Genomic DNA, 144,179 nt, shown 5'->3' with positions numbered 1-144,179 from the left:
TGACCTCCATGACAGACGCACAGCCTTACATATGACTGAAGCAGACAGTTTTAAAATGTTTGCATTTTATCCACCTACAGCACACATACGCAAGGTGGCACTATATCTATAAGGACAAAAAACAAAAAAAAATAGTGCACCAATTCCTGTAGTAGTCAGCATTTTTCTGAGCCAACATTCTCCTGGTAGCAAAATATGTGAGGAAACATTGTCTTTTTTCTGAGAAGTATGGTTGGTTAAAATATATATTCTTCCTTGAAAATACCATGGGCCTGATTCTCCCCTGCCTGGCCCCTTCTGTAGTCATTCACAGCTATGCCAAGTGGGGGTAAAATAATACCTCTGGAGCTAGTGCCAAATTCTTATTTGGCAAACTATTGGAGTGCACAGGTGTGAGGAACAATACAAGGTGTAAGGAAAGTGGAGAACCAGTCCCTGTGTCTCTCATTAAGTCCTATCACAGGGGTCGGCAACGTCTGGCACGCGACTCGCCAGGGTAAGCACCCTGGCGGGCCGGGCCAGTTTATTTACCTGCTGATGCGGCAGGTTCGGCCGATCGCGGCCCCCACTGGCCGCAGTTCGCCGTCCCGGGCCAATGGGGGCAGCGAGAAGCCACGGCCAGCACATCGCTAGCCCGCGCCGCTTCCCGCCGCCCCTATTGGACCGGGACGGTGAACTGCAGCCAGTTGTGGCCGCGATTGACCAAACCTGCCATGTCAGCAGGTAAATAAAACTGGCCCGGCCCACCAGGGTGCTTACCCGGGCAAGCCGTGTGCCAAACGTTGCCGACCCCTGTCCTACCAGATGTGCTTTAGAGTGCAGTGACTCTTAAAATGCATAAACCTCAACCAAATATTGTGTCTACCTTGCAATACAAGTAAACTGTTTACCCCTCTCTGCACATAGGGCAGAACTCTGCTTCCACAGATCTCAGTGGCTGAACCATCTCCACCCCAACTCTGTCAATGGCACATGATACAGGGCCCTTACAGATACAGGGTCTGCAATAACGAGCGACACCCACACAAAGTATGATGGCATGTGTAATTCATTTAGCAGTCACAGTGTTTCTTTCTCTGCATCTTGACCTTCAAACTCTCTCACTTAAAGTTGTTGCTTTTGGCAGCAACAAAAGCCCCCAACCACAGAGGAGGGGAGGGGAAGAGGGTAGTGATGAAATGGAAATCAGGCATCTGCCCAAAGTTTAGACGCCAGGAAGAATAACATTTCCAAGTTATTTTTTCCCATTAGAAATAAGGGGGAGAAAGGCCATGATAGACTCTGAAAATGTGAGATGTTAGAACAGCATGACCTTTGGTAATAAAATACAATAGTAATTAATAGCACTTATAATCTCCCTTCCAATGTTCTCAAGGCACTTTACAAAGGTGGGAAAGGAACAGCATCCCCTTTGTACAAATGAGGATACTTAGACACAGAGAGATGAAGTGATGGTTCCATAGCAAGGTGTCCCCATCTTTACTGTTGCTTTTTCCTCTTTCTCCCATTTGTCTTCTTATCCATCTGTTGTGCCTTGTCCCAATCTGAGATAGTGGGCATGTTGGGCCAGGCTCTGTCTTTCGTTTGCTCATATGGACAATGCCTAGCACCATGGGGCCAAGATCCCTGATTGGGGCTTATAGTAGCTACTGCAATAGGAATAATAATAAGGAATAATAATAAAGACAGTGGTGAAGTCAGGAATAAAACCAAGCCTCCTTGATCCCTAGCCTGTGTTCTAGCCACTACATTATGCTGCCTCCTTAACCTCCCAAACACAATGCTTTATACCATAGAACTATAATTTTATTAGTGGGATAATGTCACGATAAAAATAATGGAGTCCAGGCACTATTACATAGAGCAAAAAGGAGCAGGAAAATGGAAATGTCACCAAAACAGTATGGGCTATGCCTTAAGGGAAAAGTTCCTGTGCAATATCTCACCCTACCACCGCATAGCTGCCAACTGACCCTCTCCAGCAACTAAAGGCAGCCTGGCAGCAAAGAAGAAGTCAGGGCCCAGTCTGTGCAGCATGATTGCCTCTCAAATTGGTATAATTCAGACCACAGTGACATGCCTACATTAGCACTTCTGTGAGCAGCATTACTTCACCCTTCACACCAGGGGCATTCAATCAGAGGAGTTATATGGATTATTAAGACTGAAAAAACTTTACAATTCTAATTTAGTTTTCATTATTTTTTGCTGTAAATTTCAAATTTGTCATGTATTTTATTTATTTAGGGGCAGATTGTGACTAGCCATAATGCAGCCACACAAGGGAATAAAATTCTCCATGATGGCTGTCACGCTATCTGGAGTGGCTTGTGACCATGAGTGCCAATCTCAGGGCAGACTGTCAAAAACAGGGCACGCACCCCAAACTGATAGTTAGTTCTATAACTAGATTTCACCAAGTTAGTAACAAATGTGAACTCCTAGATCACTATAACAGTCTCACCATGAACAGGGCCAGCTCTACTATTTTTGCTGCCCAAAGCAGCGCGCCGAATTGCCGCCGTGGACGGCGGGGGCAGTCTGTGTGCTGTTAGGGCGGCACGCGCGTTTCCGCAGCGGCGGCAATTCGGCAGCAGCTTCTGTCTTCAGCCAGAAGACAGAAGCCACCGAATTGCCCCCGCTGGCAGGGCCAGCTTCAGGCACCAGCCCACCAAGCTTGTGCGTGGGGCGGCACCTGGAGGGGGGTGGCACGGTGCGGTGTGGCGCTCCGGCTCCGGGGAGAGCGGGGCCACGGCCAGGCTCGCCGCCCTCCCCCCAGCGCTCTGGCCGCAGGGGAGAGCGGAGCCCCGGCCGGGCACTCCGCCCTCCTCCCAGGGCTCCGGCTGCCCTCCCCCCCGGCGCCCTCCCCCCCGGCCGCCGGGGAGAGCGGAGCCCCAGCCGGGCACTCCACCCTCCCCCCGGTGCTCTGGCCACCGGGGAGAGCGGAGCCCCGGCTGGGCACTCTGCCCTCCTCCCAGGGCTCCGGCCGCCCTCCCCCCCGGAGCCCTCCCCCCGGCCACCGGGGAGAGCCTCACCGCCCTCGCCCCGGGTGTCCGGCCACCCTCCGCCCCCGCGCCCTCCCCTGCCACGCGGGGGGGGGGGAGGGGGCTGGAGGCTTTTTTGCCTGGGGCGGCAAAAAAGCCAGAGCTGGCCCTGCCCACGGGCAGCTGAACATAGAAGCTGCTGCCAAATTGCCGCCACCGCGGAAACGCACGTGCCGCCCTAACGGCACACGGACTGCGCCCGCCGTCCACGGCGGCAATTCAGCGCACCACTTGGAGCGGCAAAAACACATGGAATGCTGCCCCTTGCAGATTGCTGCCCCAAGCTCCTGCTTGGAATGCTGGTGCCTGGAGCCAGCCCTGACCATGAAGTCACTGACAGTGCCCTTAGACTCTCCTGTCTATCTTGCCACCAAGGCAAGCTGGACTCAGCGATAAATGCTCACTTACACCAAAAATCACACAATATTCAGGTTGCTTCCAGGCCCAAGAGACCAGTCACTTACCCCAGATCACTTGGCACCCTAGATCTTACACCAAAGACAACACCTGTAGCTAATGCTGTAATAAACTAAAGGTTTATTAACGAGGAAAAAGAAATGAGAGTGTTATTTGCAGGTCAATGCAAGAAAACATATACACAGATGAGTTGCAATCTAAATCCTAAGAGTAACAGTTTTGTAGTGATGTGTCAATTCAAAGTGTCTTTCAGGGCAGGCCCAGGAGGTAACGTCTGGGGATCTCTGGCTTCAGTCTCTGGCCCTGTGAGAGTTCAAACAGCAGAGATGGAAAATTTTCCTGTGTCTTTGTTTTACCTCATTCATTCAGCCTCCAAGTCTATAGAACAAACTTCCAAGCATGTAGCATTTCCAAGATGCGATAACCAATCCTTTGTATTGGGATGTTCCTTGATGGCCCATCTGCTTTTGATAGTTCTTCTGGACCGGTGGAGGCAGGGGGACACTCTTTCCATCTGGGTTTACAAGTTTAGGGCAAACATTTTCAAGGTTATAAAGCAAAAATTATTCCTTACAGCATAGAATACAGACATAACAAATAAGATTAATGCGTGCAGCAACTTACAAACATTCTATAGAGTCTAAACATTAAATACATTCTTATAAGACTAATACCTGTTTTGAGCAACACTAATATGTAAGTCAACTGCTCTGGTCTCCAGCTATGAATTTGTCAGTTCTTAGCTAATGCCTGCAACCTTGGCAAGAACTGGCCCCTGGCCTGCCAAAGTCACAAGGACGACTTTGATTTTAGCTCCAGAGGCTAAGGGGAGCAAGGGGCTGCACACTAGATGCTCTCCCAGGGAATCAGGTGGAGGCATCACTCCACCTATCTCTCTCCCACCTCCCTCACTGGCCACCTAGGGGGGAATAAGTAGCATTACTCTCCTTTTCTCCAATGCAACTGGAGCACTTTAGCTGCAGATTCTCCTGCTGTGGCAAACTACATCTGTACGCTTCCCCTTACTCAGGAAAGTGCACACAGGTACTAATTCAGTAAGGTTCTTACACACATATATAACTGTAAGCACAAGAGAAACTCCAATGGGACTATTCATGTGCTCAACATTATGCACATGCTTAAGTACCTTGCTGAATCAGAGACAAAATGCAACATTTAGCCCAGAGAAATTTGCCCACCTCTGTACACGATTAGAGGTAAAGTTCAGAATCTCTGACTGTATCCTTACATCCTCACTTTTTCATTGATTCAGCCTCCATCATGTAACTCTTACTCATGCCAGTAGACTCCTCTAGCTCAATGGACTTCCCAGGTGAATAAAGCTTGCAGGATCTGATAAACATAGATAGATGGGGGGCATTTTCAGCAGCACAATTGACCTTTCGTTGCTATAGGCAAAATGGTTTTGCATATATTAGAATAAAAATATACCGCATGTGGGTAAAAACACCTGGTTTTCAGCTACAGCAGGTAGCACGTTTTGCTAACAACCCCTGAATGGTACTGCTGCAGCAGCAGCACAGTTTGAGCTCTCCTATGTTCATCACACCCACTGTTAATGGATAAGTTGGTTTTGTTTATTTTGGCTTTGCTTCTTCACCAACACGCCAAGGCACCACAGCGGCGTGTCTTCTCTAATTTTACACCGGTGTGGGGCAGGGCAGTCACTTAGCAAAAAAAAGCTGCTAGCCAATGGAGCAACAACAACAACAACAACAACAACAAAAGAGCAACTTCAGAGGGGAGTGGGCCAGGAATTTCTTTGAGCCTGGAACTGCCTGAAGTTAATTGTTCACATAAGAAGAATAAACTGGTGGTGCTATAATTGAATTTTTATGGAAATAAACAGGTGGCAGATTTACTGTGGCTGTGGGGATAGCAGGGGGTGAAATGCTGTAGCCACATTAACCTGTTTAATTTAATAGCCTCTGTACTCCTACAGGAGAAAAATAATGCTGTGTAGCTAGTTCAGTCAGCTGGATGCCAAATATAAATAACTACAATTACCATAAGATTGCCCATGTGCTGGTTGGGAAAAGGGCTTTGTGCCAGCGTCTGCTTAGTTGTCATGTTTATTAATTAAGCTCCAGGAAGTTTAAAAACAAAAGTTTTGGTGTAGCAAGAAAAATAAAGACACCAAGGAGGAGCAAGTGTAAGGCTGCAAACACAAAGGGCTAACTGACAGTCCCCTCTGCGGTACTGCCTCCTCAAACAGACATTGCCAAAGCCTCAGGATGACTGTTTCCAAATTGAGAGACGTGAATGAAGTTTTGCACCATGCTGCCCCCTGGTGGTGTAGCATTAACAATACACTGGCTTTGAAAACTGGCCCGTGTTAAGACTGCAATCTTCAATACTTGAGGGCAACGAGCACAAAATAAGCACTGATGTTTCTAAAGCATGGTATATTTACCATTAAGCTAATTGCATGAGCAAGGATGAAACTATCTGATGTAGTTTCTTTACCTTTCACCACTGATGGAAAGCAAAAATAGACTGAATCAGAAGTAGCACTGTATTTACATCTTGGCCAGTTAGAGTGAATTGATGGAATTCTCTTGCACGATTCAAAGACGACTCTAAGACAATCATATGTGATAATGAAATTAGAGAATTTGAAGGCTGCACAGTTAAGCACTCATTAGTCAGGAAATACCAAAGTTAGGTTCCAGGCATAATCATAACTCTGTCCCCTAGGGTATATACATGGCAACATAGTCATGATCAGTCTTAAATACGGCAATATAATATCAAACCATTTTCCCCTACAATTTCAGATAAATATGTGTAACATACTATTCTGCACTATTCAATGTGTGCTGGAAAAATAGTGTCCATGAAAGTACTTTATACACAAGATGCCTTTGACTGAGGCAAAGCTTCCGAAGAAGCCATTGTTTCATTGACTGTGCACTTTACACGATATCACTCTGTTTGAGAAAAGGAGCCAGATCCTCAGCTGGTGTCAAGTGGCATAGCGCTATTGGCTTCAATGGAGCTACATCAATTTGCGCCAACTGAAGATCTGGCCCATAGCACCTGAGCATTAATTAAAAATTATATTGCAATTGCATATATTTACAATGGGGCACAGAAAAGAACTTTAATTTTGGCACTACCTGACTTTGGAGTGGTAGACTTTGCAACCTTAATATTCTCTTAATATGGGGATTTTTAATGTAATTCCCTAGCTGTCTTAAAAGAAAATGACAGAAACAAGAATTTCCATAATCTTGAAACATTTTAGTAAGACACCACTGGAATGTGCCTACTGACTCTTGTCTCGTTCACTATGCACTGTACTATGTATAACCTGAAACTGCAAGAACCCTGCCTTATTGCCAGCTCATCATTAGGAAAGTATTGCCTTTTACCACATATTATGGGCAACAAACTTTACCTTCCTTCTGAAACATTACACAATTGTTCAAATGATCAGTATGTTAGCTCTTCCTAGCCATCCACAAGAGCAACATTTTTCCATGGTTTTTTTTTAGAATTTCTTCTTCTGATCCCCACTATTGAACTGTACTTTGCAAGCTTCTAAAAAAAAACACAGTTCAGGTTTATGTTTTAGAAAAGCGAAGCTGGGTCTTCTATTATCCTAACCAGTTTGTCAATCCCAGACAGAAAACAGGGGCTTCTATTCCAGGCTCAAGGTTAAGATAAACTTTATGGGGGAATATTAAGGAATGACATTGAAAAGCTATGAGAAAAATGTATAAAGCGAAATTCAAAACACGAACCACATTTTCTGTTCCTACTGACACACCTGAAAAAGCAATAAGTGCAAACTTCGGGGATTTCCTGTCTAAGAATGGGAGGGACATGGTTTCTTTGGGTGTAGACCATTGTGGGTAACTATAAATAGTAAAATAAAACCAGCTCTTAGCCATGGACACCCTGAAGAATTTGAAAATACAAAAGAATTCCAGGTTGCCAACCTGGAAAATGTGGGTAAATTCTCTAAACCATGAGTTTCAGAGTAACAGCCGTGTTAGTCTGTATCCGCAAAAAGAAGAACAGGAGTACTTGTGGCACCTTAGAGACTAACAAATTTATTAGAGCATAAGCTTTCGTGGACTACAGCCCACTTCTTCGGATGCATAGAATGGCTTCTCTAAACCATGGGAGCCAATATAATCTCCACCAAACTCCTCCAACCTAGTAGCATATTTTCAGTCTTATTGAGATTAAGCTGCAACCAGTTCACCCTCACCCAAACCCTGATTCTGGTGGCCAGATACTAGGTAAGCCAATCAAACCACACCAAGTTGGCCCAATGAAATAGAAAGATATGAGTGTCATCCACATATTGAATTCTATGCAGCCCATAGCATTTCACTATCTCCTCCAATGGTCTCACATACATGTTGAACAGGAGCAGTGACAGAACAGAACCCTTTGGTACGTTTCATGAAAGGTATTCCAGGCAAATCACCACCAGTACCATCTGGGTCTTCTCAGCAAATGAAAAACCCAGACTCTGAAGAGGGAGTTTTAACTCACCTAGGGTTTGCAGCTGTGTCAATGATGCCACCTTGTGGTCCGTACGATCAAAGGCAGCTGAGACTTCCGAACGAATCAACATGGACCTTTACTAGCACAGGATCTTTGTCCAGCAAAGTCATTGCAGCCTCCATGCCAGGTCTCTAAACTAACCCAGGGCAAGGAAGTCTGGCCAGCAGTTACCAAGTGCTTCAGTGTCACTTTCTTAATAACCTTTCCCAAAAGAGGAAAGTGAAAAACCAGGCAATAATTAGTGAGAATATTAACATCAAAGGATTTTTTTTTTTTAGCCTAACAATCTCTTCTTTAAGAGACATTTGCACCCAGTCCTCTCATCCCAGTAAAGAATAATATGGCCTATGTCTTTTTGTTATTTGTTTTAAAATATATTTAATGAAAACAGCCCACAACTCACATCCAGCTAGAACATTTTTTTTAAATCCTGTATTTCATAGTGTTGTAGCTATTACTAGAGTCATAGTTCACTTAAGATGATGTAAAATTTTATTAGCTGCATCCGATCTAAACTTAAATATAAAAACTAACACAGGAAAGGATTTTTTTTTCTGAACTTTGATCAGGAGGATCATTGTCCCCTTAAATATTTGGCAGTTTCTCCAATTCCCCACAGCACTTAGGTCAGTTGTCTTGGATGTAATATTCAGGAAGAGGAAGATTCCTATGGCCATGTTAAACACCATGTTAAGTGGCTAAGCACTGGAATAGATTGTCTAGGGAGGTTGTGGAATCTCCATCGCTGGAGATTTTAAGAGCAGGTTATCTGTCTGGGATGGGCTAGATAATAGTCCTACCATGAGTGCAGGGGGCTGGACTAGATGACCTCTCGAGGTCCCTTCCAGTCTTACGATTCTATGATTCCATGTTTGAAGAGTGTTTATTTTGTTTCTTTGTATAGGCATTTTCTAGTTGAAACATGAAGAATATTGTTCAGGTGAGGTCTTTCCTATTTATGAATCTGTATGGCCAAGATGGCCACTGCTGGCTCAAAAAGCAGCAAACATTCTCTTCATCCATGAGCTGGCATGGGAAAATGAAACTGCCAGATAAAAGACGAAAAATGTGATAAGGATATGTAGGTATCTTGTGAGTCTGATGATATCACAAACCACTTAAACTTCACTGTTTTTATTATCAGAACTCCATAATGTCTATGGAGTATTTTATCCCTGGTTTTCCTCTGTTGTGTTCTTTATATTTAATGGATACAGGTAACACTGACAGGTAGCTATGTTGTATTCTATATCCAGGCTTTGGACAATCTGTTTACTCAGCTTTGATTTCTTCTGTGTTAGATCTATTTCCTTAATCCTGTTTACTTCCTGGCATACATCCATAAAAAAATGATATTCCTTTGAAAAAACTGAAAATTTAAGGCACACCCATATCACTTTTAAAATAAATTTCTAAAGAACTCACACTGGCCACATAATAAATATTCTCATGAAGATGGCCTTACATATTTTAGGTGATTTTATAGCACTTTCAATATGCATTTGAAAAAGTAAGTGTATAAATCATTGTAAACAGAAAAGATGTGAAGGTTTTTTGTTTGTTTTTTGTACAGCTTGGTTACCAAATTCTAAAATACCTGCTGGTGTTTGGTATCTCTTCTGCTCTCTTTCTGTTTCTCCTTTTTTATCTTCCTATTCTGTTTTAGTTTTCTTTCTAACTTTCTGTTTTGGCATGTGTGTTTGATTGTTGGCATTCAAGCATCTCATGCTTATTTTCCAAAGTAGTATCTTCAGTCCAGAGTAACATATGTGCATTTACATTTAAAATTCTCTGATTTCGATTCTTGTTTGGGGTTTTAAATTATTTCTTTAGTCACTTCATTGAAGTAACATGCTTCAAAACTTACTAAAATCTCACTCTTTAAGTCTCTATATAACACCACAGCACCCACATTTTTATAGATAGATTAGCTGGCTTTCTAATAAACCAGTCTTTCACCTTTCCATTTGAGCTGTGCAAAACCCAGCTGTTTTGTGCAAACGTTTTCTTCAGTTGTGATTTGAATGGGTTCACATCACCAAGTTTTTCTAGTACCTTCAGTGGGACTAGGGTCTGACCCAAACTGAAACTCAGGCTAAGTTCCTGCATTTCATCTAACTTTGAATCAGAACTTCCAGATGAGGATTTTTTCATGATTTACTATGGTGAACTATTAATCAACTTAGGTTTGAGCCCACACTCACTCACTACTGGACCATGATCACTTGAAATTCTTGTGGCCCTCACCAAACCATGCAATAAACATAGGTCTTTCTTTTGATCTCACTTACATCAGGGTAAGTGAAATCAGAATAAGGCCCATAGTCTGAGACTTTTATTGGTGTCAAAATCCAGAATTAGGTGTAATTTGCATGGTTCTTTTATCTGGTTGCAAATACTTATTGTTCTCTATCTAAACTCTCCCATAGCATGTACACACAAACAACTTAACTCAGATCCTCAGCTGATGAAATTCAATTGACATCAATGGAACTATGTTGATTTACACCATCTGAGGAACCAATTCTCTGATTTTTTGTTCTGAGTGCAAGAAAACCTCAACCTGATTGGTTGAGTGAAGGCTAAGAGGGGGTGAATGAATGCAAAACAGTCAAGAATTTTGTAACTGGAAAGTAAGTTTCCATGCAGGTTTATTTGCTGCAATGGTAGGGCTTCGAGGACAGGGTGAGAAAGCTGGAAATTTGCCAGACTTTAGGATTCTGAATTCAGATCCAGACCCAGCCTGAAATTTAGCCCTCCCTCATCCACCTATAAAATCCACTCCGTGTTCTTGCTGAAACTGCTTTTCATATAATCAAAAGTCAGACGAAAATTATGTGATCATTGCCAAAGAAAAAGCTCGTTGATTGGAACCAGTCATTCATCATACCCCACACCTATCCTTTGTCTAATCTTCTACGGTTAAAAACATAACCCACTGGAGGGAGACTGTGCTACATTTCATGAACAGTCACTGCTGGCGCTAAGGGACAGTCCCATCTGTTATTTGCTCTTAGCTTTGCTTACTGATAAAACAGGAAGGACAGCTGGCTGATAGGCTTTTTGAAGCAAAAGGCTTCTCTCTTTCCTGCAATTAATGTCTATAAATTATTTCTTCAGTAGACAATATGCATCCCACCTCAATTTCAAAATGATTTCTAGTAAATTAAAAATTACGTATCCTATATAAATTTTGCCTCACATAACTCTGACTGATGGAACTTTATAGCTGCTGTCCTTCTTTAACAAATATATTACATTGAACTCCTTCCAGCTACAGAGTGTCTTTTGATTACCAGGGTCTCAAATGTGTATATATTTCTCTGTGTTACTCAGATATACTGCCACATACAACATGTGTAAAGGAAATACTAAGGTTACATTTTGGTTGAAAGAATCAGAAGGGAACTAGGGAGATAGAATGGGCAGGATGTTAGTACCTACAGTGCTGGGGGACAGAGGCAGCAATAAGGTCTCGGGGAGAACTGGGCTCTGCTTACTCTGCAATGACACTTGCTATGCCTTTTTTTTTTTTTTTTTTTAAAGTGCTCCTATCTATCCAGGTACTTTTATGGCCCTCATAACCATCGCTCTGGAACATGTCCCCATTGCCAGAGTTTGATGGTGTGTCTACACTGCAAGTGCTACGACCTGCAGCACACTTGCAGCACTGCAGCTACGCCACTGTAGCACTGTAGTGTAAATGCTTGCTACAGCGACGTAAGGGGTTTTTCCATCACTGTAATAAATCCATCCTTTCAAGAGGTAGGAGCTAGGTAGACAGAAGAATTCTTCTGTCAACCTAGCAGTGTCTGCGCTGGAGCTTAGGTCAGCTTAACTAGTCAGTGGTGTAGCTAGATTGACCTATATTCTAGGTGTAGACCAGGCCTGTGAGGCAGGGGGACCCTAGCCACAGCCACCACACCTGCCCTCTCTGGTTCTCTGAATACTCCCAAAAGAACTTGTAGCCATCTTCCACCTTGTGCTCTGGATGCCATGGCCTTTCTCCTCAGAGCAGCTACACTGGAGAAGCTGGTAATGTGACTGAATAATTGTCTGGGTCTTTTTGTTTATTATCTTATTTTTAGATTTCATGCAGGAAGATTCTCCTGTCACTTACACTAGTGGAATGACTCCTGATTTACTCCTTTAAAGTCTGAGGGTTTTGGTGCAAAGGGATTATGCTCTCAGGCACTAATAGGATAAAATATTCCCACGGATAGAAATGTGTGTGTTAGGGACACAGCCAAAGTGGTCTGTAAGCAACTCTCTCTCTCTCTCACACACACACACACACACAATCATTTTTTGCCAAAGCCATTCTGTGGTACCACTTTTATTTTTGGGACCTCAAAAGGGAGACAGAATCAGAGATTACGGGAACTTCTGCCCTGTGTGAAAGGGTTTGTAGAGATGAATAGCACTTATTTAGAAAGGAACAGTAAGGAATTAGAATTATATACATGAGAGGCACCAAAGAAAACACCAGCAGGCAGTTTCAGTATGGTTACAGTAATACATAATATAGCTAATGATGCTATTTGGCTTCGATATAATGCGCTAGATTGTTTTAAATGGAGCTTAGCCAGTTTACACCAGCTGGAGGTTTGGCCCAATATATTTTTACAAGTTCTAGTTCTACTAATAATATAATTAGAGAATTCAGATGAATTGTTGTCTTTAGTGCCACAAAATGGTTGGCTGTAGTTTAACAAAATGGTTCTTATATCAACAAACATGCTGGCAAAGAAGATTTTTCACTTTTATGAAGGAGAAGAATTTTCTCCAGCTGGCAGCCAAAGATAATGTTTGCCTGTTCCATATACCGTGTCTAGTATATTTACTTCAGGTGGACTCATGAGTGAGTGTAGGTTCTAAAAGATGTCTGTGACAGCCACAAAAGGGTTAAGCAGCTGTCATCAACTACAGCTAAGAGTGTGCAGCCCTCAGGATCACCAATCAGTAAATGGCAATTTGTTGATATAATGCTTTTGTCTGTGTTTCATTCCTGAGTGTGCATTGTCTCTCATTGTCTTGCTGGGAGGAGGGTAGTGTGAGGGGATTCTGTAACTAGTGGGAACATTCCTCGTTCAATTTACTCATGTGGTTGAATTTAGCTCTTAATAAGCTTGTTATTTTTCAAATTATTTGCTCAAATTTTTCATACTATTTCTCCAAGTTTGGCACACATTATAGAAGACACTGATAGATATAACACAAGGGTAGGAGGTAAGCAAAGGAACTTGGCTTCTCCATTTAAAATCCAGCCAGCTAGCAAGAACATGGACCTACTTCACAGCAATGGCCAAGTGTTAAACAGAAAATCCATAGATAATATTTGTGCCCACCCTGTTGTGAATTTAAGGATTTTAGTGCCTTACTTTCAAGGACTGATGATTGTCTATTTGTCTAACACAAATAATAAACATGGGAATAGTGTTTCCTAGGCGGAAATTGATCTCTCTCTCTCTCTCTCCTTTCTGTTAGATAGTAACCATGGCATTGCTAAATATGTGTGTTACTAAGTAATCCCCCTTATTCAGTGCATTGACTCAGGCTTGATGTTCAAAATCATTAAGAGATCTTTAGACACTTTCCAGTTTGCCAAACAAACACAACATACAGTACTTCTACCTGACTTTAAACCCCATCAGTATGGTGCTTGCCAGGCACATGTTTTCTCTTTGTGCAGCTCAGAAACAGTTGGCAGAGTGTCAATTTTGAGAATGGGGAGCTATTTGATGGATATGGACCCTGGACACAGATAATATACAGTTTCCTTTGCTATATAGTTTAAAGCAATATTTAAAACTTTGTGATGAAAAGTTAATTTTTTGACATTATAATGCCTAACAGTATTATAGAATCTGGACACATTCTGTCACATGCACCGTGACAGACGGTGACACATAATGAACTAGTTTTTCGAACAGAGATGCACAGTATAGTGAAGTACTGTAGTTGTTTGATAACACCACATTGTTCTGACAATGTCATATCAGCTGCTTTGCCTAAATAAACATCTTACAGGAAAAGAAATAGATTGCCTCTTAACACTGCCAATTCAGCCACAGATACCTCAGCACAACTACTTCATAAGTAAGTAATTACACCACCTTGTTTTTGTATTACCAGGTCTTCTCATTTCCCTCTTCCCATTTCCAGCCCCATTGTTCATTGCTCTCACTCTTTAGATTGCAAGCTCTATGAGGCAGGACCGTGACCTTTTTGTTTGTTTTGTTAGCACACTTTGGGGTGCTGTATAAATAATAAACTAAACAATAACACATCGCTGTCTTCTTAAAATAATCCAAGGGAATCTCAGCTGGGAGACTGTATACAAATGCTCACTAATAGCATAGGTATTCTATACTTCTAGTACCCATTAGTCTGACTAACATACACATCCCTACCTCACTTAACTCACTACTGTTAGTAGAGGCCTCTGAGATTTTTCAGATGGAAAGTGTTATTAAAGTGCAAAATACTTTTCAATTTTGCCTTTTCCACTAAGACCTTGTCTACTGTGTGGATTTGCTTTGATTTCACCCAGACACTAATGTAGTTGAACCACTGCAAAGTGCAAACCCCTACTATAGACAAGGCCAATTACAATTTGAAGTGGAGCTCACCCTGGTTTCATGTAGAGATAAGCTTCACTGATGCAAATCACAGCTTATAGATATTTACCCTCTCTATCCTAAGGGTTTCCACTGGTGCAGTTATGCTGGTAGTTGAAATCAGGACAAATCTCCAAAATAGAAAACCTAGTCAGTGCTACTGCTGAATTTGTAATATTCCTTATTTCTGTCTATCCCTAGAGCACTGGATTCTGCTTAATAGCAGCCCAGATATTGACAACTGCTGGTTAATAGCATCATTTTGCTGGGAACCAATCTTGTCCTGGTAATGTTAATGGGATTTGGATATTGGCAAGGGCATTAATAACACTCTTCGGAAGAAAGGCCCCAGCCGCCGGCAAGTTTGTGGAGCTGCAGCAGGCTGGGATGTGCCTACCCTGGCTGCAGCCCCACAAACCTGCCTGTGGCTGGTGCTCAGCCCATCCCAGTGCTTCCTGCTGGGGCAGCAGCCTCACAAACTTGCCTGTGCACAGGCACTGCACAGGAAGTAAGGTGCTGTGGGGTAGGGAGGGAGGCTGTGGGAAGGACAGTAATGGCGAAGGGCGGGGGGCTGCTGCAGCAGCCTGGATGCTGCTGCTGCATGTCCTCTACCTCTCCTTGAGTTCTCCAGGCTGTGCCCTGCTGAGGGACTGCACCTAGGGAAGGAAAGGCTGGGATGTGCTTAGCCCCAACCCCAAAGAGCACAGGGAGCAGTATGGTGCAACCCCACATGCCTCCAGCACCCCCACTTCCCATAGAAAGCCCAAGAAGCCCTCCCTGGCTGCAGGTAGGTTTGCAGGTTGCAGCCAGGTCCCAGGGCTTTCTTCCCTGGCTGCAGCCCCACAAACCTGCATTCTGCTTATTAGTAACTGCCAGAACTTTTTGCTGGCAGCTGAGGGGTTGTTAATAAGTGGAATCTTCTGTATATAGGGAATCATCAACAAATGCTGCAGCAATTATACATTATTAAGGCAATTGAAAAGATCATAAGGGTGAAGCCGTTATTATGGGCCCAATCCAGCCTGCACTAGAACTTTGGCCATGGTTTTTAGTGGGAACAGGACCAGACTCATTCATGATTATTACCCTTGATTATTATGCCCTTAAGCTGCTGTATTGTAAGTTACTCATGAAAGAGACTGAACTTTTTTCTGTATCTTCCCTGAGACCACTGTCAGTGCTAATAACAATAATATAGATTAACAGGGAAATAATGGTCCCACAGGTAGGGTGTGACTGAGAGTTAAAAGTCCACATTCGGCTTAGTATTTAAGAGAGAGCTGCACTGAAACAAAAGTAAGCTGTTGGACAAGGTTGAGTTTTGAAATCAGCCCTGTGTTGCAGCTCTTGGCATTGCTCTGGCTTTCGGTAATCTGTCTAGCCTCCCTGCTTCCTGTTGAACATGCTAGTCATGCACATCACTACTAGTATCAGCAGGGACTACTTAACATGTGCCAAATTTTATTCCTGAAGTGTGAGCCAGCTCTGTGCTGCACATATGCCAGGCTCCTTCAGTCCTCCCTCTCTCACACTTTGCAGAGGGAAATACACACATTCATAGTCAATCTATTTTGGGGAGCCATAACTCAAGCTGTGAAATTCCAAGGGATGGGATCTGTGTATTGTTTCCCCCACTACAGTAATAATAATTCCCTACCTCTCAGGGATGATAAATACATTACTGACTGGGAAGTGCTTTGTGATCTACTGATGAAAAGTGCTAAATAAAATCTAGGTGTTATTATTAATATTACTATTACAGTATGTTATTCCACACTTTTTTCTTTTACAAAATCTAAGGCCAGATCGTGAGGTCCTCATTCTCGCTCCACTCAGGCAAATACCTTATTAAAGCCAATGTGAGGTTTACTTGAGTAAGGTGTTTAAGATTTGGTCCATATTGTTTCTGCTAAAGATCATTTAACAAGCTGATTTATTGGCACACCAGAAAGACTGTTAGTGTCGGTGGTGACAAGCTAACCTCTATCAGGTTAAAAGCAACAGAGGGTCCTGTGGCACCTTTGAGACTAACAGAAATACTGGGAGCATAAGCTTTCGTGGGTAAGAACCTCACTTCTTCAGATGCAAGTAATGGAAATCTCCAGAGGCAGGTATATATCAGTGTGGAGATAACGAGGTTAGTTCAATCAGGGAGGGTGAGGTGCTCTGCTAGCAGTTGAGGTGTGAACACCAAGGGAGGAGAAACTGTTTCTGTAGTTGGATAGCCATTCACAGTCTTTGTTTAATCCTGATCTGATGGTGTCAAATTTGCAAATGAACTGGAGCTCAGCAGTTTCTCTTTGGAGTCTGGTCCTGAAGTTTTTTTGCTGTAAGATGGCTACCTTTACATCTGCTATTGTGTGGCCAGGGAGGTTGAAGTGTTCTCCTACAGGTTTTTGTATATTGCCATTCCTGATATCTAATTTGTGTCCATTTATCCTCTTTCGTAGTGACTGTCCAGTTTGGCCAATGTACATAGCAGAGGGGCATTGCTGGCATATGATGGCATATATAACATTGGTGGACGTGCAGCTTAAACCTCTCCAACGCATCATCAGTGATCTACAACCCATCCTGGACAATGATCCCTCACTTTCACAGACCTTGGGAGGCAGCCCAGTCCTCGCCCACAGACAACCTGCCAACCTTAAGCATATTCTCACCAGCAACCACGCACCGCACCATAACAACTCTAACTCAGGAACCAACCCATGCAACAAACCTCGATGCCAATTCTGCCCACATATCTACACCAGCAACACCATCACTGGACCTAACCAGATCAGCTACAACATCACCGGCTCATTCACCTGCACGTCCACCAATGTTATATATGCCATCATATGCCAGCAATGCCCCTCTGCTATGTACATTGGCCAAACTGGACAGTCACTACGAAAGAGGATAAATGGACACAAGTTAGATATCAGGAATGGCAATATATAAAAACCTGTAGGAGAACACTTCAACCTCCCTGGCCACACAATAGCAGATGTAAAGGTAGCCATCTTACAGCAAAAAAACTTCAGGACCAGACTCCAAAGAGAAACTGCTGAGCTCCAGTTCATTTGCAAATTTGACACCATCAGATCAGGATTAAACAAAGACTGTGAATGGCTATCCAACTACAGAAACAGTTTCTCCTCCCTTGGTGTTCACACCTCAACTGCTAGCAGAGCACCTCACCCTCCCTGATTGAACTAACCTCGTTATCTCCACACTGATATATACCTGCCTCTGGAGATTTCCATTACTTGCATCTGAAGAAGTGAGGTTCTTACCCACGAAAGCTTATGCTCCCAGTATTTCTGTTAGTCTCAAAGGTGCCACAGGACCCTCTGTTGCTTTTTACAGATTCAGACTAACACGGCTACCCCTCTGATACTCTATCAGGTTGTCTATGAAAGATGTGCGTATAGCAGAAAGTGATTGGTGCTACGGAGACAACGCATTTCAACAGAAGTCAGATCCAAGCAGTTGTTTTTTAGACCATAGGGAATAAGATTATGACAGAGAGCTGTACAGCATGGATACAGTTCTATCAGTAGCTTAACCTATCTAATATCCCACTTCACACACTGTGGCTTTCCTAACTGAATATTTTCAGTAGAAATTCAGAACCATTTTATATATCTAAGTTGCAAAACAAAGGAGCTCTTAACATTTCCAGTAAGTAGTAGCTAATTCAATTAAACCATAACACTGGAGTGGCCATCGCTGCTCTAAATTTAGGATCCTCATGAGCATCTCACCTCCCACATGTTAAATTACCTGGGAAGTGGAAGGAGACACTTATCAAAAACCTTTCACAGCATGTGTGAAGTCATGGGTCTGCAATATCTTCCTCGCTACAGTGCAGGGCAGATGGAGAAGCAGATTGGTTAAGGGATGGTGCCCAGTCCAGGGATCTATGGCAAAACCTGAGCCAATGTGTCTGGATTTTTGGCCAAACAGGGGAGCCAATTTCCCTCTGCATGCATCATAAGTCTCGCCAAGTAGCCGGCAGAATGGTGGCTTTCCATTACTTGCTGTGTGCTCCTGCTCCCCTCCTCCCCCTTATCTAATCCCTGAATGCTACGGAGATGGAGAAGATGTTCATAGAGAAACAATCTGCATTAGTTTATATAGAGAGAAATTTGCTGCATGAGTTGGAGTCCATTTCCTTTGTAGCATGCCATGCCTGCTTGTCTGCTAGCCATGTGCTCCCTCCTTCCTAGTCATGAGGAGCAGAGTTCATACATTGGTCTCATGAAGGAGGGGTGCAGGTGTTAGCATGATAGCACATATCTACATTGTCCCTCTGCACAGTACTACAACCCTTCCTGTCTCTTGCACATTGCACAGAAGAGTAGAGTACTGTAGATGGGCCTTAAATGGTACCAGTCATAAAATCTCATGTCATCTGAAAGGGATGACCCTCTCTGCACAACTTCATGACTTAAAGGAAATTCATTCATTCATTCAATAGTTCTGATGTACACAAAGAGAACTACATACGCACAGATGGGACTTAGCAGAGGATAGCAAAGGATACTCTTTCTTGTCCTTAAATAAATCCTATCCTTAAACTCTATCATGTTTCTTACCCTAATTAATTCATCTGTTAGCCTGATTTCATGTAGCATTGATTCACTGAGAGAAATATCAAGGAGTTCATGGATGTATAGTCTGAATTTCTCCTTCCTTAGTTTCAAACTAGGTCTATGGATTATTTATCCAGTCCCGTGATGAGCATAGTCCTCCCTTGATCTTTATATAAACTTCTTCTGGGACTTGTATAATGTCATCAGATCTCCCTGTCATCTTCATTCTAGGTTTGGAGATATTATGGTGTGACGCTGAGTCAGCGAGAGTTAAGTAACCAGCAGGCTGAGTGACCCTTAAAAGCAACCCTTAAAGAGATATAGAAGAGACTGAAATGGTAAACAGGTTCATTCCTTGCAGATAGTTATCAAAGCCATGTTAAATAGACTAGAATCCTTGATATGTAAACCTGTATTGTTAAAGGATCAAAAGTAAATACTAATTGTATTTGTCTACCTACATCTTGGTAGAAGTTTAATGTTGTGATCTAATTAGATTGTAGATGCTAAACTTCTGTTCCTGTCTATAATGTTTCATTACTGTATTCTATTCTATTGATTCAGAGAACAAAAGGAGTATATTATCATTTAGATGGGACTTATGGTATAATAATGTTATTGACCTAATTTCTCTTTGAAAATTGTAGTAAACTCCCTCTGAACTGTTTGATAGTTAATTGCCTTCTGCTAATGAACTTGTTACCCATGTATGCCTAGGAAACAGAGCTTAGCTTCAAAGCAACAATATACATTACCTATTCTTCATCTAAGAAAGGCCCTGCTGAGGTGATGACTTTCTGTAACTATAACAAGGCTTCGGGCCTGATCCTTTTTTGTCTCAGATCTGCTTAAACCTTGACAGGGAAAGTCTAAGCCCATAAGATTGCGGTCTCCAGATTTACTCTGGATCCAGCATGGAATTCTCATGGAAGAATTTGTACAAACTCTGCACATGGACTGCCGTTGGACTATATCTCTTTAAATTGACTCCAGAACGACTTTTATAAATCAGCAGCCTCACCATCTTTGCTATGAAACTGACCTAAGAATTTTACTCATTTCTGTATGTATATTGATTTTTTAACCATAGCAACTCTCTTTCTTTTCTTTTTTATTAATAAATCTTTGATTTAGTTAATAAGAATTGGCTGTAAACGTGTATTTGGGTAAGATCTGAAATATTCATTGACCTGGTGAATAATGTGTCCAATCTCTTGGGATTGATAGAACTTTATATATGGTGAAGAAGGTTTTTAGTAACCTTCACTATATTAGACTTGGCTGGGTGGGCTGGATTGCTTAAAGGCACTGAATTTTGGTTTAATGGTAACCAGTAAGGTATTACAGAAGCTGTTTGGTTACTGACTTGGTGAAATCTAATTATACAATAAACCACCACTTTCGGGGATAATGGCCCTATTCCTTGTACTTTGCCCTGAGTAAGCATTCTCAGTGTGGCCCCTCCAGGCACAATGGTGACATATGGTCTCAAAGTCTTTCTGCTTAACACATTCATTTAATTCCCCACATTAGTCTTTTTACCCTCCTCTGAACTTTTTTTTAAAAATCCTTCTTCAAACTATTAGTATTAAACTAACCAACCAACACTACATTTGTTGGTTTTATATTGGGGTGTCATTTTCTCTCCTTGGATTCGTGACCTGTAATCCCCTGGTCTTCTAACAACTCAGCTCTTTAACAATAGCTGCCTCAAAGCCAGCAGTATTTTAAGACAGAACATACAGTACAGGTTGTGCAACAGCCAGGTCTACAAGCCTCTGATGCATTATGGCCAATTGCAGGATTCTTTTGGATATTCTGGAATGTCAGTCTCCTTTTATCACAGTTTGTCATCAACATTGTTTTTGCTTGTGTTGCAATAGCATTACATTCTGTGTAATTGAGTTTCAGGATGGATGCATCAGGAGACTGAGTGGATATTTCCTTGGGTTTGCAAGCCTTGTCACAATGTGCCTAAATGTTCTTTGCCTTGACTACCCTGCTGCTTCTGGCATGAGAATAAACATTTGTTTAGAAAAGATCAATGAAAGTAAGATGTGTAACAAGAAGGGCTTCTGCTCTGGAAAATGAAATAAAACATAGGGAAGAAAATACCAACCCCTTAGTGAAGCAATCCTCATGAGAAATTATCTTATAGCCTACAAGCAAATAGAGTAATGCCATTCACAAGTGAAGAATTCACAAGGTAGTTTCCTTTCTCAAATGAATCTCATATTTGATAAACCAAGAGGCAATTGGCAGAAACTTGTATTCAGTTTCCGAAATGTACAACTGCATTGTGTTTCTAGAGTTGCTCATGTCCGATAATTTTTAACCCACTGCAATTCCTAGCTGGTGCATGTGGACATTTTCTCAAGATTATTAAATATATTATTTCATTCCCTTGATACTATAATTAAAGATTTTGGTATGTGTCCCCAATACCTTGCAATTAACATGACAATAGAAAAAAGTCATACTTTTAAAAGAATGATGGAGAAAACTTCTTAATATAATCCACATCAATGAGAATTCTTCAACAGAGCTGCCAAATGTACTGTAATCTCTAATCATTTCAACATTTTTTAAACACTCTGCTGGAATTTACTGAACCAGAGCAATCCTGTCTAGAAAGTAGGAAATTCAAAGATTTACTTCAGTCTCCTTGCAATCTCTTCTGATTGAAATGACAATACATAGAAAGATTAGACAGATATATCAAACAACCTACATTAAATGCAATGTTAGAATTGAAAATCAAACATCTAAAGTGAGGAATTTCCAAAATTTAAAGTGTCTCCCATAATATTAACTTGCTCAGATTGCACTTCCTATGGGCCAGACTCACCAGCACGCTCTGACTGCTTTGCACTACTCTGGAAAAGCAAAGTGACCATAAATCTTGTTTATGAAGCCAGGTTTATGGCTACTTTTTTGCACTGATGCCAGACAGTCTGAATGTACTGATAAATCTGGCACAGTGGGTGAGATTTTCAAAAGTGACTATGTGATTTAAGAACATAAATCCCAGTCACCAGTTCTCCCTAATTATTCTCTGGTTCTCACAAAAATGAATGATAAATGCTGTCATATCCAAATGGGAGTATTGCATATTCATTTTGCATGGAAGAGAATGACCTGATTGTGCCACATGTTTGAGTTAATATTATCATCCCTGTGCTGAGAGGTATCAGATGTCAGTGCCTTCCAGGTTGGTTTCCTGAAAGAGGAGAAATCAGGGACATAGAAACTGAGTATTTTCTCTGCGCATTTTGTTTATTTACATTTTATATACCAGTCCTTGAACAGTGGTCAAACAGCATACAGGCAAATCCCCTTTCTCAGAAATCTTAACTCACACACCAGCCCCCAGTTCCCAGAATATACTCTAGCCCAATAACTGACTCTTCCTAGGGAGATTAAGGCAGAAAGCAAATGATCTTGCTGTTTGCAACATCTTCCTTACACTTCCAAAGAACCCAGAGCACAAAACTTACAACAATACAGTATTTCTTAAGTCTTTGCTGACTAGGGATGATTTTAAGAACACAGAAAAATGTTTTTTTCAGAATTGGAGCCTAACAGAAGAAAACATTCTTACATTCAAAATGATGGGCACAATATATCTGTCCCTCATAGACTCAGGTGCAACTTTTCACACTTCTACATCTGAGGGCAGAGTTCTGGTTTTCCTTGCACAAGACATCATGTTGACACCAGCCAAAAGGATAATGCATCATACTATTGTGTTACAGTTACATTTAAATCTTGCAAACCTGGCATCTTACTTATCAAAAAGGTACAGATTAGAACAACATATCAGAGGAAAAAGCCATTATAAAGCTACACAGAGATAAGCCACACACAGCAGCTGTGGGAGTGGGGAACTCTTGCTGGATTGTCAAAGAAAAAAGAAAAAAAAATCAATAGAAGGTCTAACAGCCACATATTCCCCGTATAGGAGAAATTATAGACTGAATGCAAGGATCTCCTTCAACCTTTACTCTGCAGGAAAGGTGTAATTTTCAGCCTCAGTATCATTCAAATATCACTGATCTCATTAGTCATCTTACTATTATAATTGATACTGCTATGCTATGTGCCTGCATTCCAGCTTTTAACTTAGCTGCTAGCGAACAGGGATTGGAATTAATGAGCTCGTCTAAAGTTGGCTTTTGCTTTGTGAAATTTCTTCAGAAATCTAAACACATTTTATAAATGGTGCAAAACATTTTTCCTCTGGAAGACTTCTTTCAATGTCAGTGCATTTTGCAAAAGGGCCTGAGGACAGAGGTCATTTCACAGGTTTCACAGTCATGTTCATAAAATAATTTGAAACTGCCCATTTTTAAGAAGTGAAAAAACTGAGTATTAGATTCCAAGTGCTTTAGTTTCCTCCTCTCATCTCTTTCCTCCATCTTCTCTCCGCATCTCACAATAAACTCAACGGCATACCTATTGATTAAATGAAGTCAACCCTAAGTCAAAGTATAAAAAAGAGAGAAAAATATCAAAGACATTTATTAAAAGGTACAAGAAAGATAAATGGAGTTGTTATAGCTGTTGTGGGAGCAAACATTGTAACTAGGGTTGCAAAACAGTTTCCATAATAATGGCCTATTTTCAATTGCTTATATTTGTCTGAAACTTTCACCTACAATTTGGAGGTGCTTTATGTCTTGATCCAAAACTCAATGAAGACAATAAGAGTCTTCCAGTTGAATCAGTAGGCTTTGAATCAGGCCCCAAGACCAGAGCTTCAGTCAAGCAGAAGTTAGCAGTTCTTCATGTCATCATAAATTATTCCCAGTTAAAAAAAAAAAAAAAAAAAAGACGGAGTTAAGAGCTAGCATATGCACAATAAATTAGGGTGTTTATGTGAACATGTCTATGTACATATTATCTTATAATTTGATGTGCTTTGATTTCCTACATGTTTCCATTTTCTCTCCCTCCCATTGCACTTTCTCCTGCATTACAAGACATCAGAGTTCTGTGTTTATCTTTAATTTTGGTATTGCCTGACTAAGTGCTTATCTTTGCAACTTTAACATTGTTTTAAACACAAGGGTTTTTATCATGTATTTCTGGGGGGAGGTGAGGGTATTTGCATTTAATATTTAAATTATTGCAATGTGAAAATCTCTCATTAAGAATAATGCCTTTCAAAACCATAGTGCTACTGTTAAAATGAAATTGAAGTGGAATATTTGGATTTCAAAGATTAACAACAGGAACATAAACTGAGTTGCAAATAAAATCAAGTCAACCCAATACTTCTTGGCTTTCCAAGAAGAGCCATTCCAGATATAAATATATTCAACAGAGTGTTTGTTTTTATTGAAAAATATGACTCAAGAACTATTAATACACTTAACCCCAACGATCATTAAAATGAGCAATCACAAAATCCGAACTAAAAATATATAAATCTCAGCCTTCTGTGTATTCATCAATAATGGAATGCATATACATTTTACTGCCAGCTGATTAAATTTATGGCAGTGAAATAAGGATCAGGTGGGGATACACTAAAATGAATAAGCCAGGCCCTCAGTCCGTGTCTCTGAATGCAGTGCCTCAGACTGCAACAGATGACATCTGTATAGTGTGGATTCCACAAGCTTTTGGTGGAGCCAGGATTATGGAAAAAGGGCTTTGGGCATCTTAAGCAACAGACACATCTGACCATGGCCTGGAGCAGAGCACTTCTGAAGGTGCCATTTGGCAGGAGCAGGGGAGCAGCAGCAAGAGGAGAAGCCAGTTGGACAGGGAGCACTAATATGTGACTAACTATCTAGCACAGTGGTTCTCAACTAGGGGGATGTGTATCCCTGGGGGTATGCAGAGGTCTTCCAGGAAGTACATCAACGCATCTAGATATTTGCCTAGTTTCACAACAAGCTATACAAAAAAGCACTAGGGAAAAGAATTCCCATTCCAACTGCCTACCCCCTAAAAGTAGGGCCAGCTCCCCCAAAACCTCTACAGTAGTGGTGGACCCTCTGAGTAACTGTTTCCCCTTTCGGGGACTACATGACAATGAAAGTAAGGGACACAAAGATATGCCAAGTGAATTTCTAAATGAGTCACGCTTTACTCACAGACAAAGCACAAGAGATATACAGATCTATGGAAACATAACAAAAACTTGCACGTAAAACCCTCCTTCCAGTGACCCACCACTCTTAGATCCCTTTAGGTTTTGGACCCTCCTGTCCTCATGCACAGCCTTGCCTTCTGCTCTCTTCTCTCTCTGTCTCCCAAAAAATCTGTGGGACAGCCTTCCTTTTAAAAGATTCCTGTCCCCCATCTGATGACTCTCCTCAGTGTCTGCAAGTCTCTCACCAGGTGATCCATTGCTTGGTTACATGTATACCCAGGAGAATACATACCTTTGGGCTGCAACTAGCACATTGTCCTAGGATGGTTCCCTTTGGTTAAAGATTCCTGATTGCTCATTTGTTAACTCTCTGCCAGCACTTCCAGGAATCCCAGTTCTATTTAGAGATTAAAAGGCAACAGTCAAAGTACAGTACAGTTTTACAATCAAAATAGCGTTCACAAAACAATTTGTAGTTTGATATAGATACATACTTATATACATTACTCCATTACATCTGTACCCCAATAGGAAAAAGAACAGAGCAGTGGGAACTTCCCGTGTACCTCAGGGATGTTCTTCCACCTCTTTTTGAGAAAGGTAAACACAGATGTAGTCAGTGATTTAAACTTCATCCATTCATACAGTAAACATTCCCAATAATTACCACAAAACAGTTTTCATGACAACATAACAGTCCAGTGTCAAATTCATTTTACACTTGGGAATATATCTCCCCCCTCCCAAATGCTCTTGTCACCCCAATATTCCTGATTAGTTGGGTGACCACAAGAGTCTTAGCACTATGCAGAGCAGGTTTAATCATGCAATGCCTTTGGAAGATGGGGGATGCACATATTTTTGTGGGGTTGAGTCCTGAAATCTTCCCCTGAGCCAAGTTTTGTTAGCCACCCCACCCTTACATAGGCCATTTACATTTTCACTGATATCATACAATTATAGACTTGGGGAAGAATTTCCCATCTCTCCTAGCTGCTGCTTTCTCTGCAGTCTTCCAAGAAGTTGCTTTATACTTATCTTGGGCTTTCCCCGCTCTCACTGGCAGGGATATTATGTTTGTTAATAGTCTTTACCAGCTTCAGGTTCCTTTCTATTGGTGGGGTTTCAATTCACAGCACCGTTCAGGTGTACCTCAGTTTCCCCTCTTCCAGACGGAGTTTTGGTCACAACCACACTCAGAACTGTCTCAGTTTCCCATTGACTCCATTGTTCTGTAAATGTCTTACAATTCAGCTGTTGTACACAGACTCATTTGCAATGAACTGAAAAAAATCAAGAGCGCAAAATCAAATCACCATCTGGGTTGCTCTGGCCTATATATAATACACTCTCTCTCTTTCTCTCTCACACACACATTGCTAAATCACATATTTCTCATAACTTCAGATTCCAGACAAATGAAATCCCCCAACAAAATAATCAAACCAAGCCAAATTGATCTCTTAAGTGGATCAATAGAAGCTTAACTGAAATGAATTGGGGAGCTTATCAGACTTGATGTAGTAAAACACTAATAAGATTACTTCCAATTCACACGTATAGAACTAAATTTTCAGCACAAATTGATCTGATTACCAAGGATGAATGGTCACCTTTAATAATGGATTAAGGCTGTAAAGCATCCCCTTTCTATACAAAGAGTATGTTTTCCTCTTTTATTCCTATAGATTGTATGCTTCTTAATGTTATTATATTCCTTCTGCTTTTTTTAATAATGGTATTGTAGAAATGTTTCAGCATGCTGTGATTCTGTAATTTGGTTAGTGAGGGATTTGTATATAAAAATATCCCATGGCATGATTCCCATCCCAATACATTTACTTCAGTAGGTTCAGAAAACAAACTAAGCGCCAGGTTCTTCCCTGCTTTACAATGAGTAGTACTTGACACTGGGCTACTAGCATAGCATGGCACTACTTAATGAGCCAGTTCCCCAACTGCTGTAAATCAGCAGAGCTTCATTGACTTCATGACATAATGAACACAAAAAAATAATAATAAATATTTAAGTCCATAATTTCACCCATTTGCACAGAGGTATAGTTTGGTAAATTGTATATAAAGTGACTGAGACGCTCTTTCTAGAGTTCTAACATTTGCAAACAGTTGATCGACATACAAACCTTCAGAGGCAAGTCAGTGCAAGACTACACCTGATATTTCCAGGGATGAAGGTAATATTGTGTACTCTGGGGCTTGTGTACGCTGTAGCACATTGGATCTAAATCCTGTAACCTAGCATTTCTGGATTCTGTTATACCTTGACATTTCTCCAGAAAGATTAATTTCCCAGAGGTTTCCCAATGAGATTCCCTACTGAGGGAAAAGGTTCTTCCCCCACTTCCATTGCCCTGGGATGGAGACAAGAAGCTCCTTAGGCCCTCTCAGGGCTGGACTACATTTTCCACTATGTGCTTTGGTCATGCGGGTCCACAGTGGTTCAACCAGAGGCAAAACAACTGTGCATCAGGGGAGATATAATACAGACAGGGAGCTAAGCGTACAGAGGAGAACTGGGACATGAGGCATCCATGGGGCACTATGGAAGCTCAAGCAGCCACAGATTTGTAGAGAACTGACCTAAAACAAAACATTTCAATTTGGTTCAATAAATCAAAATGTTTTGATTCAAGTCAACCTGACTCAACACAAAATATTTCATTTAGATTTTCACAATGGGAAATTAAATTTTTTTACCAACATTGAAATTTTCATGCAGAAAATGTTGATTTTGTGGAAGCTGCATTTGTCCTCAAAAAACAATTTGATGGAAAATTCCCAACCATTTCTTCTCAAAAATCAATTCTCCTCTCTATTGCTCAATTCTGAATCTGTAGCATTTTGTGATGAACCCTATCAATTCACACTGTTTTTGCTGGAATGGAGTATAGGAGAAGAGGGATAATATTTCTAATACCAAAAAAAAAAAAAAAAAGAGTCCCTCTGTGATGTTGCACTCTATATAATTTTATGAAAGTATGCTGATGAGTGTGAATATAATGTAACTAAAATATGCTTCATGCAAAAGGTCTCTTGTAAGGTATCTTACAAAGCTTATAATCTACTGAGTGTGGTCACCCTATTTGTATAAATGTATCACTCTTGTATCTGAAACTAGAAATATGAAATATAACTCTGAGGTCCAATTGTAGATATGCAGAGTGTGGGCCATTAATGGTGGTTTGGAATCTTAATGGCTCCCATTAACCAGGACAATTGACTGTAGATGGCTCTATTTTAATTGTAAATGTTCCTGTACACCTGTGTGCTGGCAAGTGGATAATGGAGTCTTACAGTGACATGTGATCATGTCACCTGAACTGGAATCCATCTTTAACCTGGTGTTTTTTCATTTAGAAAGAGGGGTGGGAACCCAGAGAGGGACAAAGGATTCCCGCCTTATGCAAAAGATACATAAGTGGGTGGAACAGACTAAAGGGGGCGGCAATCATGAGAAATCCCCTAGCTACCACCTGAACAAGCTGGAACAAGGCTGTACCAGAGGAATGGATTGTGCCCAGACTAGGAAGGCATCCAGTCTGTGAAAGAAACTTAGTGAAACATCTCTGAGGGTGAGATTTTATCTGTATTCAGTTTTATTACTGTATTAGGCTTAGACTTGCGCCTTTTATTTTATTTTACTTGGTAATTCACTTTGTTCTGTCTGTTACTACTTGGACCCACTTAAATCCTACTTTCTGTATTTAATAAAATCACATTTTACTTATTAATTAACCCAGAGTATGTATTAATACTGGGGGAGGGGGCAAACAGCTGTGCATCTCTCTCTATTGGTGTTATAGAAGGTGAACAATTTATGAATTTACCCTGTATAAGCTTTATACAGGATAAAACAGATTTATTTGGGGTTTGGACCCCATGAGGAGTTGGGCATCTGAGTGTTAAAAACAGGAACACTTCTTAAGCTGCTTTCAGTTAAGTCTGCAGCTTTGGGGCAGGTGGTTCAGACCCTGGGTCTGTGCTGGAGCAGACTGGCATGTCTGGCTCAACAAGATAGGGTGCTGGAGTCCCAAGCTGGCAGGGAAAGCAGGGGCAGAAGTAATCTTGGCACATCAGTTGGCAGTTCCCAAGGGGGTTTTCTGTGATCCAACCCATTACATTATACATTAGAAAGAATATCAAAAGACGCACAAAGAAATTTTCTTTAAAGGTTACATTTCAACTGCCCAGTTGATTATATGAATTCCAGTATAATGTTTTAGTTGTATAAAACATTTAGATGGTATAAAAGCTATATAAATTAGAGGATTGCCGAGCATGACTTGTAGTAGCAAGGTGAGCAAGTATTAAAGCTTATAAATGGAGGACACAATGTCACAAACATTTTTGTGAAAAATTTGTCCTCTTTTTTTCCCCCTAAAAATTTCGATGAACATTTTCATTCAGCCCAAGAGTATATCAGGAAAGAGAGTATGGTATTGAACTCATAACTGAACATTTCCTGACTTTCTATTATTTAAAACACCTTAAACAAAAACATTTTATTAATATCCTTTTAAATTGTAGTCCATTTTTCAATCTTAACTCTGTCTGCATACATTTTTAATATGTGATTATAATATTGCCTGTTCCAGACAGATTCTACTTTGTGTGCCTAAATTGGAGAGGTCAGAATATCATCTCCCTCCTGAAGTCAATCTGAGGGAGAGACTCTCAGGCAGGAAAGGCTACAGGAACCATGACCAAAGCTGGTGGATCTATGAGAGACCAGATCATTGTATATGGAGGCCCTGTGACTCTACACCAGCTCTGCCCTGTTGGGGCTTCCCCGTTTCTCTGACAGTACAACTCCATCCCATTTCTCCTGGTTGCAGCTATCCCCAGGGCCCTAGCAGTCTGGCTCAAAAGAAAAGATAATACAGCCCAGAGTTGGAAATAATGAAAACAAGAAAGAAAGAGAAGGGGATTTGCAAAAGCTTTTGCCATTTTTTCAAGGTTGGGCCTCCTGCCCCCACCAAATTTGAAATATTTCAACCTATTCATCTGAAGCTATGGTATCTTATCCAGGGAGTTGCAGTAGTATATGTATCTCCCCAGGCTCTGCCCCCAGCCCATTCACACCTCCCCCAGCCAAGAGAAATCCCCACCTCTTCACCTCCTCCTCCCCCGTACATCTTGAAGTGTCCTCTGCCAATCAGGGCCTAAGTGTGAAAAATTTCCTCAAACCAAATACTGGAGTCTCAATCAGGTATGTTATTGCAAGAAGTCCATTTTAAAAGTTATCTGTAACTAAGTCAAGACAAATGCAAGTTGTAGAGTTCTTTGCAAGTTCTTTGGTTAAATATACCCAATGAAAAATGTTTAAAACTAGACACTATTTTAAGGAAACAGAGAGCACTGCTACACCTATGGCAGATTCTGTAGTCATGATACAAAGCATATAAAAATATAGCAAGCTTTGAGCAAACAGCTTCCACTTCAAATGAAATCAGGAACCACCCACCCAGATGTCTCCTTTATGCTTAGACATCCATCAAAGAGTTATATTTTGCCCTACTGAGATGCAAATCTTAGTAAATAGCAAGTTAATGCCAGATCATTAACATGCTATCTATTTTTGTAGTAGTTTACAATGTGTTTCCAAGGTAGTGTACATTGTACTTTGGCTTGTCTATGACATGTCCCACATTTCCTCAAGTCACAACAACTTCCTTAAAGCTGATGCACATAGCTGGTGTGTTACTTCTCGGTTTTCAGAGATCTACGGTGGCATCCAAAGAAAAGGAAAAATACCTTATTTTCTTTGCTTTCTTTTTTAAACATACACTGGGGAGGGGGGGACCTAAGCATGTTAACAGACCTGGTATAGCTTCACCTCTTCTCTGTTCCAACTGGCAGTCATACAACATCGAGAGAAAATGCTAAAGTGAATTATTAGAATCTTTCAGTCATAAGAAAACATGATACCATACACCATTAAATGGTTTACACCTAGAAATGAAAAAAAAAGGTTAACTATTTAAACATCAATATTATGGGATTTTTCTTTATACTGACAAATTCTAATTCATTGCATATAACTTCTCTAGATTTCCTGAACAGGACAGGTTTTCTGTTATAAGCTGTTATTGCACAATGCCTATTAGAATCTACAAATAATTTTGACACCAGTACATTCTGCAGTGAATTGCTATGCTTTTTGCCATAGAAGCCAAAGGATTATATTGTACAGAGACATTCAGATCCAAAGAGATCTATGTATATAAAAATAACAGGGTGGGAAACTTTTAATATTAATGTTAGAGGGCTTTCCCTTCACCCTCTCCCCTGGGTCTTGTCACGCAAACAGAAAACAGAAAACCAGAAGTCCGAGGTGCTGGCAATGCAATGTTTATTGTTAGTTTCCAGGAAGCACGTCCATGACTGTGACGCTGCAGAGCCTTGTTTCCCAGTGTCCCATTCTCCCCCACTCCTTAGAAGGCATAATTATACCTGAAATGCATGCCCTCAGTCCCACCCCTTACAATTTATGGTCATGTTCTGTTTTGGGGGTTGTGAGTCTGGGGTCTTTGTCCCACCTCTTTTGTATCCCATGGGAGGGGTAAGGAATGTAGTTGTGCTACGGTCAAGGACAGGCATTTCTTTGGCCTTTTAGTGTTTTATATCTTCCCCCCTAATCCTCCTTGCCCCTCCCAACTGGTTGCTTGACCTTGCCATGAGATAGGAGTTGAGGCAGTCTTAAAGTGTGTGCTTGTAAGTATACTTCCACCATGCCCAGTAATACTTTAACTGTTCTTATCTGTTCCCATTATACTAACAAACACATCTGGCTAGGCAGAAACAACATACACAGTGTCTTTGTCCTTTGTTTACACATATTAGTTAGGATCCCTTTGTTCACACATATTAGTAAGAATATAAGTGTATCAAGAATCAAACGGGCAAACAAAACCTAAAATTCTATCTCAGGCGGAAGTACAGGCCTGAATCCTACATTGTCACTAGCATGCCTAACAATTAACATACATCAGAGGGGTAGCCGTGTTAGTCTGAATCTGTAAAAAGCAACAGAGGGTCCTGTGGCACCTTTGAGACTAACAGAAGTACTGGGAGCATAAGCTTTCGTGGGTAAGAACCTCACTTGAAGTGAGGTTCTTACCCACGAAAGCTTATGCTCCCAGTACTTCTGTTAGTCTCAAAGGTGCCACAGGACCCTCTGTTGCAATTAACATACAATACATTCAACAATATTAAAAGTTCTGATTTTAACAAAGCATAATATCAAGCCCTTTCAAATTGTTAATATAAAACATTATTTTAAGAATAATAGTTTGTGAAGGAAAATTTGTATGGGGTTTAAAATCAAGCTAGAAGACACAGAAGTTGGCCTTCTCAATGAATTTTTTTCCAAAGAAGATGTTCTTCCACTATACAGCAATACCTAAGAAAAACCTGTAGACAATAGGAAAGGAGGATACTTACTAAGCAAATTGGAATGTTACTGAGAATCTCTGACAGAAAGACAACTGGAAACCACAGACAGGATTCTAAACATTACCAATTGATAACATGGAGATAATAAAGGCCAGACAAAATTGAAGAGATATAAAATTTCCTGGACCATATCAACTGAATGGGAATTGTTGCTTGGAAAACCCATTAGATGTGGCACATTATAATATATGGCAAAGCCAGCTAAAACAGAGTTACAGTAATCAATTCCTGAAACAACAGAAACAAACATTAAAAAAGCAGGAGTATTATGGTAGTGATCAGACCTAAGTTTTATGAATGAAGAGAAAGGAGTTTCTAGTTAATGTAAAATTCATAATCATTCCTATACCTCAGACAACTGAGTTAGCTCAGTGGAGGGAGGGATAGCTCAGTGGTTTGAGCATTGGCCTGCTAAACCCAGCATTGTGAGTTTAATCTTTGAGGGAGCCATTTAGGGATCTGAGACAAAAATCTGTCTGGAGATTAGTCCTGCCTTAAGCAGGAGGTTGGACTAGATGACCTCCTGAGGTCCCTTCCAACCCTGATATTCTATGAACCTTTGGTCTACTGAACATTACCAAGGCATAAATTGTACCCAGTACACTAGTTAGTAAAAGACTAGTCTCATTTTTTTCAGTTTCAAACAGAAATACTTCCCACAGATTAAACTTAGAATGACAGAATGTATAGTCAAAACTTTAAAAAGTGCTGTTAGCAGACTCAGCTTTCTGGTGTGCACTTTGAGACCTTAAACTTCATTTTGAAAAATGAGAATCTAATGCTCCACTTAAAGTCAACAGGCCTGCTGATATGTAGCTCCTCTGATAATCAGGGCCAAAATATCTCAAGCTGAACACCCAAAAACAGAAGCAACCAAATTCAGTGGCCATTTTTGAAAATTTATCTTTGTTACTTTATAGTAAAAATTTAAAACTGAGATGTCATGACAAGAGCTGGATGACTAATGCAAAAACTTTGTGAATTCACTTTCTATGACCATTTGAGCAAACCAATTGCTCATATGTTTACAAAAAGTGAATTATACTAATCAATTAATGGAATAGAAACTATATCATGTGATGTATTTGACCAATCACAAGCACCAATGTTCATATTTAGAATGTTTATCAAATTTAAAAATTCAAAAAGATATTAAATACATTTAAATAACAGCTAAATTCCAGGCAGCAAAAATCTGTTCACAGATATATTATTAGCAGAAAAAAGAGATAATTCTATCAAATAATTTATTCTGAGTAATTTGCTTCCATAGTTATGATGAAACATGGCAAGGAATGAATTAATACCATACACACTAGTACTAGACAGTGTTGCCCAAGAGTCCTTCAAAGAGTGTAGTTTCATCTGCATTCACACTGAAAGCTTCGTATCCTTCAAATGGAAGATCATTAGCTGTAATTTGTACTTTGTTAGAGATCCTTGATGACTGGAACCAAGATTACCTCCTCATGGCAACTGAGGTAGCCAGGAATTTAGAAGCTGTGTCAGCAGCATCAAGGACTACCTGGAGAGATGTGTGGACCACAATTTAACCTTCAGCAATCAAGGATTTAGACTCTTCTCTAAATCTTGAAGAGGCTTGTCTGCAAACTTGGATATGGAGTCCCAATTCAAATAATCATAATTTTGCCAACAGGGCCTGGTAATTGGTGATTCTTATTTGAGGACTTGATGTAGAATCATTTTTTCCTTCCAAATAAATCTGGTTTCTGGGGCTCCTTGTCTCAAGGTGTTGCTTTCTGTTGGCTTTGTCTAGCTTTAGTTTTAGCCACTGAGACAACCATTGATCCAGACATGGGGTGAATGTAAAATTGCTTGAAGCTCTGGGATATCATTTGGTAGTAACAGTCCGCTTTTTTTTTATGTTGGTGCCAAAGAAGCAAGTGTCTGCCAAAGCAACTTACCTAGATCTTCATACACCTTGTTGATGGGCATTGCAAGATGTTGGAACAGATGTGTGAAAGATATTCAGGCGCTTGTGTGATTTTATTCCTGGACCACCTCCATTTGGATCTCCAGTGTCAGCCATTCTTCATAGCAGTGCTGGGACATTTTGTAGTCATCAGGGGTTGAGGTGATGCTGCAGGTCTCATAGCCTCATCAAGAGATAAGATGGGTGCTGGGATTCGGTCTTCCTCTGCCTGCGATTCCTCATCAGAACCATGACTGGTCTGGTCAGCTAGTAGTGGAGCCAATTGGGCTAGCTGCAATATCCTTTTGTAAGGTTGAGGAGAAGAGGGGGTGGATACCAGGGAGTACTATCCCTTTTCAAGCTCCTGTGTCTAGGGTAATAGGGATAAGCCCTCAACTGCTTCTCTAGGGTGTACTGGCCTGAATATCTAGACCCCAGAAAACAAACTAATGATACCTTCCCTACTTCATTATTATTGTCATCTGTATTAGATAGATTACAGGCGGAGTGTGCCTACCTTTGCTACAATCACACCTTCTCCTGCAGTGTAGACAGACCGTGAGAGGCAGTTGTGGTCACCCTGACTTTGTGTCCTCAGCTGGAAGCATAAAGGACACTCAGGGCCCCCAACAGAATCCGAAAGAATCCAAACTTGAGTGCACTGGATGCATGTGCATCAAGAGCAGGATTTTCAAAAGTGTTCGACATTGGCCTACCTTGACTTTTGTTTGAATCCAACAGTAAGGCTCCCACTGAGAGTTGAATTAAGCCAAGACTGTGCACTTTAGAAATTGCCACCACCTAATGAAAGCAAAGGTCTGATCCTGTACTTTCTGAAGTCAGTTGATTGACTTCAGTGGGTGCAGGATTGCTGTTACTTTACAAATCACACCTCCAGTTTCACTCAGTTTGTCAGGATTGAACCATCCACTCTGATTTCACTGCTGTGGCAACAGACTGCTGCTGCCCCAGCACAGACACTCAAGCAGCCTCCCAGCAGTGAAGACGTTAATATCAGAGCCTTCACCCCAAGTTATGGCAGCATAGTTCTCTAGCTGCATTTCATACACTATTTCCCTGTAGACAGTAGCCTACAGTTCACAATTAGTGTACAGAATGCTGATACTTGTATGTTTCCTCCACCTGTAACTCTCCCCGTCCCTCCACACACACATCCAATTTTGCTGGAGAACAAGGTTTTATAGCAGCCTGGAGGATTGTGTTTTATTTTTAAATGTTTACAGCAGAACTTTGGAAACATGCATGTGATTTGGAAGAAAAGGAATTTAATACAAAACCCATATTTCAGTTGCCCTCCTAACACTGCCACTTACCCTACAGAAATTGTTTTATTGCTTCTGATTATTTGTAAATGAAATAAGTAGTCATGAAAGAGCCCAGACTGATCACCTTAGAGACAGACGGCCTGATTTAGGCCCAGAACACAGTTAGCACAAGCTGTGGCAGGGTAAACCCGCCAATGTGCCACAATATTTTTCTGGAAAGATTAGCTTTAGTTGTAATTTGGTAAGGACTCTGGCTCTGATCTAGCAAAACATTTACACATCTTAAATTAAGCACATGAGAATTCCCACTGACTTCAATAGGATTACTCACAGGCTTAAAGCTAAGCATATGCTGGATTGGGTCATCTATAGCCAGCCAGTCTCTGCTGCAACTACCATATGGATGCCACTTAGTGCCAATTGTGAAGGTAGTATAATGACTTTCAGTTGCTGCCAACATAGTCTGGATTCAAATCAATGATCTAGAGTCAAAAAGCTCCCTTATTACATTACCTGAACAGTTCAGTCCTTGATTTCATCCATTTTAATTTCAACTGTGAAATGAAATAAAGAAATGAGGTGTTAGCAGATGGTTGTCACACAGTATTTGCTTATGTTGAAAAATATGATAAATATTGTACACATACAGCATACAAATCTTATTGCACTGTACTACACTGGAAAAAAATGTAGATAAATAGGTATATTACTAGGGACCTACCAAATTCACGGCCATGAAAATCACATCACGACAGTGAAATCTGGTCTTTTGTATCCTTTTTATCCTATACTAAACAGATTTAACAGGGGACACCAGCGTTTCTCAAATTGGGGGTCCTGACCCAAAAGGGAGTTGCGGGGGGTGTCACAAGGTTATTGGGGGTGGGCTGCAGTATTGCCACCCTTACTTCTGCGCTGCCTTCAGAGCTGGCTTAGAAGTAAGAGCACAAAAGCAGTGCAGAAGTAAGAACAGCAATACCTTACCATGCTACCCTTACTTATCCATGGCTGACTTCAGTCCTGGGTGGCCAGAGAGTGGCGGCTGTTAACTGAGGGCCCAGTTCTGCAGGCAACAGCGCTGAAGTAAGGATGGCAATACCATACCATGCCATCCTTACTTCTGCGCTGCTGCTAGCGGTGGCTGTGCCTTCAGAACTGGGCTCCTGACCAGCAGCCACTGCTCTCCAACTGCCCAGCTCTGAAGGCAGCACTGCCGCCAGCAGCAATGCAGAATGAAGGAGGGCATAGTATGATATTGCCACCCTTACTTCGGTGCTGCTGAAGTTAGGGTGACAATACAGCAAACCCCCTCTCCAATAACCTTGCAACAGCGCCCCTCCAACTCATTTCAGATTTAAATAGCAGAAATCATGAAATTTACAATTTTAAAATCCTATGACTGTGAAATTGACCAAAATGGACCGTGAATTTGGTAGGGTTCTAAGGGCCAAATTTTCAAATGGGCCTCAGAATTTGTGTACATGCATCCACAGCTATATATATGAAATAGAGTTTGGATTTCTGCATCCAGTAGTTAGGCTCACAATTACCTGATATGCACATTTACTTTTTGTGTGTGCTCCATTTGTATGAGTAAAACTCATGTGCACATTTATGTGGCTTGAAAATTTGGCCCTAACTATTCACACAAAAACCCATGCATTTTGGACCTTTACTCCTTTTTAATTTGCTCTGCCATCTTGAGTCAGGTTGCACCAAGTTCAGAATCCCAGGCCTACATTTTGTGCATGATTTAGTATATTTAGTAAATTCACCAGAAGCTGGTACAGTTCATTATTGGTAGAGATGAACAGGTGCAAACAATACCCCATCACCAACTGGTGTTTGTAGTATCTCCCAAAATTATTCACAGCCAGTGTGAACCTTCCTATGCTGTAATGTCATTGCTGGACGTTTCACTTAAAATTAAACAAAATCATTTAGTGGAACTAAGCATAAAGTTGTTTATTTTAATAATTTTTATTAAATATTACTGAAGAGGTAAAATGCAGGTTTACCTGCAGGCCTTTGAACATGTACTCACCTCTGTTTTGGCTCTTTATTAGTATTTCCCTTTTATTAAAATTATCGATACAAAAGGTTGTTGGGTCATTATTGCTTGATAATTTAAGATTATAACAAGCATCCTTATTTCTGGCCACAGCAATTTTTTTCTGCAAAAACAATGGCATATTCAGTGTGGTAAAACTGGCTTAACACTGATATTTCAGTGAAAATGATCCAATAAACAGCCAATTGGATTACAAAGTCAAACCACACAGCTGGATGGAAGATGTGAGCCAATCAATTCGTTCTGCAGTGCAATATTGTGAACCTTGAATTCCTCTTCTAAGGGATGAAAGTATCACAAGCCACTGATGGCCAAGAAGTACCCTTTTCTAGGGGCATCTCATTATTAACACTATACAGAAAAAGGAAAGGCATTTATTTTTATGATCCTTCTAGTCATGTATGAGAAAATTGGGGCCCATCTTATTTTGCCTCATTTACTTTGGGGAATAGGGGATATTTAAAAAGATATTGAGAGAAAGATTGAAGGCGGCTATCAGTGCTTTATTGTGCATTATTCTATAATGTCGTTGTTAAAAGCACTTAAGTGTTTGTCTGGATTATAAATTATTGGCAATACATCTATTGGGGCAGGATTTTTCTAGTACACACCAGTTGCATTATGCCACTGCCAACTGGGTTTATGTCTGCTTTGTGTTGCTGGAGTGGGGCACAGAGCTTTCCAGTGATTCTGGCCTAATGCATTTTCCCCATTTTTTTTTTTTAAGTGGCTGGTGGGTATATGATTTCTGCTTGTCTCTTCCTGTATATCAGGGATGGAAACTTGGACAGTTCATCAACAATGCCCCCATTCAAGCTTTGACTTAGAAATATTATTAAAATAATGAAACCAGCACATTAAAGTATTCTTTATTATTTTTTTTATTAAACTTCCAACACAGAAATGGATTTCTACATAACTAGCTTTAAACAAATATTCAAAACCACATATACAGTATAAGAGGCGCCAACTAAAAGCATTACAGATCGAGTATAAATACATTTCAAATTACATTACATAACAAAACGTGTGAGAGATCATATTGCACCAATCTGTCATCTATACGTTGGCACGTACATAACGGTTTCCAATATGAGCACATCTTCCAAATGAGCCACAGTATTACAGTTACACAGCCACCCATACACAAACACAGGCACGAAGCCTGACACCATAGTTCCTATTCCACCCTCTGTTCAGGGCAGTTGCTTAGCTGTAGAACCTATTATTTCAAGTATTGAAGTTTGGTGCAGGCATCATTGTCAGGAGCCCACCAGCAACACAGCAAAACCTAATTATTGGAACAGCATTAATAAGATATTTACCCACTTAGAAAAGTATCTCTACATAACAGGTAGAAGGAGTGCTGTGCTTCCACCTCACTATGTACCCAGTGGGTAATGCCATTCCATTTCTAAAAGTAGTGACATAGGTGAACATGGGCAATGGGCATTTTATCACTCACATGTCCACTTTAGATAAAGCTTTATATTTCCCATCTACTGGATTGCTCTAAACATTATTTTAGATTTTGGGGAAAAACTTGAACACTGTTTTTGTTTAAAATATGGGTTAAGGAATTTAAATGGGTTCAGGTAGATTCATTGTAAGATGTAATAATTATCATGAGATACAATCTAAAGCACTTCAGAGTTCACATATTGCCATATAAATATGGCAACACTACATGCTATTTTCTAAGCTACCCTGCTTTTCATCATCTGGAATGCCTTTGCGTGATCTGAAGCAGAAGCCAAGCTGTATGAGGTTTGCAGTCAAATCCAGCCTTGTCAGAAAGGTAAGATAAATCATCTCTGCCAAGCTGACAGTACAGGAACTGATTTATCCTGCCTTTTTCTGATTCATATTTATTATAAAATCCCAGGTAGCTAGACGTTAGCATCAGTAAAAACTGCTGCCGTTTTGTTCATTGGTGTGCTGTTGCATGTAGAACAAACATCATATCTCATGGCATTTAATGATTTATTTTTATATATCTGGCACATAAATTAGCTAACAGAGCTATGAAATATGAACAGCAGCAAGGTAATTTATGAATATGGAGTTTCACTATGCAGTATGTCACCTAAAAATATAGCGAGACCTCCCTAGAAACGTCTTTCCCTGCCCCAAGCAGCTTATAGTCAGAACACCTGAAAGATTCAAAAATACTGAATGCAATGCCCCCAGTTTCAAAAAATTCTAAACCTTTCCCCTTAAAAATGAAGGGAAAATTTCTCCAGTGCAGTCCATGATATTTGAAAACATGCCGGAGTCAATGCACCAAACCCTACATTTCCACATGCAAATAGTTAGCTAGGTCTAAATGCAAGGCTGAGCCCGCAAATTGGATGTTATGCACACAACTGTCCATTTTGTATGTGCAAATATAATACTATCCATGCCTAGATGAAGAAGCTCATTTTAAAAATGTGACCATAACTACAGTTTTAGTATTTACTAATTTCCTAACGCACTTTTAGAAATTAGTGTGTGTAAGTGGCAAAAACGAGGCTCGGGTCTATACTTGTTCTTGTATCTTTCATAAATGAAATGGGTTAGCATTGGCAATGAATTAGAAATGTAGCAACACATGCAAGATACTCTTCAGAGGCTTGGTAGTGGAAGTCTTAATAGCCTCTGTTTGCAATATCTGGGGAAAAGTTGCTATGGAAGTTCTTGAAATCACGTAGTTATGTGAAAGTCAGGAATATTTTAGTTTGGAAAAAACACTATTTCAGCTGGTATCTGTTATCTGCTGGAAAATGTTTAAACAATATAGGAGGTAGGTGCACAGGTTTAAACTAAATGCAGATCTCATAAAATGTTCACTTGCAGTAGAGCCACTAAAAGGAGATGTTTTCCCTGGATAGATACTTGTAATCTTCAAGTGAAGTCAGGGTGCAACTTGAGAATGTAGGAGAAAGAAACAGAACAGCACAGGATGTAAACAATGTAGCCTGATGCAAAGGCTCAATTTGAAAGAAGCACATAGCAGTTTTCCAATAAAACAGCTGCTGAGATTCTAACAGCAAGCCTGTAAATGAGTAAATAATGCCCATGACATTCAACAAAATTCATTGCTTCTACCTGGCTTTGCTCTAAAGATTGCAGTGTTTGCCCCTAATAAAATGTTCCCATATTTACAGGAGTGGGAAAATTCTGATTAAAATGTTTGCTTCATATTCGATGAATATCACACCCATAAAAACTGTACATATTTTTCTTACAACAGCTGTATCAGGTATAAAATAAGAGAAACATACAAAAATCCACAGTCTAAAGAACCTCAGTTTGTCTGTGTCAATCTGGCACCTTTTGTAAGCACTATGCTCACCTTAAATCCAAGATCTTTTTTGATACTTTTATAACCATTAAATGTGCAGAGATTGAGAAAGAGCAAGTTCACTTCAAGACTTATTCACTCATCCATATAGTTCTCAGTCTACTGTGCTATTCATATGCATTGATTAGTATCCCTAGAAGTCAGCTGGATACCACAATTAGGCAAGCAAAGCTTGCTACTAGTAAATTATACAATGTACTTTAGATCCAATTACACAGTAATGACTGAGTCGCAGATAGTTACTGGCAGCTAAAACTGCCTCAAATGGCTTTCCCTGAGGCAAAGCCAATGGCATCAGAAAAAAATAAAAATTGTCCCAGAACATTTAAACCCATACTTCCCATCCCTGAGGTCGTAATACTCAAATCAATAATTTGATGGAAAAAAGTTCATCACACAAATCTTTATAGCACTTTTAAAATGCAATTATAATTGTTAGTTTTAAAAACCAACTGCATCTTAGAACTCAGGAATCTAATCCATTTTAATAGAGTTCACTGTGGGCTCAGAAATGTGTTATGGGTATTGTTACTTCAGGCTCATTTACTCTACATACACCTCCAGATGTGTTCATTCTAAATGGTGAAACAGGGTTCTGGAACTAGCGGTGCGGTAGCTCCCCCTGCCTTGAAGTAGTTTCCATCATATAAAGGGTGTATAGTTTTGTTCAATGGCTTTCAGCACCCCCATTCTAAAAATTGTTCCAACACCACTGTAGTGAGATCCTGGCTACATTAAGCAATGCGCTTGGGGGGCGGGGAAGGTTTTTTTTTCCTACTTCAAAGATCTAGCTGAATTCTTGGGAGTGGGAAAAGCTATGAAGAAACACCTGCCCACTGGAAAATTTTGTAGCTCTCCATGTGAGAGAGAGAATGCACAAGAAGAATGTGTTATAGGGACAGAGCACTGGCCCTAACTACTGATATTTTTGTAGCAACTTTAGATCCTCAGACTGAAAATATTAAAGGCCAGTTTTTGAACATAATATTGTCAACATTCTTGTCATAAAGTTTTTAAAGCTAATTGAAACTCCCTGCTCTTTTGCAATACAAGCCTTTATTGAGAACTATATTTAGCTGTTTGGGACATTTAAAAGAACCAAACCCCCGCCCCACACACACACCCCATTGTGCTTGAAGGAAAAAATAACTTAAAATATTTTAGTTAAATTTCCTTTAAATAAAAAACAAGACCAAAAAATGTAAACAGGAAGTGGCAAGTCAACTGCAGTTATACTTTCCTGGAGTTCCTTGCCAAAAAAGAAACATACAAGCAAAATCCAGTCCTGGACTAGCAAAGTTTGGTAACAAGACTGTCCATTAGACAATGCAAAAATTTATAATCAAAGTCAGCATGCTAATATATTGCACTTCAACAAAAATTAGGTGAACAGAAAAATCAAGTATGATCCAATGTTTACAGAGGAACCCTAACTCCCAACCACAAAGCATAAAGTCAAATGACATTATCATTAATGTTATTCAGCTTCATGACATAATTGTCATGCCTAGGGTGACCAGACAGCAAACGTGAAAAATCAGGACAGGGGGTGGGGGATAATAGGCGCCTATATAAAAAAAAGAACCAAAAATCATGATTGTCCCTATAAAATCGGGACATCTAGTCACCCTAGTCATGCCAGACATGACAGCTAAGATATCCTGTGCCAAAAGATATCCCAACATTTGAAAGAAAAAAAATCAGAGTCCTGAACGAAAGGCAGAAATGCAAATGTCAGTTCTTTAAGTCTTATCTAAACATCAGTAACAAGGTATTTAAGGCAAGGCCAACCATTACCAAGACACCATCACTACAAAAAAGCTGAGTGAGACAACACAGGGAAGTCTTCCAATAAACATATAAAGCAGAAGTGACCTTTCATGCTGTGCGGAGCAGCCTTCATATCTAGGCATCTCTATACCAAATCTTGCCATCATCTTACAGTGAACCCAACAGTCCTAACATATCAACCCTGCTTTAGCCACCAGAAATGCATGAACAGAAAGCCAGACCACAAATTACTGGGCTCAGTTCTTCCATAGTCTGTGAAAACAAGCACAGCTTACATACGGCAAATGATGGGCACACTCATAGGTGACAACTCATATTCCATATAGTACATTTCCATATAATACACACCAAAGATGGTGCAAAGGTCATCTGCACCAACCACATGCCTACTGGCAATTCTGCAGTGGAGTCTAAGTTCAGTAAGATGCTAACAGCATATAAGGGAGTGCTCTGGCCTAAGAGTGATCAGTCCAAGTGGCAATGGAAGGTATTATATAAAATAAACAAAATCAATAATTGATATACCATATGGGATTACACCTATGCTGTGTCCATCTCCCCTGGGGGAAAGATAAGCTTCTTCTGAGACTGTCTAAAATAGACCTGACAGTCCCCTCAGCACTAGTTGATATTGGAGAATGCTGTGGGGTTTGCTAATATGTCTTTTCCATTATCCTAGACCACTATTTGTCCACGTCAGTGCTAGAGTTACTTCTGCTTGTCGCTTAGCACCACTTCCTGTCTCTGTTTCTTCCTTGGGAGCCAAGCCTGCCTTATGGCAATTGGGATGGCACACCAGGACTGTGTGGCTATTGGATAATCTACCTGTAGCTCACAGGACATACTGCTCCTGGCAGCCTGCACATTGGGGTTATATTTAAATGCCTGCTGCAGCCCATGAGCTAGCATGTGAGCAGGTTATGTTCCATGGCCCTGTATGTGCCTATTCCAATGTTGTTTGGTGCTGACACTGTTATAGACACAAAAATTGCTTCAGCATGAAAGACTGTGCCTCAGTCTCAGTTCACTTACACTTGCCAGTTACTAATGTGTACACTCTGCTAGTCATTGAACACCATGTATACTTCACTGACTGCTCTTGGCATCTTACTGACTGAAGAATCGTGGCTGTGTATTACAAGCTTACTAGCCATAAACTGGCCTGTCTACATTGGAATTACACTCATTCTATGCGATAGCTGCAGAAGTGACCCCACTGCATTTAGTAGCACCAGAGTAAATTCATTAGCCTGATTTTACTTGCTCTTATTCTGTTTCATTAATGCTTAATGGAAGCTGATTCCTCCAGTGCCCAGCTCTAGCTCTTAGCTAGCTGTCCTATCCACTTCTAAGCACAGGAACTGAACAAGATCAAATGTCTTATACCTACCTCTTAAGTCCATTCCAACCCTATATAATACTCAAATCAGTAAGTAAAGATCATTGGATACAATGTTTGACATGGACATTTCACAAACCATGACATCTGTTAGCTGGAATGTCTGCTTCATAAATACATAACGCCTGTTTTCTTTGTATTCTTATTGACCAAAGCTAGACTAGATCCCAATAAAATGGCTGTGTTTGCACTGGAAATTATGAAGTCATAAGATAATATGCAAAGTCCCTTTCATCTCATTGCATGTTATGAAAATTAACTACCCATCATACTAACATAAATAACTTAAAATCTTTCCCCTTAAAAAATAATACTAGAAACTTCGTGGTTAAAATTAGGGATGATCTGCACTTGGAATTAAGAACGAACAAGCACATACAACCACCTAAAACAGCTATATTTCTTTGCCTCTTTCTGAAATTAAAAGAAATCAGAAGTTTTTTTAAAAGGTGTGGAGTTGGAGGGGGAGGGAATCACTTTTAAAAACATATTTTTCCTTTGCTAAATTCAAAACTCCAATTTTTTTCAAAATGCAAAATTTCAACAAAATTTTTAAAATGTGAACTTTGTCCATAGTTGGTGACCAAAAAAAAAAAAAACCAGGAGAAAGTTTTCAGGAAAAGTTCATCTATGTTTGTGTCCATTACAAAATAAAATAAAAGAAATTTCATTGCAGTTACAAAATTCAAAAAATTTTACTGGTTCCAGTTAAAATAAACTTATGCCACATTTTGTATACAAAAATATGTATAGACTAGTTATAGCCCTCAAGATTAAATATATCTTATGATGTGTATGGCCAAAATGGAGTTTATAATGGAAATGCTTTCAAATCCTTTATTATACTGTCTATAATTATTTAGTGCCTTGTTTTGAAGTTATTTCTCAGGCACCACTCCTGCTAATATCAGCTGGGCCCTTGTCAAATCATATATATCAGATAATCGTAAATGGGTTTTGGGACTAGGTATTAGTAAAAGATATTACTTGATCTGCACAAATCAAAGTAAAATATTTGAAAATCTCTGTGCATAAAGTAAATTATTTCTATGTATTTACAAAAATATAGCATAGACGTTTTCATTTTTCTAAAAGCAGCAGAGTCCTGTGGCACCTTATAGACTAACAGACGTGTTGGAGCATGAGCTTTCGTGGGTGAATACCCACTTTGTTGGATGCAAGTGGGTATTCACCCACAAAAGCTCATGCTCCAATACGTCTGTTAGTCTATAAGGTGCCACAGGACTCTTTGCTGCTTTTACAGATCCAGACTAACACGGCTACCCCTCTGATACTTCATTTTCTAGTAGCATCATTGTTAGTATTTAAAGTTTGTTCATTAAATATAATTTGAATACATGAATTATGGAAATATATACACATATACAGTATATACTACAGGTCCGTCTCCTCTTACGCTGGGGTTACGTTCCGCAGCCAGCGCCTAAAGCAAAAATCACGTATAGTCAAAATTACATTGAGTGTAATAGCGGGCGGAATCGCCCGCACTACAGAAACAGTATTTAAATTGTTATTTTTCTCTCTTTTTTTTTGTTTGTTTGTTTGTTTGGTTTTTTTTTTTGTTTTTGCCGACTGCGTAAAGCTGAAATCGCACATGTTAAATGCGCCTAAGATGCGACAGACCTGTATATGCTTTTGGAACTGCACATATACGTAAGCTATGTTGCAGTAAATATTTTGGTTGCATAAGAAGTGTTAGGTATTTAGAAAATATATAGAAATAGGATTTTACATTTATTTCAGAAAAATGCTACAATGTTGCATGTTTACACATATAAAATGTATCTTAGCATCTTGTCAACATTTATAACATTCACAGTCCTGTAGCAGCAATATTTAGATGTGAATGAGGGATTCCATATACACACACAAACTGATTTTAAAAATTTGGAAAGAATCTGTTTTTTCATTTAAAATACAGACTCACTATTTTCTGTAAAACTAGCTAATAAAAACCAGATCTTTCCTAAGCCTCTTCTCTCTATGCTATATTAGAAGTTATAACTACTCATAGATGGTGGTAGTAGCTACATAATCTCTTTAGGAATTTATATGGCCCTTATCTTAGAATTTTAGCACCGGTCACATACATTGCTATACTCAGACTGTAAGTTGTTTGGGGTAGGCACCATCTTATAGTTGTGTGTTTGAACAATGCTTAGTACAATGAGACCCTGATCCTTGACTGGGGACTTTTGGCACCACATTATCTGGAGGCAATGCGGCAATAAATAACATGCAGATATTCATAAGTGACATTAACCTCCACATACTTCCTCTCCTGGTTAATGCACTCTAAGTGATCATAAAAATGTAGGGCTGAAAGCTACCTCAAGAGGTCATCTAATCCAGACTCCTGCACTGAGGTAGTATCACAGAGCAGATTAAGATTTTGCAGCTGCTAGTCACAGCTTGAAATATAAGGTGATTCTTCATTGCCTGTATCCATGTAATCATTTACTGTGCAAAGCAAGTGTAAAGCACTGCTGTTCTGATCTGGTAGTGATTTATACAGACTGTGCATCGGTGTCAACAATAACACACGGTGCTCAGGCCCTGATGGCCTATTCTAGAAGGGTGAGAGTCTCACACCCTGTCCAGCTCCTGCATCCTGCGTGAAGGAACAGCATAAAAGGGGCTCTACAAGCCCTGGATCTGAACAGGGGAGAATATCCCCAGTGCATGAATTTAGTAAGACAGCCTCAGGCTGTTATATGAGAGCCCCTTCACAAGGTCCTGACAGATGGCGGAAGGCTAGGGATGGGAGGGGCATGTCAGGGGTGGACCTGCAGCATGCAGCACTGCAGAAATTCTGGAGGACCCTGGTGCCCATAGGCAGCTGTGGGCAGGCTGCTGTATCTTAAACTTGCCTCCAGGGCCATTTCTGACCCCAGAGGAATAGAGTGGGTGCAAAGGTGGTTTACCATCACCGTGGTCCCCCCTTTCTCTAGGCTGTGAGCTATATGCTGTGCCTCTGTGGGATGCAACTCAGTATCTCCCTTGAAGTCTCTACACTGAAAAAAATTTCATTCACTGACTTCAGTGGGAGTTCTGCCTGTATAGGGAATACCAGACAGAGCCTGAAAAGACCAACACTAGAACGAAAAAAATCCCATCTTCCTAGCAAGAGGTGTTTTGATAGTAGCTGGTTGGTAAAGAGGTTTGAGGGTAAAAAAGGAGGATAAAAGTTTAAGGTTCTGATTCTTATCCACACTAGTAATAGTATGATGCAAATCCTTATCACAATACTAGTTCCATTGCTTTAAATGGGTTCAGGATTGGGCCCGAAATGAGAAAAATGACAACATAGGTTTAACATGCTATTTTAGGGGATCTTTCTTGAAGGACTTGAAGATGACATCTTAGAAAAGGTCAAAAGCAGCATTCCAAGGATTTCTTTATATTGTCTACTTCCTATGCTTTGTGAGTTATACCCATTGCTTCAGGACCCAATACATGTCTTTAGTTCTGACTTTTTGTAACTCAATGGATGTCTGATTAAAATATTTTTGCATTAATATTGTATAGATTCATGGAACTGAATCATTAATTAGAATCATAAGCACCTGTGTGCCATTTTAAAAATCATTATGCTATTTCACAAGTTATTTTTCTTCTTTTAAATATACAATTGCAGTAAATTAAATTATTTCTCTTAGGACAAAGTAACTGCTTGTGTGAAACTAATGCTACTGAAAAGTGACGTTGAAACAGGCTCTCTTAACACTTCTAAATTTCAATCTCTGTAACAAGAAAATGAAAATAATACGATAGTAAACTTAAAGGGACCTGGTCAACTTAAAAATTCATCTGAAAATATTTGTCAATTGTAGTTTCAAACAATACTTAAGGTTATTATAACAAAGAGATCAGAGGAAAAATATTGTCCTTTCTATTTTCTTTGTTCGTTTGACTGCACTTAGAGAAACAGTAACACTAACTGCACACAATCTAGTCATTACTGCATCTTCCCTGTTTATGTGGGTCTTTCACACAAACACGGGAGAAAAAAACTGCACACAAAAACAGGAAAATGTGATTGTAAAACCACAAAAATTAGCAGGAGACCTCAGAAGCATGTGCAGTGAACAGACTTTAAACCTCTTCTTTTTTAAAATTGATTACTTCAGATTGACAGCATCCCTTTAACTGCAGAAGTTTCGACAGTTCTAGTGTTTCCCTCAATATTTATAAATTAAAAGATTTATGTCTGTTTCATGAAGGTTTTGAAGAAATAATTTATCTTCTAATAGGCAACAGTTTTTAAAGTAGTCGTTAAATATTTAATTACGTTTTTTTTTCTAACATATTAACAGTAACATCTTATTCTAAGGCTGGAGTAGTCTTTGAAATATAGACTTTCTTGACCATTTAAAATATTTCAGTGTTCACCTATTGTGCAAAGTATTAACAGGAAAGGGCAAGCTAAGTCACAACTGAGCCACACCTTAACCCAAATCACAAACTGAAAAAAACAAAACACCACAATGTTTTGATTCTGAACCAAGTGTTGCCTTCAATTTTTGCAACCCAATTTCTTCCCTAATTTCTAGTTTCAGTTGAAATTGGGAACCAGGAAGTAGGTTTTGTAGGAGAACATCATTTGCTGAGATTTCAAGGCATAAGAACTCAGTATGTGTTTAAGAAAACATCCCACAGTTTGTGTACATATCCAGTTCAACATTCCAAACCTTCTCTAATTCATCTTTCATTTACTATGCTTATTCCAGAACAGCTGTCCTTCCTTGGACAAAATTCCCATTGATTTCATAACTGGTGGTACTTCCAATCACATCTGTTAACCAACTATTATTGACTTTAATGGGAGCTTTGCCTAAATGAGGACTGCATTTTCCTAGACTACAAATATCCATATATGTTCAGTGGTTGAATTTTAAATGTCTCGACTGATTTGAAAGCATTTACTGGACTGAGAGATTTCTTATACATATACCGTAGAATACTGGCAGAACCAGTGATAACTTTCAGACTGGTCGAAACTTTTCAAATGCATCAAATTATGCCTCAAACCTAAAATTTGCCTCCCCTTTAGCAGAAAATCAATATTAAATATCAGAATCTATTTTCAATTACTCTATTGAAAAAAACGCAGGAAATTTAGCAATCCTACTAGGCCACCACAGAAGTGGGTGAAGTCACCCTGTTTGTATGTGGGGAACTGATGTGATGCTTCAGTTGAGACAAGAAGAAGTAAGATATGGGTGAAGAATGGAGGGAGAGAGAGAACGATGTTTACCCAAACTTTTAGCTAAGGAGCTTTACCTTGCCCTTCTCTTCAGTGAAGGCTAGGTTCTTCATGAGCAGGGTGCAGGATACACTGTTCACAGTATATTTGATTACAAAACCATTTCTGGAACAAATGTTCATTGACAATGCAGTAAAATCCCCAATTTGAAGAACCTAAGATTTGCTACAAAATGAGATTTTTCATTTTTTTCTACTTGTCCCCACTGTCCCAGAGAGATGAGATGGTCTGTGGCTTCTGTTATTTTACAGCACAGAGCAGATGTACTTTCGACATACCAACTCCTTGTACAAAAGTTTGAGAATGTAAAAAAAAAAAAAAAAAAAAATACAACTCTAGTAACCAATTATTTTTCAGGCTTCATTTTAACTGTGACTTGCTCTTGTAATTCTCTGAACTTCCAGGGAGGGGAAAAAACCTCCCCACCCCAATGACCCAAGCTGAAATGGGACACTCAGGCAACACCTGCTTCTTTAGGAGGTAAGTGATCACGATTTCAAGCCATCATCCGTGGGGACAACTTCCAGGATGATTTGCAATGTTTCAGTTACCCTGTCTGCAAAGAGAAAATTAAAGAAACTGGAGATATGTGGAACGCAATCAAAGAAGATTTTCCTAGAAGAGCTGTTCAACTCACCAATGATATGTGTTCATAAGTATTTAGATGTAACAGTCATAGCATCATAAAATGTCTCATTTAAAGAGCCCTACAACTGTGTTCCCTTTCTAACCACATTTTGCTCAGCTCTGTGCCAAAAAGGGACAATTACTAGGTATAGAAGGATTCTTATTTGTTGGAGAGACTTCTATTTAGACATTATCTCTAGAGAGTTAATTCTCTACACAGTTGTTCAGCTCAAAACAAATGAACAATGTTAATGTTGCAATAAAGGCCCAAATATGCTGAATGAGGCACCCATATTCTGTGTCAGAATCTGCTTGATCAAAATAAACTGTATTAAATATGTGCATGTAATGCCTCTGTACTGGTTTAAACATGTTACAAGTTAGAAACACTTTCATATTCTTCTTTGTGACCTTTGCTATTATTAAAGAGAAGAGTCAGAGATTAGTGGGATTTGTCCTTTGAGTGGTTTGCCTGTTTACACTGTTGATTCATATGTGGGCACCAATCATATAAATATTGAATACCTAGGAAAGATTCACTTCTTCAAAAAAAAAGAAGAACAGGAGTACTTGTGGCACCTTAGAGACTAACAAATTTATTAGAGCATAAGCTTTCGTGGACTACAGTGGGCTGTAGTCCACGAAAGCTTATGCTCTAATAAATTTGTTAGTCTCTAAGGTGCCACAAGTACTCCTGTTCTTCTTTTTGCGGATACAGACTAACACGGCTTCTTCTTCAAAGTTCATCTTAAACTAAAAGGCATCCTTGCCACTCGAGGGCCTGATTCTCCACTGCCCAGCACCTTGTGTAGTCATTTACACCAGTGGAAAGTGAGGGCAATATGGGGGGTAAAACACTACCATTCTGACTTGTTAGTGTTTTATACTCACCCAGCACTGGTAAATGACACAAGGTGCAAGACAATGTCGAATCTCTCTCTATATGGCTCTTCTTCTCTGCCCTTCTATTTGGGGGGCGGAGGTTAAATACAATATTTAAGGTGAGGAGTTTTTTCTGAAGAAATACTTTGCATTGTAGTCTGGATTATGGAAGTGAGAAATTGCAAGCACTGAAAAACCCATGGTACTTGTGTGCTTTAAGCAGCAGTGGCTAGAGATACACCTCTACCTCGATATAACGCTGTCCTTGGGAGCCAAAAAATCTTACCGCGTTATAGGTGAAACCGCGTTATATTGAACTTGCTTTGAGCCACCGGAGTGTGCAGCCCCGCCCCCCCCGGAGCACTACTTTACCGCGTTATATCCGAATTAGTGTTATATTGGGTCGCGTTATATCGAGGTAGCGGTGTATTGGGCCTGATTCTCATTTATACTAAGACCCTCTTTATACCACTCTCGCACCACAAGTTATATTTGTATCCATTGTAAAGCCCTTTTTATGCTTCCAGGGCAGTTTAAAGACACTCAGCATAAATGAAAGTCAGACTCATTGGCATCTGGACCTCCTTCATAGGAGCTCAGAGTTGTTATCTATAACCACAGGGTAAAGGCTGGGAATGGAAAAGAAACCTCTCAGTAAAAGCAGTGATTTACTGGACATGTAGACGACAGGACAAGGGACCTGCTGCTGCTCTCTAGCATAAAGCGGAGATGAATTCTTGTGGAGCCCAGTCTCATTAACTCAACAAGGAGAGTGGCACTGAACATATCATGCTACACCTTGAATGGGCAAGTGGCACCCTCTGATGTCTGGAAATAGCAGTTAAAGAAATGGATGGATTTTATATGTACAGCATATCTCTACCCTGATATGGGCTCAGCCCTCAACATTCAGAGCCATTGCTGAATTTTAAACTCCTCAAAGGTTGGGGGATGCTCAGCCCATTATAAAGAGACAGGGCACTGGTAAACATGGATCCAGATTTAGGGCTGTGTAACAAACATCCCCAAATTCATGTGTTTTGGCTCAGGTCCACCTCTGACCTCTGTCACATTCTTTTCATTATTGATCTACTTTTGTAGGGTGTCCCTTTTCTTGGATCTTTGGTTTCAGGTTAATTCTGTAAAAGGTGAGAAAACAGCCAGGTGCAAATACGATTTGCCCAAGCACAATGGGTAAAACTATGTCTCACAGGTGTCTAATACTAGTGAAATATTAACTGCCTGGTGCAAGATTAAAAGCCATTTGGGAGTGAGTGAGAGAGAGGGTGAACTCGAACATCTCTCTGGCTACCTGCATTGGCCGGGCATATTAACTTCACAGTAAGTGAAGTTATTTTTATGAAATATGGTAACTTGATAAGTAAGATGAATGCTCATGTTGCAGTCTCTGTGGGAGATCAGCTAAATGCATTATTCAGATCTCAGAGAAGCATCCTAAATAGACTTATCCTGAAATAGTACATGTGAAAAATGCTCTTTGGTCTCTACAGTGCAGCAGTATCAACTCCTGCAAAGTAATATAATTTTTAAAAAATGACTCCAGGGATATTTCTACTGCCTACTCTGAAACAAAGCTGTTTATTTAATGATTGGGTTATCACCTCCTCCCCACCTCAAAACTGTCAGCATCAGTTTTCCCTAACTACTATTGTTACTCTAGGAATAACACTGGGAAACTGAACAAGCTGTTTCCCCCATATTGACAGGTGTCTGCTGCTTTCCCCTCTGAGCCAGCACTGTGTGTCTGTATGTGTTACACAGGCATCTGACTTGATTTCCTGCATGAGGATCCGGTGTTCTCCAAAGGGCTAGAAGAATCAGCCACACTGTCACAGCTAGTAGAAAAGGCTAAATGTATATCCAATCTCCCTTAAAGAGAATATTTTCCTTTCACCTGAGTAATGTAGTTCAACACTGGCATCCTGTGGCCACAGAGTTTCAAGTAACTATGTTGCAAATCTTCAGAGCTTCTCACCAGAAAATGCAAACAAATATTGTTGGTATATTAAGAAAATATGTTCTAGTTCCAAAACGTCAAGCCAGAGACATCATAAAGTAATGTGGACATCTCCTACTCAGAATAGGGCTGGTTAATTGCTGCTGGGAGGCATAAACTCGCCTGGCATTGGCAGAAGTACATGCTGCATGCACACAAGGCTCTTGTGCTACTTTATTAGGACAAGCTCATTTTAAAGGTCCAGTAAAGCCCGGTGGTGTGGAGCTGGGGAGAGCCCTTGATTTTTTTATTTTAATAAACTGTAGTGGGAAAGCCAACTTCTATTGAAATCTCTAGCTTTCACAAAGTGTCTGCAGCATAAGGCAAACTTTTCACCCAGTTTTGTTTAACAAATTACCCACCATTTCTCAAATCTCTTAGGAGATCTTGCCTCTATTTCTGTCTGCACTGTCTCATGATATAACTACACAAAAAAGGGCTGAGTAACAAAAATAAAAAGAAGTGGGACAGCTTTTTTTTTAATTAACTGTACTGTTTTTTCTCTCTAATCAAAAGAACTTCAGACAGCTCTTCTCTAACACATCAATAGTTTCACAAGTTTTTGAAAAAAATTCCATAAATAGTATATAAACAATTTTCATCAATTAAATTCAGATGTAAAAAAAATTACAGCTAATTTACTTCAGGAAAATATGTTGGAAGTCATTCACAGAAAAGATGTAAACAACCATTATGACAATATGTCAAATATAGAGCATTTTATCTCATAACTTTGCTTTTTAATAGCCATTAAGAATCACATCACCATCTAGGATCCATTTTAATGAAGGATTTGATTCCAGCATGCCTTATTTGAAACAAAGTCCTACGGCAGCCCATAGGTGTTTGGTTTGAGTAGCGAGTACAGAATCAGGCCTACGTTCAAGATAATGTTTTAGTTGTCAGAAGCTGTTGTCCTCTCAAGGAAACATTTAATCTATTAGAACAGGCAAATGACTGTAGGAAGAAGGTCAGTAACTTAACTGGGATCAGATACCTGTGTAGCGGGTGCACAGGGGTTCAGTAATCTGAAATGTCTTGTTTAAAAAATGCTTGCTGTCTGATTGGTTTAAAGAATGAGTTTGCTGCAGGCATGGCCATTTAATTAGCTGGAGTTTAGTTTAACTGGTGGAACAATGGTTACAGCATTTGAGTGAAAAGCAAGTGGCTCTGCTGTCCCTGGAACAAAGTGGTGACAAGAATTAAAAGGACTTTCCAGTTTGGGGATTATCACCATGTGTCTGACCCTTTAAGGGGAGTTGGGTCTCAGCCCGATCTGTGACATGCTTAACTTGCCACCCCAGGGGAAAATAGGTCACATGACTCAATCAGGCCTCTGGAATAGATAAGGGAGAAGCCTGGATAGTCAGATGCCAGAGGGGAGATGGAAAGAGAAGGGAGGCCTCCAGAAAAGAAGCAAATCTTGGGAGTTGCTGCTTATTAGAGGGACTAAGAGGGAGAAACGGGAAAGAGCTTGGGAAAAGCTGAAAGCTGAAGTGTGTCAAGTTGTATGAGTTATTAAAATTGGACCAGACCCTAAGAAAGAAGGGGCTGGGCACAGTTTGAAATTGGCAAGACGACTCTGGCTTTGTGTTTATGTTTGTATTTGTATAGCCTGGAAGGGGTGGCATTATTGTTAATTACTTAGCTGCAGGGCCAAATCACTGCAGCAGCTAAACTGGGCTGTGGAGTTTTTGAGAAGTATTAACAAGGGGGAACTGGGGCATGGTGATGAGGGCCACCCCATGCTATGAGAGAGTGTTTTGAAAATGGAAACCCCATTACAGGGATTGACTGAGAAGTTCAGAGAGAGAGAGGGAAGAGTCCCACATTAATGTGGACTTACCTAAGAGCCTTCTGAACCATCTTGGCTTCTTGTCCCATATGATAAAGAGGTAGTAGGCGGGGACACCAGTCAGGGTTATTGCAAAGCCTATTCCTGTATTGACAGGATCAGAGTAAAGTGACAGTGCAACCATGAAGAGGCAGGTGAAGGAAAACAAAGCTGGAATAAATAGCGGCACCTGAAACACAGGCCAAAAAAAAAAAAAAAAGTTATTACTTTCCACTGACCTTGGTTATTGAATGACACTGGTATTTAATGTTCCATGAAATGTAAATTGGATAAAACACAGCAGCACACTATGGTTCTGCAGAAATACTGGTGTTTTGGAACATGCCTTTGAAATGTGAGTAACTAAAGAATATAAATTAAATACAGTGTTATGCAGTAAGTTCTACAGCAGTCTCTTAATTACACACTAAAACACCACAGCACTTTACATCCTTTAAAATGTAAGGGTTGTAAATATGCTAAATTACAAAAGTCCTTTCTCTAGTCCTCTATTAGACAAGCAGCACTAACTATAGTAAAGATTTCCTCTTTGATAATTACCTATTACACTCTATTTTAAAATAAAGCAAAGCGCTCAAGTCACCAGCTGCCTTTTAAAATCACTAAGTACATACTGATATCCATCCTAAGGTACAAAACAAAATGTGGCTGGAGGAGCACAAGTTAATTGTCATTTGACCACAGATAAAATATATCTGATAGCATTAGGTAACTGACAGGTACTGAAGAAGTATTGTGCTTCTGACAGCATGACTGATTATCTTATCAGTGTCATTCTGAAAACAGAAAAAATAGCAATTAATTCTCTCAACTTTTGAGGGTGATGCTGTAAACTGTCTTTTCACCTCTTTGAAGGAGGTGCCTGATGGTGCTGCTAACTAGATAACTGGTGTAATGGAAAATTCTCAAGAAATGATCCTCTTGCCTTTAGACATTACCAATTCTCTATTGTACCCTGTCAAAGTATTGAAAAAAGAAATCACAGAGAAATGTGCTAAGCTGCTGCCCTTCATTTATATGCCTAAAAGAATGCAACAAAGCAAATTATTTTCTAAGTTAAGTTTCTTCCCCATATTTAAATATGGATAGATTTTTGCTACTCTTACTCATGCTAAGTACTATCTTGCTATACAAGTAACCTCACTGGGAATATTCACATAGTAAGGTACTACTTAACATAAATAAGGGTGGCAGAATCAAGGCCGAATAATTACTAGGACAGATTTTGAGCAGTTTTTCTGGGTGCAACTTAGTGCTCAAAAATAACTGTGCCTGAAATTGTGAGCACAAATATCAGTCATTTAATATCTAATGACCTGTTTGTACCTGAAATTGGTGATTAATGCCAAATAAGGCTCTGCAGAGAGATTAGGAAAATAAAAATTAAAAAATACCCCCTTGATATCTAACTACCAGTTTTTGTTCCTGACATTAATTCTGGTTGCAAAAATGCGGATGACGTTGTTTGGGCCTGCAAAACAGAGGCCAGATTGAGGCCCAGCTGCAATGCCCCCCAAATACTGACAGTTTGAAAGATACACAGTTGTGTACAATTAGGAGGCATCTTCACATAGTTTGTTAGATTACAGACCAGTCAGAACCTACTAGCTTACTTCCTCAAATGGTGTGAGTGTGAGCAAAATTGATCAAACACCTTCACTTTCACACATGAACCTAAATATATATATACACAACTGCTTCTCCCCAAACGCCATCAACAGTAAACAAGAAAGACTTCTCCTTCTCTGGAGAGAAACGTGGCTAGATAAATATTTTTGCTCTTCATCAGAGATCTTGTAGAGAAACAAGCTGGGAATTCTAAAGTTAAACATTTAAACTACAGTAAAAGAATCAGTTCTGTTAACATCGGTTGCCTGCAAGCAGTTAACATTTTACTCCAGAACATCTGTTCCCTTATCATCAGGCTGTGGACTAGGGGAGGGTTAAGTACAGGGATAGAGACTTATGTAAAAACAGTCAGATTGCTGAAGTTACCTTGAAAGGACGAGGCATATCGGGACGTTTATATCTGAGATAAATCAGCCCAATAACTACCAGTCCAATAAAAAGCCACCTGGCAAAACTGAGGAAGTTCAGGAGGCTGTACAGATCCCCAGTGAAGAGCATTATCATTGTTAGAGGGTGCTGCAAAAGAAATTCAGAGCATAAGAGAGACTTAATGCACCAACTTGTTTTATTTATATCATCATCATGTATTTATAGTATGACTTTCGTCCCATAACCAATCACAAATTACACACATACTGCACCTCTGAAATGCAACCACCTCTGGAGTGGAGAACAGCAGCTAATTGTCACACAGAAGGATGTACACAGCAGGGGAAGGGGAAATTTCGGTTAACGCCAGGACAAACCCCTACCCTTATGAGAAGTGCCCTGAGATCTTTAATGTCTACATAGAGCACACAGGAACTCAGGTTATGTATAAACTAGACTTTTGCACTTTGGCAGTCAATTAAACTTGCAGTTCCTAACATATTTGTAAAGACTAGTGTGGAAACTCCACACACATTTGTTCTGGACTACAAACTTTTTTTTTTTAAATCACAGGGATCAGCCTAGGTTAAAGAATAAACATTTATAGCCTGGATCAAATGGCTGGGGATTGTCCACACTCGCTTTTACAAGCATGTTAAGTATCACAATAACGTAAGGTAAAAATGTCTAGTGAAAACCAGCTCTCAGTTTTTATGGTCTAATTCAAAAGGCACAGCCAACTTGTACTTTTTGGAATGAAGGGCTAGGTCAACCTTGCTATAGGCTATGTGTTCACTGCCAAACAAAAAAAAGTGAAAAATCCTAGTGGAGACGGGCTGTGTAGTTTTTACTGAGATGTAGCGAGGCAAGGTCAACCCTGGGTGGGAGGTGGGGGCATGCAGAGCTGGCCTTGCCTAGCTAAATTGTGATAAAAATTACCTCTACCTTGTCTCCACTAGGATTTTACAGTGAGATAATTAACTTGTGTTAGTTTTTTCCACTGAAAAACAAAACAACACTCATAGACTTTTGGCAATAAAGACTTATCTGTGATTTGGACAGGGAGTGTAAATATTTCAAACACGGGGCTTACCCCACTGAGCACCCCCTTTGACTTCCAGTCCATTATGATTTCCACAGTGCCCCAAATGTGCTAGTTTGTTACAAATAAAAAATACAGGATAAAATCCTCACCCCATTGAAATCAATGGGAATTTGGCCTTTGACTTCAACGGGGCCAGGATTTCACCCATAGAGCCTGCCCCCTTAAAATCTAACTTTAGCATGATGCTGCAATGCAGGGCACCCAATGGTGGAGGAGAGAAATAGGGGTAAGACACAAAAAAGGCTACAAATAGGATCACATGGTTACTTAGGCTTGTTATATGCACATTTAGCCAGAAATAATCAGGCATGTAATAAGCAATATCTTCCTTTCTTCACTTTGTGTTCTGAGCGTTGAGCATTGAATGTGCTCACTTTCCTCCTCTCCCACAAACAAGCTCAGCCCTCTGCATAACACACAACAGGAAAATGCAGAGACGCTAAGGGTCAGGGCAGAAAATATCTTCGTAACAACTGCACTTATATCTAAGATGGCATGAACAATAGGAAAGACTGCATAAAAGCCATCTTCATATAGAAGCATGCTGCTTCTAGACGGAAAAGTAGTGTGTGTAACTGCTACTAGCACAATAAAAGTGAACTCAGGAAAGCTGCACTGGTGCCATGTGCTAAACAGAAATGTAAGTCACAAAAGATTCAATAAAATATAAAGCAAAACAAATGGAATATTGAAGGGTAAAACAAATACATTAAAACATTCTGCTCTCTCTCCCCCCTCCCCGCAATTAGGGAATCCAATTTTCAAACTTGGGCACCTAAATTTAGATGAACAAATTTAAAATTAAACATTTAGTGTATAGCTACACTGCAATTGGATGTGTGATTGCAGCACATGGAGACATACCTGAGCTAGCTTTAATCTCGCTAGCGCAGGTACCAATAACAGTGGCAGCATAGGAGCCAGCATAATATGTACCCAGCCTCGCTAGCGGGCTTGTAATCAGGTAGCTAGCCCATCCTGCTGAGCTCCATTGCTATAGCACTTGTGCTAGCTAGACTAAAGTTAGCTTGGGTATGTCACCACATGATATAACCACACCTGTGTCTCACTGCAGTGTAGACAGACCCTTAAATTGATATGTGCACATCCAAAGTGCGTATATAGGCACCTATTGTAAGTGTTGATTTAGGTCCAAATCCTGCAATCTGATTGGATCAGCAGACTCCCTACCCAACATGGAGCCCCGCTCATGTCAGTGAGACATGAGCATGCACATGCATACAAGGGTCAAGCCATCTGAAGCAGGGCCATTGGTTCCTCAGGGCCTGATGCTGAGAGGTGCTGAATCCCCACAATCCCCACAGAAGATTGAGCCCTAAATGGAAATGTATTTACAGATATAACATTAGGAAACTGAGTTTGAAAATTAGGGCCTGAGTTACTGCTCTTCTTTTTTCCTAATGCTTTACTGTATAAATTAGTCTTCAATATTAACACAGAGCCAACGTTTAGCTGTGAGTCTGTCTTAGGAATTGGTACCTGGCCCATCACTATACTACCTTGTGCTTTTCTGTTCTTCTCATAGCCCTTTCACAATTGTTTCTGTTACCCATCTTTTCAGACATGTTCTCACAAAGATTAAAAAGCAATCACTGCACTACTCAGGGCTCCCCTCTCCTACATTACCCTTGTGTATCACTGTTTGCATTTTTCACATTAGGGTGCTCTCAGACACTACTGTTTAGCTACACTTCCAATTAAGTGAATTTGAGTTTTATTTCTCTACTTCCTTTTCTATGAGAATTCATGTCACTGAAAGGAGCCCAAATAATCACTTTCTTTCAACCTTCCAAATCCTTAGAAATAAAGTGTAATGAGACAGGATTTAGGCAGCAGCCTCCGAGAGTTAAGTGCTACCATCAGAAACACAGAGAAGGACGCACTAGAATAGATCACTTCAGTGCCTACATGCCGCTGCCCCTCACCAAACCCCAAAATATAAATAAATAAATAAATAGAGACTCCAGCAGTGCCCAAGTTCTGCTTGAATCCTCCCGTGCAAGCCTGTAATACACAATCTTGCGCAGGAACATTTGTTTATATGATTTACCAAAACAATGACAGCTGGCAGAGGAGTGTGCTTGCGGACATGAATCATGGAGAGAATTTCTGGAAGGTGACCCTCACGGGATGCAACGTAGAACATCCTGGTGGGAAGTAAATGCGGACAGACTTTAAATACACTCATTACAAAGAAAAGTCAAAGCAGCTCACTAGAGATGCAGAACATATTCAAAGTTATCCTCAGCAGCTCTACTTATTTTTATTGAAGACATTCAGAGTTTAAAAGATGTCAGAAGCCGATACTCAGAAACCAAAGCAAAAGACTTATAACCATTTCCCATCCCGACATTATCAGTCTTTACAAGAAGTTAATATTAGTGTTTTCCCACATTTACCTTATCCCATAGAAATAAAGCATCAATCCATTAGATATTACATTAAAAGGGATTTTTTTAAAGCAATTCACAGGGTTTTAGCAATGTGATAGTAATGCCAAACATGATAAAAGTCATAAAGACTATTACAGTCAACCTGTCGTGATATTTAAAGGAATTAAACCTGGCTTCATTTGTCCTCCTTGGTTTTGAGTCATTCCTTAACTAGTTCAAAAAAGAACTAGATAAGTTCATGGAGGATAGGTCCATCAATGGCTATTAGCCAGGATGAGCAGGGATGGTTTCCCTAGCCTCTGTTTGCCAGAAGCTGGGAATGGGCGACGGGATGGATCACTTGATGATTACTTGTTCTGTTCATTCTCTCTGGGGTACCTGGCAATTGGCCACTGTTGGAAGACAGGAAACTGGGCTAGATGGACCTTTGGTCTGACCCAATATGGCCATTCTTATGTTCTTACCCACCTCCCCCACCCACTCCAATAATTCCTGGATCTTCTCACCTGGAAACTGCAAAGATGCCACCATTCATAGAGCCAAAGCAGGAAAGGGCAACAAATATTGGAACGGCTAATGAAAAATTTCCCATTAATCGTTCAGCAAAGGTCTGGTAAAAGAGAGCAACATGAATTAGCAGAAAAAAATAAAAGTTTCTACAAGATCCCATTCTATAACTTTCTGTGACATTGTACTGCACATTTGTCATTTTCTCTTCAGTAGTGGGATCCAACTTACTGTGGGCAAGTGTCTCCCACTCATACTCAGTAGGTAGCACTTTATTCAGACAGCAGAGCCTTATTTCAGTGTGGCTACTTATCAGTTAAGGTACTACTTCATGGAAGAGGGGTAGAATCTGCCCCTATATAATTTGTTTTAAATACCGTCAGCTGTCGACTATTCATTTACATTCTATGAAAGAGAATCTGTCTAATCCACATTTGTCATACATATACAAACATTCGTAATATTTTGTACAATGATCACCATACTAAGCTTCTGTCATCCTACAGTCTATACACCCAGTCACATCTCACTCTCCTAGGTCATTACCATAAGAGTTTTGTTTCTTATCCTCATGGTTTGAAGGCACACACAGGTGCTGCCTGTGATTTTCTGTGGTCCCACAAAATATTCTGCTGCTAGATTTTATACGTTACAGAATTAGTCACTTGGAAACAGGGTGTTCAGATTCTCCTACTGAAAAAACCCTTAGCTGTATCAATATTGGTATGTGGATTTACACTTGTTTATTGCAAGACAGATACCACAAAAATAATTGTCACCACTACAGTTTAGCAAAACACTTAAACACGTACTTAACCTTAAGCATGCACTTAAGTCCCAGCAACTCTAAAAAGTCAGCTGAATAAGAATGGGCTAATGATATGCATAAGGTCTAAATTCATCCCTATGCATCAATAAGGAATCCAATAAAAGGCAATGAGACTTAAGCCCATGTTTAAAGTGCTTTGCTAACTTGGAGCCTTATAAGGGTTTTTTTGTGTAGCTTCATTGTAAGTTTCCCAATTTTTTTATTCTTATTTTCAGGGGGAAATGACCAACTTTAACAGCAGCAGATCCACTTTAACTGTAGCCAGATCTATACATTTGTATTTTTCCTCCATAACTTACCACTGCCACGGCCTTTGAATTTAGCAGTTCCTCAGGGCTGATTGTAGTGAAATAAGCCACATTTGTTAACACATAGCCAACTGTGACAATAACCATTGAAACGCATATTGCGAGCGGTATGTTTCTGGAATACACAAAGAAGCTCATTAGTTGCAATCTGCTAGTCATTCCCTGAAAATGAAGCAAAGAAGAACATGAGAAAAAGCCATTTGGTCTTTGTCCTTTGTATCCCTAGATCTATGACTGGCATGAACAGATGAGCAGTTGATGATCTAAAAAATTATAACTAGAAGCTACAGGTTAAAAAAAAAGAAAGAAAGAAATTTACATTCCATGTCTCTAATTTGAGTCAGCTATTCAAATAATACATAGTCAGGTATATTCTGCCCCTCAGTCAGGCATATGCAACAGTGCCCTCAAAAAGCTCTACCATGTGCCAACTGACATTCACACTGAGGACTGGAATTTATGGAGATAACTGAAGATTGAGTTTGCCTCAGAAATAGCAACAATAAGCATATAAAACCTTGCTATTTTATCAATATGGGAGGAAGAGGAAGAACAACATGTTAATAAATAATAATAAGAGCTTTGTATTATATGACACTTTTGATCAGAAGCTCTTAAAGGAGCCAGTGTCATTATCCTTTTTTTAAAATAAAGGGAAACCGGGGCGCAGAGGCAAAATGACACGTCCAAAGTCACCCAAGCATGCCAGTGGCTGAGCTGGGAATAGAAACTAGGTCTACTGAATCCCAGCCCAGTGCTCTACTCAGTAAATAACACTGCCTCCCTTAAAATGACCTCCTCTGGTTCAGACCAAGAAGGGATTCAGCTTTGAGAAATAAATAAATCAATTCAAGTTAACAGGAAGCAGCATGGTAGATACAGGATACGCATTGCCTTAAGAAGGGGATGCTCCTGCTTCATGGCTATTCCCTTCAGCTGATTCAGTCAGGAGTAAAGCTAGGTGACAACAGATTTTTAAGTTCACTGGCAATTCTAAAAATCAGGGAAGAATTTGTTTTCAGTTAACCTGAAATGGAATATTTTTTAAATTTTCAACAAATTTAAAAAAAAAAACTGTTTTGTGTCCAATCAGCATCTTATTGGGCTCAAAACAAAACATTTCAGTTTTGAGCATTTTTGATTATTTTGATTTTTTAAAATTTTGAAACAAAAATTTGTTTTGAACCAAAAACAAAACAAACAAAAAACATTGTTTCAAAAATGGTAAAACAAAACATTTTGATCTAAACACTTTGCTTTTGATGGGATCAAAAGATTGCTACATGTAACAATCTTCTGTACGAAAGACAATGGACACAGTCAACTGTGGGAGGAAAGAGGGAAGAACAGGAGTTCTGGATGATCCAAAGAACCTGCTAGCACACATCCCAGAAGAAATAAAATCAGCTCCCTCAAAGAGCGCCTTTGGGATTCAACACACTGACCCATGATGTGCTGTTTTTTGTCATAACTCTTGCAAACTACACTGTCACTTCTAGATAAGAATTTAATAAGGACCTTCTTTAACACTGTAGGCTGCTGGCCTATATCTTACAAAGGATATAGGCCATGCCCAAAGTCTAGATCAGGCCCTTTTCCTCAGAGCTTAATTTATTATTCAAAACACAAACACACACAAAAATTATTCCCAGTCTTCCTATAAGCCATCCTGGAGTCCCCTACTCCAGTGCCTGCTACAAGAACACATAGGTTTGCCAATTTTGGTTGGATGTATTCCTGAAGGTTTTATCACATGACATAATCTTTAATTAAAGATTCATCTTTAATTCCTGGAGACTCCAAGACAATCCTGGAGGGTTGATAACCCTAGGAACCAACATTCTTCAAGTGGTGCTGTTCCTTTGGCCCAGGGACTTCCTCCTCCTCCTATCATTACCACCATCACCACCCAGCTCCTGGCAGCTCTCCCACCAGCTGAGCCATTTTCTGGCTCTAATAACTACCTCACTGCCTTCCAGCTAGGTCTGAAAATCCCTTCTACCCGGTCCAAATGCCTGTCCTTAAAGGGGTCTGCCTGAAAACAGGGCTGGCTGGCTCCAGGCCCCCCGGCCCTTAAAGGGGCAGAGCACCTTGTTGCAGATACCTTTACAGAATTTCAAGTTGAAAGGAGGTTATGGAATGAGAGATGTTAAAAATGAAGTGGTGGTTAGGGTTACCATACGTCCGGTTTTTCCCGGACATGTCCGGCTTTTCGGCAATCAAACCCCCGTCCGGGGGGAATTGCCAAAAAGCCGAACATGTCCGGGAAAAATACCGGCCGGGCACTTCCTCTCCTGCGGCTGCTCTGCTACTCCCCGGACTCAGACTTCGGCTCTGTTTAAGAGCCAAGCTGCCCGAGCCAGCGCTACCCGCTTCGGGCAGCCCCTGTGCCTCTGGACCCTGCGCCGCCGGAGCAGAGCAGCTGGAGCCGGGGAGGAGAAGTGCCCAGCCGGTGGCTGGAGTCCGGAGGCACGGGGGCTGCCCGAAGCTGGTGCGCTGGCTCAGGCAGTTTGGCTCTTAAACAGAGCCGAAGTCTGAGTCTGGGGAGGAGCAGAGCAGCTGGAGCCGGGGAGGAGAAGTGCCCGGCCGGGGGCGCAGGGTCCGGAGGCATAGGGGCTGCCCGAAGCCCGAGTGCTACCGGCTTCATGGTTTGCCGGGCAGCCTCCAGACCCTGTGCCCCTGGCTGGGCGCTTCCCCTCCCGGGCTCCAGCTGCGCTGGGGAAGCACCGGCCGGGGGCGCAGGGTCTGGAGGCTGCCTGGCAAACTGTAAAGCCAGTAGTACTCGAGCAGCCCTTTTCGCGTGGCTGGGAGGGAGGAGGGGGAGTTAGGGCGGGGACTTTGGGGAAGGAGCAGGGAAAGGGCGGAGTTGGGGCGGGGCCAGGGTGGGAAAGGGGCGGGGCTACGGTGGGAAAGGGGCGGGGCTAGGGCCCATGGAGTGTCCTCTTTTTTTATTTTTTAAATATGGTAACCCTAGTGGTGGTGTAACTGTTCCCCATCTTAACTGCATTAGAAACTATGGTGGTGAGTACTATAGAAACTAGAGAGATAATTAGATAAGAGGATCATGTAGCAATGATTGCAATATGATGGACATTGTGGCATTGCATAAGCCCAATGCTGTAACAGGAAGAGGCCCACAGTCTCAGGTAACTAAAGAAAAAGGGAACCTATCAGGCTGTACATGTCACTCAATGCAAGAGACAAAGGCGGAGTGGATAGCACACAATACAGAGTTCAAGTACCGGTGGGAAAGCCTGGGCCATGAAATTACTGCATTGTTACCAATATATATGTCCTCTACTTGCTGGTATAATCTCCTGTTCTGAATTTCTTGAGTTCAGGCAGCCAAAACCTTCAACTACCTGAGCTAAAACTGTCTGCTCTTCATCTTGAGTACTTATCAACCCTTATAGAACCTTAGCACTGCAGGTGCCTCTAATTCAGATCTCAATATAATGTCCTCTAAAATACAATGGCAGTTCAAAACCAAAGAAGTAAAAAGCACTTTAAAACCTGAGTGTATTTAGCACACTGAGTCCTGGCTCATTATGCTGAGTAGCACTAAACTCTGCTGATAGCTTAAAAAAAAAACAAAAACACTAGTCAGCAAGTGCCATTCATTACATTGCCTGAAGATAGGGAATCATCATGTTTTGTTACCAAAAGCCTTGAGCAGAATAAGAGGCTTGGTGACCTCTAAGTTCTTAGTGCTCTTATGTAAAAGAAGTGCTCCATCTGTACCTCTTTTTTCTCTCCCAACTTGATCAGGCCCTTAGGGGGTTGCAATACATTATCATGTAACACCCATGAGTGCTGCTTGTTAGATGGCTGCTTGCAATGGCAAATTTTGACAAAAGTGCCGATCTAGTTTCATGATTTAAGGGATGAGTAATCCAGCCCTGGTTGATTTCTCATTGACGCATCAGTTCAGAATTGCATTTTGTCACCTAATCATTGTATAGTACATCAAGCCAGATCTGAGCACTGTGTTAAAATACTAAGTAGGAGCTTTAAAAGAGTCTTTTCTACTGGTCAAATTGAAGAGAGAATTCCCAGCCTGCAATAAGATATATTTATTCACCTCTATCTCATAAATGAATCCTTTCACTATTATGTGAGTAGCTCTAATGCCAGAAGAAAAACTGTAGTATGAAACAACTGCAAGTGAGCATTCTCAGTGAAGTAAATTAACTCCGGATACACTGGATCCATATTAATACTCCATATTAGTGGGCATATGTTTACATTGCATTTAACAACAGGTGAAGTGGGGAGAGATAGCTCAGTGGTTTGAGCATTGGCCTGCTAAACCCAGGGTTGCAAGTTCAATCCTTGAGGGGGCCATTTAGAGATCAGGGGCAAAAATCTGTCTGGGGATTGGTCCTGCTTTGAGGGGGTTGGACTAGATGACCTCCTGAGGTCCCTTCCAACCCTGATATTCTATTAATCTAACAGGACTTGTTACATATTATTTATCCATAAGGTCATATGAGAGACAATCTGTTATTTGAAAGGTTTATAACACTTAAATCCACAAAGGAACTTATGCATATAAAATCCAAATTTAGGTACTACTGAGATCCACAAAACCCCTGTTCAGCTGCCACCAAATGCTGTAGGCACCTGAACTCATTTGTACCTACATTTTCACTGTCAAAGTCCCCTAGGCATCTAAAGTTCTGCTTCTGGGCATGCTGCCTGGCACAGGCACCAGGACACCTATTTCACAACTAAGCCCCTGCATAATCTTCAAACCAGGTGCTTATAGGCAGGAAAACATCTATCTTGCCTATGGGGCCTGAGCCAGTAGGAGTGCTAAGAGCATGCCTGACTCCTCACAAAACAGCCAGGGGGGAGAAGGAAGCCTCTGATAGATACAGCAGACGTTCATTAGTAGCAACATATCAATGTCCTTTTGCTATGTTGTTCCTAAGTGGCTGTTGCTCTTACAAGATGTGGCTGCAAACAAGTATCTACCTCACCTAGGATGCGGTACTCACCTGGTTCAATTCCTTCTCCGCTTCAGGAGTAGGGATTTGAACAGGTCTTCCCCACCTCTCAGGTGACTGCCCTAAATACTGGACTATAGTGTCACTCTCTCTCTCTTTCTGTGGGCCAGTTAATATTTAGGGAACATTCAAATATCTGGGTGCTTATCCCAACTGAACCAGGCCACTATACTTTTTAAGATTTACCCATGATTAGTTACTATTCAGGGGCAAATCCCACCATCCTGCCCTACATATGGTGCAGTTCCAATGCAGGAACAGGGAAATCTGAATTGGGGGTGTGCACACCATGTGCTTCACAGAACACAAGTGAGAGAGGCTCCCTGCACCCCAGAAAAATTAGGGGGTAGGAATGGAGTTGGTAAACTTGTAACTATATAGATACAAAAGTCATTCATCTGCCCCTACTATCAGAGCTCCACTACTTAGTTATGGACCGGGAGATAATTTCTTCCTTCCTGGATTCTGTGGACCTCCCTAGGTCACAGCCCAGTTACTCAGGTTGTACACTGGGTTTAGGATTTGACCCTAAGTTCAGTAAAATCATAGCTCATCTGGAAATCTGGTCTGCTACTGCATTACTTACTGTAAATATTTTCAAGAGAAACATACAGGGAAGACACCGCAAGGAAAAGATGAGAACCCGGGGATAGGAAGAACAACTTCAATAAGTCAGGTTATGAACATTCCCAGAGGTCTACAGCTCATATCCCAGCTTTAATGACAAGCTTTATAACAACAAACTGTAAGTGTTCAGAGCTGAGACCACTGCAGGCTGCTCTTTCCATGAAATGACAGGCATACCGTCAAAATATGCTCAGCAGATTCTGCTGAGTTCATAGTCATAAAGTATGTTGTCTCCGCACACCTTATAGTTCCATGGCCAAGCCAAAAATCATTTCCTTGTATTCACTTTAAATGTGGATTTTACTAAAGCCTTAGCTCAGTCCACTGTCCAGGGGAAAATTCCATACACAAAAAAGTGAGGCTACAGGCCTGCAAGAAGATGTGAGAAATGAGCAGTTATAGATTAGCAGCTAAATAAAGGCAAAGGAGCAAATATAAAAAGCAAAGTAAAAGAAAAACTACAGTAAAGCAGGCACAAACAGAGAATAAAAGTAAATAGAATATAGGAAATGCAGGATCTTAAGCAATCAATGATTTGCTCAGACTCCCTTAAATATCTTTGGTGGAATATAATGCACATGAAAAGAGAAGAGCTCACTGTGGGCTTATCCAACGTACAGAGTTGAAGTAGTTCAATTTCAGGTCTGATTTTAAACCTATTTAGTTCAATTAGTGCAAAAGGCTATGTGAACTCTTTTAGTCTGTCTGAAACCAGATTTATTTCAGTACAGCTTAAAATGATTAGGAGCAAGTTTAAACTGATCTGAAGTTTGCCACTCTTAAAACAGAAATAAGAATATCCACTTAGGGGTGTGCACTGATTCAGCTACATCTATTTAATTTAACTGGTGCAAATTTTAATGTGGATAAGATATTTGAAAGCAAAAGCAATTCTGAAATGAGATGGAGGTTTCAGTCTTCAGTAATGCATACAACAAACAGCCATTATCTGCCAAAGTCCTATCTGTCTAATGAGGTATTACCCTTACACTGCAGCAGTTTCATATTAAATTCATTGATAAAAGACACAATCTTTCATAGAACTCAGCTCTCCCTTTCACATAATAAGAACATGATAAGTCAGATTTCCTACTTAGTCCAGCAAAATTGCATATTTTTACTGTGCAAAGCTAATATAAATTATGGGCCTGATCCTATCGCAGAAAGCAATTGGATTTTAGTCCTTAATTTTCAGTGGAACCAGATCAGACCCATTGTTTGCAAAACATAATGCAACTAGTCCAGTGTACCAAAATAAATGTTAAAACAATTACTTATTATCATTTGAGTAATAAATTTACTATCTTGTAATAATGGCAAAAGCAGTTAATATTACAGCCGAGTAAACCCTAATCAGCAAAAGTCTTAACTTCTTTCACATGGCTACAATGTTACTATGACAGGAAATGAAGTTTGGTTTTCATTATGCAGTACTGTAGGTACCGTTTATTTAGGGTTACCATACGTCCGGATTTTCCCGGACATGTCCGGCTTTTTGGGCCTCAAATCCCCGTCAGGGAGGAAATCCCAAAAAGCCGGACATGTCCGGGAAAATAGGGAGGGAGGGCCTGGTGGTGCTTGGCCGGGGGCCGGAGCTGCTGGGGCTGGCAGTACTCGGCCGGGGGCCAGGGCTGGGGGCCGGGGCCAGCGGTGCGGGGCCGGGGGTTCTCGGCCGGGACCGGGCTGGGGCCGGCGGTGCTCTGCTGGAGGCCGGGGGCCGGCGGTGCTCGGCCGGGGCCGGGGACTGGAGGTGCTCGGCCGGGGCCGGCGGTGTGGGGCTGGGGGTGCTCAGCCGGGGCCGGCAGGGCAGGCCCGGGGCTGGTGGTGCTTGGGCGGGGCCTGCAGTGCAGGGCCGGGGGTGCTCAGCCGGGGGCCGGGGACCAGGCCGAGGGCCAGCGCCCCAGGGCCCGAGCCGAGCTGAGCGGGAGATGCCAGGGCCAGAGCCTCTTGGCCAGCTGGTCGCTGGAGGGAGCCGCTCGGCCGGGGGGGGCCGACTGGGCCGCGCCGCGCCCCGCCCCAGCCCCAGCTTACTTGCTGCCTCCCTGTTTCAGGCTTCCTGCGAACATTTGATTCGTGGGAAGCAGGGGAGGGGAAGGAGCAGGGGGCGGAGCATTCAGGGGAGGGGCAGAGTTGGGGCGGGGACTTTGGGGAAGGGGTGGGGCCGGGGCCCTGTGGGGTGTCCTCCTTTTTTTTAAATTAAAATATGGTAACCCTAGTTTATTTCTTTAGTGTGCTGAAAATTTACCATCCCAGAACTTTCAAGTTCCTTTATAGGAATTACCCTTGTGCAATGATATTTCCTCAGGGAATCACTGACATCTTTTAAAAACAATTCTGTAAGTGCATTGCTTCCAGATTTGGGCAATTTGAAAATTGTCCATTACATGGGTCATAGGGCCACATTCATGGTGGGAGAAGTCCAGAAGACATTTGTGCCACAAGTTTCCCCAAATAATAGTCATGGAAGAAAATAAATGCAGCACAGAAAGGGAGCAAACATGTGACTAGAGCTTAGAAGGAGCCAGGAACTCAGAAGAAGCACAGATGACGCACAGGCTAGGAGTAACATCCATGGGGTCTTGGATCTGTACCCACGGATTTTCAACCTATACCTGCATTCGTGAATGCATCAAGTCCACCTGTCACACAGACAGAACAAAATGATGTCTAACCTTTGCAAGTCTGCATCCACAGGTCTGTCTGTATTTCCCATGAAGAATGGGGGGCATACAATATAACCCATTATGGTGAAGGAGAAATCAAAATGATTCACACGTGTCTTGTAAAGTCTGAAAAGGCTACCTTCTTTATCTTCTGTAACAGGAAGGGGGAGTGGTGTAAAATGAACACAAAGAACTGAAAAAAGGTGCCACCTCCCAGGGCAATTGAACACAAATGGGCTTGAAGTTGTGAACTTTGTGTACTGTGTGGTTTAGAACCCTAGTTTTCACTGCTGCAGATCCTGAGTGAGGATCTGCAGCATTTGAAAATACTAATGGGAACATGTGCAATAATTTTTAGGCTTGTAGCCTTGACCCATAAGTGATTATTATTTTGATTATTGTAGGAACATTGTGTGAAGAAAATCACTGCTCTTTTCCCTTCAATGCTTGTAAATATGTTTCATTCCCAGCATCCATATGTTCTGAACTAGGATTGTTATTTATGGTCTTGCAGCTCAGACAATCTTAAATCAAGTGAGCTCTATTCATTGTCCTTTGATTATGACTTTCTGGGGAGAGACAGGGTAGGCCATTAAGCCACAATTTCATTTGCACCACCCTATGTGCCCAGGAAGTTAATGCTAGAGTGAGAGCTTGACAGGTGTAACAGAGTAGAGAATCAGGCCTTCTCACTTTCTGTCACTTAGCAGGGGAAGCAAAATGCTTTTAATTACTTGCTTTTTGACTTACCTTGCTTGGATTGTAATTGGTTTCACTTAATAAAGGGGCTGCTTCATGACTCTCTGACTTGGACAGGTCAAACAATGTTAAAACAGTGGATTTAATTCACTACTCTGAATTTGTATTTATTTATTTTACAGAAGTGACTTCTGGACCCATTGAGTAGCATAAAATGCTCTGACAGCAAGAACTCAAGACCTATAATGGTACCAGCTGTAAGGGCTAAACACTGATAAACATAGCATATTGTCCAAACCAAACATTTTTAGTCTCAGGTCTGAGCAGAAGTAAATATGTCAAAAGCCTTTGGCAGGTTTGGTGCCAAGTGCCCCATTCACACAGTGGTAATTTTTAACATGGTTTAAAGTTGACTACAGCCATACCATGTTCTAACTCTGTTTGGCTGGCCAGGTTGCACATTAGAACAAATGATTCTAAATATGTTCAAGCCCTGGCTGCCATCTAGTAAAGGTGGTATCTTCCATAAAAAAAAAAAAATAATATCACAGAGGAATGGAATGAACTCATTCAGCTGAAGCTTGGTGTAACCAACTAAAGAGAGGTCACACTTTTTATCGTTTTAGACCATAAAAGACAGTAATAATATATTGCTCAACTTTTGACATTTTTGCAAATTTACACTTTAATCGGCTTTATATCATTTTGATAATGAAATCCCGCATCTTCCTGCACAGAATGGACAAGCACTCCTGGTATTCTCAAGAAAACATCTGAAGTAAATGATATTAAAATTTAGGGCCCAGATCATCAGCTGTGAGTGAATAGCACACAGAACATCTTAGGAGTGTATGTGTGTAGTGGGTCAAGTGTGTAAAACTGGCGTTGAACCATGTTTGTACTCCCCAGGTCCTGAGCTGACTGTGCAATAGTCTGGTCTTCCAGCCTCAATTAGATTGTCCTTAAGGCTGCCCTAAATTTCAGAGCTCTTTGAGGGGAGCTACTTTTGCTTTATAGCACAGAAGAATCCTCATACACGGGGTTGATCAACCTGTGGCTGGCTACCCCATTTTTAGGGCCAATTTGTGCTAGTAGTGGAGTGGGAAGCAGCCTGAATGCAGTGGAAAATCTAAAAGTTTAAAACCTGCCTGCTTTTAACAGACTGCAGAGTATTTTTCATACATTAAGGATTTTTACTCAGCACATCATTAACTGATATTACATTATTTACACCAAAATTAGTACTCTCAAGACTCTTTTATACTTACAGCAGATATTACAAAGATATCACTTGTTCTAGCAGTATCCCCATTTTAAGTATCAGGAGTGTCACTCCAACTGGTAATATCCGGAAAACCAGCATGAACTATTTAAGTGCACCCACTGTAATAGGAGTAAAAATCAATCCAGTTCTCATAGCAATACGTCCTCGTGTGGTTTATATATAAATTTAGCTTTACAATGTGTTGACTAAAGGCCAGATTCTCTCCTTGGATACTTTTCAAGGGAGCACCTGGAGAACCCAGGAGGCAACATTTTCTGTGATTATTTGAACCTGAAATCTGGCACTGTTAACAACAACAAATATTTATTCACCTTTAAAGAAATGCAATATGTATTAGTCTGTATCAGATCCTGACATACCCATTGCAATAAAGGTCTGGGTTTAATTCTGACCTAGGAGTACAAACACAAGCTCCGCCACCATCATTGCTATGTAGAAAAGTACATGTTTTAGAAAGTGATGAAACATACACTCAGATGTTTCACATGAAAATACATCATCACCTCTGGGGTCTCAGTCAACTTTTTCGTAACCATTTCCATGCTTCCATCAAATGTCAATGTTTGACATCTTTGATGGAGAAGGTCACAAACTTCCCAGAATGAGTACACAAATGCAATAAACCAGGGATGTGAGAAGTCAGATTTGACATTTGTTGTATAGCTTGAACTATAACTTAAGACCACCTCAGTTCTTTAATGTACTTTATCTTCTTATTTTCTCACTGGCAAGTAGTCCTCCTTTCTGGAAGCACTTACATCACTGCCTGTAGCATAGATGATGATGAGATGTGATACTAAAACATTAAAAAAAAAAAAAAAGGCACCACCAGTCCATATCAAGCTCAGAAACAAAAATGCAGAAGAAAACTACCAGGCTCAGAGCATTTCTTCCAACCTGGATTTTACAACCCTAGATCTCAGTTTTACCTTCTCCTCAGCTGCTACAGGAAATGCATAAACACACACATCCCAATAGAAGGCTTAAAAAAATAATAGAGGGGGGCAATTATATATTAAAAAATGAGAGAGAGAACTATTTTATTGCACCAGGTTCTCATTTGACTTCAGAATGATTGAATTTCTGAACACCTGATTTATGAGCAGGAGGTACTGCCCCCAGCCAAAATCATTTTTAGTATTAAAAGAAAAAAAAGAAGGGAAAAAAAGAAGTCTCCTGAAATTCAAGTCAGATTTAATATCAGACATAGCACATGAGTACTGGGTGTGCTCCCCGCCCCCCGTGGCTTGAAATGGTTCCCATCATATACAGGGTTTACAGTTTTGTTCAATGGCTTTCAGCACCCCCCCCCCCCACTATAAAAACTGTTCCAATGCTACTGACATAGCAGCAGCCATATACAAGTGCTTTCCCATAAAGCATGAAGACAGCACTAGCCAATGAACTGGTAGCCATGGGTGTGAACTTAGAGGTACAAACAAGGGGATCCGAGCTGGGAAAGAAGCTGACTGGGCCTCACAGCTCTGGATGTCTGAGCCAGTTGAAACCGATTGCCAAACAACTATAATGTCATTGCCAGGGAAGAGAGATAGGTAAGAGAGGAATATCACATTTAGAAATATATTAGCTGTCAAATTATCCGTCTCTGTCATAGTAAGGATTAGGACATCTTGACTGTGAATGGATTTGGGGTAGAGGTGGAACTCACAGCACTGATTTGGATGTATATCTATTATCTATATTGAGGACGTATGTTTCTGATTTATGTAAGCAAATGGCATACTAACACCTTAAGACTGGCTAGGCTGCTACCATTCTGAAAACGAACTGCTGAAGTTCAGAGCCTTGTAACAAGCAGTGTGAATACAAAACACTTTTGCTCAGATGCTACTGCGGAGATGGGGGAGAACGATGCCCTCTGCTTCTTGCATCTGAGCTTTCTAGGAATCATCATTGTTAGCATTTTAATAACCTAGTTTGGTAACAACAAAGGATGATATCTTAGGTTCACAAGGTAAAAAGAAAAAAGGAATCAGACTTTTCATATTCATTAAATTCTTTGACATTTAATTCTTAACAGGAGAGTTTCAACAATGACAAGGATCATAAAGGAACAATTTGCTGCTGTATGTTACCATTGATATTTCAGCATGAATTGAAATTGCACTATTCAGCGATGAAAAGAGCAACTACTTGTAACAAAGAGCACCATGGAAACTGGAATATCATTTACCAACATAGGCTGTTCTATTATAGGAATTTAAAATGAGAAAAATGGTAACACAAGTGCCTTGAGGGACATTAATTAGTTAGCACTTTTAAAAAATAAGAGGGGTTTTAAAGAAAATTAAAGGAAGACATCTTAACAGTATTGTACTGCAACAAATGGGCTTATCTAGCATGTAAATAACTCTCCCCCAAGAGAGGAAGGAAATGAGAGCTTGCTAGATATATTGCAGCAAACTTACTATGTGCACTGCATGCTTTATGCAGCACCTTGAAATAGGTACTGTAAGAAATGATCGAGTTCTCACACAGCACACCAAAGCCAGAAAATTCCAAGTGTGGTCTGAAATATGCTCACGCACATATGGTATGATATGCTGCACATTGACTGGAGATCCCTGAAATGGGACTTGAGATTCATCTTTGAATTTCCTTGCTTTGACTTCTTTGTGTATACTTAACATCAGTTAAATATAACAGGCTAAATTCTGCTCTGTTAAACCTGTACAGCTCCACTTTTCAACTGGAGTTGCAGGGGTGTAATAGAGAGTAGACATGCCCATATTTTAAAGACAGGAGAAAGAGGTAGACATGCCAAATCACTAGTCACTTTTTAAAGTCTTGGCCATACTGTCAATAAAAGCCAAATGTGACCTACAGTACTTCTAAACAAGAGTTACAATCTTTTGGGGATTGTCCACTGGTTAACCCGTGTCTATGGCAAAACTTGGTCCTGCTAGTGAAGGCAGGGGGCTGGACTCGATGTCCTTTCAGGGTCCCTTCCAGTTCTATGAGATAGGTATATCTCCATTTTTTTTTAAATAAAATGATCCACAGCTCTTTCACACCAAAACTTAAAAGAAAACAAAAAAAGAGTAACTCCTCTTTAAGATCTACTATATGTCATGCTATTCTGCCTCAGAACTAGCATAGATGAACACCAAAAATAAAAACCAAGCCTCTCAAAAATGTGCAAATATTTGTGAAGCCAACATACGAAGGAGTACACAAACATAGCACACATTCTAGTGCTCCATAACAAAACAGCTCTTACTCAAATAGACTTCAGGAAGCAAGAGTTGCACATTTCGACCTATTGGAGGGAATGAGGAAAATGTTAAGCAGATGGAAAAGGATAAACTTGGGCTTTGAACCTGCAAGCAATTCAAGTAATTGGAGTAAGTGCAGAGCAGATTGCAGAACTGGGGCCTTGGTGAGGAAAAGTGTTCCCACAGACCAAGGGCCATTCAGTCCAGTATCTTGTCTCCAACAGTGGCAAATACAGAAGCTTCAGAAGATGGTTTAAGAAACTCTGTTGTAGGCAGTTACAGGACAACTGCTCTTAGAGAAAAATTCCTTCTAGTTCTCAGTAGATAGACATTAGCTTAAGCCCTTGAAGCATGAGGATTTATACCCCTTCCAAAATATAAACAAAATATATTTACTGTGATGACTCCGGATATTGTTCATATCCATATGAATATCTAATCCTTTTTAGAATTGTGCTGATATATTGACCTCAGTGATATATCATGTAGCAATGAGATCCATGGGCTATTTGTGTGTTGCAAAACTATTTGTTTTCTATCACTTTTATCACTGTCACTATTCAATTTTACACAGTAGCTCTTTGTTCTCGTATCTTGACACAGTGTAAATAAAATCACCTTGTCTCCTTTCTGTATACCATTCCTTATTTTATATCTTTTTATTGTCTCTCCTCCCATTTGCCTCATCTCTAAGATAAGGAAATCCCAGTCAACAGTTCAAGCTCTATTCATATAAGAGTTTTACATGCCCTAATTATTCTCATTGCCTACCTCTGAACACCCTCTAATTCCCACCCCATCGCTGCCTTTTTTTTAGTATGTCCTTTTCAAGATAGAAGTATTAAAAGTAGTTCTGATTACTCTAAGAGATGAGTTAGATACTATTATAATGCACTCAAAAAATAATGACATGATAAAGATGCAAGTAATAGTAGTACTTGACCCAAAAGTCCCATAAGTTAATGAGAATCGATACAATAGATCACAGCAGCAAAACTTGCAAATCCTATATTTATTTAGGTATTTTTGTAAATGCAGATTATTCACTCTACAGCTCTTCTGGAGCTGTTAAGATCTTATATTAATCCGCTTAATTCACAGTTCATGGACACAGACTGTAATTTAAGGTAATGACTTTCAGTGATAAAAGTCTTATGTAATGTTAGTTAACAAAAGCCCTTTGTTTAAAGTTCCTCTATCATTGTACCTTTCTTTAAGATTCCAAAATATTGAAGTCCAAACTACCAATGTATCAGTCAAACTGTGAACAAAGAGCTTAAAAAATGTCAGTATACAATGCATATGTATATCTGAAAGCAGTATCTACTAATTCAAATTACATTTGTTTTTATATGACTACAATGTAACTTAAAAATAACTTAGCTATTGATGAAAGTAGAGTGAATAATGAAGGCATCTGTTATATATTTCATTTGGAAAAAAAGGTGAAATTATTTGATCAAGTTATTCAGCTAGTTTACTGCTGACCCAGGTAAAATATGTACTCCTTTTCTTCTATATGTGCAGGAGGTTCTCCCTCACATGCAACCAGTAGGAAAGAATTCCTACACAACACACTGTGATGCACTAAAACTCGGATTCAACTAACACACCAACCTTCCCCTACCTAGCTATCAACATACTACCATCAGAAGCAAGCATTAGCCAGGAGATAGGGATGTTTTCAATGGATCCTGGTCTAAACAGCAACAAGGTGCTTCCCCAAGCAAGGTTCCCTAGTTCTCTGTGTGGAAAAAGCATGCACTAGATCTACCTAGCATCATGCTGAATTTGATGGGTAGATCATTTTGGGTTTCACATTGAGATATTAATTTTATTTAAAGCTAAAGCATGAACCAACTCCGTATACTTCTGTGAATCACTGCAAATCAAAGCCCCTGCACAGGTTTGCTAAGAATGGAAACTAGGGTGACCAGATGTCCCAATTTTATAGGCTCAGTCACGATTTTGGGTTTTCTTTCTTATATAGGTTCCTATTACCCCCAATTCCCGTCCCGATTTTTCACATTTGCTGTCTGGTCACCCTAGGGAAACACAAACATTAATGTGAGAGAAAAGAAAAACTACCTTTTTCAGAGGGGGCTGTTGCAAACTGAAGGTCTGATCTAATGCCACTGAAGTAACTGGAAAATACTCCCATTGCCTTCAGTGGATATTGGAGCGTGCCCTTTGAATGGAAGTTATGCAAATATATATTCTATAAAACAGTTCATAAATATTTGCATTTTATTATAAATAACTTGCCTGGTTCTTAGTTCAGAATGTGATCAGACACAACTGGCAATCAGATGTACACATCTGGAGTTCTTTAATATTAATATCATATTTGTTGTAGCTGCTCCACTCCACAGAAAACCATGTTGTATGGTTCGAAAGGGAGCCACATCTTGCAGTCCTTACTCAGGCAAAACTCCCACTGATTTGACTGCTTATATTACACATTTTTGAACCCATCTTAGTTTAAGTGAATTCAGTGCTTTGAAAGGTACCAAATTGATAGAGCCTTTTGGTCAAGCCACATGCTCTATGAGAGATACACAGGACAGGAATGGAGCAGGGTATAAAACACTATAAAGTATACAGAAGGCTCCAGAGGATTTCTACAGCATCCAAGATACAAGCCATTCATCTAAGATCCACTTAACACATTTGCTGAAAGAATTTAGCTCCCAGTATTTACATGAGAGTTCACAATGGCCATGGTTCTCTCATATAAAAAAAAATTCTCACAGTTCTGGAGCTCTAACTTTCCACCTGTCCTGCAGGAGATTTCTAGTTTTTCAGTGTAAATCCCAGTAAGAAACTCTGACTTCCTATAAAAAAAGACGCTATCTTCTTGCTTGACTGGTAACAGTAAAGCTTGAGGATTGTAAAAGACAATCCTCAGTGAAAGACAAAACTGTTAAAATATACAAACATCATCAACTTGTCAAGGGACTTCAGATGTCAAAGAAGCATGAATGGGAGAGATGCAAGTATATGAAAACCTAGAAAGTTTCACTATTACACATGAAGTAAAATAAAGCTGAGATTGAAATCTTGACAAATACCCAGGTGGATTATGGGTAAAAGCTTTTTACTTCTCTTAGCAAGGTGGATGTATTGTAACTATGCTTCAAATAAATAAACAAAAGAAAAGCAAACACACCACATACTCAGCAGATTAGCACATCAGTAGATGAAGCACTAGGGCTTGACACAAAGTAACCGGATGCATAGTGATGCACTACAACACAATGCAAACAAAACATGAAATATAGAGATAAGCCAGAACTGTTAGCCCCTGACAATTCCACAATAAATACAAACAACATCTCTGAGCCACTAAATCGCATAAACTGTAAAATTCTATAACCACAAACCTCAGTGTAAACTTTTTCCCCCTCAAGTGGTCCCTTTACTTCCAAACCTGGAGTGATTTTGGTCCCTACCTTTGGAGAAACTCAGAAGTTGTGGAGATGGAGGGTTGGGAAAACTGAGTTTCCTTTATTGAGTTTTTAATAATAGTGTCCCTTCAGGGGGAAGGAGCTTGGGGCTTTATGGATTTGGCAGGGGGAAAAGCCTCCCAACACAGTGGATGCTAAGTCTTACCTCTCAGAACTTCGTGGATGGGCACCTGACTCATGTGGACCTGTTGGCCTTATTTTCCACCAGTAGCATGGCACATGCTGGAATTATGCAGTGATTGTCTTCAAACATTATAAAGCCCCAATGGAACTGTCATATTGAAATCAGAATGGTGTGCAAGGGACAATGCACTTCCCCCTTTCTTGTGGGCAGGGTGGATCATCCCAGAAAATAGCCATCGATTCCTGGTTCTCCATCATTATCCTGACCAGAAACAGTAGTTTGGTACCTCATTACAGTGCATGCTTCTGCTTGACAACTTGTAGCACTAGCCAACCAGTAGGGACATGCCTTTCTCAGCTAATGGAAATTACATTTCTAAACTTCCATGCATTGTTCTGCAAATGTATCCCTAAATGAACTGCCCTGACCGGATTAGAGTTACTTGCACTTATAATTTTGAAATCTTTACATGGTTTAAATTGTTTTCAGAATCTGCTTCAGGATTTATGTGGCTCCCAGGAAGGTCAATCATTCCCAGATCCAGCTTATGCCCTTTACCCTCAGCAGATGAAGATGATATCTAAACAGAGATAGATATCAAGAATTGGTTCCCATCTTAACCACATCTTAACAAAGAGATAGTTCTCACAGCCTGCCTCCTCTCCCACTGTGATTATACAGATCACTTTCCAGCTCATTCACAATCTCTTAACATCCTTGTGGCAATTACAGTAATTGCCTTTGTGGAAAAGTAATATTGAAGAAGACTTTTTAGCAGCTTCTAATGCAATAACTGTTGCATCCTCCTTGAAAAAGAGTTAATCACACACTCTGCTCTTCCCACCATAACCATTCCATCTTTTGTCTCCTCCTGCTCCCCTCTACAAGCTTTTCTGGTGCCTGGTCCACTTCACCTCTTCTTCCCCTGCACACGTTTCCTCACTTCTTGCTTCCCTTCTGCCACCAGACATGTTGCCCAACCATCTGATCCTCTTCTTTCCTTGCTTCTGTTGTCATAATATCTGGCAGCCTCATTCCTTTCTTCCCTGTATATTCCTCACCAACGATAGCTGGCAGCTCATTTCCTCTGCTCCTCCTCCTCTTGTGTAGCAGCAACTATGTAGGACAATTCCTTCTCTTTAATCCAGATGCTTTTACAAGCATCCACATTCTGCTTTCCAATGAAAACCTTAGAATCCCATAGAAGAATTTGGAAACAAGGACAGCCAACATCATGTGACCAGCCATCTCTGTGTAAACCACCACCAAATACTCCATGGGTCATCAGTGGCTGACAGCCTGTAGCCTGGGAGTCACTAATGTAGACAAGAGTACCTGTAACAAGGTGGCTTGCCCCTTGAAGTCTGAGGCTCATTAACCCTGATTACAGAATGAGCCACATCTGTGGGAGAGAGAGAGAGCAAGGTGATTATCCTATAAAGAGCAGCAGGAAGTTGCAATGAAGGGGAGAGGAGTTGAGGCAGAATGAGGAAAGGCTCTGTCAGGCATAACCCTGAGACCAGGGGAGTTGTCTCAGGCAGAGGGGCCTGGGGCAGACCTTGACTAAGCAGAGGAGAAATTCCAAGTTCCCTTGTAGGAAAGCCTGAAAAGAGGAGGAAGAGAAACCTTGTGTTGTGAGGACCATGCATGGACTTTGGTATTCTGAGTTTTATGTGCAATTTATGTTATATTAATAAATCTAGTCCTCAAGGAGGGGTATTTTTGACCAAGAAAAAACCCTGGGCATTCCAAGAGGGGAAACTGATGCAGGCTGCCTACAGTGTGACCCTTGGTCATGAGGGAGCAAAAGGGAAGTGGCTGGGCCTGGTTACTGTACCCTACAGAAATAAAAACACATATCTTGGCTTATGCCAATACAATATCATGGCCTTCTCCATAGCAATTCATTTGTCCCTTTCTCCTGTTCTTTTCCCCCAGTTACATTTGCCCTACCCCTCTGTTTTGTTAGACAACCGACAGCCTTTGTTATTTCTTTATTACCCCTTTAAAACATCTGCATTGCTTTCCTAAAATGTGCAAACTCATAAGTCCAACAAGCTGACATGACTTATGATCGGCTCCTCCATCAGTCAGTTAGTAGAGAGTGAAAAAGTAATAACCATTCTGGAACTTCGCTTTTTATTAGGATACACATATCTACAGATGTAAATACATGACAGCAACACTGATAAAAGCAACCCTGAGCCTATCACATTTATTTTTGATATCCATTCATACTCCCTTTGTTCCTCCTTGTGTGTTCACACACGGTAGGGCCTGATGTTAACTCTAATTCTACAGAAATAATAGTTTTAACTATAAAATAATAGTTGTAGCAAAGAAGTCAGCTAAGGTTTTGTTTGTTAGGTCTTCAAAGCCCAAGGATCCAATCCTACAGTCTTTACTAATGTTTCAATGGAACTATTGTGTGTGGATGGATTTCTCACACAAAGGTTGTGACATTTTGCCCTATTATAATTGTAGAAGCAACCTTATCATTTCTATTTGATAGTGAATTGGTGCATTTAACCTATTTCACTGTAATTTTATGAGGCATGCCTGTTGTTCTAATCAATGTTAAACCATATCTCCGCAACATTTATAGCAGCCACAGATTAGATCAGCCTCGATCGGACTGGTATGCACATGCATTGATTGGCATATCAGCTAAGTCTTTGTCACAAATAGCTCTTACTGGCAGCCAATCTACTAAACAGAGCATCACACTTCTGTAATTTTTACATTAAAATAGAGACACAATGGAGTGGATATAGTAGACAGAAGGTCAGAAAGTCATCTGATTTTAAAGTACTAGTGGGTTGTCTTCTCAGAAAACCAATTCAGAAGTCAGACAGGTTTTCGGAAAACAGCCTCCAGTGGCAGAGATTACTAATTCCTGAAGATGCAACTAGAGATAATTTCTATTTCCCATGGCATGGGAAATGATTCTCTGCACAGGCATGTTTCCCAACCAGCTGTAAAAATGACTTGGAAAACTGACACAAACCGGAGGAAAAAAGAAAAGCCATGCAGAAGCCATTAACCATCACAGATGTTACAGTTTGAACTAATAATTATTGAGCTGATCAGTTTCTAAATGTGCAGTATTTAAATATACACACAAAAGGACAAATCCTGGAAAGCAGTGCACAGACCCAGCAGCTGGGGTTTTTCATGGGGGTAAGGAAGAAGAATCATCCTTCACCGAACTGCAGCCTGTACTGTGGCCCTGAGGCTGCAGTAGCCTTTATGCTGCCTGCACTCTACTCGAGGGGAGAAATGACAGGGGCATTCATATAGTGATTCATTGTCCCTGCTCTCTCCTTGCATATAGCCTTCAGATGGACTCATATCACTATCATGTGTGTATGTCACAATAGCTGAGGTAGAGAAATTGCTTTCCAAACCGGAAAAATATTTTTTGTACGCATGTTCTGGGCTCACAGGAGCTGAGCTGCATGACACAAACGGTGCTCCCCAAATTCTGCCTCTGACCTCTCCCAAACTGGCAACAGCTTAATGCAGTGGGCTCTGCTACAGCCACAGAGCAGAGAGCAAGATTTATCCTTTATAGGGTTAATATCAAGGATTCACATTAAACAGATACAAGCAAAGGAATCCAGAATTAGAGGGCTGAATTTGCATCCTTAATTTATCATGTTGTAGATAATAGGTATCATAGCTCACATTATGCCAGGCCACAAAGTGTTCTGAGAACCCAAGTCAGCTGCAATGGGCAAACGTGCGTAGCGAGGGGATTAAGATGACCAGGCAGCCCAACTCTGAATTTACTGAAAGGCATTTTTAACGGTGGACAATTGACTCAACAGAATGGAACAGATACTCTCATCAGAAAATTATTCAACTGCCTAGATGAGCATGGAACCTGAGAAATATTCCACCGATATATATTCAAGCCAGGGGGCCGATAGCTCAGCCAGGACAGATAAAATAAAGCCTCAAAGTATGGTTCAATTCAAGTCCCTTTCTGCTGAGCTGCTTTATTAATACAAAAAGGATCCTAAACAAGAACAAAGCAACTCAGAACACAAGGCCATCCCAGCTTTCAGCCTTTTCTGCTCTTTCCTTTAGGTAGCTTCCACTTGCAGCTGCCCTGTTTCCCCACCTCAGATCACCCATGTGATAGGCAGGGATGTCAAAGGTTCTCCTTAGAACTCCTCACATGCAGAGCTGTATGGAGCACCTTCATTCCTTGTCACAATTCATGCTTATGGCCCGCAAACTGTGAAACAAAATCACTGTAGTTTTTCAGCTGCTTTTTTTAAAAAATGGCCCGAAGTCTTGACTAGCCTGCATTTTAAACAGTCAGGCCATTTGGTCCAAAAATGAAAGTATTTTGCAGCTTCAGAAGCTGTGAAAAGCACCTGAAATGAGTCAGGATTTTTTTTTTATTGCACACTCAATTTTCAAAGAGCTGAACAGATTTTTTTTCCCCACAAAAATTGTATTTAAAAAGAAATCCATCTAGGAAAGGCAAAGTTTCAGAAAGGAATTTATAGGTAATTTAGGAAGACCTAAAAATAGGTGGCTATAATGCAAATGCAATCATAATTTTAGCTGTATGGGGCCAGCCAACACTCTCAGCAAACGTGCAAAGGAACAGGAAAGTTCATTTTAGCAAGACAGATTCTCACACTGGCAAACCAACTCTCCCACCTCAAGCAATCATGATACACACTTAGTCCATGACTGAATTACATGCGTCATTTAGTTGTATGCATTTTCAGAGGCTTCATCAGGAGCAAACCAACGTTTACTTTCTAGGCAGGAAATTCCACCTGTTAAATTAAACTGCTTTGTTCACCATGATCAGCAGATTCTCTTACTAGTTAATGAGTTACAGCTACATGAAGATTTGATTGTGAAACCATTACTTCAACTTTCCAGACTGTTCATGGATTAGATAGCAGACAACAGCAGACCACCCCTTCAACTTCTATCTCTGTTAGGAGTAAATGAGGTAGAGGTCCTACCTCTGGATATCATCTGGAGTCAGAAAGGCAGGAAGTACCTGAACAACAATTTAATCTCTCTGTCGGTTCAGAGCTTTTGGTGCAGCTTAGCTCAGTACAGTATATGATTATTATGTGTCATTTTCAGCACAGAAGTGCCCCTTTAATGAAGCTATAAGCAATTAGTTATGCAGCAGACTATGGATCTGATCCAAAGCCCACTGAAGTAAATTGGAAACTTTCCAAGTACTTCAATGGGCATTAAATCAGGAGCAGTGTCTCAAACTTCTGCAGAAGTTGATGGGAATTTAAGGTCCTGATCACCTTGCAGGATTTATTCTAGGGCTCTACGTGAAATTTTAGAAATAATATAATTTTGAGAAAAACATGATTTAGAAATACTTGTTTTTAAAAATATATACAATGATTCTGAGATAAATAATAAAGATTCAAAACCAAAAATATCACAAGACACAAAAAAGATTACTGAGGAAAAATGAAGGAAAATACAAAATTGCCCTTCAATTTTTACTTGAGGGTAGCTGGACACCTTATAAATTCACACCAGCAAATGGGCTTTGTAAAGCATTTGAAAGATTAATATATGTCACCTTTGATTACCTCATGATAAAATATTACAATATAATCCTATAATTTCTGCACCACTTATTTGGCACTTTGGCTGTACATGAACAAATTGACTTGGAGCCAAATATATCTTTTATGCATATCTGAAGCAGACTAATGCAAGAAGGATTTTGATCCCAAGGTACAGTAACTGTGTCCCTTTAGGAAGGATATATTAATCTGGGTACAAGCTTTCAAATAGAGGGGGGAAAACAGAGCTGCCTAACTTCGGTTTGAAAATAGTTCTGCTGCATTTTACTGGAAAAGAAAATTGCATCCATTTCAGCCAGCCCCACAGTCCGATGACCCGAACCTGCAAAGATTCTCACATGTGGCTATATGGACTCTGAGTCACGCAACTTACATCGTTGTAGGATCAGGGCCTTAAAGTGCATAAAGGAGGAGCCATCTCCTTGTGAATAAACTGGGTAAAGTATTTGAACACAACATTTCAAAATCCAGATTTTTCAAACCTAGAAGTAGCAGCTAGTTTATAAATATAATGCTTTGTACTACTATTCATTTTTCATCAAAGAACTTTACAAACATTAATGCTTTAAGAGATTGAGTCGATGGGCTTCAAATCAGGCTCTAAACCTTTTAAAACCCACATAAAGTAAGATATTATCCCCATTTCACAGATCTGTAAACTGAGGAACAAAGAGCTTAAAGCCAACATTTTTAAATTGAAAAACTCCATTTTAGGTACCTCATTTTCACAGATGCTGTGCATGAATAACTCACATTGAAGTCAGTGGGAATTGTGGGTGCTCAATGTAACCCAGACTTACACAGTGTTGTTTATCTCTCTCACACTTGTCGTTATGTCACAGAGAGAGGTTAATGGATCTGCTACAGCTTTGCAATAACAGAGCTGCATTTTCTAGTTCAAGTACTAGAGACTCATACTTTTAGATCCAGAACTTCTGAGTTTGAACCCTGCTGCCAACAAACCACCAAGGGTGTTGAATTGTTGGTGACAGCATGATTAAAGTTATTGACTTACATTGACATTTTGGTGCATCACATTGTGCCACGTCAAAGATTAAAAGGCCACAGACCACCCATATGTTGTAATTTCACACACACATGTTTAAGGCCTCTCTTGTTTCATTCACCTGTGTCCATATCATAGTCAGACATTTTTGAAAAATTTCCAGGACAGGGTGTCCCCTTTCAGTTTTCATTGATGCTAGGTGTGACATTCAAGTGTTAATTAATATAAATTGGACACAGACAATATATTAATTGACCATGACACTCAAATTATTTAAACCCAATACAAAACCAAGATTATACAAAGCATTTTGGTACCCTGCTTTTCCAAAATGACTGATGATATCAAGCCTTGGTAACTTGCTATAAGTCTACTGCTTCTTGGCTCTTTAGAAAAGAAGGAATAAATGAAGTGAAAAGAACACTGGAAAAGTCTAATAGACATACTGACTAATCTCAGACCCCAAGGTCATAGCAAAGCAATTCATTTCTTGGCTTTTCCGCAGCACAAGACATGATTTATCAATCTGAGAGCAGGCTTACAAACACTATACATCTCAATAATACATTCTTTGCACTGTGTAACTTTTTAAACAATGATAGATTGCCTGTGTTGAACCAATGTTATATTACAAACAGAAACAGAATATTTGCAAGAAAATGACCCTTTAAAAAAAGAATTATGCCAAATATAGTTAATCACAATGGCTAATTGTGCCATTTTAGAGTATAGATGTTTCCTAATATATATGTTTCCAGGGATTTTACCAACTTCAGGTATCACATATTGTTAGACATCAGGACACTAAACAAATGTCTTCTTTTCCTCATCATTTGATGCTACTAATATTGGAGACCATTACAGTAGATTCGTTTTTAAAATATAATAATTATAACAATGGTAACAACAACCACTTATATTTCCAGAGAGAAAGGATGGTTTTGTTGTTAAAACTAGACTGTGACTCAGAAGATCTGGATTTAATTTTCAGCTCCACCACAGACTTCCTGTTTGACCTTGAGCAAGTCGTTAATGACTCTGAGTCAGCTTCTCATCTGTAAAATGGGAATAATATTTTCTTCTGTCTTTACTATTTATACTCTAATCTTGCACTGTGATCAGTGCAGGCTCAGCAGTCCACTTATATACATAACATGCAGGATTGGGGCTTTACACTATCAACAATTCTGAACAGGGACCATCTCCTACTATCTGTTTGTGCAGCACCTGATACAGTGGGGATCTGATCTTGATTGGGCCCTCAAGGCACGACTCTAATGCAAATACATACTGATAATTTCTATAACATCTTTCATCCCAAGGGCTCCTAAACGTTCTTTACAAACTAGGGTCCTGATCTTGAAATCTGATCTATGCTGAAGAGTGGTAATGAAGGAATGAATATCTGTAGTTAAGATCTTGGCCAAAGATTATGAGGAGGTACAAGTTAGCACAACGCACAGAATAAACCTAAAGACCAGATGAGCCTGAAGGTTCAATGTGCTCAATTTCCAGTCCTCTAAATTTACTTCCTGATACTGCTTCCTCTGTCATTTTTAAAGTAACAAGCTTGCTTCCTTTCAGAGTACCGGTTGTTAGTTCATTAACTGGTTTTTCAGTCCTGACAAGGCCTGATCCTTATCATGTATGAAAAATGAAGAGATCACAGCTGCAGATGGCATGGTTGCATGATGTAATTTTTAACAAAGTTTTACTTTTAGGGTTATTCAAATATTTTTATCTTGAATAATAATCCTTATTGACCCAGCACATATACGTGGAAGTTAATTTTACACTGCAGAAAAAGAATGGATTTCACTGCAATTTCAAATATTCTTGGTTAACAAAATTATTTCAAGTTATTAAAAAAAATGCATAGTTAATGAGTTGAACACTGTGACCTCAGAGTCTGCATGAAGCTATCATTAACCTCCATGTTTCTTCAGGTCCCATCAGTATACTGGGGGCTTTGCTCTTTACACTTGTACTTACTACAATTAAAGAATGAAACTCCAGGCTTGAGAAAAAGGTAATTAACAGAGTTTCAGTAGGAAATAAAAAACACACCTACCCTTAAATCTTTAAATTGTGACATATTAATGCACTTTTCAAAGCAAAATTAGGGGGTATATATCATGTCTGAAGTGGGACTCAGTCCTCCTCTATCCCAAGGCCAATAGTATTTTCAGTTTTAAAAAGTAAAAAAAAAGATTATCACTCATTTTCTTTCGGTTTCTTTTCTCTTCCACTGTGTCTTCTATAACTTCAAGTATCTCTCCCTCCCGCCATTCGGTATCTGTGTATTGTCTATCACTTCTGTCTATCTAGGTTTTTACACCAACTTGGTATCTGAATGCCTCAGGCTCAGAGGATTTAACCTGTTTAAGGTCCTGATCCTGCAATTTGTTGCCTGAGTGCAGACGGCTGCGCCTATGCACAAATTCCTCCTGACTTTAAGGGGGTTTGTGTGGGTGCAGTGGGCCTAACCGAACACAATCAATTGCAGACTGTCTCCTACACACACTGTTCCCAGCTGGTAGAGAGTTGTGGGGTGGCACTTTTTGGAGTATTTTTGTAATTATTACATACAATTTTCTAATATATTTGATACACCCCAATAATGTTTCTGGTCCTATACATGACACAGAAGACAAGGTAATCTATGCCCTGAAGAGTTTATAATCTAGAAGACAATCAAGCAGCTGTCTGCATCTCCCTGTGTTCTTTAGCATGGACTCTAAAGTATTGGTCCCTTCCACTCACTTCATAATGCAGATGTGGAGAGGGATTCAGAGGATGAGCCAGTGAAAAGGGCACTATGCACCAAATGTGGGCATTTGACAGCTTTGTTGCAAGGACTGTAGGTGCTCTAACATCTCCCTATGATGTAATTAGTTATATTCTCCACATAACAGTTTAGGCACATTTTGTTGCCGGTTGGCAGAAGGCTGGTTGACACTGTTTGACAATCAGCTGATCATTCACCCAAGTACCAGCTGCCAGTTATTTTATATGCTGTGCCACACCTAGAAAAGTACAACTGTGACTGATTCTGAAGCAAACATTTACCTTGGCACATCACAACACTGAAGGAATCACTGCAAACTCCCTTGTTCCTGGAGTAATTTGCATCTACTGCCATTTACAAATATATTACAAATTACACACCTGGAGGAGTTACAAATGTTAACCTGCTCAAGGCAACATCCCTAGTTTTTGTTTAAATCCCACCGTGTAATACCACTCCAACACTGCCATACTATGTGTGATCTTTAACATAACACTGACAGAAAGGATTCTAAGCAATGTCAGCATCACAGCTCGAAGAATTTATAAATAACAACATGGCCTGATAAATGCCTGTCACCAGCTGCTGTTTAGGGGCCTGAGACTCAGTGCTCATTGAAGTCAATGGAAACACTTCCATTATTTCAGTGGTTGTTGAGTAATATTAATATTAGTCAAAGCAATCTTCAAAAGCTTTTTTTTTTTTGGGGGGGGGGGGGGTTGGCCACAATAGCCAGGCAATGGTATCTTTCTACTCTAGCTCTGGAGAAATTTCAGATGCAGAATTCCTTTCAGCATGCTTAACAGCAAGCAGCATCTTTACAATACTGCCTTCATGTAGCAATCGAATAAAAAAAAAATCATCTTTTTCTTATGTACTTCCATATTCATGTGGAGAATGTGCCCTCAGATGCACCGTAAACACAGGGCACCTTCCTTTATCTCTCATGCAAACAGCACCCTGAATAGGAAGAGTGATAGATAAACTGACGCTTCAGCAGCTTTGTAGCATGGAGGAAGCAACCCAACACATGTAAAGCTGAGCCCCTTTTTCTGAAACTATCTTTTAATGGAACACATCAAATCAGCTGGACTATCAGAGTTCTGAAACAATACATATCTCCACAATTCTTTGGTCTGCTCCAGCTGTGCAAAGCAGACACAATACCAGTTTAACCAGCTCTCTAAAGATTCTCCATACCTAAGGGGAATCCCTGACTGGATGTTCCTATGAGGAAGGGGGTGTACCTGAGCCACCTTTATGCTCCCCTCTTCCCAAGTGGAACTAAGTAGATCTCAGAGGCAGATAAGGATCTAGCCCACTATATGTATATTCTGTGGGATGTAATATTATTTTTATTTGTACTTTTAAAGAAAGAATAGTGTCCCTTATGTTCTAACCAGCAGAGGGGCAATATGCTGAGAAATGTATAGTACCTGATCTCTCATTCATTTAACTCAATGGCAAAAAACTTGTGCTGACCTAATCAGAAGCAGGACAGTCGCAAAATTATCCATAACAAAAATAATTAGTAACATTGCTTAATTACAATATATTCTTCAGTGTGCAAGTTCTCAAAGAGATTTAACTATGTGGAAAGTTGTGTGCACATGTGCATTTGTAAAATAACACCTCATATATATTGATAATAGCCATATAACTTACAGAGCTGGGAGAGGAATGCTGTCTTAATACAAACCCTTGACTACCTCACCTGCACTCTGCCCACTAATCCATCTCCCCAGGACTTACTGCAGCATTCCAGACACTTGAACATAAGCAATAAGACTAATAACAAATAAACAAAACAAAAAAACTGCTAGAAAAATGTTCTTTTCCCCCACCAAAAGAAATGTAGACGTCTCTCCTTTTTTCTCACAAGATTATACTGTTCTGATGCATATGTGTGTGTGTTGTATGTATATACACACACATGTGCACTTACAGCCCAGAAGAGTCCATTTTACCATCTTTACATAGCTTTACCCAGGCTTTCACAGTTCAGAAGCCAAATGACTTATTTTCAGAATCTAGCCATTTTTTCTTTAAGGAGCATATTCATTTGTAATTATTAGGGGCAGACAACCAATAAGAATCAAAAGGAAATTCATAAAGTTTTTTTACAGGAGACCAGAGCTACAAGCTCATATTGGTTGTGAAAGACTGACACACGCTTATGTTGCTCGTTGTGTTACTCTGCGGATAACATTTACAGAGATAACCCTACAAGTCTCAGATCCTGGGTCTACAAACTCAGGCTTGTGGGGCTCAGACAACAGCGCTAAAAACAGCTGTGTAAAAATTGCGGCTCAAGCTGGAGGCTGAAGCCCACCTCCCTCCCTAGTCTTCTGAGCCGAGCTCCAACCCAAGCCCAAATGTCTTCACAGCTTTTTGTAGTGTCATAGCATGAGTCCCACAAGCCCAAATCTGTAGACGTGAGCTTTCCGACTCACTGAAGTGGGTTGCCACTTGCTCTGTAGATGTACCCTGTGTGACTAAATCAAGTTATTCTTTTGCTTAACTGTAGAATTAGCTGTTTAGATCACTATTTAAACAATAGAAAAATTGCCACATAATATAGCATTCAGATACATTATTGGGCCTGATTCTCCCCAGCAGGACACAAGTAACTTGCACTGAATGAAACCATTGGGAGTTATTCGTATCCTGAAGGTGAGATTCAGAACTCTGGAGATCTACTTACTCTTCTGCTTTCTCTGCATATGAAAGCAGAATGCACAATAAGGTCACCAAAGGCCAGAAAGAACAAATCTTCAAGCAACAGCAGTTCAAATAGATACCAGATCTGCTGGAAAAAGCAACCTGACCAGCATGCAGAGTTTCCAGGGATCACTGCTTTTTCTACAGCATTTTAGTGTTATGATCATTTTAAAAATGAAAAGGGGAAAATAAGGTACCTACTTCTCAGGATTTTCCACTTCTTCAGTAACAAAATTGAGGTAAAACCTAGAAAATGAGAGAAAAATTATTACAAAACTTTAGTGCATTTTCATCCTAGATTAATTTTCCAATAGTCATGTAGATGTTCTTAAGTCAATAAACAGACCTGTCCATTATCACAGTTTCTTTACAGAGCTACCTTTGCAATTATACCAAGGGAGGAAATCACACCTACTTATGCTTCTGTCTTCCTTCCATTTTGGAAGAAAAGTTGGCTTGCTAGTTATCAAATAGATCAGGACACCAGTCAAAACCCTATGCAATGCCAATGTGGAATGACATTGCACTTAGGGTTTTTTCTCAAGCTCACATACTGAAAAAAAAATTGGCCAAAAATCCCCCTCAAGCCACACAAATCTCAGTCTTAGGCCCTAGCCTTAAGCTTGCATTTGACAGAATGTCTTGTAAACGTTATATCAGTGACCTTAACCAGACCTTTGGAGCAACCAGAATACAAGCAACTTCAAAATAATCCATCTTAGATTTTAGCCAATACTGGAAGTTGTAGTTAGTGTCATGTATATAGCCAGTGACCAAGGTCATTAATCCTGCAAGCCAAGCCATGACACTGACCTCTGCGTGATCAATGAGGCCGTTGCACTCCAGTATAAGAGCCGACAGAGCTGTGCATCTGCATACATAAGGCTATGCAGCAGGCATAGTCCTACACACTGAGCAGTAGTGAGTCTCAAACTTCTTGAGTAATTGTTCCCTAACTTGCAAGTGCACAGAGTAAAAAAGGGAGGGGGGAGTAAGGTAAGGATGTTGGTTTATGCCTAATACGGCATTTAGCTACGTGCTCATCTCTTAAATCTCATTCCAGCTACTAGACAGAAATAATTTGGTGGCCAGGCAGCAGTCCTCTCAGTAATGTAAGATTGTGTTTCTGTACATTCTTTGTCCTGCTTCTCACTTTTCACCCACCACTTATATACACAATACTCTGCTCCTATCTAAAAGGTATAAAGATAATATTTTTAAAACCTATTTTACAGCCTCAAGGGTGAGTAATGTCCAAACAAGGGGTTTTCAAAGTAGCAATAAAACAAAAATGATCATTAAGGGAAGTATTTTAAGCCAGAGTCCATTTCACAGGTAAATGAGAGAGAGAAGGGGTGGGTGGGAGAGAGAGATTTCATATAATCAGGAAGATTTCTTTCAGTTTTCAGAATACCAGCTCTATTTTCTGAACCTGTGGATTCTGTAGGGTGCCCCCCACACAATTGAATGTGTTTTGTTCGGTAATTCACTGTGCATATTTGTAATGCCATTGTACAAAAGGGGAGTTACAGGCTGGCAGAGAATTCAAATATCTGACTCAACCCATTGCCATCCCTCCCACCTCCAAAAAAACCCAAACCCTTATCATTCATGCCTCGTCCTTTGTATAAGGCAAAGTGTTTTAGTGCCTGTGAGCAGTGTGTAAAAGGGAAAAAAGGCTTTCAAACAGTTAACTCAAAATAAACCCTGTCTGTGCATTGCAGTACTTTTTAAACTCCAGCTGCACAGTATATCGACATTGCACAATGTGGAACACCTAAAGGGCATGAATAAATTATAAGGAAGAAGCTAAAACCACCAACCTGTTTCCAGCCTACAATAGTGTCATTAGTGACAAGGAGAGAGAGAACTTGGAGCAAGATACTTTGAGCCAGATTCTGATACCGTAGCTCATGCTGAATAGTACTTTAGTCCCACTGAAATGGTGTAAGATGCTAGTCAACAAGTGCAAAGTGGTTTTATATCACTACTTTGTGGCCTAGCTAAAGTTATTAATATACCCTTCCAAGCACTCAGTTTTTACTAGCCTTTTGGGCTACATTTTCATAAAGTAGAGAGCAAGGTCTACGTGAAATACAATTCCTCTTGCAAATTGTTTAATTGCCTGTATAAAACAGTATTTGTGCATGCAATTACCCATATATTTAACAAAGGGAATGTTTTTTCCTGTTTGCTTTTAATTAAAATAGATTATGAGAATTAAAGTATATTCCTCCTTGTTCACCTCAGTTCTATCCTGAGGTCAAAAATGTAAATCAATAGTTATTTTGAGACAGAGTCGTCCATGCTTGCTCACCTTACTCTGCAAAAATACTCTCTTTCCTTGATGGGACTACCCACGGAGTAACTACTGAACATAAGTAAAACCAGCAAAATCTGTCCCTTAATACATTAAAACAAGATATACATGAGATGGTTGAATTCAGTATCCTGACAAAAAGGAGAGCAGCAGAATACGGACCCTGGACTTCAGAAAAGCAGACTTTGGCTCCCTCAGGGAACTGATGGGCAGGATCCCCTGAGAGGCTAATATGAGGGGGAAAGGAGTCCAGAAGAGCTGACTGTATTTTAAAGAAGCCTTACTGAGAGAACAGGAACAAACCATCCCGAAGTGCGGAAAGAATAGCAAATATGACAGGCGACCAGATTGGCTTACAGAGAAATCTTTGGTGAGCTTAAACACAAAAAGGAACTTACAAGAAGTGGAAACTAGGACAGATGACTAGGGAGGAGTATAAAAATATTGCTTGAGCATGCAGGGGTGTAATCAGGAAAGCCAAAGTACAATTGGAGATGCAGCTAGCAAGGGATGTGAAGGGTAACAAGAACGGTTTCTACAGGTATGTTTGCAACAAGAAGGTGGTCAGGGAAAATGTGGGACCCTTACTGAATGGGGGAGGCAACACAGTGACAGATGATGTGGAAAAAGCTGAAGTACTCAATGCTTTTTTTGCCTTGGTCTTCACAGACAAGGTCAGCTCCTAGACTGCTGCACTGGACAGCACAGTATGGGGAGGAGATGAGCAGACCTCAGTGGGGAAAGAAAAGGTTAAGGACTATTTAGAAAAGCTGGACGTGCACAAGTCCATGGGTCCAGATCTAATGCATCCAAGGGTGCTGAGGGAGTTGGCTGATGTGATTGCAGAGCCATTGGCTATTATCTTTGAAAACTTGTGGTGATCGAGGGAGGTCCCAGACAATTGGAAAAAGGCAAATATAGTGCCCATCTTTAAAAAAGGGAAGAAGGAGAAACCGGGGAACTACAAACTGGTCAGCCTCACCTCAGTCCCTGGAAAAATCATGGAGCAGGTCCTCAAGGAATCCATTTTGAAGCACTTGGAGGAGAGGAAGGTGATCAGGAATAATCAACATGGATTCACCAAGGGCAAGTCATGCCTGACCAACTTGATTGCCTTCTATGATGAGATAACTGGCTCTGTGGATATGGGGAAAGCGGTGGACGTGATATACCTCGACTTTAGCAAAGCTTTTGATATGGTTTCCCGCAGAATTCTTGCCAGCAAGTTAAAGAAGTATGGATTGGATGAATGGATTATAAGATGGATAGAAAACTGACTAGATCATTGGGCTCAACAGGTAGTGATCAATGGCTCGATGTCTAGTTGGCAGCTGGTATCAAGCAGAGTGCCCCATGGTTCGGTCCTGGGGCCAGTTTTGTTCAACATCTTCATTAATGATCTGGATGATGGGATAGATTGCACCCTCAGCAAGTTTGCAGATGACACTAAGCTGGGGGGAGAGGTAGATAAGCTGGAGGGTAGATATAGGTTCCAGAGTGACCTAGACAAATTGGAGGATTGGGCCAAAAGAAATCTGATGCGATTCAACAAGGACAAGTGCAGAGTCCTGCACTTAGCAGGAAGAATCCCATGACTGCTACAGGCTGGGGACTGACTGGCTAAGTGGCAGTTCTGCAGAAAAGGACCTGGGGATTACAGTGGATGAGAAGTTGGATATGAGTCAACTGTGTTCCCGTGTTGCCAAGAAGGCTAGCGGCATATTGGGCTGCATTAGTAGGAGGTTAGCCAGTAGATCGAGGGAAGTGATTATTCCCCTCTATTCGGCACTGATGAGGCCACATCTGGAGTATTGTGTCCAGTTTTGGGCCCCCCACTACAGAAAGGATGTGGATAAACTGGAGAGAGTCCAGCGGAGGACAACAAAAATGATTAGGGGGCTGGGGCACATGACTTATGAGGAGAGGCTGAGGGAGCTGAGCTTATTTAATCTGCAGAAGAGAAGAGTGAGGGGGGATTTGATAGCAGCCTTCAACTAGCTGATGGGGGGTTCCAAAGAGGATGGAGCTAAGCTGTTCTCAGTGGTGGCGGATGACAGAACAAGGAGCAATGGTCTCAAGTTGCAGTGGGGGAGGTCTAGGTTGGATATTAGGAAAAACTATTTCACCAAGAGGCTGGTGAAGCACTGGAATGGGTTACCTAGGGAGGTGATAGAATTTCCATCTTTAGAGGTTTTTAAGGCCCGGCTTGACAAAGTCCTGGCTGGGATGTTTTAGTTGGGGTTGGTCCTGATTTGAGCAGGGGTTTGGACTAGATGACCTCCTGAGGTCTCGTCCAACCCTAATTTTCTATGATTCTATGATATAGGACATGTCAGTCATTTTTTACACTTACAATCTATAATACAAGTGGACATCTTTGGACTACTTACCAGCCTGAATAGGCATACATTCCTGAATAAAAAGCAAGAGGTAATCCCATAACACTGGCATCATTCCCTGCAAATGCATCTTTAAAGTGCTGTGTTTCTCCTGCAATAGAAATAGAAATGATACTTAAATATAACCTCTGAAATATTCACTAGACAATTAAAAAAAAAAAGTACCCAGGACTACTACATTGTGACCATCTACTCTCCTTTTCCCTTGTTAAAAAAAAATCAAAAAAAAAATCACATCATGGAGAAGTTACTCACCTAGATAGTTCAACTGACTTCAGATTCTGCTGTTGACATCAACAGGACTATTTGGGAGAGTAGCCCCTCATCAGTGTGAGTAAGGGGTCACAGTCTGGCACTGAGACTGTGTCCTGATTGCATTCACTTTCCACTCTAGGAAAGGAGTTGGTTGTATTGTTTGCCAAAAGGACCAGCTTTACTCAAATTTTGCTATTTGCAGAAACAGCTAATCTCCTCTAATCATGTAATAGGAACAAAATGTATGATCCATATGTCCAGCTAATATAGATTGTATATGATACAGGTGAGCTTCAACCAAAAAGTCTCTTGAGAAATTATTTGGTGGATAATTTCAAATAAAGAAGTTTGAGAAAATCCTATTGGCAATTTGCAAACAGAAAATTTATCAGATAAATGACTGAATATACATTGTGCACCCATCTGTATTAAATATTAATGTACATTTTAAACATGTGAATCAATGTACATATTTTTCACATTTACTGCTAACCAAAAAGCTGGTTTCTGAACCAGCTGGCACATGAGAAGCACAATATTGCTGTATCAGTACCAGAAATGGAAAAGTTAACCAACCCCCCAGATCTGACATTTGGGAAAAGAGAAGATTCAAATTCTGGATTTGAAATGTCTGGCTAAGACCTTTTAGGCCAAATTCTGCCATTGGCTGCAGGAGGCTTTCAGCGGCTTCAATGGGAGATGCACACAGTCATGTAACATCAGAATTTGAACTTCTGTGTTTATTCTATTTTCTTTCTTGGGCTTGATTCCTAGTGCACTCACAGTGCTGTAATTCCACTGACTTCAATAGAGCTATTCCTGATTTACACTAACACAAACGAGAACAGAATCAGGCTCTTAATTTTTTGTAATTATTCTCTATAATTATACTTTAAAATTTAAATCACAAAAAACACTGCCAGCATTTTACTTATAAACAGCTTTTTTTGAAAAACGGAATTGATAGCTAAAATCTGTCCAGCATTTAAGCTATTAGCATCCAGTAGATTTCTACCACATAATATTCATAACCATGAGTCACATTATACTAAGCAAGAATTATACAGCTATCAATCCAAACACTTGCGGGTAAACATATTGAAAATAGTACCCAGGAGGTGGCTACAGACATATCGTAATAGGCTGTGTGCTCATATTTTTCACAGATTGTTCTAAAAATTTTCCCTACTCAATTTCCTGTACAGATTGTTTTGAATGCACTTCTGCTCATTTTAAAAAGATAATGGGGGAGGGGAGGAAATTGACAAAACAAGTTCTTCCCTGTAGGACGTGTACATTCATATCTCAGGAATGCAGGGTTTTGCTACTCCCCAGTTCACAAACATTCACATTTGGAAGATGCAGTGAAGAGTTTCCACACAGAAAGAAAGGTTTGGTTATAGATCCATCTATCCTATCTGCACAGGAATATTGTAACCGAATCTGCTGGGGGAAACTGCACATGTGTGCTGTAACTAACAGTAAGCTGTAAGTGTGTATCTGTGCAATTCCCCTCAACAAGAGTTACTCTCATTCGCTGCTATAATCTTACTGGGTTCAGTGTAGCTTGTAAGACTGCTCTGGCATTATGATGTGCTAGATTTTCTAGGAAGTTGTAAGCCTGTGCAGAATTCTGTTCAGTGTCCTAATCAAAGGGTCAAATCCTGAACTCCTTACTCAGTTTTCACTCCATCTTTATTCATTTCAAACTCCTCATTTGTCATGTTACTGTAGCAGATATGGACTGGCTACAGAGCTTGCTTATACACACTAGATGTGTTTATACTAAGATCCTTTAATGCTCCGTCAGGTATGGCTGAGGCAGGGTAGCTTTAAATAACGTATTTTCCTCACACCGCGCCACCTAGTGGTTGAATGGTATAATACAGTACATGGTATAATAATATAATAATTAGCATTCCATTACATCACTGAAGCTGATGTGAGTTTTGCCTTAGTAATGACTGAAAAAAATTGAAAGCCAGATTCTGCCAGCCTCACTCAGAATGAGAAGTTCTGTGAATAGCCTCACTGATAGCATATGGAGGTAGAGGGTTGTGGGGCTGTGAGAGGATAGAGTGGACAGAAGGAATGATTCAGGGGGACACCATTTAGCATAACTGGTTTGACACACAAGGCAAAAGCACCCTGGGAAGCCAATGTTGGGTGTGGGTCACATGGGGAAATCAATGGTTCTACTCAACATAAGTAAGGGTAATTGGAGCTAGCCCTGAGCGAGGAGCTCAGGATTTGATCTGCTCCAAGGATATTAAGAGATGAGTAAAAAAAAATAGTATTTTTATTAATGTGAAAGTGAGAGGAAGGAGGAGGAGTAGCTATGAAGAAGAAAGCAAAACACATGAGATCAGGAATCTGTCTAGTGATTATACAGAGACCTAGAGTGGGAAACTTTTGTTTAAGACACGGTCCCTGGCTAAGGAGAATTTTAAAAGTGAACCATCTATGGCCCTGAGAAAATCTGAATCCACTGCTCCGTGAGAGAGAGTGTGCGTGTGTGTACACTGTGTTGTTGACCGCTTGTTTTTCTTATAGTATGATCCACCAGTTGTGATGAATTGTTCAGATTACATTTGGGCAGGCAATGATTAGGGCACCTTTCCTAGCCCTTTCACTTGCTAGGGTGAGCAGTGCTGTTCTGTAAAAGGGCTGCTCATTCACCTGGGGCATTGCTAAACATTTTTGCTGCCCAGGATTCAGGATCAAGATCTTTATAGAATGACCACTGTGTTGATGACCCTCAGCATATTAAATCTGCTTTGGTGCACCAATTGGAGGAGACCTCTAGGTCCAACATCTAAAAAGGCACTGCAACATTGTATTGTGAAATACATGAGTCCTGATAAATCACAAAAGACGTCAATGACTATCCCCTGCATCTTATGTAGTTCCCAGTCGTCGTGACCTTTTGTGTCACTGTTCTCCAACTTCAGCAGCCGAGAGAGTGAGATTGCCCATGTGCAACAGACTTCTCACCTAAAAAACCTCACTCACAGGCATTCACAAATCATCAAGAAAAAAAGGCTGCAATGATGGGTGAATAAAGTGTCAGGTGTAGCTGAACACTTGGAGTCACAATCACAAACTTGCACACAGGGGACCTGCGACATTGGTTGCTGAACCTTGAATCCCGGGGAGCAAGGATATTCAGTAACATCTCTCCTGTTTTTCTATAAAACAAGAGCTCTCTCTATGGTTACATGGAACATATAGACCATAATGGACAAAGATAGCACATCAAGATTTGAAAGATGTACAGCATTAATTGCAAGAAAACCTGCTAGATACAGCAACAACATAGCTGCCCTCAGCAAAACCAAACTTAAAGATGAAGGCTCCATAATGAACTAGAAGGTGGCTATAGCTTTTTTTGAAAAGGGAAACCAGCAGAAGAAGACACAATTGATGGCACTGGTTTTGCCATTAAATAGAGCTGCCTGAAATCACTGAGATACTTACCTGTGGGCAAAAATGAACACCTAATTACTCTACAATTTTCCATTGGAAATTCATGATATTGTGACTCCTATCAGTGCTTGTGCTCCAGCCACGAATAACTAAAAGAACAGTTCTATTCTGATTTGGATGACATAACCAAATGTATACCCAGTGAAGACAAACTCATACTTCTGGTAGATTTTAATGCCAGAGTTGGAAAAGAGAAAAATGAAAAGGAGTGGTCTCCTCCTCAGCAAGTGTACTGAACATGAGTTTGTTATTACTGACACAATCTTCAGGCAAGCTGAGAAATATGAAACTTTGTTGAGGCATCCAAGATCCAAGCACCTGATTGACTATGTCATTACATGGCAGAGTTATCAGGGATACCAAGATCACCAGAGCAATGTGAGGAGCAAACTGTTGGACAGACCACAGGATGATCAGAACCGTTTTCAATTTACACATTGTTGCCCTTCATTGAAACAGTGCTGAACAGATCAAGCCGCAATTGAATATAGCAAAGTTGAGACATCCATTTCATCAAGAAAAACTAAGGGAAAACTCAAAGGAAAAAATTGCTTGCATTACATCATCAGCTCTCATTTTGCTCAATCAGCTTGTCAAAACAGTGTCAGAGAAGCTGAGACTGAATGAGGATTTAGATTGGGTCGGTGCACCATAGAAATGATTTTTGTTGTTAGGCAGATTCAGGAAAAATGCACTGAAGAAAACTTGGAACTGTATGTTGTCTTCATGGATCTAAAAATAGTGTTTGACACTGTGAACAGAAATGGGCTCTGGAAAGTTCTAGAAAAGTTTGGCTGCCCAATTCATTAACACCGCATGTCAATTCCATGAAGACATGTCTGATCAAGAACTCTCAGATGGTGACCTCTCTAAACATCTAACAGGGTGAAACACGGCTGCATGCTGGCACCAGTCCTCTGTGGTCTCTTTTTTGTAGCCATTCTGAATTATGCAAATGATAGCTGTCAAAAAGGAATATACATAAGGTACATAACTGATGGAGAACTCTTCAATCTCTGAAGACTTGCTGCAAAGACAAAAGTCCTTGAGGTACTCATTTGTGAAGCTCTCTTTGCAGGTGTTTGTGCTTTACGTAGTCACAGTGAGAGTGACTTACAGTTCATCCTTGAGAGGTTCTCAAAAGCAACTAAACAGTTTGGACTCATCAGCCTGGAAAAAAATAAAATCCTCTTCCAACCAGTCCCATCAACCACTAAGCCAAACCTCAGCATCACTGGTACCAAACTAAAGAATGGCAATAACTTTACATATCTTGGCAGTAGTATCTTAAATGATAGTTCCCTGGGTCAAGAAATATCAAACAGAATACAAAGGCATTGGAAGACTTTCCCGTAGTATCCTCAACCAGCCTAACTTCAAACTGTTGCCAGAACTGATATACAATGCTGCAGTGATAGCAACCCTTTTATGTGGATGTGAAACATGGACAGTTTACTACAAACACATCAAGCAACTTGAAAGCTTTTACATGCATTGTCTTTGTTCTATTCTGTAGTCCTGCTGGCAAGACAAAGTATCAAATATCAACATCCTTGAGAGAGAAAAAACAAACAGCATCAAAGTAATGATTATCAAAGCCCAGCTTAGATGGGCAGGTCAAGTTATCAGAATGGGTGGTAACAGATTCCCCCAAAAGAGTTCTTTATGGTGAGCTGGAACTAGGAAAGTATAGGAAGGGCAGTCAACATAAATGCTTCAAAGATGCCCTTAAGCAGAATATCAACTCATGCAGCGTAAATATTGATGACTTTGAAGACACAGCCAACAACAGACCTGAATGGAGAGTAACTATCAATAAACATTGTAAACATTCTGAGAAAGACAGATGTGAAAAGTGGATTGAAAAAAGGGACAAGTATTATGTCAAGTTTTTCAGCGGCATTCCTAGATGACATCTGCTCACAACCTTGCTCCTCACAAACTGGACTATAGAACCACAAGAGAATACATGAGATGCTGTGACATCATTGTCAGATATGATGGACAGACGTACTGTGTTTTTGAACCCAGTTTGAGGCTATATGGAATACTGTAAAAGTATCTTCCTGAATTGATTACACATGAAATTCTTGCCAGATAGGATCTACCAATGAGCTTATTAAAATCAACGGTTCTTCTATCTCCCCTACTCTGAATGACTTTTTTGTGCTTTGTTACAGTAACATTTAAACAATGACAATATAGAGAGACTAGTGAAGTCTTCCGACTTCCTTCACTGAGTCTGTATTAGCCCTGCTGTCTTGGTTTTATATTTATTCTTTCACTTGTTATCAGTAACATGTACATGAGCTTCGAATACGATCACATACGGGCAGGTCTGCTAGTTTAAACATCTGTAAAGGCCAACATCAGGAACAACATCTTTCTCCCATGCAGACACAATATTTTACCACAAGTATTTTAACATTTGGGAGCTACATTGCAAATTTTGATATGCTCATAACTTTGTGAAAATTTGTGAAATTCTGAACCCTGAACATTCCTGTTGCTAATTCATAACATATAGTAGTGAACAGGGATAAGCGTTAATGCAGTTAAAAAACAAATTATCTCTGCCAGACGATTCTTAATGTCCAATTTATTAAAACATTTAGAGAAACAAGACATGCCCATCTGCCATTAAACTGATTCAGTCTTTCTACAGAGAGTTTTCACTTGAAATAAAAGTTTGGATGCTGAAAGGAGCAATTCTGTGCTTCTTCATTTAACATGCTGGATCCAGACTCAATACTCTCATTGGCATGCTGCTATAAATACCAGTTCATCCCAGTGTAGTTCCACTTCCAATCAATTGCATGACAGTACAGAGCTCAAGTTAAACAAGCAGAGACTAATTAAGAGATTTTGCTGGTGTAAGCACTATTTGGTGGCAGTGAGGGTGGGGGAAGGGAGAGAAAAATCATTTAAAAAGCATTTACTTTTCAGTTCATACCTTTAATTAGCTGCATAACTCCAGGGACTATAATTATCAAAATTGCTACGAGCTTGCAAAAGGTAAGGAAAATCTGGATGCGAGCACTCCAACTGACACTCATGCTATTCAGGACCATGACCACTGCTGCAAAAGAAGAAGAGGTGAAAGTGAAACAGAAGTGCTCATCCCACCGAAGGCACCATAAACTAAAAACTGAATAATGCTGAACAGCAGATTCTTACACATGAAAGAAAACAGACATCCTAATAACTTTTTCCCTCTGTTACCCCCTCACCTTTCCCCTCCCCGTCCTATGCTAAATGCCTCTGCCGAACCCATCTTTCTGTCCCACTGCTCCAACCATCAATCTCTTCACTATCTGCCTAGCTCTTTCTACCTCAAATTATAGCTTGTCACTTACTCAGTGTCAGAATTGTTAACTGTTGGTAATGGATGGGCTGATATAACACTGCTTTTGATTAAAAAATTAATTGCACATCCCATCGCTCTGGGCCTCAGTGTTAATGTTGGCTTGATTGTAGATTTGCATTTTTAAAACAATAATTAATAATAAAATTAAAGCTTCTCACTCTCACTTAGGCTCTGCACAAATTTGCCCCTAGCTACATCTCAGCATTTATTTCCACTTACTCTTCTTCTCACTATTTATCCTCTTTTAGGATTGTCAAGGCTGCTTCCCCACTCTGAACTTTAGGGTACAGATGTGGGGGCCTGCATGAAAACTTCTAAGCTTAACTACCAGCTTAGATCTGGTCCGCTGCCACCACTCTCGATGCTAATTTCCTTCCCTGGGTAGCCTTGAGAGACTCTTCACCAATTCCCTGGTGAATACAGATCCAAACCCCTTGGATCTTAAAACAAGGAGAAATTAACCATCCTCCCTCCTCCCTTCCACCAACTCCTGGTGGATCAAGATCCAACCCCCTTGGATCTAAAAACAAGGAAAATCAATCAGGTTCTTAAAAAGAAGGCTTTTAATTAAAGAAAAAGGTAAAAATCATCTCTGTAAAATCAGGATGGAAAATAACTTTACAGGGTAATCAAACTTAAAGAGCCCAGAGGACCCCCCTCTAGCCTTAGGTTCAAAGTTACAGCAAACAGAGGTAAACACCCTAGTAAAAGGTACATTTACAAGTTGAGAAAACAAAGATAAACTAACACGCCTTGCCTAGCTGTTTACTTACAAGTTTGAAATATGAGAGACTTGTTCAGAAAGATTTGGAGAACCTGGATTGATGTCTGGTCCCTCTCAGTCCCAAGAGCGAACAACCCCCAAAACAAAAAGCACAAACAAAAGTCTCCCCGCCCCGCCCAAGATTTGAAAGTCTCTTGTCCCCTTATTGGTCCTTTGGGTCAGGTGTCAGCCAGGTTACCTGAGCTTCTTAACCCTTTACAGGTAAAAGGATTTTGGAGTCTCTGGCCAGGAGGGATTTTATAGTACTATCCACAGGAGAGCTGTTACCCTTCCCTTTATAGTTATGACAAGGATCATATTACACCAGACACAAGGGGATGAGGATGCAAAGTACTTCCCAGCCATCTTTGGGAATTCTAGCACTGTTGGTGGTGCTAGATGCACAGAGGCTTTGCAGTCCTCCAGTGCCAAGTTTGGGCCTGTGTCCAGCTCATATGTAAAGACAGAAGAAGGGGAAGGAAGGATCCTTTCATTCTCACCCCCAAATTGTGTGCCCTACCCATCAGGGCAAGTACATTCTGGTTCTTAATGGGTCACTGACTGACACAGAAGATGAACAATGAAGCATCTAATTCTATCCTGGTTATTCTGGCATATGTAATGATATGCCCGTAGGAAGAGAGGAGATAAAGAGGTATTAGTAAATGAATAATTATATAGAGTACAAAAACCTATTGCTAGACAAAAGAAAAAATTTCGGTTTTTAATCCCTTGCTGGAGAAAAGGGTGAATGTGATAGTGCAAGCCTATCAATTGATCCTCTCTCTGTTTCCATCTAGAGGGACTAATGAATCAGCTTTACATCAGAATCCTTCCTTACTCCAAAGCCTTCTTAGGAGCACTGGTTTATCTGGATTACCAGATATCTCACACACCACTGGATTTATAAAATCACAACTCAGGAGTGCCCATCCAGAGCCTGAAACTTGGAGCTTAGCAAATATTAACGCAGGTGTTGCAGGTCTGGCCTGTACAGACTCTCCAGCGTCTAGAACTGCTGTTTCATCGTGTGTCTTTACAAGTCGGCTCTAGGGCTACGGATGATGCTTAACCAGCAAAATGGAGCAAGGTTTTACAGAACTTCAGAACTGAGACAGTCTCTTTTGGGCTACCATAAAAACAAAATTGTCTGACTTCTGCAAAATCTCCTTGTAGTCAGAATATTTTGTGTTTTGCTTTATAATTCCTGTGTCCATAGGTCGACCTGGCAACACATATAAAGTGCTGGGAGCCTGATTCACCTCGGTGACACCTGACACTGATTTAACTCAGTTTATTTAAGTGTTAAAAGTTCCTCCAGTTCTAAAGTGGAGTAACACAGTTCTGAATCAGGCCCTAAATCCTTATATATGTTGGATTGACTGGTTTTTGATCATATACTCTTTTACACTGTAAATTTTCGCAGCTACCCTTAAGCATTTAATTGAAAATTCAGCAAAATACATTTTAAACAGCAGATATACCTACACTGTGTAAGTCACTAAGAAATCCAATGCCAGGAGCTATTCTGTGGTTTATTTCAAATTTTCTAGAACTTTCAGTTTATATTTGTATTGTGGCTCTTGCACAAGACAAAGCACAGGCAGGGGGCACAATACAAATATAAGATGAAATTTTCAGCTTAGTATTTTAAACCTTCCATTCAGCTCATGCAGAGTTCAAGTTCCATGCCAAGAACATTTAGTTACACAACACAGCACAGAGTAAGTAACGAGCAATTCTGCCTCAAAGAGAACTGTTCTGTACTCACTGGTTTTTAATAAGGTGATCAACTTCCTGATATGCACCTGAGATTTTTATCAGATAGCAAACAACTAGTGAGAACTAGAGGGGAGAGAATGATAATTCCAATTCACACAACTAGACTGCAATAAAAGACCCGTTGTACGGCTGTGGCTGGCCCAGGTCAGCTGACTTGCGCTTGCAGGGCTCGGGCTGCAGGGCTACAAAGTTGTAGTGCAGACGTTCACTGCAGGGATCTCAAGCAAGGAGGGGTTCTGAGCCTGGGTTCCAGCCCAAGGCTGAACGTCTACATTGCAATTTTACAGCGCTGCAACCCCAGCCCCGTGAGCCCAAGTCAGCTGACCCAGGGTCTGAGATTCAGTACCGCAGCTTTTTTATTGCAGTGTAGACATACCTACTGGTTTAGCTCATGCACAAGCCATACACACATAGGTGGGTCGTGTTTGCTTGAACATAATCTCCTCTGTTTGTAGCCAGGTTAGAAACTCACAGATGTTTCCTGTGATCTCAGCCAAGGCAAAAGCAGAAATGGGGTGGCCAGCTACTTTGTGGCTGCTTAGTTGTGGGTTTGCAGTTGAACAGGAAGAGAGAGAAAAAAATACAATTAAAGACTGAACACGCATGAGCCCAGTGTTGCAATCAGATCTGTTCAGGCACAGACGATATCTACGCTACTGCAGAGCCTGAGTGACGTCAGTGGCAATCTGCATGAGCCTAAAAGTATGTAAGTACTGCAGTGAGGAGGTGTGATTCCCAGCATGGGCAGACAGACTCACACTAGCTTTGCTTGAGCTAGTGCACTAAAAGTAGCAGTGTGGACATTGAGGCACTGGCTCACACTAGACACCCAAATTCACCTGATCCTTGGGTCTGAGCTCAGGTGACCAGTCCAAGCTGCCAGCCATGGCACAATGTCCACACTGCTATTTTTAGCACACTGGATCTAGCAAAGCTAGCACAAGTCTGTCTACCTGTGGTATTTGTACCTGTGTTTTATAACAGCAGTGTGATTTTAGAGGAGAGAAGGGAGAAGATAGTGGAGAATAGAAGCCATGAAGGAAGACCTGAGCAGGATATGGAAGAGGATATAACAACTGTGCCAATTATCAAGATAGGAGCTGTATCCCAGATCAAGGGTGATTATGTAGCATCAGAGTTGTTTGTGTCCATGCATCGATCCTGCCATCATTTGCCACCATGACAATGAATTGTGGCATGGAGATTTGTAGGGCACCACTGCCTTATAGACACCTTGAGAAACACCACCATGAACTGTTTGCAGAGGCTATGCTCCAGGCAGGGCCGGCTCCAGGCACCAGCATTCCAAGCAGGTGCTTGGGGCGGCAATCTGCAAGGGGCGGCAGTCTGTGTGTTTATGCCCCCCGCAAGCAGGGCACCGAATTGCCACCCCGCACAGCGGGGGCTGTCTGTGTGCCATTAGGGCAGCATGCACGTTTTCACGGCGGCGGCAATTCAGCGGCAGCTTCTATGTTCAGCTGCCCACAGCGGCAATTCGGCAGCTTCTGTCTTCTGGCTGAAGACAGAAGCTGCCGCCGAATTGCTGCCGCCGTAGAAATGCGCGTGCCGCCCTAACGGCACACAGACTGCCCCCGCCATCCGCGGCGGCAATTCGGCACGCTGCTTGGGGCAGCAAAAACAGTAGAGCCGGCCCTGGCTACAGGATCAAGGTAATGCTAGTGAATGGCAGGCAGTGCCAGTCCAGGTATAGCAGGCACCTGTGCACAGTAGGTGACCATGGAAGGTGAAAAAAATGGCATGAATATACAATCAAATATAATGGTGACATTTGTCAGCCATCGCTTGCCATAATCTGATCCTTCATACTGCCATCACTATAAAAAGTATAATAAAATAATAAAAGCCAACAGGAGAGCAGCAGTAGAGTTAGATCCTGACCTATTTTCCAACTAGAATCCAAATATGTAGCACTGATAGAGTAGAGAACATTTTAAGTGTCCAAAAAGAGGATACTCCATGGGGCCCCCACCCCAACTCCGCCCTTCCCCGCCTCCTGCCCCAGCCCCGCCCCAACTCCGCCCCCTCCCCTGGACCCTTCGCCCCCTGCCCTCCCCTGCTTCCCGCGAACATTTGATTCGCAGGAAGCCTGAAGCAGCAGGCAAGCTGGAGTGGGGGGGCGCGGCCCAGTCCGGCCCCCCCAGGCCAAGAGGCTCTGGCCCCGGCGTCTCCCGCCCGGCTTGGCTTGGGTCCTGGGGCACCGGGCACCAGCCCCCAGCTGAGCACCACCGGCCCCGACCCCGCACCTCCGTCTCCGCAGTGCCGGCCCCGGCCGAGCACCACCTGGCCCCGCCTGGGCCCCCGGCCAAGCACCGCCCGGCCCAGCACCGCCGGCCCCCAGATCCGCACCGCCGGCCGAACACCGCCGGCCCCGGGCCCTGTACCGCCGGCTCCGGCCCTGGCCCCGCACCGCTGGCCCTGGCCCCGCACCGCCGGCCCTGGCCCCGCACCGCCGGCTGAGCACCGCCAGCCCCCGGCTCTGCACCGCCGGCCCCGGCCCTGGGCCAAGCACCCCCGGCCCGGGCCCCGGCCAAGTGGCCCCGCACCGCCGGCACCGGCCCCCAGCCAAGCACCGCCGGTCCCTCCCTCCCTGTTTTCCCGGACATGTCCGGCTTTTTGGGATTTCCTCCCGGACAGGGATTTGAGGCCCAAAATCCGGACATATGGTAACCCGAGAAGTAACAGCCCACATTAGCCTAAATACGTTGCTATTTGAACATCTGTGTGCACCAATTGAAAAGGAGGCACAGAAGGCATAAATCTTGATCTGTAATATAAAAGCATCTCAGCGAAGAAAAGTCTTTATTTAAGCTGCTTATCTGAAATCTGCCAAAGGGGACTGATTTAGTTATAACTAAGGCTGCGTGTCTGTCACGGAGGTCAGAGATTCTGGGACTTTCCGTGATCTCTGCAGAGGCCAGTCCAGCTGGCTCCAGGGCTGCCCAAGCAGATCAAGCAGTCCCTGGGCCAGTCGCCCCGGCTGCTGCTGGGGCAGTTTGGGTGCGGACGGGGGTTCAGGGCTGGGGATTGGTGTATGGGGTGGTGCTTACCTCTGGAGGGGAGGCTCCCTGAAAGTGGCTGGCACATCCCTCTAGCTCCTAGGCAGAGGGGCTCTGTGTGCTGTCCCTGCCTGGAGGCACCGGCCCCGCAGCTCCCATTGGCTGCTGTCAGGGCCGGCTCCAGGCACCAGCGCAGCAAGCAGGTGCCTGGGGCGGCCAAGGGAGAGGGGTGGCACGTCCAGCTCTTTGGCGGCAATTCGGCGGCGGGCCCCTCAGTCCCTCTCGGAGGGAAGGACCTGCTGCTGAATTGCTGCCGAAGAATGAAGCGACAGTAAAGCTGCCGCCGAAGTGCCGCCTATTGCGGATTTTTTTTTTTTTTTTTTTTTGCTGCTTGGGATGGCAAAAATGCTGGAGCCGGCCCTGGCTGTTGTTCCCAGCCAATGGGAGCTGCGCAGCCAGAGCTTGTGGCGGGGGCACGGAGCCCCCCTGGCCTTCCCTCCCCCAGAGCTGCAGGGACACGTGGAGCTGGATAGGGAGCCTGCCAACCTCGCCAACCCTTCCCCCCACAGCAGGGGTCCTGGGCCTTCCCCACCCCACAGCACCTGCGGCACCCCCAGACCACCCCCTAAGCCCAAGTTTTAGTCAGGTCCCGGGCCGTGAATTTTTGTTTACTGCCCGTGACCTGTCCATGACGTTTACTAAAAATATCTGTGACTAAAACATAGCCTTAGTCATAACTGATGCCATTTGCAATTGCCATACTGGAAAAAGAAGTTAGCAGGATTGTGTAAACTCTGAAATCATGTAAAATGATGATTTGGCCAAAGAAAAATGTCAGGGTTTTTGTTTTTTTCCCCCCCAGGAAATATTCCTAGAACAATATTGCCTGTGTTTAGGAAGGGGTATATATCTGGGGTATTTGATGATGGGGCAGAACTCAAAGACAAGGGAAATTTGAGTCCTCTTTAGGGTGTCAAATACTCAGAGTAGCCCCAAAATACACATAAACAAGTTAAAAACTCTTAAATCATACCTGAGCAGTTGATCTGTTCTCAGTCGCTCAGCTTTGTATAGCTGAAACCTCTTTACCTGCTCATTTGATATGGAGACCAAGTGAAGTGATTGGATATACAGTATAAACTGGGCCATTTCTACTCAGGTTACATAGTAATAATACAGTTCAATACACTTATATAGTGTAATTTATCCCCAAGAATACACACACACACACACACAGAGAGAGAGAGAGACCACTACGCACTGTGTGTATATAGCACTCTCTCGCTCTCTGATTGTGCTAGAATTGAAACTGCATGTAATATAGGCCTTTTGGCCCTGCAAAGTCTGCAGCCAAGGGACCTATGATTTGAGGGAAATACAAACGTGAAGGAGACGCTCAGCTTTCATTTAAGAAGAAAAAGTATGTTTCTAGCCCTCCTCCTTGCAAAGATCAACTTGAAAAACAGAAATTGACATAAAATGATTGCTAAGGGTAGGTCTATACTTACCGCCGGACCCGGAGGTAAGCAATCGATCTTCTGGGATCAATCCCGGAAGTGCTTGCCGTCGACGCCGGTACTCCTGCTCGGCGAGAGGAGTACGCGGCATCGATGGGGGAGCCTGCCTGCCGCGTCTGGACCCATGGTAAGTTCAAACTAAGGTACTTTGACTTCAGCTACGTTATTCACGTAGCTGAAGTTGCGTATCTTAGTTCGAAGTGGGGCGTTAGTGTAGACCAGGCCTACGTTTGAAAGGAAGAGGCAGCTGGGTTCCACTTCTGTAAGCAGGAGACTGGGGCAGAGTCAGGGAAGAATCTAAAGATTATCCCCCATACAATCACTTTTTATGTATAATGAATTAGTTAAGTTTGGGGTGTACTCCCAAAGAATTGTCTCACTAACCCTCACTAAAATCCTTAGGCTGGCCCTGTCCATAGAGGTCTGATAATTGTGGGCAGTAACTGATTACGATGGTAGACACAAGTAATTTGCTTCCAATGTCTGCCCAAAATTACCAAGGTTTGGTATGACTACAGAGGGTATTGTGTGTCTAGCATGTTCTTTGGAGCTATAAAATAATAAATAAATAATGGAATTTTAAAATTGATACATTGTCCAGGAGCTCAGTTTTAGCTCTCATCTGAAATATGGCAACTGCAGCAGCACAGTGCCTCCTAACACAATATAGGAACACAGTTTTAGTACTGCTCTAAAGGAAACTACCTCACTTTCTGAACCATTAACATAATTGTGGACTTTTCCTGGAATGTTCCCATCCAAATACTAATCTGGCCCAACCCTTATCATCTTGTAAATCTTGCTTGCTCAGAAGATCAGAGGGCAAGATGGTAAGAACAAAATCTCTCTTATTACTAACACATAGTTCCATGATGCTTCCAACTATTTTATTCCCATCTGAGATGATAAAGATAACTTGGGTGAGCCAGAGAGCTGCAAAGAGCAGTCTTATCACTCTGCATAATCAGCCATGGCGGCATACAGAGAAAAGAGACACAGAAGTGGGTGAGAAGGACAAAGATGGGGTAGCTGACTTGCAGTTTGACTTAGGCTATATCAAACTCTTGAAAGGAAACAGAGACTCCAATCTGGGTGGGGAACTTTGTACACAACCATACTACTACTAATAATAATAATAATTAAATACAATAGATAATTCTGCCCATAGAAGAGTCACAGTCAGACTTTCAGATCCCTGGATATATGTGCACTATCTGCTATAATACGCAAAATGCTACATCATTACAGAAAAGTAAACACTAAACCCCATCCATCAGTGTTTCCCTTGACATCTTTGTGGTCATATTTACAAGACTTTCTCCAGTAATCTCTAGTTTCAGTGAGGCAGTAACTCATTCTACCCGTTTTGCACAAAAACTCTCTTTTGGTCACCATAGCAACAATTTGCTGTTGACTCCAAACTCCCCTCAGGGCGTCATTATTTCAGGATAACTCCACCCTCCTGCCACGCTGCTTCTTTGCTTAATTACTTCATGAAATCCTGGCTTATCAGACAGATTTTCAATTAAATTAAAAGTAATAAAAATACTATTTTAAATTCTTCACTTTTTGTGCTGGAATTACACGCACTTAACAAAACACTTTAATGGAGTCACCCCATAATGTTCCTTCTGTCTCAGTGACCTTGAAGTTCTCGAACATCTGTCTTACCCTTATCTTTTCCTGAAATATTTTAGGCAGATGTAATTATAAAAAAAGTAATTAACCCCCAAAACTCAAGCCCTTAATTCAATTACTCATATGGTTTCTGCATAATTAAAATATAAGCAAATGTGGTCAGATATAGATTTTTTTTTTTAATACTGGTGGAAAAACACTTCTACAAATAACTTGTTTCTTTATACTGGAGACTGGAAGTTCAATCTATCTCCCTATATAAAGAAAAAGTCATCTGATTCAATTACCTGTGCAAAACAAAAGTATCTTCCTGTGTGACATTTTACACTGTGTTGTCTGAACTCCTTTTTCATTCCTTTTATATTGTTTCAGATATATGTGCTGCCCAAATTAAAAAGAGCACTGTTCCTAAGGTTCAGCAGTAAACACTAATGTAGGTGCTACCTATGTGCCAGCTGAATAATAGGAAAAAAGACTAGGAGGGGCTGTTCCTATTGTGTGTGTTAGTGCTATACATTAATACCTGCACTGCTCTGCACCCACTGCGATAAGAGATGGTCGAGTTCATAGCTTTACTGAAATACTGGCTAGACCTGGGCAGGAAATGGTTTTTGTGTCCCAAAAAACTTTTTGAGATTTCAAAAAATTTCCTGTTCCATATTGAAAGGCTTCAGTTTTGTCCCAAAGTTTTTCACCATGAAAAATGAGCTTGAGAGACCCTCCCCAGAAAAGCCTATTGGTTAGGGCACTCACCTCTGATGAGGCTTCAAGTCCCTGCTCTGTCCTGACTGCGGGCTACTGGGTATTCAGGGTGGGTCTCTCTCAATCTCTCCTCTTGCAGCTGTTCCAGTTTGTGTAATTAATTAAATATTCAATGGACCAGAGAGAGGGCAGGAGTGGGATCAGGGCTGCGACAGGGAGATGGAGCACGGGGTGGTGGTTCAGGGGTGCAGGCTCTGGGCGGTGCTTACCTCAAGCAGCTCCCGGAAGCAGCAGCATGTCCCCCCTCTGGCTCCTATGCTGAGGCACACCGCATGCTCCCCTGTCCACAGGAACCATCCCTGCAGCTCCCATTGGCCACGGTTCCTGGACAATGGGAGCTGCCGGGGCGGTGCTTGAGGCAGGGTCAGCGTGCAGAGTGAGCCCTCTGCCTACCCCTATATATAGGAGCCAGAGTGGGATACACCGCTGCTTCCGGAAGCCGCATAGCCCCTGACACTGCTCCTTGGCTGGAGCGCCAGAGCAAGGCAAGGCCCAGACCCCTCTCACCAGTGGGACTCGAGGGCCAGATTAAAATGGCTGGAAGGCCGGATGTGGTCTGCGGGCCGTAGTTTACCCACCACTCCTATATCCCAATGGTTAGGGCACTTACCCAGGACTTCAACGTGCATCTCCCCTATCCCTATGATAATAAATAGACCTGAAGAACAGCTCTGTGTGAGCTCAAAAGCTTGTCTCACTCACCAACAGCTGCTCGTCCAATAAAAGGTATTACCTCTCCCACCTTATCTCTCCAATATCCTGGGACTGACATGACTACAACACCGTGGCATACAATTAATATTTAATTATTTATACAACGTGAAGCAGTTCCAACAGGAGCGACTGAGAGACCCACCCCAGAATACACAGTAATTCTGTAATGGTTCACATCAAGGCACTACCTATTCAATGTCTGACTTATTTTAATTATTTTCTACTTTAACATCACCTTCACCCTTCTCCAAAGCTTAAATTTGATACTTACTGATGCCAACAGCTGTAATAAGCTTGATTGCTAGGTCTGGAATTTCACATTGGATAAAAAATGGTTCCAAAATATAGCGTCCAAATGCCAAGGATATCACTGCTGTGGCAGCAGGGCTAAGGTAAACAGAAAGAAAGAATCAAGAAATGATGGTTAATCTACACCAGTGGATAAACAATGTTCACACAGGATCATCTTCATTATCACAAAACTGAGTTCAATTTAACTGTGGTGTGTCCTTCGTAACTGTGTAAATCCACAGTGTCTGAATATAGTGGAGGTTCTCAGGAGTACATAATCACTTATGCTTTGCTCAGATGCTACTGAACTATCATCATCACTTTTATCAACATGGACTGACTTATGAGACTGACTTATGACTTACCTGTTGTACTACAGTCAGAAATGACATGCACTGGAGATTTATGAACACAGTCTTTATTCATTCCCTTTAAATCAAATAGGATCAGGTACCAGATAATAGCTGGTATTTAAATCCAACTTTATAGAAGTTTATGTGGATAGAATTTTAATGTTTGCATGCATCTCATTCTTCACAAGAGAATTTCAAAGTTTAGAGATTCTTCTTTATTCAGATAAGCATCCTAAAAATATCCAGTACTTGTACCAAAGTCCTAGTGTATTTAATCGTGATGAAGTGGTGTCACTAAATTGTAATTGTAAATAGGCTTCTGTGAATCATTTCTGCTTCCTGTCCTGGTCAAAAGCTTCAAGTCCCTTTCAACATGGAGAATATTCCTCAAAGACAGTGAGAGAGCACTTATTGCACAATGAAATGTGCAGAAAGAAAGTACATATTACAGAGATGGGTGAGGTGATTTCAAGAGCAGGAGATAGCTCACATCAATATATGCAAGACCAGCTTAATAAGGGATATGCCTCCTCTTCTTTTTAAGACAAGGGAGAAAGTTAGCCAGAGGCCTTAGCATTAACCCAGATATTGACATCAGTTTGCCCTGTTACTCTAGGTTAGACGTAGTCATGTTGCCTACATAGTGGTGTTCCAGGAATTCTGTTTACGGAAATATTATTTCTACCTGCTCAGACAGCTATTTGTGCTTCCATCACTGAGTTACAAACAATAAGGAGCTAAGGGCCAGGGATACCTTTGATCTGATTCCCCTGGAGCAAGGCCCAGCCCATACAGATTAATATTATAGTATTTTTATTTCCGCTTGTGGTCAAAACCAGGAAGTGCAACAGTCCTTGCAAATTCAAACAAAACAAAAAGTTAAGTACACTTTTTATTCAAAGTTCAGTAAAGGTCTGGTTCAGTCTAGAGGAGAGATGAAAGTTTAGGTAATTTTGTATTTAAACTTGTTCAACAATCCTTACCAGAGTATCTTTACAGAAACACCTTATAGAATATAACAATGGTGAAACCAACAGAAATTAAACAAGACTGTATTGAAACTGCTCTAAAAAACTCTAGAATTTAAATAAAGAATAATAGTCTGTCTATGGGATTTAAACCATCCTTTAGAATGTAATAGCTAATATCCATGCCATAAAATTTTATGAGACAATTTTAAAATTCTATTGAGAGGTTATTATTGTGTGTTAAATTCCACAAGGGAGCTGCATCTCTGAAAAGAAAAATATTTTCTTAATGTTGTGACTCAGCCACTATATCATAGATTGTGTTGGATCAGACTGCCGGCAAGCAAATGCTAAAACTATCTTGTTAACAAAGGTTCTGTGTTGGTTAAGGGAGGGTTGCTGTTTGCACACATTTACCACTCCCGCACCCATCCTCATACATGGGGGTTTAATGGCTTAGCAGACACTCAGGGCCTGATTCTCTTCTCATTTACATGTCACTATATTAACTTCAATTGAGTTACTTCTAATTTACACAGGAGTAAGTGAGAGGAGACTCAAGCACCCCCAGCGTTCAGTTAGCATCAGGTTGTTTGTACTGCTACAAATCAACCATCAGACCAGATCTTTTGAGTATCCACACACAACTTCCTTCTTCAATTCCAGTGCTCTCTTCAAGAACTTTACCTAATCTTTTTTTACAAAGACCTCTTTTTAATTCTCTTAAAGAGAGAGTGATGGTTAGCTGCACCACTACAATTTTTACACTCCTGCTTTCCTAAATTGTGCCTGCAATAAATACTGTGGCTTAATGAGCATTTATATGCTCTCATTTTTCTGTGGATTGCGCTAACAGCTACAGTCCACAAATAAGAGAGCAGAGGGTCAAAGTAACAATACACTTTGCATTGTATTGCAAATGTGAAGAAAAGTTGGCAAAGTAGATACACCTTGTGCACTTCTCTTGCTTTCAGTAATAGGTATAAAGAGAATGTATCCCTTGCAAACAAAGGATAGTAGCTGACTATGTGTGGATAGAAGTAGGAAAATTAACACCAGCACATCCCATAGCTCTAAATAGGTTGCAGTATGACATTGTCCAACCTATGGTTTAAGCCCTGTTAGCAACCACTTGACATGGTTTTATAACACAGGTCTAACATGGTTCTCGGGGTGGGGAGAGGAGGAGAAAATATCCCTGAATGAACTGGTGAGAGAAAGTGTATGTGAAAGTCACATTTAAACGTAACCGTTGCTAGCACAGTTTAATTTATATCACACAGAATTGAAACGTCCCTTGGATTTGTAATACTGTGGCTGAAATGATATATGGGAGCAGGAAATGTTTATTCTTTATTGTGGCTGCTCCACTAGTCTGTGGTTTTCATAATCCTGCAGTCTTTCAGAGGAAAAAGGACACAGCTGAGGAATGTGTGTGTAACTTTTCTGACTCCTTAAAAGTCACTGCTTAGAACACAAAGTACATATTGGGTGGCTAGTTCTTTCCACAGTAACAACCAATTAGTTCACAGCCATAGGAATCAGAAATAAAACTCTACATGGAATTTCAGCAATGTAATTCTGATAACTACAAGTTATAACAAGTACGCCCCCATAATTATTTCTCAGAATTACTGATTCACGGATGGTTTGACTTTATTCTCATGCAGAGTTTATATTTATTTGGGTGTGGGACAGGCTATGATGAAAATGAATGTTCTCGTGACATCATCAGGATGTTGACACATTTTAAACAAACTTCGGGTTCAGCGTGACTTAGCATTATTACTGCGTTTAACCAACTTAGTCTGTGCTAGAATTTGGATCCTTGCCCATTTTTATGTTAGTCTGGCAGTGAGATCAAATAAAGCATGTGCACTGTGATTAGCTTGCTGCATGAGAGGAAGTAAGTCTTACTAAAGCCAAGCAGATTTGAAGTGACCTGCGTTTATTTTATGTAGGTGAATTGTCATAACTATATAGTTATGACAATAGAAATAGTTCAAATAGATTTCAAGGGACTAACTTTCTATAATCAATTTGAATATGATAACTGATATCCATTAAAATTGTGGGTGTTGGTTTGATATAAAGACACTTATATTTATTACACTTTAAGGCTCCAACAGCGTACACACCTGTAGCATAAGACACAAAACAACACAATAAGGCAGATTCTTGGCCCAAGTTAAGTACTTATGGACTTAAAGCTGCTTTACATTGGCAGCTGGGGATTCTCCTGTTTTAGAGTAATATCTGAGTGCTGTAAACCTGCCATAGCCAGCTCTAAATTTCTCACACCTTCACAGAGGAGAAAATGTAGGGGCATGAGCAGAGCACATGGTTCTCTGGCGAGCCATGGCCAGCTGAACAGTACTCTAGTGATATGCCTACAACACAGGGTAAGCCCAGGGTTCAAACTCAGACTCAAGCCTAACCCCCCTTCCTTCTACACACAAATCATGCTGACCCACGGCTTGGACCCAGGATCTCAGGATCCCACAGGGGTGGAACATCCAAGCCTGAGTCAAGCTGGGACCCAGGGACCTGGGACCTATTGCTTTGCATTGTAGATGCTATCCCACTGGACTCATGTTCTAAGGGTCCATCAAAAATATCCCACAATTCCACAGGCTGACTACCTTTGTCCTCTGGACAGCCAAGTTTGGTGAACAGTCAAGTTTTCCCAAACTGCACCATGAACAAAGGGCTAGAGCGGCCACATTTTGGGAGGGTAATTAGACTCGGGTTTGCAAAATGCTGTTTAGATGCTGAAGCTCCATGTTGGGACAATTCCTATCCTGGGGTTACAAATGAGTGTAGATGCTCAACCCCTAGGTTATCAAAACCAGGGTCTGCTAACTCAAATTCCGATAACCCTGGATTACATTGCAGTGTAGACATACCCAAGGATACTATTCCTGTCTCTATTGAGGGAGGTAGAAAGATAGTTTAGAGCTACCTTTGCATCCCTCCTCAACTATTCCAAGCCAGAGTTCACTTCCACAAATCTAAGTAGGTAGCCAACACATGACATACTGTGAATTCAAAAGGTAGGTCCTTTAGAGTATTTTTAAATATGATGTGTGGGTATCAGCACTATTACTGACATGGGCGAGCATTGCAGGCTTTGCAGAAGAATTGAAATCAAGTAGCTGAATTTTTATGAAAACCAGTTCACTTTAAATCATTTTTCTTAAAAATATCTTGAAACCAAATCGTCAGTGCTGGCAAATGAAATAGAACCAGTAAGTGTCCTGCAGCAGAAATACTTAAAAAAAAAAACCACCACAGCTGGAAGATCAAAATCCATTTGATTATTTCTGTCCCCCTCATATCTGAGGTTTCTCTTTGTATTTGAAACAGCATTGACAGTGGACAGAGAAGGTAAATAGAACCCTCAGCACACTTACCGTATTATAAGCAGTTCCACCCAGACTCTAACAAAAGCCGGTAATGGGCCAAATGCCTCCAGGATGTAAGTGTAGTGGCCACCGGATTTCTTGATACACGTTCCCAGTTCAGCATAGCACAGTGCACCTATGGAAATGTATTTAAAATTGAAATGTTGTATCGTAAGACATAACCAATAATATTTATTCAAAACTTTTGTGATACATGAGCATTAGGAACAGACTAAACAATAGAGCAAGTTATTCACTGAGTAATTATTTCTGACAAGTTTGACATATTTCTTCAAATAAGTTGTTTGTAAATACATTTTTCATTAGTTCAATCAGCCCTGTAAGGGCCCAAATATTTGTGTATAATTTATTCAATTACATTTTTCTGTAACCCACTGAATAGGTAATTTACTAATACAGTTTCTCATTACTCAACCAGCTCTAGTAAACAGATAGATGAAAATGCTGTGTCATGCTAGCTTAGAATCATAGAATATCAGAGTTGGAAGGGACCTCAGGAGGTCATCTAGTCCAACCCCTGCTCAAAGCAGGTTGTCTGGCTACCCACCAAACAATGACAAAAGGTGTGTCTACACTTGGAGAGGGGTGTGTGATTCCCAGCTCAAGGAGACATACTCGTACTAGGTCACATCGAGCTAGCACACTAAAAACAGAGTATAGCCATGGCAGCACAAGTAACAGGAGGGAACGGGATACCCAAAAGCCCTGTGACTAGGAAATATCATTGGTTTACTCTCTGCTGAGATTACAAGGGCCTGGAAACTGTACCACACGTTCTGAGGCACATTGATGGAGCAATGTCAGGAAGTGTCCACTGTTGATTCAGGACTTCATTCTCTAAGATATCAATGTGTTGTGTACTAGCACCACCCCCACTCCTCAAATCTGGTTGTTCAGTGCTTGCACATTACTGCATTTGTTCCTAGCTCTGGGAAGCTTCATGGGTTTCTGTTTTGCAAGATGACTTCACATTTCCTTAGTAAGAGGAATCTTTCATTCTTCAATATGTTTACACTGGATCAAATAAAAAGAAAACCAGTGTTGTGTTATTACTTTAGAAGGTCTGGTCATGCAAAAGTCATTTGGTCCACTGTGGAGGGACTGTACAGCACAATGATGACCCTCGGAAAGCTCCCTGAGGCTGCCACATGCACAATATGCATCCTCAGCCTTTATGGAGCATTCAGCAGCATGCCAGAACAACAACATGGACCTGCATTAAATATTCTTAGCCATGTACCATCCCTCCAGTCTTTGTGTCTGCTGGGGTGTTTAATAGGCCACCACACCGTTACAAAAAAAAGCCAATAGATTCTCAGCTCCACGTGTGGACAGCATCAGTCAAGGAGAGATTTACCAACACTAACAAATGCAGTCAACCTGTTCATTAGTGTGTGCACAGTGTTTGAGCAGCCTTTGGGAATCAATGATAAAGTGATATGGTGTCTAGTGTTATGATCAATACAATATATGCAGTTATCAATTATGTGTTCTCTAATTAATTTATGTCACTGTAATTATAAGATATAAAGCTCATTTGTCAAAAACATACAGCATCTTAAATGTCCAGGGTTATGCAGAGACATGCATACATCTGCTATAGCTATTGCAATACAAAAAACACCAAATAATACATAATTTTAGAGATGGATTTGTAATTCAAAGGGCTTCTATTCTGTTCTTATTCTGACAGCAGCCCATTAAATCATGCATTTTAATGAAGAATATCAGGCATATCTCATTTCTTTGGTAAATAAAGTTGGGTAAACTTTATTTGAGATTATTCAAGGTACCTGATAATCTATTTAGAGTCACATTTAATAAACCTATTGGCAGATTTTCTCTTGCCAAGCGCGTCTGGAGAGACACAATATAGAATCAGTCTGAGGTAACTACTGTAATGTTGCAGTACATGTTTCACAGTGACCCTCACTGATCAAATAGGTGAACTTTGTATAAGATTTACCACAGCATGTAGTGTAGGGGAAATCTCAATAATTTACTACACTTTTAATCACTTGCTCATATAACACATACCTACATTAAAGTGTATAGTGCTATGTTGAGGCAAGTTCTATCTCTAGTTTAATCTAAAGGCCAGCGTCTCCTAACTAGGTTCCAAGTTATGTGTCAGCTCTCACTTCACTTGTAGAGGAGGATTTCGGTCTAAGGCAGAACCTCCAAAGTTCCACAGTAGATTTTTGTTGTGCATGGTACTTTGGCATCAAAATAGTACGTTTAGCTTCTGATTAAAATTGATCCTAACTTTCTTCAACTGCACATTTAGCTAGGGCCTTATGTTCCTTCTTAACAGCTGATGCCTCTTTTAAGTCCACAGCCAATTTACACAAGATGACATTTATATGGTTTTAAGCAGATGTTACTCAGTGCTTGCCCTCAAGACCACTTGCCAGAAAACAAGTAGTCTGTCAGAAAATATATGGCAGTAGTTAAAACCCTCAGTAAGTGTTAGCTGCTAAGTTCCATAATTTTTTGTGACATGGTCTTTCATAGTGATATTGTGAATTGGTGAATAAGGTGAAAAAAACAGTAACAAAGTTTTCTCTCACTCACTCTCTTGCCAATAAAAATTTTGTCCAGCAGAAGCTATTCAATTCAGAGCTTAATCTAGTCAGTGGGGAGCTGGATCATGCTGTCTATACATTTCACAGGTATTCAGATTGATTGGTCCATATCCCCAATTGCCAACACCTTGCAAGCATGCTGTAAACGAACCATTACAACTAGAACAAAAAGTCACAAATAAAACATAGTATACTTCCCTCTCCTCTTACTTTAGGGACTCATAAGAAACATTATTTGGTCTTATAATATTTATAAAAAGGTACAGCAGGGTTTTGTGTCATAATGATTGTGAAAGAGATAATGCCAAATTCATAGTACAGACACTATCAAATAACAAAAAAAAAAATATCTGTAGCCTTATTGGTCCTCACATATCAGATTGGTCTTTGATATCCAATAGAAGAGGGGAAAATCCACCAGCTACCCCCAAGGATCAATTATAAAGTTTCACCAACTTACCAAACAGTGAGAGGATACCACACACTGTCCAGAGAATCAAGGACATTCCCACACTGCCTGTGTTCTTTAGGATCCCTTTGGGCGAGATGAAGATTCCTGCTCCAATGATAGTGCCAATTATAATGGATACCCCTCTCAAAAAAGTTACTTTCTTCTTCAGCACCACTTTTTCTTCTTGGGCTGGCTCTTTACTGTCCAGAGAGGGCAACCTGCCAATAGATTGCCCCTGCAAAGAGCTTCCATTAGAGATTGTGGAGAGAGCAGGTTTCCTAAACATGCTATAGTGCCACCAACACACTCAAGACAAACAAAATAAAAAACTTTCTGGCAAGCACTCAAAGTTTCTTCCCTTCAATCTTTGTGCTATTTTTCTAACTGCTCTCACTCTCTTTCTCTGCCTTATGTTACCTTTCAAGCTGCTCCTGCACACAGGTATAACACTCTGAAGTGTATTTAATATTCACTGCTGTATAAATACTACTTCGTAACACCTGTCCTTTCACGTTGTTAGCTGGTGCTGCCCTCTCATTGGAAACCAGCTCAGCTTCCGCATGGACTTGTATTTAAGCTCCTGTCATACCAAATTAGTCTGCTGAATGATGATGCAAATTCTCCAGGTTTGCATCAGCCATAAGAAAAGTCTCTGACATTACTCAGCATTTTCAAATGGCAACAGCATGTTGCACAACTGATTTGAGCTTCTTAGGAAGAACAAAGCTCTCACTTGAAAGGAAGTTTAACCAATCAGAAGGTAGTAGATTTCTGTCAACACACTCCCATATATTTAAAGGAACTTATAGTGAGACACACAAGCCTGATTTAAAACACAAAGATCTTTAGCCAGAAAGAAAAAAAAATCAAACAGGATGTGTCACCTTTGGTTCTATTCCAATTTTTTTTTTTTTTTCCAAAAAACTTTTAAACTAATATAGGTTTTGTGGGTTTAAACTTTTCTTTTTTAGTTGGTTGGTTTCTCTGAAATCTATCCCTTACCTGGACATTTACATAAAGACTACATACCTTTACATAAAGACTACATATAAACCTTTTCCTATGTTATGTTGCCTAGCAACAGCCAAATCAGACTAGTGAAAAATCTAGGTTATTTCCACAGTAATTCTCACATGTACAGAGTTTCTGGGATATTTGTAAATAATGCACAAATGAAAGTACCCCTTCAAGTCAAGTAAGCACTCTTGCTAATATTTACAGCAAATTCTTTTAAGAGATGATAGAATGATATCAACATTTCAGAGTACTGAATCGTCACGTCACAATGCCTCAGAAACCAGAAACACCATCTGATTGTCATGTCACAATAGTGCAGACATGGCCAAACTGTGGCTCTTTTGAGCACAGTTCAAAAGAGACGCACGGCCACATGCGTCTCTTTTACAGTTAAAGCGCGGCTCACAGAGCCCCCCCCCCCATCCAATTCCCCCATTCTCCACCTAGTAGACTGAGCGGGGGGAGCTCGGGGCTTCTGCCCTGCGGTGGGGGGACTAGGGGATTCCGCACTGCAGAGAGGGGAGTCTAAGGGCTTTAGCCCTGCAGGAAGAGTTGCAGCTCTCAAACTTCTGAAGACCATTATATGCAGCTTGGCGGGTCAATAAGTTTGGCCACTCCTGCAATAGCACTTTCCGGAGTGGATTACTTAATCTGTACTTAGATTTCTTGCTAACTCAGCTGAGTTACTTGATTTCAAACCAAAACATGAAAAGTAAAATAAAAAAGAAGCTTTCATTAAAAAAAAAAATCAATAGTCCTTGAGCACTTACAACCTCATCACAGGACAGCCTGTACAGTGTATGCCAAAGGAAAAAAATTCCTATGTAGCACGACTACTGCAGCTGCTCATGGCTTTGGGGTAAATCAGCATAATGAGAAGTAATTGTTGCCTTGCATGTTCCCTTTACAGTTATTGCTTAATTAGCTCCGAATAGGGGGGAAAAGATATTAGCTAAACATTTTGTCATTAGAAGACGGCACTGAGCTCTAAGCACAACTTCTGTGTTTTTAAGTGTATCTTGGAAACAGTAAATATTAGAGTATCATAGCAGTGCTGTTTATACTGCAGTAGTAAAAGCTGAGTCAATGCTTTTAAAACCCATATTTTCAGGAGTTATAACTTGTCTATAATAATTTGCACTGTGATAAAACTAGGCATAAAAAGCCTGACTGCTTTTAATCTACAGAGGAACAAACACAAATAGTTTTTAGCATTTGGATATATATTTGAACTGCTATAATATTTTTAAAAGGCTGATTTCTTCCTCCATACCCTTCCCTGTGTTCAACAGCAGCTCATTTGATTTCTCCTCTGGTTTATACTTCTCTTCAGCACACCATTGGATCAGGCCCCATAAAACAGTGTAATGTTTCTTTGTCCAAAGAGTATTACATGCCACTCACATATGAGCTAGAGGAATTGCTACAGAATAATTCAAGATGGTCCCTCTTTTTGCCAGACATGCGACCCTCCCAGCACCTGAAGTGAGTGACCTGATCCACAAACCAAGCGAGGTCAAAGCATTAGCCACAAATCTGTGCTGGTCTGATGAATTTAAAATGAATTTTAAAAGGCTGTATACTGAACAATCACAAGTAGAGCCGGTCAGGAATTTTTTGAGGAAATGGTTTTCAGTCAGAACCTGTCAATGTGCCAAAACTAAAACTTTTCTAGGGAATGTGCCAATTTCAACAAAACTTTTGTCAAGAATTGGTTTCTCAAATCTAGGAAGGAATTTCTGATCAAAACAAGAGAGAGAGAAAGAGCACCCTAGAATAGCTAATAGCCTGATGTTTAAGGCAGTCACCTAAGATGTGGAAGACCTAGTCTCAAGTCCTTGCTCTGCCAGAGTCAAAGGGCAATATTTATTTGACCCTGGGCTCTTCTAGCCAGTAGTAACCTAGCAACTAACATTGACTCCAGCAGTTCACAGAGTCCCGTTGAGGGAGTCAGCAGAGGTGGTCTTTGCACAACCCTGATACAGAGCCCATGTTGAAGGCTGATTTAAGTTATATTGGTTGTCAGTAGCCCCAAAAGAGCAATAGAAGCATTCTGGTCATAGAAGCATTCTGGCCATGCACCCATCTCTGACTGTACATCAATGAAGGTTCACCATGCACAGGAATGATCATCCTGTGGCTGACATGTTTGAAAACCACTGCCCTAACTCAACCTTTTTCATTTGTGGACCCCTAAACAATTTCTAATGAAAGTGCAGACCCCTTTGGAAATTCAACCTGTGATCCATAGACTCCCCTACCTACCTAGGTAGGGGAGTCTATGGATCACAGGTTGAATTTCCAAAGGGGTCTGCACTTTCATTAGAATTTGAATTTCTAGAAGAGTTAGACTGAAAACTGACTAAACAGAATTCAACTATATACATTGCACATGCTCAGCATGGAATTTGATGCAGCGTGAGAAAGGGCACTAAACTGTGGGCTTCTGTGGTAACACCACCACCTCCTGGGATCTGAAACTTTATCATCATAGTCACCTTTTGCAGACCTCTTAGGCATAGTCTGTGAACCCCCAGGGTTCCACAGGCCATGGATTGAAAACCACTGAGTTAGGGCAATACTACACACTATTACAGCACAAAGTGGCCACATCTTCAGTTTTCACCAAAAATATATAGATACTGATTGGTTTGGGTTTATTTTTAATTAAGGTTTCAGGTGATTTTCTATTTTTCTTTACCAAAGCCTTCACTTTTGAAGATTTTCCAGTAACAGCATTTATAATCTGTGTTTAGATTGTGAGTTCCCCAAATGCTGTATCAGCATTTTGGGAGTTATTAGAGCCAGAGTAATTTAGAGTAGCCCATAGGATGATCTAACTTAATGCCAGTGGACCAGTCTGGTGCACAGCCAGCCCCAGAGTAGAGGAGTATTTCAAGGTGTCTTAAAGTCATGTTTGCATGCCCTCCTGAGCAATATAGTGCACTCCTTAGCTGATGACTCTATTAAACCAGAAGTGGCTTGAGTGACCCCAGCATGTAGATATGCCAAGGGTATGTTTTATTGTGATGCTGAGTTTGAGACAACACAAATTAAATCAAGGCCCCACATGTGACTCCTGCAGAGTCAGGCCTTTTACATAATATGCGTGTTATCGGTTATCTTCTGCACTGTTTTTTGTTGTTGTTGTTGTTGCTGTTGTTGTTGGTTTTTGTTTTATTGTGTGTTAGCTGCAACAGTCTATATTCTTATATGTCCATACCACACCTACCACATTATGAGGGCTCCTGTAATATAAACAATAACTAACAACAACAGCACCTCAATGAGGACACAAAAGGCGAAGTTTGATTTCGAGCCTCTAAATTGGTCCAGGCAGCAAACAACCTGGGGAATCGGGAAGAGGCATACTATTCCTATGCCTATTTCATTCACATACTTGCTTCCCAAATTTTGAAGTCCAAATTTCATTTTATATTTTTGCAGACAATAACAAGATATACATGTCTCTTACTGCCCTTACACTTTACAATTACATGATACATCATTGAAGGAAGTACCTTTTATATTATACTTCTATTTCATCTTTTGTACTGGCCTAGTGGGTGGCGAAAAGCTGTGGATGTGAAGTATCAGACGGGTAGCCGTGTTAGTCTGGATCTGTAAAAAGCAACAGAGAGTCCTGTGGCACCTTTAAAACTAACAGATGTATTAGAGTATAAGCTTTCGTGGGTGAATGTCCACTTCGTCAGACTCATGTAATGGAAATTTCCATAGGCAGGTATAAATATGCAGGCCAGAATCAGTCTGGAGATAACGAGGTTAGTTCAATCAGGGAGGGTGAGGTGCTCTGCTAGCAGTTGAGGTATGAACACCAAGGGAGGAGAAACTGCTTTTGTAGTTGGCTAGCCATTCACAATCTTTGTTTAATCCTGATCTGATGGTGTCAAATTTGCAAATAAACTGAAGCTCAGCAGTTTCTCTTTGGAGTTTGGTCCTGAAGTTTTTTTTGCTGTAAGATGGCTACCTTTACATCTGCTATTGTGTGGCCAGGGAGGTTGAAGTGTTCTCCTACAGGTTTTGTATATTGCCATTCCTGATATCTGCCTTGTGTCCATTTATCCTTTTACGTAGTGACTGTCCAGTTTGGCCAATGTACATAGCAGAGGGGCATTGCTGGCACATGATGGCATATATAACATTGGTGGACATGCAGGTGAATGAACCGGTGATGTTGTAGCTGATCTGCTTAGGTCCTGTGATGGTGTTGCTGGTGTAGATATGTGGGCAGAGTTGGCATCAAGATTTGTTGCATGGATTGGTTTCTGAGTTAGAGTTGTTATGGTGCGGTGTGTAGTTGCTGGTGAGAATATGCTTAAGGTTGGCGAGTTGTCTGTGGGCGAGGACTGGCCTGCCTCCCAAGGTCTGTGAAAGTGAGGGATCATTGTCCAGGATGGGTTGTAGATCACTGATGATGCGTTGGAGAGGTTTAAGCTGAGGACTGTAGGTGATGGCCAGTGGAGTTCTATTGGTTTCTTTCTTGGGCTTGTCTTGTAGTAGGAGGCTTCTGGGTACACATCAGGCTCTGTTGATTTGTTTCCTTATTTCCTTGTGTGGATGCGGATACTGTTCAATATTTTAATTAATTACTTGGATAATGGAGTGGAGCGTATGCTTATAAAATGTGCAGATGACACCAAGCTGGAAGGGGTTTCAAGCATTTTGTAGGACAGGATTAGAATTCAAAATGACCTTGACAAATTAGAGAATTGGTCTGAGATCAAAATGAAGTTCAATAAAAATAAGTGCAAAATACTTCACTTAGGAAGGAAAAATCAAATGCACAATTGCAAAATGTGTAATAACTGGCTAGATGGTAATATTGAAGAAAAATCTGGGGTTGTAGTGGATCACAACATGAATATGAATCAACACTGTGATGCAGTTGCAAAAAAGGCTAATATTATTCTGGGGTGGATTAACAGGAGTGTTGTAAGACAGGGAAGGTAATTGTCCTGATCTACTCATAAGGAGTGCTCAGAGGGAGTACTATACTCAATTCTGGGCACAGCACTATAGGAAAGATATGGACAAATTGGAAAGAGTCAAAATTATAAAAGGTTAAGAAAACCTGACCTATGATGAAAGATTAAAAAAACTGGGCTTATTTAGTCTTGAGAAAAGAAGACCAAGGGGGGACCTGATAAAAGTCATCAAATATGTTAAGGATTGTTATAAAGAGGCTGATGATCAATTGTTCTCTATGTCCACTGAAGGTAGGACAAGCAGTAATCATCTTAATCTGCAGTGAGATTTAGGTTAGATATTAGGAAAGATTTTCTAACTATAAGAATAGTTAAATTCTGGAATAGGCTTCCAAAGGAGGTTGTGGAATCCCTGGAGAGTTTTAAGAACAGATTAGACAAACACCCGTCAGCAATGGTGCAGGTGTTGTGATGGGTTGGATCACAGAAACCCCCTTGGGAGCTGCCACCTAATGTGCCAAGACTACTTCTATTCCTGTTTTCCCTGCCAGCTCAGTACTTCAACACCCTGTCTTGCTGAGCCAAACACTCTCGTCTGCTCCAACAAAGACCCAGGGTCGGAATTACTTGCCTCAAAGCTGCAGGTTTACCTGAAAGCAGCTCACAGAAGTGTGCTTGTCTTTAGCACTCAGGTGCCCAACTCCCAATGGGGTCTAAACCCAAATAAATCCGTTTTACCCTGTATAAAACTTATACAGAGTAAACTCATAAATTGTTCACCCTCTATAACACTGATAGAGAGATATGCACAGTTGTTTGCTTCCCCAGGTATTAATACATACTCTTGAGTTAATTAATAAGTAAAAAGTGATTTTATTAAATACAGAAAGTAGGATTTAAGTGGTTCCAAGTAGTAACAGACAGAACAAAGTAAGTTACCAAGCAAAATAAAATAAAGTGCACAAATCTATGTCTAATCAAACTGAATACAGATAATCTCACCCTCAGAGATGCTTCAGTAAGTTTTTTCTCAGACTGGACACCTTCCAGGCCTGGGCACAATTCTTTCCCCTGGTACAACTCTTGTTCCAGCTCAGGTGATAGCTAGGGGATTCTTCATGATGGCTCCTCTCCCGCCTTGTTCTCTTCCACCCCTTTATATATCTTTTGCATAAGGTGGGAACCCTTTGTCCCTCTGGGTCTCCCCCCCGCACTGGAAAAGCACCAGGTTAAAGATGGATTCCAGTTCAGCTGACATGATCACATGTCACTGCAAGACTTCATTATCCACTTGCCAGCACACACATATACCGGAAGACTCACAGGTAAAACACAGCCATCTGCAGACAATGGTCCTGGTTAATGGGAGTCATCAAGATTCCAAACCTCCATTAATGGCCCACACTTTGCATAATTACAATAGGCCCTCAGAGTTATATTTTATATTTCTAGTTTTAGATACATTTAGTGGTACATTTATACAAATAGGATGATCACACTCCGTTGATTATAAACTTTGTAATGATACCTTACAAGAGACCTTTTGCATGAAGCATATTCCAGTTACATTATATTCACTTATTATCATGTTTTTATAAAACCATATAGACTGCACAACGTCACAGGTGTACTTGGTCCTGCTTCAGGAGGTCCACTCTAGCCCTACATTTCTATAATTCTCCTGTCTCCTTCTCTGTAATCTCGGATTAACATTTGCTGTTTAGGAGAGAATACACAATCAATTATTACGTTCTTGGCTTCACATTTTTCCGCTTATTTATCTTATCTTGCATTTGCTTCAGGCAAGATTGTGACTTGCAATATGTGCACATGCAAAGAAGGGAGATTTAGAACCCTCTTAAACCCTCCCTGGGATGAGAATTACTTCCTTCTGTGATGATCCAGGGGTAATACAGCAATGTGCCATCCCTCACTATAGGCTATAGCCTATGAGTTTGGGACACAATCTAGTCCTTTGACTAATCTTCAGTTTCATTGTTAGACAGCACAGTTAGATAATAAAAATTCTCCTACATACAGGTAAGAGTAAACATCACAGGAGCCCTTTTTAATGCTTGAATAAAGTCCTCTGACAACCCAATTATTGAAGCTCGTAAGTATTTCATCTAGTACATGTCACACTTCTTCAAGAATATATGAAAATCCTGAAATGGGAATAAAGGATTACTGTTGGACCCCAATTTTTCTGGAAGTTTGGATGCAGCAAACATCCTTTTCTAAATGTCTGTGCCATTTACAGTACTCACATTGGGAGCTATTACATGTCCTGCTTCTCACTGCTGTCCGTTATAAAAAGGAAAGAAAGTCAGCAAAACGTAGGAACAATTCTTCTCCATTCAAACTCTGAGTACTTAAAGCTATTACCTTCATCCACTTTGGCAAACATTTGTTAGTCCTTTTTTGCAAATCTTCTGCCATCTGAGCCTATTTTCAAGGATGGCGTCCCTAGCCTCTGTTTGCCAGAAGCTGGGAGTGGGCGACAGAGGATGGATCACTTGATGATTACCTGTTCTGTTCATTCCCTCTGGGGCACCTGGCATTGGCCACTGTCAGAAGACAGGATTCTGGGCTAGATGGATCTTTGGTCTGACCCAGTATGGTCATTCTTATGTTCTTATGATAGCAGAAAACAGTGACAGGCACATTACTGCTGCCTGTTAGCTCCCATCGCTCACCAGATCTATCCTGATTCAGATGTGGCCACCGGGGCATCTTCCGCTGACAGTTTTCATTTGAACTGTTCTAAGTAAACCAAGGATTATGGCATCACTGCACAAACACAACATTATATGCAGCCACATTTCCCAGGGAGCTCATCTCTTCAGACTACATATCGTTTACATTGCTTATCACTCAAAACATTCACACAGCCCCTTAATACATACAGGGATTTTTTGTTTATTTGTTTGGTTTTTAGTTTTGTTCTTTTAAGGCAGGATCTTCTTCATTAAGTTGCTGAAATTCTTTTGCAGCAATGAAACAGTCTTCCAAAAGAGAGATTCTGAAAATAAGAGTTCACCCCAAGTGGCAATGGGAAAGACTGCACCAGCATTTTCATGTTTTCCAGTGGTTTATTCCAAATGTCATATTAATTGCACATCCAAAAGTTTTAATATATAAACTAGACCAACAACATAAAGTAGTTTCCTTCTGAACCTTACCACTAACATTGAAATATTTATAAATATATCTATTTCTATTCTTGTTCTATGAGTTCTTAATCAACAGAAGGCCTGGCAAATCTTATACACACTTTTGCCTAAAATCTGTGGATTTTTGAAGATGACTAAATTAGAGTCCAATGTGGTTAGTCCTCCATGCATTGAGCTCCTATTGACTTCAGCAGGCCTTCATAAACAGAAAGATTGCATGATTTGTACTGTGCATTGTCAATTCTTACTTTAGAGGATAGTCTGTTTAAACCTGCTTTGCAGATGTACTTGGAAATGAGGCTATATGAGTCACAGGGTTCACAAATAATGGCACACTAATAACTACACTTAAGATAAACATTTACATGAATGAGACAAGGCACATACAGCAAAATAAATGACTAAAATTCAAGTCTGCACTTGTGTTTTCCCCTCTGCATGCCTATGAAAGGCAGGAAATCTGCCTAATTCCTAGGTGTATTAGGCACACCTTGTCCCTCCTACTAGGTGATTTGTGTAACATTTTATTGCATCCAGTAAACCAAAGAGTCACTAGCCCAGCCATTGCTCAATACTGCAATTGTTACTGATATCATTCAGACCTAAAAGGGAAGCTGAGCAAGACTGAAAAGGCAGGGAAATCCCCAATCTCTTCAACATTGGCAGTGTGGGGATGGCTAAGGAAATTTTGTTTAACAAAAGACTTCTGTGTATAATTTAGAGATGTTGTAGGTTTAGATATAGTCCTCTGGGGACATGCTAACATGATTTCAAAAATCAGAGTAGGTAGGGCCCAATGCCTAAAAAAAATATTTGAATAATTGTTTCATACTTTGTCACACTTGATAATGTTGGCATTGAAATAGACTAGGCGAATGTGAGCAGACAAATTTTCTGCTGCTTTTGTCTGTCTGACTAGAACAAGTTTTTAAACTTACGTAGGAACAAAAATCTGAAAATCTGAGTCTTCAATGGGAGATGAGTGTGAATGGCACCTCAAAAGATCAGACCCATCCTTTTTTTTAAATGAAAGCTTAAAATTTGTCCACAAGCTCTTAGACAGTGGACAGACTCTAGCACAAGAGAATCTGTTCTGTGTCCAAAACACTATGGGTATAGCTACACTGCAATTAAAAGCTGTGGCTGGCCAGTGCCAGTTGACTCAGGTTTGCAGGGCTCAGGCTAAGGGGCTATTTAATTGCAGCGTACACATTCGGGCTTGGGCTAGAGCCTGGACTCTAGGACCCTGCAAGGAGGGAGGATCCAAACAAATGACTAAATAAGTTCCTATTTAAGTACAACTTCTCCAGATTTACCTTTTGCAAAAATTTTAAAAAAGACAATAATATCTAATTTTTGATACTAACAAAACAGCAAAATAATTAAGAGAAGAAATGACATACCCTTACGATTCAGAGAAATTAAAGACAGAGACAATTCAAATATTACTGCATATATTTTAAATATTCAATCTAAGTAACTTAATGCTTCCAAAAAAATGCATATCCAACCAGCAAACAGAAATCTAACTCAAAGAAGCCTGGACATCCATGCTGGGCCACACAAAATTAGTCAACACTTCTGAAAATACGGCTTCATGTGACATGTCAAAGGTTCCAGAGAAAGTCATTAGCAGAGCCAAGATTAGCACTCAGAAGTTCCTGATTTCTATTTCAGTAGGCTTGGTTGTTTAATAACTTTTCTGTTTGCTTTCATTGTTCTTTCAGTAAAGAAAAAATAAGGACTTTCAGATCACAGGCCAATTTACACAATCAGATATAACCATGGGACATACCTACTTTACCCTCTATTTGACTTGTCCTGTAAAAACACAGGACCCATGTAAAATATATTATGGCTCAAATTCATCCCTGAAGTAATCCAATTGAAGTAACTGGAGAACAGTTAATAATACTTATCCACCTCATAATCATGTTGGGAGGTTTAATTCATTCACTTTCTCAATTCACTTACTTGTTATTAAAATAATCTGTTAAAAATCTGGTGCCTGTGAAAAGGGGAATTGTAGGAAGTTAAGCAAATCCTGAATTAACTGAGTCTCTATGAAGGGCAGCTATATAGATAATTGCTCTGGATCAAAAGATGGTTATTTCCTTTCTTCCCATTCCTCATTACAAATGTTAAGAAAAGGATACCATTATTTCCCATAAAATCTATCCACCATCTACTATTCATAAGTTAGGACAAATATAACAGGCTTGTTTTCCCTTTCTACATCATCCCTCTGGCTGGGTTACATTCTTTAAAAGCAGAAAACCGCATTGACATCTCAGAAACCTGGGAATAAACCGTTTGTAATAGAAATGATAATTTATTTAACTGGCGTCCTCCTTAATGCTTTCTTCTCACACCTCTCTCATTGTTCAAGTGAGGCTTCTCAACACTCAGTTCTTTTTTGGTTCATTTGACATAGCTCCTGTTTGCAGACCATGCGAGTATCAGTTCAAGGTTATGGCATCATGCAAGATGCATGCACAATAAGTTCAGTCTCCAGTCAATGTACTGCCACTGATCTTCTTTGAAAGACCTTCTAGTATGAGATTGGCTGCTCTCTAGTATGCCCCTGTATCAGGGGGGATAAATCTAGCCCAATAGCTTTGATTTCTCAGGTACAGCCAAATATTAAATATCCTAGAGCAAGACTGGTATACAAAATAAACATTGAGCTATTTAAAGAAGCAAAATAACTTTCACCCATACGTGTGTGTGTGTGTGTGTGTGTGTGTGTGTGAGTGTAAGAGAGAGAGAGAATGTTTATTGTGACTGATTTGACTTCTAACCAACATGATAGGTCAGATCAATTTATTTCAAAAACCTGTTCTTCAGAGTTTTAAATAAAACTGAGTAAGAATAAAACCTAATCTAGTATTCTCTCAGTTTGTCAGTCAGGTCATGCAGTTGTGGGCTTTTATTTATTTTAAATACAAGAAAATGGTATAAATATTCACATGAACAGAAGTATATAGGCTCAGATGAGATATCATATTAGTTGTTTGAGGGTATTTTAATAGTAATTCAAATCCATTTATTTCAACAAATCTGAACAAAACAAATTTTCCTCAAAATGTTTTGGATTTTCATTAAAAAATAAATAAATAAATAAACCTCAAAAATTCTAGATGAAAACAAACAATTTTTCACAAAAAAAGTTCATTTTGTCGAAAAGCAGGGTTCTGTTGAAAAAATATTTCAGTGGAAAAATTCTGACTAGCTAATTACGATTTCTTCATTCTGTATTCACTTGAAATGTCCAACATTATGTCTTTAGGTAATTGGGTAAGTCACTGAAACCTCTTTATTTGCTGGGCAGTTTGACAGTCAGTTGAGAGAAAGTGAAATATTAACTCCGTTTCTTAGTAAAAGAATTATATACAGATTATTTAAAGCAATGAATGCTTCTTTACCCATATATTTTTCAAGCGTTGTCTGGGAGTATAAACTATACAATTCCAACTGAAACCGATCCTGCTTTAAGTCAGGTTGGCATAACTCCATTGATTTTCTGATTTCCCTCAGTGTGATTGAGTGAAGACTGGACTATAGACTTTATTCAAATCCGTTGAAATATTTGAAAAATTAAGTAACATAGGAGTTATACTGCAAAGTACTGAGCACTGCTTGGGTAATTCCAAATAGCCTGGACTCCTATTTAGAAGAGCAGAGTGGTGTTGAGGCTGCTCATCACTTCATAGGTTCAACAGGAAACAGTGGGTTGTTTCCTTTTAAATGGAAAGATCTCTTTCTTCCCCTCTGAATAAGTAAGCACTATAGTGATTTTACAGTCAAAATATTTAAAGCATGCCCAATAGATACTGCAGCCAGGTAAGAGAGAGAGTTTTTGATAGGCTGTCCTCTTCCCTTGCTAATTTATGTAAAATGAATAATAACATGAAATAAAATGCAAAATATCGAAAGGTCAAAGTAGTAGAGAGCTTTACTCTATTTAACAGGATGCATTTGGCATTAACGTTCTAATACCTATTCTCATGATAAAGGCTTTACTGAACACAATGCAGGGCACAATATGAATTTGACCTCCTGACAATGACTCTGTCAAGAGCTAAGAAATGAGAAATGATGCTGTGCTGGAAGCAGAAATGCAAACTGGAATAACCTACATCAAAATCTGATTGTGCAGTTAGCATAGTTATATACAGCAGCTTACCTTTAAGTAACAACTGTAGGGATGCATAGCTCCCGAATCGCCAGCCCACGGGCGCGGCAAACTGCTCCCATGGCTACGAGGCAGGAGTGACCTTCAATCCAGCATTTGTGTTTGGGAAACTTATTTGGCTGATTTGATTGTACCCTCGCAGCTGGTGTTCACGCGCTCAAGAGATGGGTTCGTTATCTTATGTGCATGTATGCTGCCTGGCTTTTCTATGCGCAAGAATGTAACCACTAAGAAGAGTTGTAAACAAAGCAAGGAGAGAAATAAAAACCCCAGGAAAGTTTTCCTGGGAGGCTTTTTGCAAGAGGCTTGTAAAGCTCTCTAGCTACCACAGACCTGGCGTTCTGTTTCCTTTCCTGCGTCGTCACCACAGCTGGTGACCCCGACGTGATACCCCTCTACTCACCGGCTGGATACGCCGAGCGCGCCCGCGGCTGTTTGCCGCCCCTTATTCGTGAGTATGGGGGGGAAACTTTCCAGTGCCCAGAAGGAGCACGCAAGAGAGTTACAAGAGATTATACGACAGCGATCATGTGTCGCTGTCCCGGTCGCTCATATTGAGGACCTCCTAAGGGAAATAGATCGCCAGTGCCCCTGGTATCCAGACTGCGGGTCATTGCAGCTTTTTGATTGGATACAGATTGGGATCACCTTGTATAGTAAACCCCGTGCCCCAGTTCAGTGCCTGCTGCTCTGGCAGCGTTGTAAGGAGGCACTGGAGGGGATCGGCCCCAACAGCCCCAAGCCGGTCCCCCTTTTGCCCCCAGGTGATGGGCCACCCCCCTCCTGCCCACAGCTGACCCTCCCTGCGCCGCCGCCCGTGGCGGCGCCCCCCTGCCTACCGGTCGGGCAGGGGGGCGCTGTCGCCGCGGCGGTGCGGCAAGCGCGTGAGGCCAGTCTCTTGACCGATGAGGAATCCAAGTGTGGGTTCGAGGCGTTTCCCGTCTCTTGGCGGGATAATGGAAATGGGGGGCAGATAGTGGACTGGGAGGCTCTCCCCTACTCAGTTCTGCGCGAGCTCCGCAAGGCAGTTCGTGAGACCGGGGTGCGGTCCACTTTCACCCTGGGGATCTTGGAAGGTGTGTCAAACGGTTACTTCTTGCTCCCCCAAGATTGGAAAGACATGTGTCGCATGGTGCTGTCTCCCGCGCAATACGTTGTGTGGGATAGCGAGTACCAGCGAGAGGCGCTTGCAGCAGCAGCGCAAGGTGGGGGGGCTTATCTTGCTGAGCAGTTATATGGCACAGGGCAGTTTTCGAGCATCCCCGAGCAGGCGGCGGGCACGCCCCGGGTAGCTTTTCCCATCATTGGCCAGTGTGTCCGTCGCGCGTTCCGCAGGGTCCCCGCTGCAGGCGAGTCCTCTAAGTCCTTTGCGGTTACTCGGCAGGGTGCCACCGAACCATTCCACCAGTTTATTGACCGCCTCCAAGAGGCAGTCCAGAGGCAGATTGATAACCCGCAAGCCCAGACTGAACTAATGATAAAATTGGCTTACGAAAATGCCAATGCAGACTGCCGCCGTGCCATGCAGGCAGTGGTCGGGCGCCCCGGGTATACCCTGGCAGAATTGCTGCAGGCGTGTGCTGACGTAGGCACTCAGACCCATCAGATGGCCCTGCTGGCAGCTGCCCTGCACAAGGGGCAGAAGCCTCAGGGGAACTGCTTTAACTGCCAGAAGCCCGGACATTTTTGGCGGGAGTGTCGGGCCCCTGCGGGGGGCATGTGTAAAAACAAACCCAAGCCCCGGACAGACCAGAGGCCCCGCACGCTGTGTCCGAAATGCAAAAAGGGCTACCATTGGGCTGCGCAGTGTCGCTTGGCCGGGGGTGACAGCCGGGTCTTGGCTGCTAACCGAGACAACCCCCCGGGAAACTAGTAGGCGGGCCTGCGACCAGCCCGAGACCCAAGGCCGCGCCCCTCTCCGTGCACGACGCCCCCGCCGCCACAAGGGGCAGTGCGGGGATTGACCTTGTTAATCAGGAAAATATGGATATCACTCTCCCCGGGGAGGTCCTCCTCATGCCGTCCCAGATTCAGGGCCCGCTGCCGGAGGGCATGGTGGGCCTTGTCCTACCCCGCTCGTCCGCCAGCAAGCAGGGCCTGTTTGTGGTGCCTGGGGTGGTGGATTCGGACTATGGTGGAATTATCCATGTTCAACTGTGGAGTCATCTCCCGAAACGGCTGTTTCAGGGAGATGCCTGGGCGCAACTCATACTTGTGCCCTACTCCCTTCCGGCAGGGGGAAGAAACGTTCCCCGAACCGGAGGCTTCGGGTCCACCGACCAGCGCACTATTCACCCACAAGTGGCAGCAGTTGTTAAAGACATTGGAGCACCCCAACCCAAACGCATTTACTGCCTCAACGATCAGCCGTTCGAGGGTGTTATCGACTCTGGGGCAGACATTACCGTCATTGCCGCTGCGCAGTGGCCCGCCCATTGGCCCACAGAGCAGGCTCCGGCAGTTTGGGGTGTGGGCGGGGCACAGGACTCACAACGAAGTGCCCGATGGTTGGAGGTTAGGGCGCCCCAAGGCATCCGCCGCGCCCGTATCCGGCCTATCATTCTCCCCGTCCACCTCAACCTGTGGGGCCGTGATTTATTGACACAGTTCACTGCCACCATCCATATCAATGATTAGGCATACGGCCCTCCCCCTCCGTTGGCTCACTGACGAACCCGTATGGGTTGCGCAGTGGCCGCTTCCTTTAGAAAAGCTGGAGGCCCTCCAGCACTTGGTTAATGACCAGCTGAAGGCAGGACGTTTGGAGGAGTCCACTAGCCCCTTTAATACCCCCGTGTTTGTGATTAAAAAGAAATCTGGCAAGTGGCGCCTCCTGCAGGACCTTCGCGCCATTAACAAAATTATACAGCCTATGGGTCCCCTGCAGTGTGGTACCCCTAATCCCAACCTTATTCCCTGTGATTACCGGTTATTTGTAATAGATTTAAAGGATTGTTTTTTTACCATCCCCTTGCACCCTGAGGACCGGGTGCACTTTGCCTTCACTGTTCCGGTTTTGAATCACTCCCAGCCCACTCCACGCTATCAGTGGAATGTGCTCCCTCAAGGCATGTTGAATAGCCCCACCTTGTGTCAGCATTTTGTTGCGCAGGCCCTACGGCCCTTCCGCGCAGCACACCCAGATGCCTTAATTTACCACTACATGGATGACATCCTGGTGGCTCACCCCATCCTCCCTGATGACTGGCTGGACGAACTGCGCCACCAGCTTGCGGCGTGTGGCCTGGTTGTGGCACCGGACAAGATCCAGCGTCAGCCACCCTTTTTGTATCTTGGTCACCGCATGCTCCAGTCATATGCCCGTCCAGTTTGTCCCGAGTTGGTATTGCCCAACCCTCTTACGTTTGTACAGCTTCAACAGTTATTGGGGTCCCTTAATTGGATTCGTCCTTTTTGCCCTCTGACTACCTCCATGCTGTCCCCTCTTTTTTCTGGCCTTCGGCAGGGCCGTCTCCCCGGAGATATCATTCCCGTTTCCCAGGAACAGCGCCAAGCGGTCACCCTCATTAACCAGACCCTGGCCCAGGTGTGGGTCGACCGCCGAGAAAGGGAACAGCCCCTTTTTGCCATTTTGCTTCCCACACTCTCACAACCGACAGCTGTCCTCGCCCAGGAGGGGGCGGCAGCGCGTCTTCGTTTAATTGAATGGATTTATTTGACCCACTCCCCTCCGCATACTATTCAGACACTCCCTCAACAGGCCGCAGAGCTGATTTTTAAAGTGCGAGAACGGTCCCGTACCCTCTTGGGTTGGGACCCCGTTGCCATTATTGTCCCCATCCCGGCTAAAGACTGGGAACGCACTGTCTCTTGCAGTGCCACCCTCCAATTGTCTCTTGCTGACTATGTTGGGGAAGTTAAATATCACATTCCCCCTGACCCCCGTCTTTCATTCCTACAACAACGTTGCCTTCACCTCCGGCCGTCCTTGTCAACCGTCCCCATTAAGGATGCACTTACCCTTTTTACGGACGGCGGCCCAACACGAGGTGCGGTCAGCTGGCAGGTGCAAGGCACTTGGCAAGTCCGCTTTACCCTGCCTCAGCGCTCCCCACAGCGCGCAGAGTTGGCTGCTGTCATCCTGGCCTGCCGATGCTTCCAGGATGACCCTTTTAATTTGATTACTGACAGTCTTTATGTTACTAATGTTCTTAAGTCTCTTCCAGGTTCCTATGTGTCGCCCTCCTGTGATGACAATTTGTTGGCCCTTTTTCTTACCCTGCAACAGCTCCTTTCCTCCCGCTCTAGCCCACTGTTTGTGGCACACATTCGCAGTCACACCACACTACCGGGCCTATTAACAGAAGGCAACACGGTGGCCGACCAGGCGGTCAAATCGGTGGCCTCAATTTTTTCCTCCCCAATCGAAAGCCACGCCTTTTTTCATCAATCCGCCAAGGCCCTTGCCAAGCAGTTCACTCTCCCATTGTATCAGGCGCAGGCCATTGTTCGCCAGTGTGACCTTTGCGCTTCTCTCTCCAATAGCCCGGAGGTAGGGGTTAACCCTCGTGGAACCTCGGCCAACCAGCTCTGGCAAATGGATGTTACACATTTCCCTCCCTTTGCCCCCTGGCAGTATCTTCACGTGTGTGTAGATACCTTTTCCCATTATGTGTGGGTCACCCCCCAGAAGGGTGAGGCCTCTCGTCATGTTATTAATCACATGATTCGCGCTATGGCAATCATGGGTCACCCATCCCATCTTAAGACCGACAACGGCCCCGCCTACTGTAGCTCGGCCTTTGCCTCCTTCTGTACCACGTGGGACATTGTCCACACGTTTGGTATCCCGTATAACCCCACAGGCCAGGCCATTGTGGAACGAGCCAATCGTGCGCTCAAACAAGCCCTGGTCCGCCAAAAACAGAAAGGGGGGATTCCCGTAGGCCTTCCTCCCCGCCAGGAATGGCTGGCTGCAGTGCTTTTTACCCTGAATCATTTGAATTTGACTGACAACTACTCTGCAGCAGAATGTCATTTTCGCAGCTACCAGGCCTTGCCCCGCCCCTTTGTTAAATATCGCAAGGCCCCAGACCCTCAGTGGCATGGCCCAGTGCCCCTTATAACGTGGGGACGAGGGCATGCTGCCGTTTCTCTTCCTACAGGTCCGTTGTGGGTCCCGGCGCGTAACGTCCGCCCGTGGCACGGCGATGGCCTGGCACCAGGGACTATCGAACCCCATTCCACAGTTCAACCTACATCTGCAGGATCCCGAGCGTCCTCGCCAGCGCCCCCCGCGGGGGCCCCCGCAGCGCATAACCTGGGGACAGGTTAAAGCCCTTTCATTGCAGGCCGAGCAGCTGCGAGTGCAGCAGCAGCTAGAACCTACCGCAGAAAATTACCTTGTGACATTGTTAGCTTGCCTTAATGCTAATTCACTCCTTATTTTGTGTGTATTGGGGAGTTTCCTGTTGGCCCCTAGCTGCCAAGGCGAACCCCAGATGGAGCAGCGGCTGCAGTTTAACACCTGGGTCCACCTGGCAGAAGTATTGAATCAATCTGATTCCTGCCTGGCCGTTGCCCCGAAAATGCAAGGTCTGTTAAGTACTTGCCTTGTTCCTGTCTGCAAACCACCCAGCAACATCTGGGGTGTGAGACAGTAAAGGAAATGTGTTGTTTTAAGCTTACTGATAATAGTAATTGCATGTAATAGTAAATTGATATGCTAAAATGTTATGTTTAAGTTATCCGCTAGGACGTTTTTCCTCCTTGGTGGGATTATATCTAGTCATAGCCACCCTTAAAGTGGATAAAGACCCTCTTATAGTATGGGGTCTTAGTTTTAGTTTTTGGTGTTTCATTTTGCTGCTTTGTTTAGTGTATACCCAATCTAGTGGCATTGTGCATGCTACCCTGCGAGAGTGTTTTGTTTAAACACTGCATCTATAAAATAAAACAGGGGGGGATGTAGGGATGCATAGCTCCCGAATCGCCAGCCCACGGGCGCGGCAAACTGCTCCCATGGCTACGAGGCAGGAGTGACCTTCAATCCAGCATTTGTGTTTGGGAAACTTATTTGGCTGATTTGATTGTACCCTCGCAGCTGGTGTTCACGCGCTCAAGAGATGGGTTCGTTATCTTATGTGCATGTATGCTGCCTGGCTTTTCTATGCGCAAGAATGTAACCACTAAGAAGAGTTGTAAACAAAGCAAGGAGAGAAATAAAAACCCCAGGAAAGTTTTCCTGGGAGGCTTTTTGCAAGAGGCTTGTAAAGCTCTCTAGCTACCACAGACCTGGCGTTCTGTTTCCTTTCCTGCGTCGTCACCACAAACAACGAGGGTTAGAACACCCAGGCTGACCAATGTGTCTGGGAGGGTGTGCAGTGATGAGACTGGGTGACTCAGGATATTAATAACAGGATAAAAATCCTAGTACATTTCAGACTTCTAGTATAGAGGTGAGAAATGGCCTTTTTCAGCATGATGGTCACCACCACCTGATGGCTCTGAAAGGCAAAATATATCATTAAAAACTTTGGCCAGATACCCCCTGTGGCGTGGCTACTTTTTACTGAATCACTGACAGATACTGGACTTAAAGCGGGTAGAATGGGCAGCCTCTGGTAGGTGAAGAGCTGACATAGTGGCTCCTGGGCCTGTCCCACTCAATGTGATGATCTACAGGGTCAAGCACTCCCTGGCTGCCCTATTGGCTACTTAATGCTGTTGGCAGCTATCTTTCTTTTAGGTTCTTAGACCACACCCCATCACCATGGTATCTGAGCACCTCTGTGGTATCTGAACAGGTACAAATTGGTGCAACCCTTAGGCTGCTTTAAATTGCACTGGGGAAAAGGCCCAGCCCACAGCCAGTCTTGGACTGGGGAGCACAAAGGTGGCCTAAAATCACCTCTCCACCTTCCCTTCCTGAGTTGTCCTGTGCATACCTCAGCTGTAGCCAAGGATTTGAACCTTCTTTTTGAAAAAAATGTTTCACTGTGTATTCTTGCTGAAAAGTGCTTCTTAAATTTCAAACTTTATTTGCCACACTGAACTAAATAGTTGCAGGTTTCCTTTTAACCTAGTAAAATTATGTAATGTTATACTTCATCATATTTATGTGATGCTAAGTTTTGAATTTGCTGCATCAATTAGAGCGTCAACTGTAATATGAAGAAACAGAATGTAAAAGTTGAGATACTCTTGATTTTCAGCTATTGAATTGCTTTTGCACATTTTGACAGTCTCCTTTAATAAACTATGAACACGATAGCTGCACAGGCCCACAGCAATGAAAGTAATACAAAACATCATCATTAAAATAGAGATCCAGCCAGCTCAAGTATGTAGCCATGTTGAATCAAAGGAACTGGCACAAAGGAAAACCTGATTACTTTCAGCCAGTCTACCAGCATAAGACCAATTACCAACTAATACAAATTAGAACATGGAGTGGATTTTAAATACAAAAACGGGAGAACACAGGAAAACATCTAAATATGTAGATGTATGAGCCTGTTGAAACAAAATAGACTTGAATTTTGCCTTCAAAGCCGAGAGCCAGAGCTGCTGATGGAGCTTCTTTGGTTATTAGTATTATTATTTGGTGTCACCATTGTGCTCAGCACTGTATGGAACATAAAGGAAGACATGAGAGTTTTGCCACTGACTTCTATGAGGCCAGGATTTCACACCAGGTCTCTAGCCCAAGAAATTTTAAGTAGATTAAAATCAACAATACAAATCCAACACAAAGTGCACTGGCTGACCAGATGATGCATTGGATTGTCTGGAGATTTTTAAATCTATTTTCAGCTTGAAAAAGATCAATTAACTTATTAGGAAATCCTGGAGGTATACAGATACAGATAATAAAAATGCTTTGCAAATGCATGGGCGTATGATTAGTTTAGAGTTGATTAGCTCAATAAAATTAAATTAGATTCTGTGAAGAACTAAAAGGAGATTTGGAATACATTCACTGATGAATAAATATAATACCCATTGCAAACGACTCCTAAAGCCCCCTTTGTGAGCACATAAAAACCCAACATACAGTTGCTGTTATATGTTTCTGCTGGGGAGAGGGCTACGGAGCAGGGAGTCCACACAAGAAAACTCTGCACCCCTCCAATGCTGGGGGAGTTGCAGGATTAATTTTAAACAAAAATCGGTTTGGGTTGAACTGAATCCAAACATTGCAAAACAATTTGGCACACTGAAAAAAAGTTTAATTTGGCTTTGTCCATTACCCCAAACCCTGTGTACAGGAGACTGAATTGGCCAGGATGAACTCTTCTTTCACATAGCTTACAATAGTGACCACTGAGCATACATCTACATTGCAATAAGACCCAAGGCACAGTCACAGTTGGCCCAGGTCAGCTGACTCGGGCTTGTGGGATCCGACTGCAGGGCGATAAAATTGCAGTGTAATCATTTGAGCTCAGGCTGGAGCCCAGGGCCCTGAGACTCCCCCCAACCCCCCAGAGGGTAGGGATGCTTCTCAGAGCCTGGGCTCCAGCCACAGGACTATCAAATTGCAGTGCAGATATTCACTGCAAGGGTCTCAACAAGGGAGGAGTGTCTCAGAGCCTGGGCTCCAGCCCAACCCTAAATGTCTACACTGCAATTTTATAGCCCTGCAGAGACTGAGCCACAAGAGCCCGAGTCATCTGAGCCAGGGTCTAAGTCTCAGTGCTGCGGGGTTTTTAATCACTTAATTTTCTGATGAAATTTAAATTGTTTCTATAGACAGTTAATTATCAGGGTTGCTAAATAAATCGTTTCTCTTCTCTTTCTATTTATCATAAGAACACTTTCAAAATGAATTCATATTCAAGCCTCTCACTCAGTAATTAAGAACATAACATTAGGAACAGATTACAAAGAAGAGTGCATTTGAATAAATTACATGTTCAAATGCATCAGCTAAATTTGGATGCTCAATTAGACAACTAATTATGGTGAAAATACAGTTGTGTTTGTAAGTAGATGACCACACCCCAACCTGCCTAAGTGTTTCTACTCTCACTGTCCCCTTTATGTGTACGATAGTGTTTGTTATTAAAGTTCTACCTAATGGAATCTGAAGGTGTATGTAAGTGTAATTGTACACCTATTTATAGACATCTCTCA

The 144,179-nt window shown here is 41.2% G+C and overlaps 1 protein-coding gene across 1 annotated transcript; it reads right to left on the bottom strand.

The window, feature by feature from the left end:
- Positions 1-50,257: 50,257 nt before the first annotated feature.
- SLC7A11 (solute carrier family 7 member 11) lies at positions 50,258-122,216 on the bottom strand. The gene is made up of 12 exons (XM_054030808.1): positions 121,759-122,216; positions 118,702-118,828; positions 113,948-114,063; positions 103,070-103,195; positions 96,367-96,466; positions 91,858-91,902; positions 62,432-62,555; positions 61,303-61,406; positions 60,454-60,550; positions 57,275-57,424; positions 55,271-55,448; positions 50,258-50,454 (listed from the first exon to the last, which is right to left on the bottom strand). Exons 1-12 carry the CDS (start codon positions 122,033-122,035, stop codon positions 50,387-50,389), a joined length of 1,512 nt encoding a protein of 503 aa, XP_053886783.1. The 5' UTR covers positions 122,036-122,216; the 3' UTR covers positions 50,258-50,386.
- Positions 122,217-144,179: the final 21,963 nt, after the last annotated feature.

Source organism: Malaclemys terrapin, chromosome 5, assembly GCF_027887155.1.
Source record: "Malaclemys terrapin pileata isolate rMalTer1 chromosome 5, rMalTer1.hap1, whole genome shotgun sequence".
In the NCBI taxonomy this organism is placed as follows: Eukaryota; Metazoa; Chordata; order Testudines; family Emydidae; genus Malaclemys; species Malaclemys terrapin.
The sequence above is the reverse complement of the archived record's forward strand: the minus strand, read 5'-3'. Positions and strand labels throughout refer to the sequence as shown.

Bases quoted from the DNA above. Each gene is read 5' to 3' on its own strand.
- SLC7A11 (XM_054030808.1), bottom strand. From the start codon at position 122,035: ATGTTTAGGAAACCTGCTCTCTCCACAATCTCTAATGGAAGCTCTTTG. The intron at 57,425-60,453 runs GTAAATCATATA...TTTCTTTTGCAG, and splicing joins TGCCAGCTGTCATTGTTTTG to CACCCTCTAACAATGATAAT. The intron at 50,455-55,270 runs GTAAGTCCACAT...TTCTCTTTGCAG, and splicing joins ATGGTTCAGAAGGCTCTTAG to ACAGGGTAACTGAAACATTG.